This window comes from Protopterus annectens, chromosome 12.part0 (assembly GCF_019279795.1).
Source record: "Protopterus annectens isolate FY-2018-M chromosome 12.part0, PAN1.0, whole genome shotgun sequence".
NCBI lineage: Eukaryota > Metazoa > Chordata > Ceratodontiformes > Protopteridae > Protopterus > Protopterus annectens.
In genome coordinates this window covers 1,030,979,245-1,031,123,423 of record NC_056746.1, presented here as the reverse complement: position 1 = coordinate 1,031,123,423, position 144,179 = coordinate 1,030,979,245, and positions in this window count along the sequence as shown.

Genomic DNA, 144,179 nt, shown 5'->3' with positions numbered 1-144,179 from the left:
CATGGTGCAGGGGTTGTACACAGCAGTCTGGCCAATGATGACGTTAGAGGCCACCTGATAGCATGAGGCCACACTGTGTAGCAGTAATACCCTGTCACAGTACAGGAACATGGCCACATTCACGGGGTCTACAGCACTATAATGCACACCCCATAGTGTTGAGGTGTGGACCCTTGCCTATGTGGTCATCACCCTTGCAGTACTTTGCACCCACACAATGTGGCACAGAGAAGGGACATGCACAGGTAGCCAGTACGGCTGGGACCGATGGCATCAACAGGGTAGTGGACTGCATCACCATGAGGGGTTAGTGATCCTGTTTCCACTGTATGGTAGCATACACCCTCACACCAAGCACCAGACAGCCATACATACATACATACACACACACACTGTGGTGACCAGATATGTGTGTACGGATAGCCGATGTGTGTGATGCACCACACCTGCCGACGTCATGCTTTCCACACTGCAGTATGTACAGATCTTTACAACGGTGTACAGGGATGTGTTACAACTGGGACATAGTCCCCACCATATGTGGCATGTGTGGTCACACAAGCGGACACACATGACAGTGCTGAGAATGATACACCTGCCATATGATGAGCCATTTGATAGACATGCAGCGGTAATGTCCGCAGTATGTGTACCAACTTTATGTCTGGCAATTGTGTGGCTATATGCACACAGGGGGATTTCAGTATTACAGGTGTCATGTGACATACAGTTGGTAACACCTGACCGCTGTGTATGCGTTATGTCATCACCATCAAGTAACAGTGACATAGTGTACTGTTTGCACATGGCATGGTAGGATGCCATGTGACACACCTGTGAGCCATCCCCAGCACACATACATCTACACAGGTGGATCACCACTTTATGTACACCCATCCCTCCATACATGATGTACAACCAACCGTACTGTCTGTATGTCACCATATACAGGTGTCAATGATGGGGCTGCATTGTGACTGCATGTTGTAGTTAGGTACAGCTGTGTTACGGACATCGGCCACTGCACATGCATGGTTGCTGCATGCACAGTACAGATTGTACATATGCGTTGGTCCTACATGTGTCTCCTGTAGCCATGTTTGTATGCATTGCTATTGGTGGACATGTGTGTTGCCATACATAACACATGGACTGTGGTATGATATCATGGGTGTCATGGGCGACTACTACAGGGGAATGTGTCCTCCATCAACATTGCTACCTCCTGTACTGTGAACATTCAACAGACATGAACCCACCTTCCATTTGTGTGCTTATGATTGCTTAGGCCACTGTTCTGCACGGGGACAGCAAAGGCCTAGCTATGTACATATGTGTCTTGTGTGTGGTCCATGCACACATCCACTACAATCACATGTTTGACATATCCAAACATGTGTGTTCGTTGGTGTACAGCAACACTCATCTGTCACAGCTGTGTAAGACCCAGGGCCCCTGCTATGTCTTGAGCTGACCTGGTCATGTATGGTGGTATAATTGCAATGCATAACACCTGTTGGAACCCTGTCAGTACATGTGTACTCTGCACAGTTGCTGTAGACCTCTGTACAGTCCACTGGTCATGTGTCACATGGTGTTCTGGTAATGTATGGCTGTGTATTGCTGCAGCAATGACATGGTGATGTCTCGAGGGCTACAGTGAAGACTGCGGTGTGTACATCTGTGATCTGCACCTGTGACAGCTGTGATGGCAGCTGAGTGTGTACTGGTCACTGCATGTGTGTGACCACCCTGTGCGTGGGGACAGTTATACCTTATTGTGCCCTTCCATGTTTAGACTCCATCTGCATGCAAGATGGCCCTTTGCAACTGCTAAGTGTGTGAGCATGCCCAGTATGCTGTTGTGTAGATGGACACACATGACAGTCCAAACTGAGCCCTTGTGTGTTGAGACTCCGTCTGCATGCAAGACGGCCCTTTGCAACTGCTAAGTGTGTGAGCATGCCCAGTATGCCATTGTGTAAATCGACACACAGTACAGTCTGAATGGATGTGTATTACTAAACGTGTGGCCATGGCCAGTGACAATTTGTGTCGGTGATGTCCCTCTGTGCATGGGCATGGCCGTTGACATCCTGTATAGCCACGGTTGTCATCCAAGCAACAGATGTCCATTTTCAACATCACGATGGATGGCTACCGAGTACACACTGGTCGACTATCTTGAAGGGTGTACTGTCTGTGGTGCGTCCCGTGTCTATGTCTTGTTGTGGTGCTCCGTAAATCTTATGTTGCCCCGATCACACCACTGCCGTGTGTGTTATCTACGTCTACCGTGGGACAGTAATATGTTTATGCTTTCAGACTGATCATTCTCTATACAATCCCTGTCGGCGTCCTTGTCAGTGCGGTTGATGACCCATGCCTAGAAATATGCCTCTGGGATTGCTTTGTTTAGTAATCTCGGTAGCACGTTCTGTAAATGTGTCATGTTGTAATGTGATAGGGTAGTTAGGTGTATGTTCGACTCCCAGCCCTGCCAAGTATGTGTGTGTGTGTGTGTGTGTGTGTGTGTGTGTGTGTGTGTGTGTGTGTGTGTGTGTGTGTGTGTGTGTTTGCGCACATGCTCCCATCTGCCTGGGGACACAGTCTTGCTTTTAGATGCCTCACACCACAGATATTTCCTACCGACGTCTTTGCCTTTGCGGATGATGACACGCGCCTAGATGTCTGCCTCTGGGACTGCTGTGTTTAGTAATCTCAGTAGCGCGTTCTGTAAATGATTCATGTTGTAGTGTGATAGGGTAGTTAGGTGTATGTTCGACTCCCAGCCCTGCCAAGTGTGTGTGTGTGTTTGCGCGCATGCTCCCGTCTGCCTGGGGACTCAGTCTTGCTTTTAGATGCCTCACACCACAGATATTTCCTACCGTCTTTGCCTTTGTGGATGATGACATGCGCCTAGATGTCTGCGGTAGCACATTCTGTAAATGCGTCATGCTGTTGTGTGATAGGGTAGTTAGGTGTATGTTCAACTCCCAGCCCTGTCAAGTGTGTGTGTGTGTGTTTCCAGCTGCATGACAACAGTACATTGCTTTTACAGTATTTACTCTCCATAACATCCGTGCGGCGTCTTTGTTTTTTATGCTGCTGTCTGCAGGCTAGACGTATGCCTGTGTGAATCCTGTGATCTACTAATCACGGTAGCGCATTCTGTAACTGCGTAATGCTGTCGTGTGGTACAGTGGTTAAATTTGTGTTCTGCTCCCAACCCTGCCACGTATGGTGTGTGTGTGTGTGTGTGTGTGTGTGTGTGTGTGTGTGTGTGTGTGTGTGTGTGTGTGTGTGTGTGTGTGTGTGTGTATTGTATATAGATATGTATGTTGGGATTATCACTCTTGAATGTGCTGCATTATCTATACGTGAGCACCTTGGATGTATGTACATCTGCTATGGCTCTGTGATAGTGCACATACTGTGTGCTGTAGTGATCGTGGGTTATACTTGTGTAGTGACCATTTATTGTGTTTCTGGGTATTACACGGGCATTGGAAAGAATGTTAGTACAACACCTTTGAATGGTAGTATGCACATCTCGGCAACAGTCAGCAGTGGTTATTACATTGGAGTGTGAGTATGGCTCATATCCATATGTAGTAACTGACAATTCTATGCAACTCAGGTTAACATTACAGACTCATGTTTATCCACAGGTTGTGGTACAGATCCCAGGACTGTATGTGTATACATTGACAGGTGCAGGACTGGGTTGTGTTGGATGCATGGACGGGTGTCCATGGCCAGTAATGGTGATCTCTACAGCCTGGCAGGTATGGTCTTTGACTGTCCCACAACCTCCTGTATATGGCTGACACATGCTGTACCTGTGTATATGCAGACACACACACTTACCACAAACAGCTACGGCTATCACATACACAAATCCATTGCATCACCATTGGGCCATGCAATAACCATTGTCCCTCACACACACCTACGTGTACATTGGATGGCTCAATGACAGCTCTGGAAATGTAACACCATACCCTGTGCATATGATATCACCTGTGCCACCACCTGTGATGTGTAACATTGATGCAGGATCAGACTAACCTGGTGCTGATGTACACGGTGGCTTTATTCCACTGTATTGATGTTAGCATGCTGTTAACACACAGGGTGTTACTTCCAGGTGTATATCAGCAGGCATGATGCATTGCACCTATGACCATCAATGTAGCATAGTTTACAGCACTGTTAATTCTGATGATGTATTCTCCATCCATGTGCCATTTCACTGATGTGTGTAGTATTGGCAGCATGTGTGTCTGAGTGTGCAGTACATGTGTGATGTGTGTAGTACACCTGTATACATGCTTACAAACTCATACACTGGCATACACAACATTACACGGGCTTCACCATTCGTACACTAGCTAACTCGTTCTTCCACACATGCACACGGGCTAACACGCACGCACACATGCTTACTCGGGCTTGCTGGCACGCACGGGCACAGACACAATGTGGGCAGGTTTGCAGGTCACATCGGTGGTATCCATGCACCGCCAGTCTCCTGACGTTCCCTAGGATAGCTCATAACATGCCTCTTCCACTGAGGACTGACAGCAAACATGTGACACTGCTCCAGTGAGATTACAGTGTTTTATGCATACACACTCATGTTGTCACCTATCTTCTACTCTAATAGTCCCCTTAACCTACACTACACTGTAGAGGCTTGGCCCATATGGCATGACATGTGATTCACTATCCTCAGCATCATTTGCATCACATTGCCTACAAATGCTTCGTTACATCTCTGACAGAGTGCTTCCACACATAACAACTAGTACGCAGTAGCCATGTTGTCTCCAGCTTGCCATTCATCTGCATGGCATACTAACATCTAACTAAATCTACATTTTGTATGTATATTATACATATTTGACTTGTTTTGAAGCGCAGGGCGTTCTCGTGGCGCTGCGCTATGCTTCCACACCAGAGATCGGGGGAGGACAACTACTGTTTTATTGATGTCCAGTGGACAAAGCTGCCACTGGCCTTGGACTTGGACATTGGCATGCTTCTTTGACTGTATTCATACTGTATTTGCAGTTGTCATTGCTCCGTTTAGCAATGTGCAGAACATTAGTCGCCTAACATCCAGGTACATTTCTGCACATAACTCTGCTCTTGCACGGACAGCTTACTGTTTCATGTATCGCATAATTACATCATTTGCATAGCTTTCACATACAAATGGGGTATGTTGCAAATCCCAACATTGTCCGTGCAATGTTCGTGTTACAGGTGGTCTTGCACGCCCCTACGGGTGTTTGCTGAATAGCCTGGCAGTCATCTTTCCTTGCTGTACTCTCACTCAATCCATACACGCTGGAGGCTTCGTGTATCATGGCCTAGACTTTGCTGTGTGCTATGTCTATTTGTGGTGTATGCATGGCTGTGGGTATGTCCCACTGTCATCATTGGTAAAGGTGACAGCCCTGTAGGTACTTCATGTAGACTGCAGTGTCATTTGACATGTCAGCACATACCTGCGGCCAATACTGAACTTCCTACTGCAGCGCTTTTCATACCTTCTGAGTTATCTTGCGGTCGATAATGCTGTTTCCTCAGACATGTATCTGTTTCTGATCATACCTCTCAACCTCCTAGAGCAAAACATCTGTACAAAGCCTAACATGATGGGGGGACAAATAATGGAAGATTTTAAATATTGCTCTTACAAATGTAGATAGTTGACAGTATAATAGCTTTTGCATTAGTATGACTTTTCTGAAGGATTTGGGGTCTTAAACTCAAATGTTTGTCATTATTTAATGACTTCAGTTCTCAGGTATTTGCCAGACAGGTACAGATTGTAAGAGGAACACACCAAACATATGAGGCATACATCTGCACATTCTGTGAGACTCTGTACAGTTGCAAGGTATGTTTCTGATACAGGATATCAATTTTCTTACACCAATACACACAATATATGGTGCCATCACAGGCCAGATACCATTACATTCCTATTGCAGGACACACCCACCCAGAGGGTTATATTCCTCACACAGGCCAACAGGTGCTTATCCACACTAATTATTCTATCATGTACCTTATGTGTACGTCGGTATTTGCGCTTTCCATCAGTGGCAGAGCTCACATACGAGTATGGGGGACTGGACACTGTATCGGTGACACTGCATGACACCCTGAGGGACACATGTCTTTTGAGTCTATTAACCTTCCACATTGACTTTCACAGGGCATACGTTGTCATTCACATTTGTGAAATACATGCTTTTGACTTGTACATGTTTTGTCATTTGTCCTGACGTCTTTCTTCTCACCTGTCCACCTAGTATCACTAGTTCTGTACATTTATTTAGGACGGGTTACCTTCATACCTCTCACCTGTACACATTATGGGTAAATGCCCTGAGGTTTGACCTATGATTCTGTTACATTTGTCATAATAATGTGCCTTTCTGGTAGATTGCTGGCAAGGCATGACGGACTGTGCAGTTAGGTAATAATGACTGACATTTCTATTTCATGATTGCTAACTCTCATAACATTCATATTCCTGACTATGCCATTATTCTATCAATGTTCTGACTTTGTCTGGGGTATATTTAATATAATCCCTATTTGTATTTCATGTACTATGCCTTAGTCCAGCTGTCTTATTCTGAAAGTTTGGCAGGTATGGTTACCATCTTGGTCATACGCATGTCCATCCATGATAATCGCCTACATGACACTGATATAGGTCCCTACGTCTTCCTCCAATGGTTTACATGATATCCAGTAGATGGGTTGCACTTTTTTGGAGAATATAGGCGTGTGCTATACCCACATAGGTATAGTGATCACTCTCATGGGGCGTACCTAATAGATCTGTGCCAACCAACACCTAGGCCCATTTCTGCATACCCATGATTCCCATACCTGACACCCCTCCACAGTACCCATTAGACATGTTTAATGTGAGTGATAATAAAGTGTGAGGACACTTCTGAGCACTCCCCACTCTCCGGATATCAGGTCGTACGTCATACATTCTATCGACCCATGTGTTATTACCCTTGCACCTGCTACTGTTGCATGTACAACTATATCGTAGTTGCAGTTGTGACGTCTTTTGCATCAATGATGGTTCACACTTCGTACGGGATCAATTTTTGGGGTCCTGCAAAGGACACCTATATTCATGTTTAACGTGTAGAACTTGCAGGCCCTGTCACACTGGTACTTTCCAGGCAATGGTTTGGAAAGCAGCAGTGTATTCACCTTTCATGCATGTCTGTCTGTCTATCCATAATAGCTATACTGTGACCTATTTATGTACATGTGTTATATGTACAGGGACATATGTTTGTTGTGTATATATATCTATTCATGTATTGTGTGTGTATAGATACATATATCTACATATATACATATGTCTGTACATTCCTCATTTCATAATTTGCTTTGGTTTAAGTCTGTGGATATATGTGTGTATATATATATATATATATATATATATATATATATATATATATATATATATATATATATATATATATATATATATATATATATCCATATCATACCTTTCAACTGTACAGATTTTCGCTGCATGTACAGCTGTTTGCCTCTTCTCTTTGGTCCGTTTTTCATAACCTTGTGTCTATCTGGCAATTTAGTGGCATATCATTAAAGACTGACGTTGGTAAATAATGACAAACATTTCAGGTTACGACTTCATACCCTTCAGAGAATCCATGCTAGTGACACACCTGTTATTCCATCCACTTTCTATGTTTGTTAGGGCAATATCTGGGGATTGTCCCTATTTGTATCAGTTGTTTTCATGGCTCTGTCTGGTTTCGTACTTTACAGGGTTAACAGGTATGAGCTATGTACATAGAACGTGGAGAAAACAGCATTCATTTGTTATGCTGTGAGCAGACTACACACGCACAGGCGCACTTGCATATCCTTATTGTGGGTTACATATGTTTCATAGATATTTGTGCTTACGTGGACTTTCATAATTCTGACCATAACAGTTACATATCTGTATTCCGGTTTACGGAACGCTGCAAAACACACGTTCACCTTTGCATATTTAAATATCTGTACAGCACGAACGCATTCATTACACTTTCAAGTTATATGTGCAGTGGTCATAGGTCAACCGGGACTGCATTCATGTTGGCCGGGTGCCGGAACCACTATTCTATTGGTGTTCTCCCTCATTGATATGCATACCCATAGTACTTAGCTACATCAACATACGTCTCACCACTTCGCCTACCACACAGGCATCCATTCTCCTGCTGGGAAAAACGCGGTACTACATATTACACATTCCCTATTGCCTACTGCTGTGGACCCCAGCTGCATTGTTAATCACTCCGAGGATATGCAGAACACCAAGGCATATAGTCCTGGCACATACAGGTCTTTGATTGTCAGGGTGTTCATGTAGTGATCTGGGTTTATGCTTGTCCACCTGGTGAACGGAACTTCCCTGGCCGAGTTCAAATGTCAGATGAAGCATGTGGACAGGGAGTTTCTCCCTATTATGAAGTTTTACCTGTGTTTATAGACACAGGTGTTTGGGCACCTGTCAGCAGCTTATTCTGTTGGCAATACATATTATGGGTGGGGTTGTTACAGTCCATAATCCATGGTGAGGGGTGTTCCCATTCACATTTGACTATTACCTGTACACATCATATGGGGATTATTATTTTGTACATGAAGTGACTACAGGCATGCAGTTGTACATTACACAAATGTGAAGGGTTGTTAATGTAAATATGTACGGGTCATACCTCTCAACCTCTTAGAGCACCAAATCTGTGCAAAACCTACATGATGGGGGGACAAATACAGACACATTTTAACGATTGCTCTTACAAGCTTAGAACGTTGATAGAATACTAGGTTTTGCATTAGCATGACTTTTCTGAAGGATGTGGAGTCTTAAACTCAGGATATTTCTCATTATTTAGTGACATCAATCCTCAGCTATTTACCAGACTGGTGCAGATTGTTGGAGGCACACAACAACAATATGAGGCAAACCTCTGGTCATTCTTAGGGTTGCCACCTTTTCAAATACCCAAAGTGGGACATGTTCTGTAGAAATGCCAGATTTTCTAGGACAAAATATACCTACAGCTGTGCATAGTACAGAACTTTACCTTTTTTTTACAAATAATAGCTTATTCTAGTAACATTTGAATTGCTTATGCTACTTCACATAACATATAGAAGTTTCATATATAAAATAACTGTTTTATGCAACTATTAAAGAAACTTTGGAAATAATTTTGTCCTAAAATCTCAGGACATTTGCTATGTCTTGATTTTTTTCACAGGACACAACTGCCTAAAGAGGGACAGTTATTCGGAAAGTGGGACACGTGGTAACCCTAGTCATTCTGCGAATATCTGGACAGTTGAGTGGTATGGTATGGACCTCTGTAATACGCTGTTGTGTTCTGGCACAGCAGTAGCTCAGCTTTAAAGACTGCAGTTGGAACGTGTTGACAGACAGTTGGGTTTCAGAGTTCATACTCCAGACATTAATGCCAATGTGCAAACTGTTATTCTATCATATTTCTATGTTTCTAAGAGCTATCTTTACAAATTGTCCCTGTTTTTGGACCTTTGTCTAACTTGTATTCACGGCTCTGTCCAGATATCTTGCTCACACAGGTTGACAGGTATGGTTGGTCACGCCTGCACACAGTGTCCCTCACACTTGATCAGGGTTGACCTGTTTACGTCAGTGTCTTCCTCACCCTCATGCCGTTTGTCACTATGGAAATGTGTGCATTATATTATCCCTCCTATTTGTGTCTGGACACGTGCGTCACGGGAAGGTGTTTTATCCTGGGTAGTAGGTTATGCATGCCCACTTAGGGCTGGACAGTGTCAAGGACCTCCACTGCACGTTCTGACTTGTGTCCAGATATCTACAGGATTGGACATCATGCTGTCATACCCATTCTACTATTTACACATGTTGGTTATTCCATGAGGGGTGTCCCAAAAATTGGACAAGACCAAAACAAGTCAGATAATGAAGATATTTGTGGCTTTTTGAAAAAGTGCAGGGGGTTTTACATGCAGGGGATACATGGTTTGCAATCCTGACACTGCCTAGGGTGACAATACCTACTACATATGCGTAGGGCTCACTGTGTGTATCTGTGTCTGCAACAAACCAGTGGACCAAGTACGGCTGGATTTGGTGGACGTTCTGGTATGGAGGCAGGTTGTGTGGTGTGGAGGGTATGCTGGGTAGGCCATTATGCATCCAGGTGTGGTGCGTTTGTTATGGCCAGTTCCATCAGGACCCATCTGAGGGTATGTGACGGTGACATATCTATAAATTTGTCTCGCATATTTCCATATTCATATGTTTGTGGGATTGTGTTCTACACTATGGCCTGTCTGCTTGTCTTGCAGCTGTTTCTACATGTGAAACTAAGAAATGAATAAGAAACCAGTAAACATAAATGGTGAACCATGAAGTAGACCAAGCCACGAAATATCCTCAGTGCAATACTGTCAATACAAGACACTGCCAAAGCAAAAAGTCCCAACTTTAAAATTGTTTATTATTTTAAAGTTGGGACTTTTTGCTTTGGCAGTGTCTTGTATTGACAGTATTGCACTGAGGATATTTCGTGGCTTGGCCTACTTCATGGTTCACCATTTATGTTTACTGTTTCTACATGTGGTTGTGTTTCTTTCCACTTCACCCGCTGCCCCCTCGTACACCTCCGGTTCACCTTTTCTGCATATGACACAGTATCGCCTTTGAGGATTTTACCATTAACCACCCACCCCTCACACGCGAATTCATCACACCCCATAGAGCACTACTTTGGTTGTTGGCCCATGACACGGCCAGAGTTACACATTGATTACCCTACATGTGTCAGGTACCTTTATGGTTGTGTGGACTACCCTGCCATGTTTGCTTTCCACATGCTATACCTCACGCAGATAGGTACACGCCCATACTTCACTTTCATTACTTGGTTGGTATATCCGGGTACTACCCGTTCGACTGTGTCACATACACATTCGGATTATACAACTAACTTCCGGATTTTGCCAGCCTGTTGTACTCATTGGTAGGGTGGCACCTTTTCCTGTGTCCAAGCTATTCCTTACACATGTCCGACTGTTGTGGACAATGCCTCCCCACAGTCGACGGTTGTGTTTCCACCTTTTCAATTGGCCACAGTGTGACATTTGCGGTGAACACACCATATTTTACAGGCCGACACATATCCACGGTCAGTTCGGCAGATAGAACTTACAATTCTTGCCTATATCTAAGCTTATTCTTGTAGCATTTTGGTGTCTTATTCTGTTTCTTATGGCATTTATGTAATATACGTTCAATGAAAAATGTTTAATGCAACTATTACATGACGTCTATGGAATAATTATGTCCTATATTCTCTGGACATTTGCCATTTTTACATGTTTGTGTCAGGACACATCTGCCCACAGAGGGACTGTCGCTCGCAAAGTGGGACAGGTGGTAATCTTAGTCGACGGTACAGATCATACTGTTCCTTTCGGCCTACATGTGTCCTTATTGTTATAGCTGTTTATATGCTCCTTCTGTTTCGTTTACATGTGTATACTATTTCCTATCACATTTGGTATGTGAAATACGGACATACCTTTTGTATGTGACTATTACATGCCTTGTGGGATATGATTCAGACATACGGTCACTACATATATCTACATTTCTCCTTGTGTATTTTGTTATGGACACATCTGCACAGCTATGTTCCCTCCCTCACATGATGGATCAGCTGGTGACCCTCTCCATTGGGCTGGACGTACCTACTGGCGGCGCACTAACATATGATATGTTTCACTTCCACATGGTATAGCTATCAACACTACGTTGGACTACGGGCACACGGTTTTCATGTCATTTGTTCAAGGGTAGGAACCCATTATTCCCTACCGTGCATTTGTGTTTGATTCTTCATTTTCTGTTCGCAGGGACTATCTTGCATGCTTTGCATACATTTCAGTGTCCACAGACACTGATAGGTGCGATTACTATTGCAGGCAGAATATAATATTTAGCAGTTTAGGTTGCTCATCGACAGCCAACATTGACACTCCTCCATGTGCAACTTCGTTACGCCCTATGCACTCGCGCACGTTTCCTATGCACGTGGCTGTGGAGGCTGCGCGCCTTCATTAATATGCATATGGCGTGACTACTCCATACATACGCCGCACGGCTGGTGCAAGCCTTACTCCGGGCTTGCGCCGAGCTTCATGAATCCCGGGGATTATGTTTTACTTGAAATTTTATTAGATAACTTTTTTGTTTTTAACAATAAATATTATAAACAAAAAAGAGGTTTGGCTATGGATGCTACAGCAACACCAGCATTTGTAAATATTGTTATGGGCTGGTGGGTTTGTAGGTGATCTCTTCTTTGTATGGTAGGGATCTTTACATTTGTAGATCAATTAAATAATGATACAATTTAAAAAAAATGTTGGTAATGTAGGAAGATATGTTAATTTTGTAGATATTACTTTAGAACTTGATAGTGACAAATCCTTATTTCATTTCTATTTTTAGAAAATCTACATTTATGAATATTTATTTACATTTCAAAAGTGCACACCCATATATCAAGAGGATGAGGACTGTTTAATAAACTTTATTGTTAGTGACTGCCAGCTGGAATTGTACTTTGCAGAATTACTTTACTTGCATGCTGAGTCGTACAAAATCAGAACGTGTACAGTGTTTCAATAGGTGTTTGGTAATATGCAATGGAGGTGTAGTGCTTCTCTTTAAGGTCTTCTAACAAAATGTCTTAAAACAGAGTACACAATTGTCCATTTACAGATACTGTGTTTACAGGCAGACAAAACTGAAGTGCATGGAGTATGTTCCCTGAATGGGAGAAGTATCAGTAAATATTGTGGCACTATTATGTTTTATATATACACACAGATATATATATATATATATATATATATATATATATATATATATATATATATATATATATATATATATATATATATACACACACACACACACACACACACACACACACACACACACACACACACACACAAAACAATACCAGCTATTTTAACAAGAGCTACATTTACAATATGTTCTACATTTATAGTTCTCATTGGTTTGAGGACAGAATACAGGTCTGTGTAGCTAAACTGTAAAGAACTGTTAGGCACAAGTCAACCAAGATCTTATTGTAAAGTTCAACAGAAATGCATCTCAAAAGCTTTGAGGCAACAGATATGGATTCTTTATTTACTGTTGCAGCAGTTTGCATTTTTGTCCTGCATACCATAATATTTGTTAAAAACCCGATAAAATGAATCGCTGTTAGTGGACTGCTCTGAGTAGTCCCAGTTGCTCAAAGGGAATTATAACAACGAAGCCACAGTTTCTTATTTTCTTTTACAGTTGAATCAGACACTTTACATAAAATCATTTGACCTGAAATCATAATGATCTAAAAGCAGGCCATGTGCTGTCATGGAGCCCATTAAGTTACAAATCATGTAAACAATAGTTGCTGAATTTGAGACTAAGCCTTCAGGAAACTCTAGCAAAGCATGACAAAGTCACTACAGTCCCTTGTAGTTGAGACGTGTCTAAGAGGAAGGTACCAGTAAATAATTGGGTTAACCCATTCTATTGACAGGACTTTATCAAAGGCTTTAATTAATGGTTAGCTGTGGGACTTAAGCACATATCTTCTGGATGGCTGAATTGTCTCACACTTTTTCAGTATAAATTACTATAGTTTTTAAATACTACTAAACAAATTCCACAAACCAGATGCTGTTAAAACAGTAAAATATTTTTAATATCCAAAATATGTGTCACCAAAGCCACAACCTATTTCAAAATGTTCTTTATTTCAAAATTATGTGCTATAACATTTACTGGAGTTCAAATGTTAAACTTATGTTGCATTTTTATTTTACCTGTCTGACAATTATCATTTCCTAAGTGCCATAAATGAGAAATAAATTAGTTTTGAATCAAATATATCTGACTACAAACCCTTAAATTAGGCATTTCTTATGCTGGCTGACAGACACGCATGGTAATGCACAACACAGTAGTCTGTCTCATGACTAAAATGCTGCTATCTGAATCAGAAATAGGCTTCATGTTTTAATAGGCTTGTATTACTTTTCCTTAGGCATACAAAGCCTAACGATCATTAGATGGTAATCATTAATTATGGCCATTATAAGGCTGACATTCAAAAGGTATTACCTAAACCATTATCTCCCATGATTTCAGAACATGCTGTGTTAGTTCTGATTAGAAACAATTCAGTGCATGTCAGTACAACCTGAGAGCTAACAGAGTCCATAATAAATGTATTTGGAACTCTAGGCCTCAGACAGCAAATTATTTTCATATATATTAATTCTCTCTTTGCACTGAGATTGTAGGTAGTTTAGGGTGATCTGTGGCCCTCCAATTCCTGAATGCATACGACTAGATGAGATTCTTTAAACATATACATATCAGCATTTATAATTCTTAGCATCTAACTGTTTTATAACATCAAAATGTTAATAGCAAATTAAACAATTGGCTTAGTGAAAGTGCAGTGGGAACACTACAACTGACAAAGTCAGGCGCTTGAGCATCTTGTAGCTCACGTAGGCTGCTGCTCACTGTCAAACTCAAATTTGAGTTCAAGCAAGTGGCCTATGGGAGGGATTTGGAGAGTGATTTTAGGGTTAGGGTGTGAGAAGTGAGTTTTAGGGTTAGGGTGTGAGAAGGGAGTTTTAGGGTTAGGGAGTGGGAAGAGAGTTTTAGGGTTAAGGAGCAATCAGGGAGTTTAGGCTTAGGGATAAGGCTTGGAGTTTTAAGTTTAGGGAGTGATCTAGGATTTTGTGGTTGGGGGTGAAGTTTTAAGTAATGGAGCAAAAACTCAGGCTAGCAATTGATGGGAGTTTTAGAATTACAGTTTACATCATAAGGCGATTTGTTAGGATGACTATGTAGAAAAAGGAGAATGAAGCAGTGGAGTTTGAGAACTTGCTTTTTCAAGCAAGTGTGTCATGACTGACTAGCATACAGGCACCTGTGGTAGATGCAAGTTCATATATTATCTATAAATCATAGTAATTGAAGTTTAAAGTATAGAATAAATGTATTCTATGGTAATAAAATACACAATAGAACTGTTTTTATAATGTGGATTCTGGGTGATAGTAAAACAATTCAAAATTCATTTAAACTACTCAAAAGGAAAAATAATATGTTGTAACTCCATGTTATGTTTCTCACATAAGCAGCAAAACAGGTACTGCCATTGGAACATGTACTGCAGCCACAAACCTTTCTGTGAATTATTTAATGTTTAACTCTCAATAATCTTTTTGAAACGTAAATCTGACAGAAGTTAGTTTGTACTCTTTTGTCTGCCTGCTATTCTCCATTCTGTCCTTCTCTTCCTGTCTCATTTATGTCAAGGACATCTCATATTGTCATCTTACCTGATAGCATACTAATCCTCCTCAGAGTACCACTACAGTAACTGTCCCCTAGTATCACCTCTGGCCAGTTTTTGTATAATCACATAGTTCAGATCTGAACCATTGACAGGGAGAAACCAGTACGGATATAAATAAAATGTTGCTGTTGAAATCAGTGCATGTACAAAACAGAATACAACTCAATGGGGGGGGGGGGTGGCTAGATGGCCAACTGAGAGCAGTGAATTTTGAGAGCTCCATAAACTAGTATAATATAGGACAATTTTATTATTTTCAAGTTTAAAATGTCAGAAATCTATAGATAAACTACTAAACTACATAAATATCAGTTTTGGTGGAGATATACAATCATTTCCTGTCAAGTAACTTGGAGATATAATGAGTCACTGAATATGAACAACTCAAGGAATTATCATCCAGATGCTGTTTTGAAAAAGGAACTGTAATTGATGACATCTACCTTACAGGAACTATCTTTGAAGATGGATGGCTTTAAAAATGACGTAGAAAACCTCAAATTAAATTCTCAAAAACAGACTGATACTCTTAAGGAACAATTACAGCAACAACATACACAAATAACAAATATAGAGACTTCTCTAAATGGCATTGTAGGGAGACTCAAAGAGGAAGAACTCAAAAAGAATTTCTGCTTAAACAGAATACATGGCTGCTTAACAAAATAGATGACTTAGAAAACAGGGAAAGGAGAAACAACATAAGGATCTTTGGTCTGCCTGAAAACACTGAAGGAGAAGACATTATTTCATTCTTAACGTGGATTCCTGAATTTTTAGACTTGAAAGAGGGACTTTCATTTGGAATTGAAAGGGCACATAGAGCACTGAGGAAACCTGCTTCTAACTCAACAAGTACTCCACCTAGATCCATTGTTTTAAAATTTCTTTCATTTCTGGACAAGGAACTGATATTAAAATCTGCTTGGAGAAAATCACACTTAAAATACAATCAAAGCCTGATAAGGTTTGACAATGATTATTCTTCCAGAATACTAGAACAAAGGAAAAAAGTCTGGCCAATAATAAAACTGTTGAAACAAAACAACATTAAAGCACAGCTGGCCTTTCCAGTATAGATAAAAATACTTTTTGCCAATGAGATAAGAACCTTTAATGACTTAGAAGCTACAATATTCGTCAAAAACAACAACGTAGTGTCTATCCCAGAAGAAATGGAATGGACGGCCCCTACTCTTAAAAGAATAAAATAAACAAATCCTTGGACTGATGCTAGAGAGAAGAAACAAAAAAAAAATGATTCCAAGATAGCTGTCTCAAAAAATAACTCTTATAACTACATCTCTCAAAGTATCAACTGATATGGTACATTACTTGCCATCTGTTCTTATTTTAAAAAAGGAGGGTTTCTTAAAAAACTAAGAAACAGTAATGATTTATTCAGAATGTTCAAAGAGTCCAATAATTCTTCACAAACAAAGGTATGTCAAGACGGGTTACTATTTACATTATATACAAGCCAAACAAAGCAACATATAATACAAACATAGAAGTTTCTATTCCCTTACTTGAACTCAATGAATACTTATCTTGTTCATTTTTCGTTGATTTTACTTATAATAGTTTAAGTAATTAACTAATTCATCCCAGTGGCTCAGACTCAAATGTAACAAATTAACATCATATATATAATAGCAGTAACAGTAGAATGTTATGAAAGAAAAATGCTGTCATGGAGACTAATGCCTTCTTCAGTTAAAGTATGATTTAGAAATGTCATGTATATCCTGATTAAATAATAGTAGCAAGCTCTTAGTACAAATGCCACCGTTATTCTGTTTAAATATAGTTAATATCATTTATGGCAGGTATCACAGCTGCAAGTGCTGTTTGATCAGTCCTGATACGGTGTGCTTGGATGCTGCTGTGTCTGGCAGCTAGTACAAATGTCATTATTATTCTGTCTAAACATAGTTAATATCAGTTATGGCAGGTATCATAGCTTTGGGCGCTGTCTAATCAATCCTGATATGGTGTGCATGGATGTAGCCGTGTCTGGCAGCTAGTACAAATGTCATTATTATTCTGTCTAAACATAGTTAATATCAATTATGGCAGGCATCATAGCTTTGAGTGCTGTTTGATTAAGCCTGACATGGTGTGTATGGATGCAGCTGTGTCTGGCAGCTATTGTATGTTGCAGTTTTCGTCTCCAGGAAGCTGTGGGTTGTGGCTTGTGATCGAGGTTTACTGATGCTTGTGTATTAGGAAGAGACATTTGGTGTTTTAGCCTGGATCCAGGGGAACGGGGTGGATAAAGCTGTAACTTGGGATATTTTGGCAGAGAATAGGTTCATAGGTTCATAGGTTCATACTAGGCTATCTGCCCTAGGGCATTTATAAGCCTAGCCAGAATGTGTTTGGCTTTCGCCACCCATTTTAAATTAATTTTGCTATGCCCTTTTTTGAGGTTAGTATACTGTGCCTCTGTCTAACAGTGACACAGAAGTGATACCCGGGTTAAACCTATGATCTCCCATCCACTCATCAAGATTCCTCTTGAAGAGAGTCAATGAGGGACTCTGCCTAACCTGGACTTGGATTTTATTCCAGAGTGAAGGGAGCCTCTGGGTTATGAATCTGTCCCTCCAGCATGTCCTATTTATTTCAGTGCTGAGGTTAAAGTCTCTCGAGCATGTAGCTCAATGGGATTTGGATTTTCTGAGGTGCAGCATGTCCATTAATTCCGGGTTGGACATGGCTTTATATGTCAGGCACAGATCGCCCCTGAACAGGCGGTATGCCACTGAGTAGAGCTGGAGTTTCTTTAACTGGGCAGCATATGGCATCTGTTTGAGCCCTTTGATCATCTTGGTGAGGTACTTTTGGGGTCTTTCCAGTTGCTGCAGGTGTCTGGTAAGGTAAATCCCAAAAGGGGCATTGTACTCAATTATGGGCCTGATGAGGGATGAGTAAAGTGGCACGATGACCTCCCCTGATCTAGATGTGAATCCCTTCATGATTAGGTGGGCTATATAAAATGTTTTTCTCACCACTTTGGCCACGTGGTTGTCAAATGAGAGACTGCTATCAACTTGGGTCCCCAGGTCCCTAATTACTTCCTCTGTACTTAATGGATTACCACCTATGTGGTAATTTGTGGGCACTTTTTTTTTGCCAAAGGGGATGACTATACACTTTTTGGCGTTTAGCTTGAGGCCATAGCTCTGACACCAGTTGTCTGTTTCTATGAGGCCCTTTTGGAGGATGCTTGTGTCAGCTGGAGAGTCGATTATGGCACCCAGTTTGCAGTCATCTGCGAACTTGGTCAGCCACAGTCCTTCCGTGTTGGCCTGTACCTCCGAGAAATATATACTGAACAAGAGAGGTCCCATGACTGAGCCTTGTGGGACGCCACTTGTAACTGGTTTGGAGTCTGACATGGCTCCAGCAATTCTAACCATGTGGGTTCTGTCCTTGAGCCAGTTTGCAACCCATCTAGTGACATAGGGGTTTATATTTAAGCTGGTGAGCTTATCTATAATGCCCGAGTGGGGTATTGTATCAAAGGCTTTTGCAAGGTCCAGGTAGGCTGTGTGGACCACCTTCCCCTCATCAATGGCCTTGGTGACTGTTTCAAAGAAATCAACCAGGTTTAAGAGGCAGGATCTGCCCTTAACAAAGCCGAACTGGGTAGGATCCAGTGTCTGTAGGTCCCCAATATCTTTATTTATGAGGTCCATGATGATCCTTTCCATAGCTTTGCAGACCAAGCTAGTCAGGCTTATGGGGCGATAGTTTCCAGGATCCGTTGAGGCACCACCTTTGTGGAGAGGGACCACTGTTGCTGTACGCCACTCTTTGGGTACATATCCTGTAGTAAGGCTGAGACTGAACAGTAGTTTTATGTTTGGGTTTAGCTCTTCTTGGAGTTCATGTAGGACGCAGCCCGGGACACCGTCTGGTCCCATTGATGCTGTGTTTTTTGCTTTGGAGAGGGCGGCTCTTACCTGACCATCTGAGATGTCAGGGGGGCAGCACTCTGCTGGGATATATATTTGCCCTTTTGGTGGGGGGGTGGGGAGTTTGTGCTGAATCTGTCAGCTAGGATGTTGGCAATATCTGTGGGTTCGGTGTATTTTTTGTCATTTTGGACTAATTCTGAGCATATCTGGGAATTCCCACCCAGGTTGTTTATACATCTGCTGAGTGAGAGGTGGGAAGGCTGTGAGAATGTGTTATCTCTTGTTGTGGTGCCTTGTTGGGAGGATTTTTTTTTTATCTGTTTGCTCTCCGTTCTTTTCCTGGCTGCTGCCTCACTGAAAGTGACAGAATTTAGGCTTGAAGTTCCAGTGAAGTGAAGCTTTGCTTCAGGTGCATTGCAAGCCTCTGGTATGCAGTACACAGACACACTAACAGAAACAGATGCTTCCAGGTTGTTATGGTAATGGAGACAGAGTGACGATAATGCTTAATGGCTCTGAGGAGCCTCCGAGATGATTCTTGGCAATGAAGTTTTTGGTTTTAAAATATATATATATATATAATAAAAGGGCTATTTTAAACCACATGTACACATATTGATGGTCTCCCAACACTTTGTTTAGTTCGTTAAGTTGATTCTTGATAGAAAAAAATAATAACAGCAATTTTATATTTAAAATGTATTTTGGTCCAAACACATTAAGGACTTACATAAGAATGGAAATCTTAGTTTTTGTGAAAGACTAAGAGCACTTGGTTTTCTGCAGTACCCTTTGCAGTGGTCTGAGAGGTGAGCTTGCTCAAATGTGTTGGGCATATGGTGTGTTGAGTGGTCCACTGGCAGAGTGGCCACTGCATGGAACAGGCTGGTAAAATGGAACAGGACAAATATTGGTTTGGATATTTTAAGAACAGCCTGGAAACACACCACATGAAGTACTGAATGGTATTCTGGCAAAACTGGATGGGCATTGTTGCCCATGCTTGAAGTATTGATATGTGTGTATGTAAGGATGGAAATATACTTATAACAAATAAGAAAGTAGAAGGGTCTCATAATTTAAAGTCTATGGACTGCATAAACATGCTTGGAAGGAGCTAATAATAAATATAAGCATTACAGATTGTGGTCTCTCCAATAACTAAGCAACAGCCAAAAAAAAAAAAAAAACCACACACAATAGTTATGTAATGTATGATTTTAGTATATCTAGACATAAAATATATAATCGTTATATAAGATGAAGCAGTCTGCTGAATTTAGATATTAAAGACAGGATTTAATAATATGGGCTTGTGTATAATAACACTACTGTCTTAACTTGTCATAAATGACATACACTACATTGAACATCAAGGGGAAGCATGATGATTTTCTTATATAAGTAAATATGCATAACAAGTCATGTAATTGGTTTAACTTGAACTGAGGATTTTGCAACCCATTTTGACCATACATAATACTTAAGCGGTTACCAAGCTAACTAATGTTTTATACATGACATCAAACTGACAAAGTTTTTCAAGGGAAACAATAGAAGCCTGAACTAGGAATGTCACAGAGTGTAACAATCACATTCTGAACAAATAGTATTAAATTGACAATAATCACTCAGTTTAACTTTTGCTGATTATACAAAATAGAATGTTGCCATTTAAATCTAAAAACTTTCAGTATATGCTGTAAAATGGCAATTTCTAAATATGGAAAGGGAACTTGTAATCATTAATCACAATAAGTGAATTTGTTGTTTTTAACCTATAATTTCACTAATTTTATATTAAGAAATGACAGATATGAACATCCTTATGTGTAGGAAATGGGGGGGGGGGGATGCACTGATAATTAAAATGCACTAACTTTCATAAATGTTCACATAAAACAAACTTGATGCTTTAAGTAAGTTAGCAACTAACAAAGTGATTACATAAATGCTGGCAAACAATGAAATATAACTTCTGATATATCCAGTAAAATACACTGTATTATAAACATTAGGTATACATATTATTACCATCTATTTATATTAAGTAATAAGTTTTGAAAGACTTCAGCAACAAGGGTGAATATGTTAAATAACTGTATGCTATAATCTTTTACTGATGTTTTATATATGATACATCCTACTTTACTATGACAGAATTGCTTGTCATCTATCTTTCATGTAAATATTAATTGCTTATACAATAAGTAGACATTTATATTGTATTAGAATTCTGTCTAATCTACAATAGTACTATATCTGTTCAAAATAACATAAATATTGCGTATTTCTATTACAAATATTCTCCATATGATAATTCAATTTATGGAGCTCAGATGTTTTGGATTGTCAAGGTATGAGTGATAATCTGATGGACTTAGGTTTATCTATCAGAATAGGAATGATTTTCATTCCATGGCTAGTGCGGATCTTAGTTTTGTTAACATTTATTAATTCAAATTTGTTATTTCACAAAAACATTTTTAGTATGCCTGACCAAAACATTACTTTATTGGTAAACACTCAAAGTATAAAACTGATAATTTCCTTTAAAAGCTAGAACATATACTTTATAGTTATCAGAGGAAAGTGTTAAATAGTTGCAATAAAACAAAAATACATAGTCTAAATAACCTAAGATGGATTTAACTTTATTATCTTTAAATGCCAAAGGCTTAAACAATCCTAGCAAGAGATCAAATCTACTGAAATATTTAAAACTGAACAAAGCACAGATTGTCTTCCTTCAAGAAACTCATTTCAGAACAAATGACAATTAAATAGAATCTTAAGGAATATATATGATATTGGCACAATCCACTTATAAGACAAAGACAAAAGGGGTAACAATTTTATGGAAAACAAATGTGATTAACCCAGAAATCATTTATAAATGTGAAGATAAAGAAGGTCTTATGGCATTAGTAATAGTTAAATATAATAACAGAATATGGGCCCTAGCCAATCTATACTGGTTCCTATGCATTGGAACAGGAACTGTTAAAAAACACTTGGATTTCATTTCCAATAATTATAAAGGCAACTTAATATTAGGAGGAGATTTTAACTGTATATTTGATATTTCTGAAACTACAGATAAAAGATCGCTGCATACATCTGCTGTATCAAAAGTTTTAAACAAGTGGGTAGAATCATTTCATCTTGTAGATACATTCACATTTAAAGAAGATAAATCTTTGTTGTTTCCCATCAAGATCACAGATTTGTTACCTAAACTAGAACAGATAAAATATTTGCTGCCCATGACTTACGCTCTAAAATCATTAATTTCTCAATCACTCCCTGTCCCCTTTCAGACCACAATTCATTGATAATAAAACTTCAAAATGGGTACAAACCATTAATCTTTAACTCCAGAATTCCAGCATATATAACTAAAATTAAGGAGTTCAAACCCTGGTTATTATCTGAATTACAGTTCTTCCTAGATATTAATTACACCACAGAGATAAATAAAATAATGATATGGGACTCATTAAAAGCTTACATTTATGGTAAAACCCTAACTTAGTTTAAAAAAATCAGAGAATGGGATTCTGAATTATTAGATCTACAATCCAAATTTTTGTCAGTAAAAGCTGAAAAAAATCGAAATCATTTGGAGATGTAAAAGAAAGTAGAAGCATTAAATAATAAATACAATAACATTTTAACACATAAACCTAGTTTAGCTTTAGAAAAGCTAAAAAATAATACCTTGGCCACTTCTCCAAATATCTACATAATTTATCCACAAGAATCAAAATACAATCAAAAGCTAATAACATTAAAAGTATCTTCCAGGAAAAGAAAGGGAAACATGTCTCAGATATAGGTGACATTCTTGATGCCTATAGAAACCACTATATGGAACATTTCCAAAAAGAAAATATACATATTGATCAATTAAATCTAGATGAAAAATGTTCTAATATAAAAAAAAATACCAGAAGAATTAAAACTAGATCTGCAAGCACCCATATCCTACAAAGAAATTACAGATACAATAAAAGAGGATAAAATAATAAAGCTCCAAGTATAGATGGTATAATTATGGAAATATATAAACCTTTTCCTTCAAAGATACTACCCCTCTTCCATAAAACTCTATTAGAAATCCAGTCACAAGCTTTAATACCACCATCTTGGAGATATTCCTTAATCACACCAATCCTAAAGGAAAACAAATTCCCCAAACCTCTGTACATCATATAGACCTATATCATTATTAAATAATGACTATAAGATATTCATGACAATGCTAACTAACAGAATGAAAATACCACTATCCAAACAATAAATAATGATCAAACTGGATTTATATATTATAAACACACACATGACAATATTAAACATATAATTTCTCTTATAGATTATATTAATAAAGAAAATAAAGAAACACTCATAATTGGCTTAGATAAAGCCTTTGATTTCCTAAATTGGGACTATTCATTCAAAATCCTAATGCTATTTGAATTTCCTGCATCCTTTGTTCATCTCCTAAAGAATATATATACACATAATTTAGTGTATGCCAAGTTAAGTCCTTTTACCTCTGAATCTATACATATAACAAAAGGCACTAAACAAGGATGTCCCATGTCACCGATTCTATTTGCTCTGGCTATTAAAATATTGGTAGATTCAATTTGTAACAATATAAAAATCAAAGGAATAGATGTTTATGAACAATACAATTCTAAAGTAATGCTATTTGCTGATGACATATTACTAACATTATCTAATACAAAAGAGACATTAGAAGAATTAGATATATTAATTGACACATTTCACATGACTTCAGGACTCTATTTCAATAAATCAAAATCAAAATTTTTATTTTTAAATAAAAAAAAGAACTGAAGGCTAATGGGGATCACATCATAGGGAACAAGAATCTACCTTAAAATATCTAGGAATTGAGTTATGCAACGATAATAATGAATTAGTCCCAAAAACTACAATAATATCATCAATACAATTAAAATCTCTGTAGAAAAATGGAACCAAATAATATTAACATTTGAAGACAGACTACAGTTAATAAAAATGGTTTTACTGCCCAAGATCCTATATATAGCATTGGCAATACAACTGTTACCAGAAAGAAATATACATAAAGAAATAAATTCATGCCTAATAAAATTTTTATGGTTTCCCAAAAGAAACAGAATAGCTTTAATACATGCTATCAGGCCGTGGAAACAGGGAGGATTAAACTTTCCTGATATAGAAACATATATAAAAGCATCACTATCTAAAACAATCTCAGGTTGGATAAGCCCAAATTACTCTATAAATTGGAAAGAATTACTAACTGTAATATCAATAAATAAATTTGATTTACAAAAAAAAAATCAAATAGATAAAAACAATTTGCCATGGCACATATGTATTAGTATGCAATATAATATAACTAAACCCACTAAAACTCATATGATTAATTATTACATTTACTCATTTAGGAAAATTTTTAATGCAAATATAGATTTAAAAATCTGGTTTTATCTTTTAACACCATTTATAGTCACAAAGAACTTTCCACATAAAATATATAGAGACATTATTAATTCCTGGGAGCAGAAAGGATTTGTTTGTTGCTTCCAATGTATCAAAGATCTAAAAGTTTTAGATATGCAAGTAATAAAAACAACATACAAAATTCCACAACAAGACTGGCTAACTTTACAGAGTATTCTGTCATATTTGCAAGATTTAAGTAGAATAATTAACAATTCTTCATTTAAAGAAATACCTACATTTACGAAATACATATATGAAATCATATATTATGACTTTGACATGGGAAACATTATTTCAGAATTTTTCAAAATATTGATAAATTATAAAACAACACCCAAAACCTCATACTGGATATATATAACAAAAGGACACTCAATACAGTTAACTGAATATATTAATACAGATATCTTATTATCGATAAAAATATACATCCTTTACACAATACTGGAAAGTTTTTAATTGAAATGCTTGCACAGAGCATTCTTAACCCCAGACAGAATCAGTAAAATTAGTTCTTCCATAAAAGGAATATGTTGGAGATGTGAGCAAGTACACAATGCAGATTGGAACTACATTTTCTTTGATTGTGTTAAAATTAAGCCATTTTGGAATGGTATTAATAACTTTCTTCAAGCTTTATTTAATGACTCATTTTATTTAACTAAAGCTCTTGTGTTATTAAATGTGAATGAAGGTCCTCATTTGAATAGGTCAAACATGTATCTAGTATGGGCTATACTTGCAATTTCAAGGAAGTGTATAACAAGAAGATGGAATACAAACACAATATCAACTTTGGAAGACTTCTACAGCCTACTGAAGACCACAGAATTATTGAAAATTAAAATTAAAGAACTAAGAATTTATCCAACGCCATTTATCAACAACCTTTGGGGAAAAGTCTTATCATTGATTGACATGATACAATAACTGTTGAAAATAAAATGCTTTCAAGAGTCAGGCTGCCAAACTGATGTTAACGCAAGTTTATTACTACACAAAAAGCATTTTCGCTTCTGTCCTTGCAGAAGCTTCCTCAGAATAAAAAAGAGCACCAACTCTTCAAAATTTAAAACAATAGTAGTGACACCCACTGATGTCACTTCCTCATCAACAATACTAAAATGTATATACCATATACATAAAGTTATTTTCGACCCTATAAGAGTCAAGCACCAAATTAAACAAAAAACAACCAGCTGTATATCTAACAAGTAAAATAAAAACTTTAAAAAACCCCCAAGTAGTAATAGGTAGTCCCCAACATAAACATAAAGTTCATGCAAATTAACTAGTGAGGCTGAAACCTTACATAACTTGTGCTATGCATAGGATAAACCAATGTTGAAACAATACATTAGTCACAGTAATCCAATATCTATTCGCTTGAAAGTAAAAAGCGAAAATTCTATATTATGTTCTTTAGTTAATGTATAACGACATGAATTACCTAAGGTAACTCCTATATTTCAACACAGATGAAATGTTGCAGTTCTCGTTTAAGCCTGGAACTGTGAAGGCATCCAACAGGATCTGCCATTCTAGTTCCCGAGTTTCTAAAATAAGTGATTGTGGGCCCCCTCTAATATCCACTTGAATGTGGTCAATAGCCATGAAGTGGAAACTGTGCCCTGCATTGCTAAGTAAATGTTTAGATAAAGCATTATCACTTTTTTTGTTTTTTATAGCATATATATGTTGGTATATACGGTCGCGAAACCTGCGATCCATTTTTCCAACATAATACGCAGGACAACAGTCACACAAAGCTACATATACTATAGATCTTGTATTACAATTGACTTTGTGGTTGATGAAGTATTTCTTATTCCTAATGGAAAATGAATTCCCTACCCGAAGGTATCTACACCAATTACAACAACCACAAGCATATGTACCTTTTTGTCTGGAGTAAAAATCAACAGCCTTATTCCTCTGAAGGAGTTCCTTAAGATTGCTTCCTCTTTTATATACAAAAGAGGGGGACACCCCCAATCTCTCTTGTAAGCCTGAACTAGTAATGAAATACCAGTTTTTACGAACAATAGAACAAAGGTTCTCAGAATTTTTGTTGTAAGTTGTAATGAAACTGATAGGAAAATTAATATCCTTAGAAGTTGCAACAGGTACAGGATCTAGTGGAAGGGAATCACTAATAACCACATCAATGCCATCAACAAGCGGTGATGAAGTCTGCTCGTTGTTAAAAAGCAAAAGTTGGTATATACCATTAGTCCGCTTAAAGGACACTTCGGCTATCAAAGCTTCAATCATATCTCCAGGATACCCACGGTTCAAAAACAAGTCCTTTAGCAGGGAACACTCATTTTCAAAAGCCACATCCATGCTGCACATTCGGGCAGCCCTAACCAATTGTCCCTTAACAATGGACCATTTTTGTTTCCATGGGTGACAGCTTGAAAAGTGCAAAAACGAATTGCAATAAGTTGGTTTCCTGAAGATAGATGAACGAAACCTATTATTGTCAACATCCTTAACCAGCTCAACATCCAGATAATCAATCTGGGTCATTGAAAAATGGTACGTGAATTTTAAAAATTCAGTCGTGCCATTCATGTAGGAAATGAGATCATGGCAGATCCTGTTGGATGCCTTCACAGTTCCATGCTTAAACAAGAACTGCAACATTTCATCTGTGTTGAAATATAGGAGTTACCTTAGGTAATTCATGTCGTTATACATTAACTAAAGAACATAATATAGAATTTTCGCTTTTTACTTTCAAGCGAATAGATATTGGATTACTGTGACTAATGTATTGTTTCAACATTGGTTTATCCTATGCATAGCACAAGTTATGTAAGGTTTCAGCCTCACTAGTTAATTTGCATGAACTTTATGTTTATGTTGGGGACTACCTATTACTACTTGGGGGTTTTTTAAAGTTTTTATTTTACTTGTTAGATATACAGCTGGTTGTTTTTTGTTTAATTTGGTGCTTGACTCTTATAGGGTCGAAAATAACTTTATGTATATGGTATATACATTTTACTATTGTTGATGAGGAAGTAACATCAGTGGGTGTCACTACTATTGTTTTAAATTTTGAAGAGTTGGCGCTCTTTTTTATTCTGAGGAAGCTTCTGCAAGGACAGAAGCGAAAATGCTTTTTGTGTAGTAATAAACTTGCGTTAATATCAGTTTGGCAGCCTGACTCTTGAAAGCATTTTATTTTCAACAGTTTATATATTTTTCCTTTTGGATGATACAATAACTGATCAGACACTCTGATAATAGATTGGACACACTTATAAAGAAACTGTATACATTAAGATATGTTATGGTGTCAGGCTAATGTAAATAGTGTACATAGTTATTTAAGATGTTATGTATAAATACTATGGAATTCATTCAAATGTATTTGATAAATAAAAAAAAAACATTTTTGAGAAAAAAAAAAAAAGAATACAACCCAATATGCCAGAAAGAAGGTTACATGTATCCAGCACACTGGATGCAACATAAAGTCCTTAACAGAAGTAAGGAGGCATTATTCAAGTACACAACTCTAGAAGAATATGTAAGAATTTTAGTTATTTCATACAGTTGATGTTTTCTTTGTTTTCACAGCAGTAACATAAAATCATGTTGAAATGCTGCATTGTGCCTTTTAATAATGAGTGCAGAAGCTACTTGGCATAAGCCTTTGATCAGACTAAGAACCTGGGAGATATTGGCTACTGCCTTCAGAAAGGAATGAAAGGCATCCTTATCCATATCCCATGTGAACCTGAAACCTCCTATTGTCCTTATCAACACTACTTTATGTGGTGATCATTTAATTTTGTTTGCTGCTCTCTCAGTGAAAGATGACCTTTTCCGTTAACCCTGTACATCTTACCTGCCTTACATTAACATTTTTGCTCTGTGCAGTCCCTTAAGCTAAAAATGTACCTTAATCATACTATAGTTATGTATCTAAAGCATTTGAAGATCTGTAGACATCATTCTCTTCTTTCCTCCCCTTCACTCCATGCATAGCAAAACTTCATTGTGGTCTTTATATGACTCGTTTTTGATTTTGTGCTTGTGTATGTCTTCTTTGTTTCACCTTAGCCTTGTCTCTGTCTTTAATAATAAGCAGCCCCCAGAGCTGCATGTAGTACTATAGGTAAGATCTTGACAGTTTTTTATACTGTGACCTTACCATCTTTCCTTTTTTTTCCCTAAAATATAACTACCTCTGCAGGCCAGGACCCAACATACATTCCCTGTAAATTTGTGTTGCCATAAGAAATGTTTGTTTGTCTTTCGGCTTTTTCCCAGTAAGGGGTCACCACAGCGGAGCTCCGGTCCACTAATGATTGGGAGTAGATTTTTTTTATGAAATGCCGAGGTGCCAGCTCGATGCCCAACCTTCAATGAAAGCACGCCCATTTATGCACGCATGTCTTTTGAACGCTACCCAACCGCGGGGAGGACATGCAGACTCCACACAGAAGGCACTCCCAAACCAAGCCGAGAATTGAATGGGAGAACCTCTTGCTGTGAGGTAACAATGCTACCGCTGTACCACCATGGCAGTCTGTGTTGCCATAAGAAATAGTTTTCCTATTTCATGATGTCATTTGTGGCTGATCTACACCCCTCCCACTTGATACCACCCTTAAGAGTGATTTTATAATCCTGTTTACCGAAGCTCACCTGTTACTGTTTTGACTATTTTCTTAATCTGGCTATTTCCCTCTTCATTTTTTCTGACACATTTAAGCATGCTGAATCTTCTGTAAATATTCTTCTTATCCAGAAGTCATCAGATTTTACCTTTTTGCTGTGGTTAGTGTCACACAGGGAGACTTAAAAATGCAAACAGATTTAGGACTGACTTCTATGGGACACAATTAAGTGACCACTTATTTACATCTTAATTCAGTTAATCATCCATAACATTACTCTTCAGGTGGTTAACTGTTCACTGCTCTTTATGGTGCTTGCTTGCCCATTCCCTTCAAATTGATTGGTTTGGAAGCATGTCACTATATGGATTTCCTTCATTTAGTTGAATTACCAAAATATCGAAGTACAAAACATTGAGACCAGAATATCTAAATCTCAAAACATTGAAAATTGAAAATTTCTGTTTGTTTTAACACTGAATGTGTTAGTATCATACTGCTGTGGAGTTTTAATGTTGTAGAATCACTTTATGACATGTTGTATTGTACGGAACAAGCATGGCACAGGTAACGTTCAATGCTCTACTATGGTTTTTGAGATATTTTTGTGTTAGTTTGTAAGAAACAGGTAAGGTATTTTTTTATTTTTTAGAGTAGAAGTATAAGCTTTAAAGGAATGGTGGTAGTGGTAGTTAAACTGGCAGGTCTAGTGACTAGGAGGGGAAGTATGTTGGATGTGTTTAGGTGATTTGTGCAGGGAAGATGTGGATGTGTGCAAGTTTTGGAGATTGCAGTACAGTGGGGATAGGGAAATGTACATTTTCTTCACTGTAGTGTGATCTTGGAGTTGGTATATTTAATTTATAGGGGGTGTGGGGGTGCAGGGGGTGCAGCTCCCCTGCAAAAATGTAAGAAAGGTGTTATCTTGGGTATGGAAATTTCGATATAGTAGTTAGATATTCTGGTTTTGAGTTTTTGAAGGTCAATGTTTTGGTAATTCGACTAAATGAAGTAGATCCATATATATATATATTTGAATCAATTATTTTTGGTGGCCATCACCAATGATCACAGGATCCTACAAGTCCCTATTAATAGAGAATCCTATCTTATTTCTCACAAGACTTTGGTGTTCGTTTATCAAAAACCAACATGTCTTCTGGAAGATGGTTTTGAATTGTCACTAATCATTTATACTTATCTCTTTGTTTTCTTACACTGAGACAGAAACAAGGACAGAGACAACCTCCAAATTCTGGATATGCACCATTTGCACAGATCGCATTTGAAGTAAATACATATTTTTAAGAGCAAAAAAACTACAGCTGAGTCAGGGGCTTTCTATAACTGTAGATGTTTGAGTGTAGTCACTGTTGCAGTCATCACTTCTGGGATGGCAAGTATTTGAAATGTCAGGATCGTGTGAGCAGGTCCTAAAATACAGCGTCTGAATGACCTAAAAATGGACTTGTATATACCAAGTCTGAAATGGCCATTTCACAGAATATTCCATTTTCTCTAAACCATGGTAATCTCAGAGTTGGTATATAAGTTTGGGGGGTGGGGATTTGCTGTCTCCTTGGAGGTGCAGGGGGAGGGTTTGCTCCCCTTGCAAAAAAAAAACAAGTTTAAAAGAGAAGAACAATGTTTGGTATTCACTATTCTCCTTCATTTTCAATTTTCTTTCTGGTGTGTTGTTACTCAGCATTACAAGTGCTAACATTTCAGAAGGGAGCCCTTCTGGATTTCCTGCCACCAGGAGTCTGACTGCTGGCCCAACTTTAGGATACTAGAACTGGACAACTCCCTGCCGCTTGGATGTCTGGACATTCGTAGCATAAAAGGGGGATTGGGTTGGCCTCTGCCATCTATAGATCTTTTCTGTTGCAGTTCATCTTAACTAAATGCAGTACAGTGCTTCATTATTTCTGTGTGTTGGCCTGGTACCCACATCACAGATAAGTACCCCACAGGGGAATTACTTTTTTTTTTTGCTTATCGTTTAACTTTCTGGATATCTGATAAGTTTCTATTAAAGAAATAGAAAATGTGAATAATAGTTTAGAAAGTGGAAAATGAATTCCACACAAGATTTTCACAGGTACTGTACATTTGGTCTGAGCCCAAACTGCATGATGTGGACAGTTGTCCATCCTGTGCTAAATTCAGCCTGAGGACATTCCATCACAGGGTAAAATATCTCCAGGAATACCTCGATCAGAAGAAAGCATGTGTTTAGCTCCATTCTGCCATGCTGTCAGCCAAGGCCTCTGCATGACTCCTGAAAAAGCAAGCATTCAGAGAAGTGTCCAAGGAGAACTTTCAGAAAAGTGATGGCAGTCATTCTGAGTCCAAGAGTTCCCCTACACAAATTCAGTCATATTCTCTGGTCTATTTCTTAAAAATACTTTGCAAGGGTTTATAATCTGACTCTAATACATCAGTTTCAGACGCTTTTGTCTCAGTCTGATGATTACTTTAAAAAGCCTCATATCACATTCCTATTTTGCAGCATTTCAAGCGAGCAAATGTCTATAATGTTCACAACACTCTCTGAACATTCAACCCAATCATTTCTGCCATTGCCCTTTAATGTATTTCTGATGCTGAAAGTATCCCAAATATTTATTCATTCATTCTTTCTTTCTTTCTTTCTTTCTTTCTTTCTTTCTTACTTTCTCCAAATGCCCCCTTATCCAGTGCAGGATTTGTGGGGAGCCTGTTCTGGTCACAGCACTCACTGGATGCAAGATGGAGGTACTAATTCAGAATGAGGTGCTATATCTGCACAGGATGCATAAACTTAATGTCATGCAATTCATACAGTCCATTAACTGCATTTTGCATCTTTCACTGAAACTAAATGCATACATGAAAACACAAGTCTGACTCTATATTTTCAGGCCTATTATTCTACCTTAATGTACTATAATAAATTCACTAAGAATGCCCTCACTCTAAAGTCATGTCCTTTTAATGTATGAGGAAACCACAACACCTGAAGAAAACCCTTTCACACACATGGGGGATGGCAGACCCTACAGGGAAAGCTTGCCAGTTAAGAACCAACCTGGAGAACCAAGCTCTGTGAGGCAGTAGAGTTAAATGCTGCATAACAATGCCATTTTGTCCCAAATGTTAACCTCAGGAATCTGCATCTATCCAAAGAGATAGCTGGGTGCACAAGACCCAGGATAAAAAAGTGCCCAATCCTGGTAGGTGCACTGGTGCCAGGACTGGAAAAAATGACAGTGTAGATTAATCAAAATACAGAAACATTCCTACAATGGAGCCAGGCCAGAACCAGGGGGTGGCCCCCTGTTGTAAAAGGAAGTAATAATCCACAAAAAATCACAAAAACTGATAGGCCAAAGAATAGTCATAATAGAGTGGACCATTGAGGAGAAGAACAAAATTATGTATTGTTACTATTATGCAAAAAACCCAGAATTTCCAGACACAATATATACAAAACTATTAAGAGAGAAATTAGAGGAAAGTAAAATACTTCTGCAAGAAAAACTGTCAGAAGCTTCAAATGTAAATTTCTGTTCATTAATACAACAGAATTGTGAAAAACAGTATATAGATCAAGAGACTTTGATCTGTTTGGAAAAAGAAGCATCTGAGGAAGTGCAAAAATATAAACAACAAAACATAGAGATATTTGAAAAATATAAACAAGAAATATGGACAAGGGGAAGAATGAGAGATGTGATATGGCACAATATTTATGAAAGGAGAAAGCCAAATTTATGAATGTGAAGAAGGCAGCCCCAATGATATTCAAAGAGAAATACAGGCAAAGGCATCCAGATATGGAAAAATTTACAATAAAAACAATAATATAACAAAGATGGAATGTAGAAAAGAAGATTAGTAAAGCAGAAGTTAAAAAAATTGAAGTTAAAGTTATGGAGTGCCTGAAAAGTGAAGGACTTGGGGTAGAAGGTCTAATACAGGTTACATCACAGCATGATGGAGTGCGTCCCCATAGTAAGGAGAAACAGGAAGATCAGGAAACATCCAAAGAAGAAATATGGAGATATGAAAGAAAAAGAGATTTAATATTGTGTAATATTTATGCAAAGGAGAAAGCAAAACTAACCAATACAAAAAGCGCAGCACCAAAGATATTTGAAAAGAAATACAGACAAAGGAATACAGACATTGAAAACTTTACAATACAAAAAATAAGAAGACAATGAGGAAAAGTAGAAAAGGAGATTAGAGCAATGGAGACGTTTAAGAAATAGAATCTGAGGTTATGGAGTACCTGCAAAGTGAAGGATACAGTATAGAAAATCAAGTGCAGAAAGCACCACAACAGAATAGAGTAATGGATATCCAAATTAAGGGGAAACCAGTGGAACAGGAAGCAATTGGTCAGGTGCCATATCAAGATATTTTGGAGCCTTCCACAGGAAATGAGTATAAATGTTCACTTGAAGCTAGACAGCAAGGAAAGGTACAGAAAACTGTGGAAACTCTGATGCAGTTAATGTTGAGGAGTCATAGGCCAGTGAGTTCCCATATGACAGTGCAACAGATAGCACAGGATGGAATTGAAGAGAAGGTGCCACAGGAAGATGCTATAGAACTTTCTATAGAATGCCCACAGGAAACAGAAAATAAGGAATGTGCCCTCAGTTTAAAGAAAATTAGCTAAGAGAAGAGTTGCTTGATTTAATAGACATGAATAGATGTATTAAAATCAATTAGAGAAATAGAATGCAGAAGGTCAATAAAACCCAAAGAGTCAGAAGTCTGATAAAACAAATGAATGGAGTAATTAGGACCGTCCATAGAGACCCATGTGATATAACAGAAGTAAATAGGATATATTACTGTGCTGCTAAATTGATAACTGACAAAGTTCTACACATACCTTCCAACCGTACCGAATTACTCATTTTTTACCGAGTTTTGGGGTCCAAATAATGGGGTGCCATGATTTCCGAGTGGCACCCCTTCATTTCCAAATTTCCCAGCTGTTTACTTTGAATTTTTTCCCTTGGCGTTTTGAGCTGACGTCATCATGTGTGAGGTGTCATCAGCTCTGTAAAACGGCCTGCCAGCCTGTCAGAATTGAGCTCAGCCAGCTCAGACAATAGCATGCATTCATTTCCACCCAACCACAAATGGAATGGTTTCTGAGAATGCTAGAATGGACAGTTGCAGAGTTATGTGGGAATGGAACTCCTTAGCCAGCCGCGAATGGAACAAGCCACCAAGGGAATGGTTTCCGAGAATGGAGCAAGCAGTCGCGAATTGAACAAGCCACCAAGGGAATTGTTTCTGAGAGTGGATCAAGGCTAGAATGGGCAGCTGCACAGGTAATTATGAGAAATGCTGTGTGTGTGTGTGTGTGTGTGTGTGTGTGTGTGTGTGTGTGTGTGTGTGTGTGTGTGTGTGTGTGTGTGTGTGCGTGTGCACATGCACAGTACTTGTAGGCAATGATCTCTTTGCTTCTTTGTTGTCTTTATGAAAGAAAAAGGTATTTAAAAATTCTGATAACTTAAAAAAATACTTGTACCTAAATGCCTAAATATTATAGCAAGGAGACTTAGGGGTCCAAGGAGTCCCATATTTTATGTAATTGTGAAGTAGATAGAAACTTTGAAGCATTCTGCACTGACACATAGATATAAAATCAGTGGGTTACTATTCTAGTAGAGAAAGATCAAGTCAACCTAAACAAAGTAATAGAGTATTTGTAAAATCCATACAGCTGGAATCAAGAACTGTAATTACTGTCCGTGAATTGGATGACTTTAAGAGAAGTAAAAATAAAATTAAATCAGTGGAGAATGACTTTTGTCAACCAAAATGCACAGACTAGAAATTAATAAAAGATACTGCCAAGACAAAGAGTATTCATTTCTATGAAAACAATGTGGACTATCCAGAACAAGAACCATAATGCAGGGAATAATGAATGGAATATAGGAGAAAGCAGTAAGTGCTAACATTTAAGTAGGACACCAGGGGCCATAATGGAAGTATCAGCACAGTAAATGTAAGTTTAACACTGGAAATGATTGATACAGTATGGAATAATAATTTCAACCAAAGATTTTTCTATTAGCAACAATTTTCATTCAGGACCAGGGCAAACTGCCCACTTCAGTCATATAAGAAATGTGATGCCAACCACAAAATAAAAGGTAGAAAAATGAATAATATTACTTTTCATAAACAAGTTGTTTTTATGTCTTTAACTGCTAAAATGAATTCTCGTTTCAATGAACTCTGTGCTGATAGTAGCAATGAGAACATCTTTATAAGTATGTCAGGCACTACACATTCAGACTAAACATGTATTAAGATTATTTTTCTGTGTTAAGATATGTTATACCTACACTTAATGCACAATTATGTCAGTTAAAAGGTGAATTTTTAGATTATTTTAGAGACATAAATTTAAAATTAAATAATGAGCAAGATATATGATTGATTTATGGAGAAGAAAGGAGAATAGAAAATGAAAGTAATGCATCATTTTATTCTTGTGTTCCACAGGCAAATAAGCAAAGAATGTAGAATGTCAGCTATTTTAGTTTATTTAAAGAGTAAATGAATAATAAAAAAACAGATGTAGAGTACAAATTGCTGAAATGGGAATGGAATACTAAAATGTGATTAAGCAGAAATATAGATTCATTTTAAGCCTTCTGATAAAGGAAATATTCTGGTGAAGATGAATGAATTTTGTCATATGAAAATGTCCAAAGAGCATTTGTACAATAGAAGTGGGTCTACTACAGGTGCTTGTATGCTAGAAGTTCATGACATACTTGCTCGCTGTCCCTCAGTCGAAAAAGCAAGTACTTGAACTCCCACTAGCCTGAGCTCCCATTTCTATGTAGCTCTCCCAACACCTGTAACCAAGTGTGTGTGTGTGTGTGTGTGTGTGTGTGTGTGTGTGTGTGTGTGTGTGTGTGTGTTAGTGTATAAAATGCCCCAGGTAAATATACCTGGTGGCTAGAGGTACTCAGGCTCAAACCCTGAACCTTGAGTACAGGTAACTCAAGCCTACAGTCCCTACCCACCACCACTTCCACATTTATGCCTCATATTTTTGTTCTGTTCCTCATAAAATCTGTGGTTTTCTGGATATTTGTGGCAAATCAGTTAAGGACTGAATTCATTAATGACAAGGATCTGAATTTCAGACTTCATATTCTTCAGAAAATAAATGGTAACACAAAACATTCTAGAAATTTTCTAAGTTTATAAGATCAGTATTTAAAATCTGTCCCTGTTTTTGGGGCTGTATTCCCCCATTATTGGCTTTGTTCAGTTTTTTTTGTGCTAAGAGGTTGAGAGCTATAGTGAGAAGTGAGAACTGATTTCTGTATTATACAAGGACTACAATTTAATAAAGTCAGGAAGGTGTATCAACGAACACATATGTTTCTTGTTTTGTGTGCAAGGGGCCTATGATTTGAAAACAGCCCAAAGGTAATCTTTATCCACAATGGCCAGATGCATTTTCTTTGGATGTGGTATGGGTTTCAGTGCTGTTTCAACGAATGTGAGTTTCAAGGGTAGAGAAGTTTTAATGCTAAGTCTATTTTCATTGTGAGACAGTATTGCTTTGTTTAGCAGGTGTCTGTTAGTGTTTGTGCATTGTGCTATAAAATGTAAATATAAAATCCAAATAATCATTGTAGAAGTAAAGCAGTATGCACATTAGTCTTTATGGTAAATGGGGTGAAATAGCCAGGTAATGGAACATTGGAATGGCTGAAGGGGGAATCTGGTGCCATATTTTGGTTGTCTGTTCTTCAGTTTGTGTTTGAAAATTGGTATCCCACAATTCCACTGGAGTGGGTGGGGTTATGTAATTATGTATTCAATTTTTATGCTAATCAATGTACAGATTTGTACCCATTTTTGATGGGCCTTGTTCAGATTTTTGATATTTCCAGGTTGAGAGGTATGGTTCTACCACAAGAACATAGGGCAGTGAGGGAAAGGAAGGAGAGAGATCGAATACTGTCATGGACGTATTGAATAGAGAAAACTATAAAGCTATTAAGACAAGAAGTGTCACTCTTAGAAGACTATAGAAGAGGGAATAGATCAACAAAAATATTAAGAAAGATAGATGTTATAAAAGCAATGCACAGTATTAGAAGAGACCAGGATCTATCATGCACTATCACAAATAAACTAACATTTTCAGCACAGGCAGAAACACTTAGAAGACACACAGATAAATATAAAAGAAAGGTTCAAAATAAGCAATTTACTGATGACCCAAATAAGTTTTATAGAGAATTGGGAAATAAGGTAAAAGGAATTGAAAGACCGCCAAAAAAGAGGAAGTAGATACATTTTGGCGAAGTATCTATGAAGATCCTGTGGAGCATAACAAAGATGTTAAATGGATAGAAGAAGTAAAAGAAAGAATAAGAAGTTTAAAGGTATAGGATATGAAATGGGATGAAGTAACAGCCAGAGAGATTGAAACAAAATTAAGAAAAAACACTAATTGGAAAACACCAGGCCCAGATGCATTACCTAACTTTTGGTTAAAAGTATTAACATCTTTGCATGAGGATTTAGCCATGAGTAAGAACTATTTATATGTGCACCCCAAACAGGCAACAATCTGGCTAACAACAGGCAAAACAATGCTCTTATTTAGGAGTGAACCTGCAAGTTACCCTAAAAATTATTGACCAATAATTTGCCTTCCGACAATGTATAAATTATACATGGGAACTGATGCTGACAGGGTTTATAGTCATTTAGAAGAAAACTCAATTATGGTAGTAGAACAAAAGGGCAATAAAAGAAAGTCATATGGAATAGAGGATCATTTGTTGTTAAATAAAGTCATACTGGAGACCTGTAAAATGGGGAAGAATTTAAGTATGGCATGGATTGACTATAAAAAAGCATTTGATAGTATCCCACATTCATGAATAAAAGAGTGCTTAAAAATGTATAAGATACACCCTACACTGATTGACTACATTACAGTGACCATGAAACAGTGGCAGACCACTTTGCAATTAAGCCATGATAAAGGACAGATTATTATCCCATCAATAAAAATTCAAAGGGGGATATTCCAGGGTGACTCTCTGTCACCGTTGCTATTCTGCCTTGCCATTAACCCACTAAGCTGTTTACTTAACATCTTAGGCCATGGCTATAATTTGGTTCCTAAAAAACAACAACATGTGAAGCCTTCTCATCTTTTGTTTGTTAATTATTTAAAACTGCATAGCTCATCAGATGAGGAATTGAAAGCACAGCTGCAGGTTGTCAAAACTTTTTCAGATGATATAAGAATGCCATTTGGTCTTGATAAGTGTGCAAAAACAACCTTTAAAGCAGGAAAACTGTAGCACCAAGAAAACATCAGTTTGGGACAAGAATATGATATAAAAGAACTTGAGCAAGAAGGAGTGTGTAAATATTTGAGAACTGGTGAAGAATTAACAATAAAACATGAACAAATGTGAATAAAACTTAGTAAGGAATACTTTAGAAGACTTAAATTAATTCTGAAAACAGCGTTAACGTCTAGGAACAAAATCCAAGCTATAAACCAGTTTGCTCTTTCTGTCCTAACTTACAGTTTTGGAGTGATTGATTGGCCCCAAAATGTGTTGGATAGTTTGTATAGGAAAACAAGAAGGATGCTTCATGCTCACCAGATGATTTATAAAAATCAGTGTATACCAAGATTATATATTCCCCATTCCGAAGAAGGAGTGGGCCTCCTTGAAATTGATTACATGTATAGATCTGCAATTGTGGGACTCCACACATATCTGTTGACCTCACAAGACTCAAATGCAGTGAAAGTCTTGAAACATGAGGAGAATAAATCTAAGATAACTTATTTGCTTAATTTAGCAGAAGCATATTAGTGTCAAGCAGGAATGGAAATCAAACCAGAAGTAGATAAAAATCAGGCAGCAACTGACTGTGCCTAAAAACAAAAGAAAGAATATAAGGTGAAGAACCAGATGAGTAGGCAAGAAATGGGGAAAAAGCATACATATAGTTGCAAGTATAGAAAACTTCTGGAAGAACCACATGTTGATCAGGAATGAATGCAGGAATGGCTAAGGAGAGGCGAAATCAAACAAAGAGATGAAAGGTTAATATTGCTGGCCCAAGACAGTGGACTACATACACGTTGGTTTGCAAAGTCCATTGACCACATTGGAGAAACAGACAAATGTAGGTTTTGTAAAACTGAACTGGAAACATTTGCACACCTTGTTGCTAGTTACGACATACTAATGGCAGAAGGAGTGTATACTGAAAGGCATAATAATGTGGCAAGATTGTTGCACTGGGGATTGTGCAAACATTATGGTATCACAGTGGCTGAAAAACACTGGAAACATGAGCCACAAAGCATCATAGAAAATTATCAAGTTTACATCACATGAGATCACCCATTACCAACAGTTCAAAAGACAGATGCCAGAAAACCAGATATAGTGGTCCAAGAAAAGAAGACAAAAGTAGCATTGATCATTGAAATCTCCACATCAGTGACTACAGTGTCTTGCATACAGAGAGACACAAAGTCATAAAATATCAGGATCTGCAGGCAGAAATGAGAGCAATGTGGAAGAAAGATACCCAGAACGTTCCAATAGTAGTAGGAGCAATGGGTCTTATAAAAAAAGAATTTACAATTGTACTTAGATATGTTACCAATCCATGTAACTCCATACAAATTGCAGAAGGAGTCATTACTGGGCACATTGCCGGTGCTGCGAAGAGCACTTTTGGCTGACATCAAAGATTGAAACAATACTAATTTCATGAACTTTAACTGTATTTTGACTTAGGAATGGGGTCCATTCCTGTCATGGTATTAGAAATCCAGAAAATTTGGAGAAATTAAAAAACAGTCTGTTAGACACTATGGCTTGCACGGAGTGTAAGAGACATGTAACATTCCGTGCAAGCCTCACGATCCAGGAACAGCCCGAAACTCCGTGTAAGAGACCAGCTGAAACATCTCTTACACGGACTGGGCGTGGATATGCTAAATACCTCACTTGCAGCAGAAAGGTATGCAAATGAGGTATATTAGCGATCCACGAAGCAGAAACCCGCCCGTGTAAGAGCCGTTTTAGCTGCAGAAATGTACTCAGTTGACAACTGAGTACATTTCTGCAAAAATCACAATGGAGCCATGTCAGCTCCAAATAAAGGGTGCATATGTGTCAGGCAGCATGCCAATGGCCAAATATGTGGCCATTGGCAAGGTAACCCAATGCAAAAATTAAAAAATATATAATTTTTTTTTGCAGCGCAGCCCCACGCAAATGGGCTGCGCTGTATAAAACATAAAAATGAAGGTTATAAACCCACAAATGTGGGTTTTATGCAATACATGGAATGACAATGCAGGGACCAGCAGACCAAAAACAACATGGCCACCGTGTAGTGGTTGCTTAGGGGGGAAGCTGAGTCTAAGACATGTAACTAAGCATTAGTAGGCAATCTCATGTAAATGAGGGTTAGGATACTGAATCCCACAGTCACATAGCAAATGAGCACAGTCTGAGTAGTGTAAGAGATACATAAGGGGGAGGAACAGAGTAGGAGATAGGGGACATCACATGGGGGAATGGTAGAAAGAAATGCAGTTCATTGGAGGTCAGTGTTACATGACAGATGACAGACACAGATCAGGGAAAGAGGAGTGCCACAAGATAAGCATGGGAAAGTCAAGAAATGGAAGGTGTACACTGTTACTTACACCAAAGTTTCTTGCTGGTCATGCATGCGCACGTGTGTGCACCATGAAGCACGAGTAGGGCAGTGTGTGTGCATGTAAGGCAGACTAAGCATGTGGGAGCGTGGTGGTAGATGTGTAATACTGTTTGCGCTGGTGTGGGCACATGTAGGGCAGACTGAGCATGTGGGAGCCTGTTGGCAGACTTGTAAGACTGTTTGTGCTGGTGTGCATGCATTTTAACCCAAATAGGCAGATCCTGAACCGTGTAAGCATGTGTGCGTGCATGTAAGCCACTGTGAGCATGTTTCTGCTGGTATGCACGCTGCTCCCCCCTGAGGAAACAGAAAGGAAAAAGGAAGCAACAGAATTTGTAGGAAGCTAGCAGGGAATACTGCTGGAGCTAGCAGGTGAAAACAATTAGAAGCAGGCAATTACACAGGCAGAATAGTAGCCCAGCTCAGCACTTAAAACTCTACAAACAGCAGTGCAGGATGTTTCTCTCAAGAGACACTGCAAGACAGGAGTAAGCTATTAGAAGTGAAAACTGAAAAAGCTGAACTCAGAGCAGAAATGTTAGGGGCTGCCATAGCTGTCATAATGAGACATAGGCGACTTGCTGAGGGTGGTGACAATGCAGATGGTGCCAGACAACCCACAGTGAGGAGATGGAGAAGAGTGGTTCTTCCAGACGTTTTCTATACTTGCAACTATATGTATGCTTTTTCCACATTTCTTGCCTACTCATCTGGCCCAGGGTCACCTACCATGGGTTACATGAGCTGGAGATAGTAGAGCACTATAGAGTGGACAGAAAGCTCCTGCAGCAAATAGTTGAGCTGTGCAGGCTACGCCTCACACACAGAACCAACAGAGGGGAACCCATCTCAGTGGAAACCAAGGTATGTGTTGGCCTAAAAATACTAGCAACAGGTACCTTCCAAAGACCAACTGGTGATATGATGGGGATATCACAGGCATCAGCCTCCAGGGTACTGCACCAGTTCCTGGATGCCATGTCAGCACATGTCAGTGATCATGTACATTTCCCCAATGCCTGTGAGGTATTGGCCAGCAATATGCGTCTCTTCCAGCAAATAGCAGAATACCCTGAGGTAGTGGGTGCAATAGACTGCACGCACATATGCATCAAAGCACCAGCTGGTGAGCGGGGTAGGGCCTACATTAACCACAAGGGCTTCCCCTCCATCAACTGCCAGGTCATGTGTGATGCCCAGGGCATAATAATGAATGTGTGTGCTGGCTGCCCTGGGAGCTACCATGATTCCCACATCTGGCATTTGACACAGCTGTACCAGACATTTGCCATTGGGGACATCCCACACGGACACCTAGTGGGGGATGCAGGTTATGCACTGGAGCCGTGGCTGATGACACCCATCAGAAATGCACACACACCTGAACAGGAACGCCATAATGAGGCACACGCACAAACACGTAATGTAATAGAGCATGTGTTTGGGCTGCTCAAGTCACGGTTCCGGTGTCTGGACACATCTGGTGGAGCCGTGCAGTACACACCAACTACATGTACCCAAATTGTCATGGTATGTGCTATGCTACATAATATAATCTTGCGAAAACAGCTGCAGCAGGACCAGCATAAGGCTGGGCCAAACAGCCCCCCACCATTACCAAGGCCATCACTGGCAGAGCGTGACTCGGAGGAGAAACAATCTGAGCCTGCCCCAGTAGGCAGAAGGAGGCATGCCCAGTATGCCCTGGCCTTGGCAAAGAGGCAACGCATAGCACATACACTGGCTCAGTAGGAACCCTGGGAATGATACCCCCTCTGACTCACTCAAATAATAACAGGGATGCCTAAAATGACATGACCTGCTCACAAACATGTACAGGGCGTGTAATATGTGCATCCGACAGAGGCAGCCCTGCAGCACCACCTGAGACAGGAATGCCATGTGTTAAGTAATGTAACACCATGCACTATATGCACACCTGAGGACCCTGACTAACATCCACCCTCACCAAGCATGAAGCCACAAAATGACGATGGGATGATCAATTGCAATAACTGGCTGAAGTAATGCAGTTAGTCAAAGGGGAGCCAATGTGTTTCATCCTGGGAAGACATGTGGAGCATGACATGATGCACCACCTGCTAGGGGTGGCATGCACCTATCAGTCCAGGCCCCATGGATACTGGCAAAGGCTGTCAGTACCCACAGCATGCCCTGAATAGGTAAGTCTCAAAACACAAACCCACCTTCATAGGTACCACAAGGGATAGGAACCTAGATGTAACGCTACCCAATGCCAGAAGTCTAAACAGCAAGATGCGTGCAGTATAAATGCACACAGTATGGAGAATGTTGATATCAGTCCTGTAATAGAAAACTGGGTCAAGGCTCACATCAGCACCCTAACACCACCAGGTTACACCTCATACTGTGCTGTACAGCCGCAAAACATGGAACAAGCTGCAAAAGGAGGGTGACTAGCAATAAATGTCAAGGATAACCACACCCCCATGTTAGTACCAAAAGAAGAAGCAGCATGGATTAGCCATGGTCACATACCAATGGCTAAAACCGCCTCCCAGTATATAGCCTGCTGCAGACTACTGTCCTAATACCAGGAACTGCACCTGGCCTATGTTGGAATACATGAATATATCAAGCCCCCCAAACCACATTATATTGGTTGACTGAAAATACCCAGACATACACTGGGAGCATTATACTAGCACCAACACAGTAGGAGAAAAGTTCCCAGAATCCATAAACCAAAGTGCCCAGGAACAACGTACCACTCCCACAAGAGGGGTAAGCATACTGGATGTGATAATCAGCAACATGTGTACTGGATGGCAAGATGAGAAGTGTATCCCTCACTGGTAAGACCAGACCATAGAGTAATCACACTGGATATACACATCCTGACCACAGTCCCTGGCCAGAAAACCACATGAAAAACATGTGTAAAGCATAGGTTGCACCCCTCCAAACCAATGTGGAATCCACGAAAGGCCTTGTGCAAGTGCAGAATATGGGACACACCGCAGAACATGTTATACAGGCATTCCATGAACACAGCCAGGAATGCTTGGAGTATGCAATCACAAATAACAACAAGACACAATGCCATACACGCAGGCATCTGGCATGCTGGACCCCAGCCATTACCAAACCATGCAAGAGAATGAGGAAGCTACTACATGATAGAGCAAACATAAAAAGGGAAGTAATCACTGATCAGTAGTATGGCAATAAAATATGTCCACACATACAATCCACTATGGCCAGCCACAACAAGTAGAATCTGTGAATCCAAAGGCAATGTGACACCTGCCCCAAGTACACAGACAACCCACAACTCCCCCCAATAAATACAAATATATGTGAGAGATGCAACCATTTATCCAAACCGGAGGCTGAGCTCCCCCAACTCAGTACTGTCCAAACTAGTCAGGAGGAGAAAGTAACCACATACACCACAAACCCAGTCCCACATAGACCTATCACAACTGTAAACCAAACACATAAACACAGAAAAACATTCCTGGAGGCCCTAATTACAAACACACCACACCAACAGAAGCCTCCAAAGCAGATCCCAAGCAACCATAACCTCCAAACATAGCACATGCAACACATAGTACACAAAGCTGGTGTGCCAAACAGTTACAGGCCAGAAGGAGAAACAACATGCCTGATACAGTTGTAATAGGTGTCTGTATAGGCAGACACACTGCTGTCCCACTCACCAGACTGAACAAGGGAAAGGGTACAGTAAGCTGCCTGTAGGCTGCCACAATATGCCACATAACACAAGTACGCAGGTCACCTCAAAGCAAGCAGAAATATGATGCACTCATTGTCCATGCTGGTGTGAATGACCTGAGATGTACCTCCCTGGACTACATGAAAAGAGAAATGGATGAGCTCTCTGAGTATTTACCCCTGGCCGGTATGACACTGGCCGGTTGCAGCATCCAACCTTCACCAAGAATGATGCCACAGTACAAACACAGAATGATCAGCTTTAACAGGTGGCACAGTTACAGCTGTCAGTCAAAGAGGGTCTAATGTCTGTCTGCTTGAGATGTCATGCATGACAAGACATGCTGCTGTTCCAGGGATGGCTTGCACCTGTTACCCCTGGGCGTCTGGATACTGGATAAGGCCTTTGCCAACCCCATAGAGTCGTATGTAGGCAAGGCCAAAAAGACTAACCCACCACCCTAGAAAACATAAGTGGTAAGAAACATAAGGGTAATGCTGACCAATGCCAGATGTGTAAACTGCAATATGCATGCCCCTGAGGCACTTCCCAGTATGGAGAACATCGATGTCTGTGCAGTGACAGAAGCCTGCTGCAAGCCTACTGATAGCACACCAGCACTACCAGGTTATACCACATATCATGTGTTATGGCCCTAACACCTGGACCAAAACATCAAAGGAGGGGGAGTATCCATATGCAGCACAGACACCCATACGGCCAGGTAACTGACAATGCACAAAGCAGCAGAGACCACCCATGTGCACTTAAGTGTAGTCAAAACTGCTGTACAGTCTGCAGCATGTGACAGACCACACTCTCACACACAAGAACCCCACCCAGACATCCTGAAGACACTGGGCAGTATGAATGTCCCACCAAATACCGGACAAGGTACTCACAAATTACCACATAGGTGGTAAACCATTATGTATGCAAGGAGTAATCAGGGACCTAGGGACACAAGTCGACAGTAACCTGTCATGTGACACTCACAATGCCAATGTGGCTAGGAAGACTGTCTATATTGGACACCGTATCATGAAAGGATTCACATCTACATCAACAGAGGTCACTGTGCCCCTGTACTGTTCCCTTATCAGACCCATAATCTAGTACAATGACTCACATGGGATGTACCGTACCTGACACCTGCAGCGGTTCGGAAGAGAATTCAAAGGTACCCCACCAAGAGGATAAAGGGTGTCAAATATATGTCATATGCTGCCTGGCTGTAGACATCCCAGTTGAATGCAGTCACAGACTGCCTACACAGAGGCATTGTATGTCTGTTGTACAAGGCCATGTCCAACACAGGAGTAATGGACATGCTCCACCACAGGAAATCAAAGCCAGTGGAGCTGTGAGAGTGACAGATGTCAGCCTCAACACATAATGAAATAAGATGTGCTGGAGGGACAGATACATAACCCAGAGGCTCCCCACATCCAGAAACAGGATCCCAATCCATATTAGGCAGAGCCCCTCACTGACACCCCTCAACAGGAATATTGCTAAGTGGATGGATAATTGTACATGTACACTGGGCGTCTTCACTGTGTCACGTCCAGACAGAGGCACAGTAAAGAAAATCATAAATGGCCATAATAGTCACATAGCAAGGGGTGGCGAAAGACACACACACTCTGGCTTGGCTTACTAATGCACTAGGGTGGATAGCCTAGTATGAACCCATGAACCTATGAAGATACAAATTGTACAGGACACTAAGGATAATCACAAGGCTTACTTAACTGATGGTAGGAACCATGTTGGGAATTCACGGATATGCTCCGAATCACACAGATATTACAAACAACATACCAAACACACACATGTATTGCCAGCATACAACCTGACAGGTTCAGTGCAAACCCCCCCCAGAATGCAAAATAGCTATCCCAGCAGACTGCTTGTCCCCTGACATTGTAGATGCTGAGGTAACAGCCATCATCTGTAAAGCAAAACACACAGCAGCAAAGGTATGTGATGGTGTCCTGGGCTGAGGCCAACATGGACTCCAAGAATAATGGAATGCCAAATTACACTACTGCCCAATGTCAGCCTTACCACAGGATATGTACCCAAAGAGCAGTGTACAACAACCTTGGTCCTTCACAACAAAGGTGTTGCCTGAATGGATACTGCAAACTAGCACCCCAGGATCCTGACAAGCTTGGTCTGCACAGCTATGGAAAGGATCAGTATGTACCCCAGACATAAAGCTATCGTGGACCTACTGACACCGGACCCTACACAGTGTGGCTGTTGTAACTGCAGATCCTGCCCCTAAACATGTTTGACCCATTTGAAACAGTCATTAAGGTCATTGATGAGGGCAATGTGGTCCACACAGCGTAGCTGGACCATGCATATGCTTCCAGACAATACCCTACAAGTTCAGTATGGATATGTTCACCAGCTTAAATATATACCCCTATGTCAGTAGAGGGGTTGCAAACCAGACCAAGGACAGAACTGACATGGTCAGACATGCTGCATCCATGTCAGACTACAAAGCAGATATGAGTGGCATCCCACAAGGCTTGGTCCTGGGACCCCCCCCTTCCGTTCCGTATATATGTCGCATAGGTACAGGCCAACATGGAAGGACTGTGACTGAACATGTATGCAGAGGAGTACAAACAGCCCACCATATCCAACCCCCAGCTGACACAAGCAACCCACAAAGGGCTACTTAGAAACAGACAACTGGAGCCATAGCCATGTCAGCAAACTAATTGCAGAACTGTGTATAGACAACCACCGTGGATATACAGTAAGTGCCCACAAATTACCACACAGGTGTTAACCCATTACGTACCTAACATGTAATGGGAGACCTGGGGACACAAGATGATAGATATCCTGCATTGGACAAACATGTGGCTGTAGTGTTCGCAGAAACATACCATATACCCACCCAATCATGAAGGTTGTCAGATGTAGATAAGGGGAGGTCACTGTGGCTCTGCAGTCATCCTTCATCAGCGTCACAATTGACTACAATAGCCATTGTGGGATATACCTCAGCAGACATCTCCATCAACTGTAAAGTCCACAACAGTACCCCACCAGGAGTAGCAAAGAGCATGAACAGATGCCATGTGTTGCCTGAGTAAACAGATTGCAGCTCCACACACTGCCATACTGCCCACCCAGAGGCAAGCTGTGCCTGATGTATGAAGCCATGTCCAAGCTGGAATCAATGAACATGCTGCACCTTGTACAATCTGAATGGCAGTGAGCTATGCACATGAGAGACCTAAACCCCAGCACTGACATACATAGGACAAGCTGTACAGAATGATCCATAACACAGAAGGCACCCCCACTCTTGAGTAAACTCCCAGTACAGGTTAGCCAGAGAGTCACCTATCGACACCCCTCAAGAGGAATCCCGATGAGTGGATGGGAGATGGTAAGTTAACCCTGGGTATCACTGTTATGTCAGAGGTAGACGGAGGCACAGTATACTAACCATGACATATGTCATGGCAAACTCCAGTTACAATGTGTGCCAAAGGACAAACACACTCTGTGACTAGCATCAGAAATGGCCTAGGGAACATCGCTAGTGTTTGCCAATGTCCACCTATGTTGTGGAATACACTACCAATGTTGGACAAGCCTGGTGTAGGTAGTCCATATCTGAACATAATGCAACATGGTCATATGTGCACAACTGGCCCCTACACAGTCTGTTGTGCTCACTATGAAGATGTCAAGCAGTGATAGGACTAAAGCCCAGGATACTGTCCACCACAGTGAAAGTACTGAACCAGAGCACTATACGGTACTACAGTGTTAGGTCATTATGAAAGGATGTTGACAACTGTATGCAAAGTATCCCATGCAATCCCTGCAGGCACAGTATAATCCCTGTTGTGGCAGACACGAAGCAGTTGGCCAGTTAGTACACAACATGACACCCAACACACAACCATAAATGTGAGATATTGTTGAAGTTCACACACACCCAAATATGTGGTGGACTTCAGGGTTCAACATATGGAAAGCTCACACTGGGCATGCTCGCACACTTTGATAAATGAGGCATATGTCAGACAACATGCCATGGAAAGGCTGAACTGGGCATGCTCACACACTTAGGCCATATCTCCGTTCAGCAGTTGGCCACACATATCTGGTATTTGTACGTGTCATTCCAGGAACCAACCACAACACAGCAATCTGCCCAGTGCACACAGTAAATGACTACAGAGATATAAGTGATATAGTGGATCACCCTCATATTCAAACATCTTCCACAGATACACAAGTTGTTCATAGGAACAGGGAATGCTATGGCAATAAAGACCTGCAAACAGTCTAACAGCACAACAAATATTGTGCATCTGACAATTGAACATATGGGTGTAGAGGCCAATACTAGGCTTGTTGCCCTAGGGAATGACAGCTTAGCCAGAGTGTGCTTGGCATCTGCATCCCCAGTACAGTAGGCTACTGTGCCACTGTAAAGTAGGTCACATAAGGCAACGTGTGAGGCTAGTGAGCTGTGCCTCTGTCAAGCAGGGGCCCAGTGGAGATCCCAGGGTTTGAATGTGCTAAGCCACAGCCATGTTGTTGGTGTGTGCTGGAAGAGGGTTGATGAGGATCTCTAACAGTAAGTGGGCATCAATAACAGACTGAGGGGAGCCCTATCTGCATTGTCTGGACAATTCCACTGTCAACACTGTGTTGTGATGATTAAGTGGGAATGAAATGTCACAGATGTCCTCCCTCTGTGGGCTACAGCTCTGCAATGTATTAGCTCACTCTGTCTGTTGGATGGCTCATATATGGCTGGTGTACACCTGACAGGTGTCTTGTTGTGGAGCATTCATGGGTATATGTGGGAGAGCATGATCAATGCAAACCTTACACATGCTCATAGAATGCAATTGTCAAGGATTATGCAGAGTGGCCAGTATAGTCCCCAGCATGGGTCCTTTGAAGTCGTCCACCCCATTCTTCACAAGTGTAGAATCTGCTTGTGCTAAATACAGTTTGTTTGCAGTGACAACCTTGCCTGGGGGTGGGGATGGGATATGGATGTCCAGGGAAAGGTGGGTATGGTCAGATATCAACAATGGTGGTCTACCTCTGGTGTGGAACAGTGAGTACCCATGTTGCAGATGGACAGGTGCAATATGTATTCCCCCATGTGGCTGTGGTGAGTGGTTCTGCCATAGCACATGGACCCACAAATTGTAGTGGCTGTAGGGTAAAGTGTTAGAGGCCTGAGTAGTTCCCACACACAGTATGCCTGTACCTGATGTTAACAACTGCAATGGTGTATGTGAACACCTGCATATCCCGGCACTGTTCCCATGGAAGCAAAGTGTGTGTCCTGGATGTGGGAGTGGTGTTCTGGACTGGTTGTGTTGTGTGTTACAGGTCCTGTGGTCACGAAGCATGGTATAGAACATAACCTGCCAGTGCGATGTGCATATCTGACCCTGACGTAGGTGGCTGCAAATGCATATATATGCTATCCCCCACCTGACAGGCAGTACTAGATGTACATACCTCTGTAGAAATAAAAATGTCAGCACCCTATAAATACTGCAGGTGCTGACCAGATGCCCAGTAATTTGGTTAGCGCGCTCTGCTAATGCGTCTCCCTCATGTGTCATAATATAGGTAGGTAGGAGTTTGAACCATGCAAATGCTCAGTGTGTGTGTGGGTGAGCGGTGTTGATGTGTGTGCAAGTCTGTGTGAGGGAGATGTCCCCTTTGGCAACTGTGAAAGCACGCTACAAGATGCACATTCCCCTATCTAAGCATGGATGATGTCAGCACCCTATAAGTACAGCAGGAGAAGGGAAACCTCTCAGTAATTCGAATAGCAAGCTCTGCTAATGCATCTGTCACGAATGTCATAACATAGTTAGGTAGGGGTTTGAATCCTGCAACTGTCCAGTGTGTGTGGAGGGGGGTTAGTGCATGTGCAAGTCTGTGTGAGGGAGATGTCCCTTTTGGCAACTGTGAAAGCACTCTACAGGATGCACATTCCCCTATCTAAGCATGGATGATGTCAGCACCCTATAAGTACAGCAGGGGAAGGAAAACCTCCCAATAATTTGAATAGCATGCTCTGCTAATGCATCTGTCACGGGTGTCATAACATAGTTAGGTAGGGGTTTGAATCCTGCAACTTCCCAGTGTGTGTGGAGGGGGGTTAGTGTGTGTGCAAGTCTGTGTGAGGGAGATGTTCCTTTTGGCAACAGTGAAAGCACTCTACAGGATGCACATTCCCCTATCTAAGCACGGGTGATGTCAGCACCCTATAAGTACAGCAGGAGAAGGGTGACTTCCCAGTGATTTGAATAGCGCACTCTGCTGATGCATCTGTCACGAGTGTCATGACATAGTTAGGTAGGGATTTGAATCCTGCAACTGCCCAGTCTGTGTGGAGGGGAGGTTAGTGTGTGTGCAAGTCTGTGTGAGAGAGATGTCCCTTTTGGCAACTGTGAAAGCACTCTACAGGATGCACATTCCCCTATCTAAGCACAGATGATGTCAGCACCCTATAAGTACAGCAGGAGAAAGAAAACCTCCCAGTAATTCGAATAGTGCACTTTGCTAATGCATCTCTCTCAAGTGTCATAACATGATTAGGTAGGAGTTTGAAACCTGCAAATGGTGAGTGTGTGTGTTTGGACGTGGGGAAGTTTGTGTGTGTGCAATTCTGTATGAAAGACATGTGCTTTTTTGCAATCAGGAGATCACACTACATGATGCACATTACCCTTTCCAAACACTGATGATGTCAGCACCCTATACATACAGCTGGAGAAGGAGCACCTCCCAGTAATCTGAATAGCGCACTCTGCTAAAATGTCTTTTTTAAGTGTCATAACATAGTTAGGTAGGAGTTTGAAACCTGCAAATGGCAAGTGTGTTTGGATGTGGGGAGTTTGTGTGTGTGCAATTCTGTATGAAAAACATGTTCTTTTTTGCAATCAGGAGAGCACATTACATGATGCACATTACCCTTTCCAAACACTGATGATGTCAGCACCCTATAAGTACAGCCGGAGAAGAAGAACCTCCTAGTAATCCAAATAGTGTGCTTTGCTAATGCGTCTCTCTCACGTGTCGTGACATAGTTAGGTAGGGGTATGAATCCTGCAAATGATAAGTGTGGGGGTAATAGGGTGTGTATAATTGCAAGTGTGAGACAACAGATCCTTTTGGCAAATACTACAATACACCAGATGCTGCATATTCCCCCAGTAACCACAGGGGATGTCACCACACTATCAGCACAGCCAAACAGGGCTACTTGGCCAGTAATGTCAATAGTGCACTCCGCTACTGAGTCAATTACCATTGTCAGAGTACAGATAGGTATGTTTTGGAAACCCACAACTGCCACATGTGGTTGTGTCACACATTATGACCTTGTGTGTGTCTTTGTGCATAACAATGCATGCCATTGCCTAAACCAGCAATGGCAATGCACACATGATGTATGTGTGTGACACATACACATAAATACCTGTGACCTGCAGTAGTTACCATGTCTGACACGTGCCTCGAGTAGATAAATGGTATTCGCAATGCATAACAATATGACTGTGTCTTACTGTGCAGGGGCTGCATGCGTTATGTGTCTATACAGTGTGGGTGCATATGGTAAAATACCTACAGCAGGGGATACACATCTGGTCTGGGCCATATAGTCTACATGTAGTCGATGTACAGGTGCTGCATGTTCCCACCTGTTGTGGGAGTGGTAACATGTTATTCCACTGCAATTCAGTGATCACATGCTGGGAACCTTTTAGCTAGTGTGTTGTAGCTACAGTAATGCTCACGCACAATGTTTGGCTGGATGCAGTCCAGCCATATAAAGACATTTCTTGAGACTGTCATATTGCCAGTGTTGTTATGGAGGATAGGTGGGTTTCCTGTGTATGGGAGGGTTGTGTGTGCCAGGCTATGAACCAGAAGGCAGTCCAACACAGTGTTAGCTGCACATGAATAGGCCCTGATGCTTTGTGCTGTGCCAACAACATGGAGGTGTGTGTATCTGTAGTGCCTTGGGATACCACCCCCTGTCCATGTGTGTTACATGTGTAGGGGACGACAGGCATGGTATGAGGTATAACCTGGCAGTGATGGGTTGCACCTGTGAGCCGTGAATCAGGACTCTGGCACTGCACAGACATTGCAGTTCACCGTGCTGAGGACAGTGTCCAGTGCATGCATCTTGTGGTGTACATTGCTGGTGTTGTGTAGCATCACTGTTAGTGTCCTATCCTGTGTGATACCCGTGGAGGTGGCTATGTAATCCGTGTCCTGCAGCAAAAGGCACTATGTGTGTATCAAGGGGCTTCGCCAATATACAATGGCCCATGGGTGTCACGTGCAAGCTGCCCCTCGCAAATCATTGTGGCTTCCCTAGCATGTAAGCACACATTGACAGCCAGTGGATACCCTATGAATGACATTGTAGATTGAGCAGAATGTAGACATAGAACACCCTTTCTACAAATAGTGGTAGCATACCTGGTGAGGGTATGATGGCAACCAAGATCAGGCTCATACTGGCCTGTGCCACATGCTGAGAGATCCCTTCTATGTTCCCTATCATGTAGTCCAGGGAGGTATGTCTCAGGTCATCCATAGTGGCATGGTCAATGACTGAGTCATATGTGTCCATGCCTCTGACTGACCTGTATGCATGTGTTTTGTGGTGGACCATAGTGCCCCACAGGCATATCACTGTGACCTTCACCATGTACAGCCTGTTGAGTGGGACCCCACTGCAGGGACCAAGAGTGGTACCTGACACATCTGCAGCAGGTGTGTTGCGTAGCCCTACAGGCTGTGAGTGTGTGGCACACTGGATGTGTGTGCCATGTGTGGCATGTGCTCTGTTCCAACGTAACGTATTGCTGTGTGCCAGCTGCGGAGGTGTGTGATGTTCAGGCAGGATGCTATTCTGAGTCTCCAAGTATGCCCCAGTGTGTTCAGATTGCTGTCAGTGCGGGTCTATGTCAGACTGGTATTGTAGTCACTGTAGTATGTCATGCCACCTGACAGGGCATGGCATTACTGGGTTCAGAGTGCTCAGTCCCCAGATTGGCTATGTGGTGGCATCCCACACATGTGTTGTACGTTCCTGGCCAGGGGTGAGGGTTGACTGCATACATGTGGCAGCTGTGACATTGCCACATGACTCACATAAACCACAACTGGACCACAGAGGTGATTCACAGGTTACCTTTGCACGTTACCACAGTAGTGTGATTGCCATGGTGATTACCAACACATAGGGCCAATGAAGAACAACATACTGAAGGTGTGTATGTGTGGGTGTACTGCTACTGATTTCATAGCACTGGCATATATGACTGCACACATGGGTAAATGCCAGGTAAGACATGTGCAATGTGTCACAGGCAACGTACATGCGAACAGGACAGACAGTGATGTGCTGACATATGTATAGTACGCTATGCAGATGTCACTAGGAGCCCACAGAAGCACTGTAACTCTGCATTGCAGGTGGAAGCAGTGTTCCAGGGAACCCCAAGCGAACATGTATGCAAACAAAGTTACAGTAAGCAGGGCTGGAAGTAGTCCATTGCACAACAAAGAAGGGGTAACACTAACAGTGGGTAACAGTGCAAATATGTAGGCACTATCAACATATACCCAGGAATGCACAGCTCAGATGTCCATGGTAGAACTGATATTATGTCATAGTTAATTGTGATTTGGATTACATTGGTACTGCACACATATCAACATGCGCAAACATCCACATTGCATAGTCATTGTGGGCAACTTGCCACCATTACTGTACATGTCCATTATTGCGTATCACTACTTGCATTAGCTTCCCCCCTGTGCTACCCATGTATGTGGTTATCTCTTGACATCCTTACCACCAGTATGCAATAATGTGCAGCTGTTACACTTTGGTACGTACTATGGGTGTAGATAACAATTCAGAACAGTCATACAGTTACTGCATCAGGCATGCTGGGATATACACACAGTCATATCAGCACACTGTACTGTTACCAACATGATACTACTAATACACTTCTATGTAGTCACCCTGTGCATCAGCAACGTGTTTACCTGTTCCTGCACTGATGTTGGAGATTACATGAGGTGGCACAGTTTCATCATATGCACAGGGTGTGAATTAGGTATGCCTGAGTCTGCCACTGATACCACCAATTGACATGTGTGTGTATGTGTGTTGGTGAGGGACAGCAGTACAGGGTGGGGTACTGTTGGTGCAGTGTGTGCGTGTATGTGGTAGCCCTAGGTGTTAAAATTTTGCATGTGTGTATGCACACACACAGTTCCACCTCATGGCTGCCATATACAGGAGTTTGTGGACAGCTGCAGACTGCACCTGGCAGGTCATACAGATCAGTGTCTGTGGGCACGTACATGGTACCTGTGCCTGGCAGGGGTGCTACAGACCGTATCCGGTACTAAGCCAAACTGGGTACTGTCATCAGAAGTGGGAGTGTGTTGACTGGACACAGGTCCCTGTTGGGACTGTCCAGAGCCATGTGCACATGGTCTCCTGGGGCGTTCCGATGACAGCACAGACCCAGCATTGCTGGGGCTGCTGTTGGCACTATGGGGGCATCCACAGGCCTGTTGTTATCCGTGCCAACTGCCAGCTGCTGCTGTTGCTGGCATACGGCCACGTCGATGCCGCAACCGCCCACCATTGCCCTGGCTCATGGACATGTGGTTGTGGAACTGCTGTAATATGTCCCCACAATGTCTGTCTATGACATTGGTGAAATTACGGATAGCATCCACGATGTCACGCATACTGTCAGTCATGGCTGTGCGACATGCTCTCAGCTCCCTTAGACCCTGTCTGGTGTACCTTTCCATACGTGACTGTGCCTGCATGACAGCCCGAAACATAGCTGAGGTTGACAGACCTCTTTGGGCATGTCTGACAGAGGCAGTACACCCACGGATGCTCCCATGAGAACCCATGGGCAACTGTCTGTGTGGTACCATCGCAGGACCCTGCACATGGCTGCTGTGTGGGGAAGCATGTGCCACAGATACCACATTACCCTGGTCAATGCCCACTGTATCCTGTCTATCACCTAGGGACAATGGTGACATAGGATGTACTGGCAGGATGACTGTGCGCAATGATGGGGTTGACAGCTGTGTACTGTCAATTGGCTGACCAATGGCAGACCCTGACACACCTTCCTGTGCCATTACACAGATATCATCATTATCAGTACCTGTGGCACCAGATTCAGGTTCCCTGCTGCAGGACACCAGAGCAGCACCAGAACCTGTGGGAGGAAGACAGGAAACACAGTTTACAGTGTCCACACAATGTTACCAGTGATGCACTTATGCACACATGCACACATGCACACGTGGACACATGCACACATGGACACAGGCACACATGCACACATGCACACGTGCACACGTGCACACATGTACACATGCACACATGCACACTTGCACACATGCACACATGCACACATGTGCACATGGACACAGGCACACATGCACACATGCACACGTGGACACGTGCACATGTGGACACGTGTACACATGCACACATGCACACATGCACACATGCACACATGCACACGTGGACACAGGCACACATGCACACATGCACACAGGCACACAGGCACACATGCACACATGCACACATGCACACGTGGACACAGGCACACATGCACACATGCACACCCCGCAGTATACACACGGAGCACTACTGAGTTACACTAGTATTACTAGCACTATCAGGACTATTATAGGTATTGTTAAAACACACTTACCAGCATGGATGGCCTGCCTTGCTGTAACACTGGAGGGACCTGCAGAAATGAGGAGATTAATGTCAGTGGGCACAACTGTGCCATTGATACTGCATATGATACAGTGCAGTAGTACACCAGTTGCCTTTCACATGTCAGCTGCTGATATTGCCAATATTACACCTGCACAATTACATACTATCTTGACAGCTACATACCACAGACACACCTTACACATGCATAAACTAACAGTGTACAGAACAGTCAAGTGTACATATGGCATATTACCTGCATGCTCCATGTCGTGCTGCTGTGTGGATCCAGCCTCCATCATGATGCAGGTGTAATGCTGTTGCTGTTCCGGGGCTGGAGCCACAACACTTAGGAGTAGCCCCTCCAGTCTGGTGAGGGGGGGGATGTGTGGCCACCCCACCTCCTGTGGCAACCTGTTGCCTGTGGATATCCGACGCTGACGGACATTTCTGATTAAATCACTGCAGGGATGTCGTACCTGCTCATATGCCCTATTATGCATGCCAATGTCATTTACCCTATGGACAAAGTCTTGCCACAGTGCAGCCCTCTCCTGCTGATTCTGGCTGGTGCGGGAAAACAGTATGTCATAATCCCGCACCAGGCTCTGGTGTATCTCCTCATCTTCTGCTGCAGAGTAGGTGGGATTATGCTGACGCGCTTTGTCCCCGGAAGAGAACACAAACAGGATATCAGCAGACTATGTCAGCAATATATGGCACACATACTATACATGATACTCAACTGTAGTGATATACTACTACTCCCATATGTAGCATGTGTGTGTCTCTTGGTGGATACACAAGTACATGGCCAGATATCAGTGCTCAGCCTACACCTGTGCAACAATACCTGCCACATTCCATACAACATAGTAGCATGCCCCATTGGTCAGCACACTGCGACAGGTCCAATGCACAACCTCACTCTGAGGGTTCATACCAAGGTACTGTATGTGGAACGCCATCCACTAGTGTGATCTGGACACAAGTTACTCAGCCTGGATATACATATCCCACCACCACCACCACCAGCACAGTAGACTACTTTGATATGTATGTGATTAGACAGTTATTCACTTGTTAGGACTGAGATGGTATCCATGCAGCCCACTGGGCCAGTGGAAGCCACAACCCACACTGCTGACCCCTTTGCGAATGCTTCCCATGGACATCCCAAAGATTTGGGATACACATTTCTAACCCAGACCCTATGCACAAAGGTTAGGCATCCTGTCCGGTGGACCCCAGCCAAAGGCAGATTGTATAATGATAGAAGAAGGCTACTGCAGGACAGAGCAGATTCACATAAAGGGACAGCATCTGTGGTCAGCACTGGTAATAAGCTACGATCTCTCATAACAACATCCACGGCCTACTCTGGGAGGGAAATGGCCACGAACACTATAGATAACCACAAGGCCTTCTTCAGTTATGTTACACATATGGACCAAACACCTCAGATATGCTCTGAGTTAATACACACCTACTTAACATTCACCGAACACACAGATATTGGCAACATTCTTGCAGACAGGTTCGGTGCACGTATCCCCCCTCCTTCTCCCCCACACTTAGAAATACTTATCACAGCTGAATGTAACCTCCCTATCATCTCACATGTCCAGGTGAGGGCCGCCCTCAGCAAAGCAGAACACACAGCATCAATGTGACCTGATGGTATCTCTGGATGTGTGCTACGTGAACTCCAAGAGGACATACAACCGCATATAAGACTGATATTTAACCTTGGCCTTACTACAGGATATGTACCTGAACACTGGCATACAGCAACAGTGGTCCCACTCCACTAAGGAGGCACCTCTACTGACCCTGGGAACTACCGCACCATAAGCTTAACCAGCCTGGTCTGCAAAGCTATGGAATGATTCAGTATGGGACGCATATACAGTGATATTGGGTACCTGCAGACACTTGTTCCCGGCCAGTTTGCCTTTGTGATGGGCTGATCCTGCCTTTTTAACCTGGTTGACCTTTCAAAACAGTCACTACAGCCATTGATGAGGGCAACACAATCCATACAGCCTACCTGGACTTGCCTAAGGCCTTCAACACAGAACTCCACTCAGGCATCATAGACAAACTCATTACCTTACATGTTACTACATATGTCACATGATGGGTTGCACACTGGTTGACATACAGAATCCATAATATCGATATCGTAGGAGCCATGTCACACTCAATGCCAGTCACATGTTGTATCCCACAGGCCTCTGTCCTAGGACCCCTCTTGTTTGGCATTTATTTCTCAGATGTAAAAGCAAACATGTGCGGGTTGTGGATGACAAAGTTCCCAGATGTCTGCTAACTAAGCGCCATAGTCGTTACACCAGCTGACACACACATCCTACAGACAGGCCTCACTGCAATGGAAAACTGCTGCCAGGATCATGGCCTAACACTGAATGACATGTAATGTATAGTCATCCCCTTTTGGTGGAACTACGTGCACACAACATATTACATGGACATACCTATAGATACAGACCTATGACACATATGGAGGGTTCACAGTATGTAGACTATTAACCTGTTACTTTACATTACCTGTGTTTGTTGCAGCTGGTTGCATTACCGCTACTACTGCTTCCTGCTGCTGCTGGCATGGCTTGGTACTGTCACTGCTGACAGCTTCAACTCAGTTTGTGTACCGTGTGTTGTTGTTTGGGTTTTTTTTTTTCTCTCTCTTTCTCTCTGTCTCTCTCTGTCTCTCTCTCTGTCTGCCTCCAGACAGTGCAATGAACGTATTGCATGTGTGGAGTGTGAGTACAGGATGCTTTTGTAGGTATCTGCATAAGTCCATGTGATGGCCTCTGCACCAGTTGTAAGCCAGCATTTGCTAATTGCATGCAGCCAGTTGTGTACTGATTGCAGTTCTCACTGTGATTTCAGGACAGTGCTATAAAAGGGTATGTGAGATAGGCATTGCCCTTTCAGATTGTAAGGACGGGGACCATGCTGGTATGCTGTGGACACTGTTCTGTGAGTGTAAAGGTTAGTATCTCTCTCATGATTCAGGCTGTGTTGTAGATTCACATTTCTCCATTCCTCTCATATATATATATATATATATATATATATATATATATACATATGTAAATATACATACATTTATATATGTACATTAACTGACATTATTACCTACTAGCTACCAACTAGCATGGCTGTTTCTGTTCACACTCTACTATTATGGAAATCCACTAGTTCTGACAGTAAGTATGAATGGCATGCTTTGTGTACTACACATCCTATATTCCCTTTACATTCATTCCTACTATTACATGATATATTTATTTTAGCACAATGTCATTGTGTAAGAGTCATGGCTTCATGGTAGGTCATGCAGTCTACTGGTTCCAAGGCCCTGGGTTCGGGACTGACAGTGGGATTTTATTTTGCTTTTGAACTGACTACAGGACCTGTCAATCAGAGTGACTAAGGCACTTTTAAGCAGTTGTAACCGGGTTAGTGCTGGTTTGCCGGAGCTCCCGCATGTGCACTGGCGTTCAGCTCCGCGCACACCCGCTTACAACCGCTTAACAGTGTTTACTCTGGCGCACACCCACGCTATTTTCTTTGAAAGAAATGAAAAAAGGGAGACAGGAAAGTGGTGAAAAAGGGATCACAAAGAGGGTAAGACAGTAGGGAAACAAGCTTGGGTTTTGCAGGAGGGATGTAGGTAAGGCCCATAGCTGCCCATTTCTTCATCAGCAACAGCTGTGCATATGTATGTAATTTGGTGTGACATTTGAAACCTTCCACCCCTGAGAGAGGTGTCAGGACAACAATAATACTTGTTGTACAGCCAATTGTAATTAATAGTTTCCATGTCCAGCAGACATGTGTGCGGAATGGGCAGCTATGTATGGGGCGTAATTTTTATGTGGGTACAGAGTGCCATTTTTTTCAGGTGAGAGTGGTATGTCAGGTGAAGGAAGTTGGTATAGCTGGGGAGGTAGGTTGGGTAGGTCAACAGACAAGACAAACAAGACGCATACAGGGGTGGTGTATGACACGTGTGGGGGGGGGTTACACAATTGATGGGGACGGATGTTAGGATATCCAGAGCCCATGAGCCCACAGATGGCAACAGTGGAACTGATATCCCCACCCATGGGCCGCTGCCACTGTTCCTTCACTGCCCAGGATGGGGCTGTGCTGGGGGCTGTGTAGGCCGGGCAACAGGCATGCCCGTAAGTTGTGCCACCTGTGCCTCAAGCTGGCGTAGGGGCCCAAGAACAGAGTCACGGATTTCCCTACGCACCACAGTCCAGACGCTACGGAGGGTGAGTGGTGGTTCTCCTCCGGCCACACTTGCAGAGGGGGGATGGGCCCCACCCCTGCAGCTCTTCCACCCACAGGTGGCACAGGGCCACCGGAGGAGGGTCCAGACTGGGCACTAGTGCCAGGTGCATTCGCCAGCTGAGGTGGGAGAGGTGGGTCCGCTGGAACCCGCCTTCACTGTCATCCTATGTTTTGCATTATGTCATGACAGTTTGGGTTAGTAACATACAATACCATTCGCAATTAGTTGTAACAGCATGCAATAGTATTCCCATTAACCAAACACCCAGATATTCACACCATTGAACAGCAAGCATAACACATGCATAATTTGAACAGCAATACACAGTCCAACAACATGCAGGGTTGATTGATGGCAACAGGCTATCAGGTTTGGATGTATGAACAGGGCAGATGCATCAACGGACATGCAAATATTTATGACCCAACAGGACAAATGTCCAGGGGTGTTAATTGTGATTGCACATACCATTTTCACGTGGAATGGGTTATATGTGGTTATAGGGTGGGGTGAAGAAAATAATATTAACACCTTCGAATACCAATACATATGCTGTAAATTTCTAATAGCTGCAGATATATACACACTACTGTTCTAACTACAGTTTCCTATATGATAACTACTTCAATTTGGTGATAGGACTGTTACTGCTACATCAATATACATTTTATTGTTCTTCATACATGTTCATATCTGGCTTTGTTCAGCTACATCATCCTGCTACATTTGCTTTATATAGCTATAGACAACTGTGGATGTTTGGTATTTCAGACAATCATACTATCTGCATATTGCAGACTGAGAGCAACATATCCAAATTTTGGGATACACATTCCAGCTGCAGCAACACTTTGAACACATTTCACTGTTTGGTTCTGCTTGTCACATTCATTTAATTCTGTACTGACTGCAGTATACTTTATTCAGGGGTTATTACTACTTTATTGGTGGATTCATAACTCTTTCTCACACTCTCTCACTTGTTTTCATTTTACTATTCAGGATGGTACTTACTTCTAGGCTTTATTGACATGTTTTACCTGTAGTTATTACAATCCTTTCCAGCAGTCTCACTTCTGTCATGTTTCAGTATTTCAACAGGGGTATATTTCACACATGTGATTTGCTCATCTTCTGCAGCTGTACTTTTCAGCCTGCTGCAGGTTGTGTACTATTATATTACAGGTGGGGCATCTTTATTTCAGACATTTTCATTTTTCTGTTTGGATTACAGACTGCAACACACTTTTGTAATCAAGCAATACTTGCAAACACTCTTACACTGTTACTTGCACATTTTATTACTTAGTGACTATACTGCACTCTTTTGCTAACTGTCATACTTTTATATTTCTTTACAGTTACTGGGAGAGGATTACTGACCTGCCTGGTGGCGCAACTGCACCAGCCTATCGCCATAGGCTCTGCGGTTCGCAGAACGGACACCTGCAGCTGTAATACAAATGAAGTAATATTGGAATACACATCTCCATAATATCAGCTAGTTTAATTTCTTACATACATAATTAAATGTAACTTACTCAGTAGTGGGGCGTTGGGCATTTGCCGGGCCTCCTGGATCCAGAGGTTCAATTGGTCCTGCTTGCGTCTCTTCAGGTCCGCATGGTGGTGACGGACCTGCTCACCAGTCCTTGGAATCCCTGTGGCACTGGTGAGATCATGAGCCAACCGGTCCCACGCCACAGCCCTATATGCTCCCCACAGGACCTGGCCCTGCATGAGTTGGGCCTCATGATTGTGGACTAGGAGACAGACCATGTATCTGGACTCCTCAACGCCCCACCTCTGTGCTCGAAAGCAACTACCCTCACCTACTCCTGACATTCTGGCTGCAAGTTAGTTCTACAATCATTTATGCTGTGTATTCCCACCTATGGGGCTTATATATGCCTTTTTTCCCGCACATATCTGTGATTGGCCATTTTGGAATTGTATCAACTTCACAAAACCTGCTTTGTCATGCTCCACTTTGTATTCATTCCTATATATTTGCTATTACTGCATTTCTAGGTACTGCTGTCATGGCTTAGTGGTTCAGTACCTTGACTATGGTGCATAGTATCCGGGGTTCAAACCTGGCCACTGCTTTTTATTTTTTATGACTGTCTAGACAGGCTAGGGGGTGTGTCTGTGTAAAGGCAGTTTTGATACAGCTTGCTCAATGTTGCTCGTCGGTTAGCTTGTTGGCGCAGTACGCAGCTCCGTGCAAATGGGGTACGCTGGTTTACGCTTCATTTGGCTGTTAGCACGCATATTATGCTCAGCTCATCTAGGGGCACACAGTTTCAGCGTGCTAAACCACTGCTCACCTATGGGCACTCATTTTACACCTGTTAAACCATTGCTCACCTACGGGCAGATGCACTCACCTTGTTAAACTGTAGCTCACCTATAGGCACATATCGCATTTTTTATTGTTTTGTTATCTCACATTTCTTCAACATAAATGAACTATTTCATTACATTTTACATAAAATATGATTTTATATGTGTACATATTTGTCAGGGTCTTGTTTTGTGCTTATTTTACTAAAAATAAAAATTGATGTTGTGGGGGCTCGAACCATGGATACCTGCTCTTCAGCCAATGTCTCTACCACTACGCTATTGCTTCTTGGCTTACTTTGCATATTTAGTTCTTATATGCTTTTCCACTGACTGCTATCTGTGGCTAAGCTACAGGCACGCCCGCGCAAACAAGCGCACTCAAGGGCAAACATCTTTACGATTTAAAAAAATATATAACATGTTCATTTATATATTTTATGTTCATAGTCTGTGGGGGCATGTGTTGTGTTGTGTTTATTCACATTTCCATGGCCTCTGTCGTGGGTGTTTACTTTGGGCACTTTTACTCTTCTGGGGGGCGTGTCTGCTTGCAGGGCTCGGCCTATGGACATGCCCCCTACTGTCTTCCACGGACCGTGTTAGCCTTAGGTGTGATTCAGCATGCCCTCATGCATATGCATGACATGCTGACGTCACACCGTTTAACTGCAGCCTCTGTGTAAGCCATGTATCTCTTACACGGAGGCTTCGTGAATCCTGCCCTATATCATTATTCTTTTGTGTAGGAACATTTGCTGTGGAGCCTACATGAATGTTAAGTTTGTAGGCTGCTACTAGGCTGTTGATTGCATAGAACATTTGTAGCCTAGCCACTGCAGTTCCCATTCCTTGCTACTCCTTTCCATGATGGATTGTGTGGGGTGACTTCTTGGTGTTTTTGTGCTTACCCATCCAGTCATCCAGTTTTCATATGAAAATGGTGAGGGAACAGCTTTATTTAATCTGAAGGGGGATTCTGTTACAGAGGCAATGACTTCTGTAGTTAAGATATCTATCATGCTCATTCAGTTCAGGTAAAGGTGAAGGTAAAGGTAAAGGCCTTTATTATTTGTGTTCATTGTGTTGTTAGTTTTGTAAACATAAATGTTGTTGCTCAGGAAAAGAGTATTTTATGACTTTGTATGTCAGGGAGAAGTTATTACTAATGAGTCTGCATGAGACAGATAAGCTGGAGCTGTAAGGCATTCTGCATAGATAACAGAACTCAGCCCCCTTGACTTTCTTTGTGAGGAATCATTAGTTTATTTCAAACTGGGTCCTACATCTGGACAGGTACATGTGAAAAGTAACATTATATTCAGTTATGGCTTAATAAGATGGGAAAAGAGAGGTATGATGTCCTGGAGGAAATACTCTCAATCAACTGGGTCATATATATGGATTTCATACCAGCCATGTCTACATGGTGGTCAAAGGAGAGCTCATTTCCCACAAATGTTCTCGGGTCTCTCACAACTATGTCAGTTTTAAAGGGAGCACTACTAATGAGGTAAAAGCAAGTGAGTCCCTGTTTGCCAAAGAATACAATGGTACACTTTTTGGCCTTTAGCTTGAGAACATGGTTGTGGCAGTGTTCATGTGTCTTAAACCTTCTTGTAGAATCTGAGAATCCTCAGGGGAGTTGCAGATGGCTTGAAGCTTACAATCATCCATCAGTCAAATACCTTTTACGTCTGCTTGGACATCAAAAAAGTAAATACCAAACAAGATTGTCCAAAGTGCCAAACCCTGGTGAACAGCACTGGTAATGAGCCTTTTAAAGGAGTGTGTCCCCATGTTGATTACCTGAGTATTGCATGTAATCAAGTTTGCTACCCAAAATTTACATTTAGCTCGCCAAGTTTATCTGTGATGTCTAAATGAGTAATGGTGTCAAAAGCTTTGGCTAGGTTGAGGTAAATGGTGTGTACCAACTTGACCCTGTCCAAGACCTCCATGGCTTTTTCAATGAACTTATATTAATCAGAAACATCTACCCTTCATAAATCCAAAATGAGTTGGCTTGAAAGAGTTTAAGCTGCCACTGTACCTGCCTATGAGGTCTATAGTTATGTGCTCCTTTGTCTCAGAAATAAGATTTGTGAGGCTTATGAGTCTGTAGCAACTTGGATCACTGTTGGGGCCTCCCTTGTGTAGAGAAATGACCACAATAGTTCTCTAATCCTCAGGCATAAAGCCAGATGGGAGGCTGAGGTGGAACACACTTTGGAGTGTGTCTGTAAGACAGTGCTTTATAATGGGAAGAAGTCACAGTGATGAGGATATTTCCATTGCCTACTTTCTCACAGGGTGTATGATGTGAAATTTTAGGTGGATTGATATTTTCCACACTCTATGCTTGCAGATGAATTTCTAACTCACATTTCCTTCTGGGTGCCAGCTCTACTAGTTGCTTTGTGAGTGTAGGTCTGTTCTTTCAATAATACCTATTTTCTCACAAGACCAAAATTATTACTTTAATTTACAGCAGTTTCCATTTACACTATTTGAAAAAAATAAGTTTGTATTTTTTATGGTTCTACCCTCAAAACAACATAATCTGTCCAAATGTTTTCAGCTTATGACTTACATCTGCTCATTCGATAATGTCTATTTACTCACAAGACCAAACATACCAGTTTAATTTATGTAATTTTCCATTTATAGTATTTGAAAAAAAATAAGTTTGTATTTTCTAGGGTTGTACCCTCAAAGCAACATAATCTGTCCAAATGGTTGCAGCTTATGACTTGAGTAAGTAGACAAGAGTACACACAGAAAAACATATACAACCACAAAAATTTTCACCTCCAGTATCCTGCAGAAAAGGAACACTTTCCCTTGAAAGTCTAACTTTTCTGACTAGCAATCATTATCAGTGCCTGCTATGCTGTAACTGTGCATTTTTGTTACATTTGCAAACATTAATGTATTTACTTTCCCTTAGCTTCAAATGAATGCAATTTCTTACATCTACTTTCTTTGTATACCATTTACAAGATATAATTTAGACCACCAAGTAGCCTACAAGTCTGGCTATAAGCTTTACACTGCCTTTTCTTATGTTTATAGTTATGCCTTGTGCTTGCAGTTGAAATAATTACTTAATTTTTTTTTCTGGATACCATCTTGCATTGCTTTGTGTTGTAATTTTACTTCTGTTTTGCTTCTAAGCATTAGGCTTAAGTTTATGAACTGAATCACTTGTGCACTTCTTGTTCCTCATGTAGCTCAATAAATCAATTATTCTGTTCTGTCACCATACACACATGCAGAACTTTACAGTGGTAAATCAGAATGTCTCAGCAATCTCCATCAAACTTAACCACAGACTGTTCTGTGTCTTGTCAGTGAGCCACATCAGTCACTAAACTCACAAGCTGTTACTATATTCTTAAACTCAGATACATAAGCATCTATGTTTCTCAGCTCTTTCTAGTGAATTTCTAGTGAAAAAGAAAAAAAATGCCTTATATATGGGTGTTTTTCTTTGACTCAGAATATGGCTGGAATCCATTTCTAATGATTCCTAACATGTGTTTAACCTCCTCTTTAAGGTTTAACATTTTAAATAACTAACTGTATGATTCATCTTCTGGGATATGTAGGAATGCTGCATATTGGACTTTTTCTAACCTTTCTTCAATCCCCCTCCTATGTGACACAGCCTAAACTTTTGAATCCAAAATTTCCAATCCTTATGCAAGTTATCATGGAACTACAGAGACATTGAAGACCGAAGTGTAGAAATGCTGACTCAAAATGAAGAGCTCCCAGCTATTGAGATACTGAAGAAAACTGTGATTACTTTTTGAAAGTAAGAAATAAAATTGAAATATGTAAAGACAATCCCCCGGATTCACAAAATCTCCGTGTAAGACTAAATAAGTCTTACTCGGAAACTGCAGTTGAATGGTCTGACGTCAGCGTGCCATGCATATTCATGAGGGCACGCTGACTCCACTCCAAGTCTAACACGGGCTGTGCAGGAAGGCAGGAGGCGTGTCTGACTGCCAAGCAGTCCTAAGGTCCACACCCCTGCAAGTGTCTGAATTGTGAAATGTCAACACACATGAGCGAGTCCGCTCAAATGTCAACATACCTAACACTACACTCCCTCACATTGTAAACCCCCAGTAGAGTTATAAAATGTAAAATATAATTTTTTTTTTCTAATTCCCAATATAGCTGCCCGTATTTGCGCGTGTTTGCGTGGGTGTGCCCATAGCTTAGCTAGAGTTAGCAATGTCAACATTGAAGAGAATAATAACAAATGTTTATGCAAATCAATCCAAATAGCAATAGCGTAGTGGTAGACCCTTCGCACAATGAGGAGGCCTTCACGGTTCAAGCCCCACCACTCCCCTCTCAATTTTATGTTTTAAATTAGCATATGAAATAATTCCTGACATATATATGACTAAAATATTACTAAAAAGCACTGAAATGGCCTATGTATCAGTGAACAAAATGTATATATGTAAATGTAAGAAGGATCTTGACATATAAATGCCCATAGCTAAGCAGCGCTTTACCCAGCACAATCTAGTTGCCCACAGCTAAGCAGCGCTTTACCCAGTGCAATAGGTTTGCGCAGAGCTGCGCACCGCGCTAACCAGTGCACCACAGGGCAATGTGGAGCAACGTTGGGCAATGTCGGGCAACATGGAGCAACGTTGAGCAAAGTTGCCTAAACACAGCCACACCCCCTAGCCTGTCTGTCAGTAGTAAAATAAAATGCAATGACAAAGTTTTGAACCCGGGACACTGTGCACCATAATCAAAGTACTGAACTACTAAGCCATGACAGCTTAGGATAAGCTTCCACTTTTAACATACATATACTTATAAATGGTAGATTAACCATTGCTAAGCAGGTCTGCAGTCAGCCGAGAACTTTCAAAAATGGCCTATCACAAAAAAGTGCGGGAAATGCGGCATATTTAAGCTCCATAGGTGGGAATACTCACCATAACTGATTGTAGCTCCCATCTATAGTTAGAATGTCTGGTGCTGGAGAGGGTAGTCGCTTTCGAGCGCTACGCTGGGACATTGAGGAGTCAAAATACATGGTTTGGCTCCTAGTCCATCGTCATGACTCTCGACTCTTACAGGGTCAGTTCCAAGGGATGGAGTATAATTCAGAGGCTTGGAACCGGTTGGCTCATGAACTCACCAGTGTCACAGGCATACCTCGGACTGGTGAGCAGGTCCGTCACCACCATGCAGACCTGAAGAGACAGAAGCAGGACCTAATGAACCAATGGATCCAGGAGGCCCATCATATGCAAGATGCCCCACTACTGAGAAGGTAGCCATGGAATGCAGTATGTAAGACATGATAATATAGTCTAAATAATGGATATGTATGTCTTAATATCCCTTCATTTACTTCACAGCTGCAGGTGTCCGTGTCGCGAATCAGCAAGCGTATGGAGATAGGCTGCTAAGGCTGTGCCACCAGGCAGGTTAGTAATTATTCTGCATGTATTGTTATATAATATATGTGAGAGAGCATGAAAAAAGTGTTGTAGCCCAATAATACAGCTGTAAAATGCCCTGAATAAATTCTCTGCATGTACTGTTATATAACATAAGTCAGAGCGCCAGAAATAGAGTGTAGTAACCCATAAGTCTGAAATACTATCTCTGCATGTACTGTCATATAAAATAAGTGAGTGAGCCTGAAAAAGAGTGTTGTAACCTATCAATAAAGGTATAATATGTCCTGAATAGGTCTTCCGTATGCACTGTAATATCAAATAAAGGAGAGAGCCTGTAGAAAAGAGTGCTTAATGTAATTAATAAAGGTATAATACTTGGAGTGTGCCTGTGTCACTTACTTTGAAATGTTGTTGTAACCTTTCATTAAATAAATAGTACTGTTGTATTAAGTGCTGTCACCCCACAGTTGTGCAGTCCCATATAAAGTGGATGAAGGAAGTGCCAGTAGCTGTGAAGCACATAACAGTCCTCAACAGTCAGTAAATGGCTGTCATGCATAGGTAAATCTGGCACACGAGTAGCTTGTCAAGGTGTTCCCCAGAAATGTGAGTGTGCTACATGAAATGTAGGGTTCTGTAGAAATTTAACTGAAAATGTCACGTGAACACATCCAGATATGTAGATACATAAATATAAAAATAAAATATAACAATGTAGCAGTAACATCTGCATCTTGGACAGTTAGTATGTCAGATATAGGTCAGGTATATAATGAACTAGCCAAACCCATTACACAATCTAATGCATGTTACCTAGTGTAATAATACATTTAGGAGATATACACCTGCAGTCAATAGGAATGTAGTGTAGAGTAAAAGTACTAATAAGATGTTAATGGAGGTTTCTTTTTACACCCTACTCCATGTGCATAAACAATGCAATTCCACACCTCAATGGGTATGTCTAATCTCAAAACATTTGTTGGGACATATGTCCTATTGTTCTATAAAAATCTACATTTTCTTTGATGCATGTGCCCTGTTCAAACACCACAATCTTGGTGGCCTGTCATTCAATATATGCATGTGTTATGCTTGCTGTTCAACTGTTGTAACTCTGGTGTGTTGGGTTAATGGGAATATTACTGCATGCTGTTGCAACTAATTTGGAATGCTGTTGTTTATGTTGTAATTAAACACACCTGATCACAGAACGTATGGGAAGGCCAGTTCCAGCGGACCCACCTGTCCCTCCTCAGCTGGTGATTGCACCTGGCACCAGCAGGTCTGGTGCCCAGCCTGGGCTACCCTCCTCCGTTGGTCCTGTGCCACCTTTGGGTGGAAGCGCTGCAGGGGATGGGGCTCGGACCGTCCCTGCAAGCGTGGGAGGAAAAGGGCCACCTGTCACCCTCTGAAGGGTCTGGGTTGTGGTGCGTAGGGAGATCCAGCATTTAGTCACTGATCCCCTATGCCAGCTCGAGGCGAGAGTGGCGTGACTCACAGGTGAGCCTGCCCCTCCTACGCAGCCCCCAGCACAGCCACCCTCGGGTCTGTGAAGGTTCAGTGATGACTGCCCATGGGTGAGGATCTCAGTCCCATTGTTACCATCTGTGGGCTCATGGGCTTGCGATTTCCAGATATCCATCCCCGTCAATTGTGTTCACCCACCCCATGTGTCATACTCTGCCCCTGTATGTGTCTTGTTTGTCTTGTCTGTTTACCTCCCCAACCTACCTCCCGAAATATACCTACTTCTTCTACCTCACATTCCACTCTCACCTAAAAAAAAAAAAAAGGGCAATCTGTACCCACAAAAAAATTATGCCCCATACATACCTGCCCATTTCACACACATGTCTGTTGGACATGTAAACTGAATTGGCGGTACAACATACTTTGTTGTCCTCACCCCTCTCTCAGGGGTGGAAGGTTTTAAATTTCATTCCAAATTTGTAACATATGTACAGCTGTTGCTGGTAAAGAAATGGGCAGCTATAGACCTTCCCTACACCCGTCCTGCACATCCCGAGCTAGTTTCCCTACTGTCTTTCCCTCTTTGTGCCCCCCTTTTCACCACTTTCCTATCTCCCCATTTTCTTTTCTTTCAAAGAAATTAGAGTGGGGGGTTAGTGTGAGTAAGCACTTTTAAGCAGTAGTTAGCGGGTTTGAGCGAGTGTGCGTATGTGTGCGCTTAGCTAAGCATCGCTAAGTGTCACGCAAACTCGCGCAAACCCGCTTACAACTGCTTAAAAGTGCCTTAATCACTCTGTATGTCAGGGCCCTTGTTCTGTTCAGCAGCAATATAAAACACCTCTGTCAGTCTCGAACCCCAGGCCTTGGACACACTTGACTGTATGAAGTACCACTAAGCCACAGGAGACATACAATAACTTGGTGCTGAAATAAATATATCATGCAAAACAATGAGTGAATGTAAATGAAAAATAGGAAGGCCATAACACAAAGCCTGTTCTGTGGATCTTTACCAGCAATTGTTGTGGAATTACATTACATGACTGTGATAAGAGAAGCAGTCATTCTAGCAGCAAATAATGTTATTGAGGCACTTTACAATCACCACACAGTATCATAGCAGGGCAAACACTGGCATATCTGATTAGGGCAGAGGTCATACTTCCTGACTGTGAAACATATTTTAGCTGTGTCCCTCTGAATCCCTCTGAAAAGTACTGACGTTTGTCAGAGAGGTGTTGTATTACACAATGAGTAATCACAATAATAACAGTAGACACCGCTTGTACTTCAAAAAAGGAGTACAAATCCATATGCACTGCTTCACTTAAGTCTACACTTACTGTTTCTATTAGTTGGAAGGTGTACCTCACTTTTAACTACCTATCCCTGACTCCAAGAAAATATGTATCTGAGTGTTTCATTTCCCTGGCAGAGGCACAAACACATAGGCATATCTGCTCATCTGCTGTTACACACTATGTAAACAGCTTTGCACGGACTTCCACAAACATACCCTTATGTAGGAGTACAACACAGAAATACCAAAGGATCTAGCCATGTACTTGTAGCAACTGACTGTAACAATGCCATTGTACCAGTGTTGAAAACACCTGTGGGTTGCACAAAGAATAACAGTGGACCCACCTGTCCCTCCTCAGCTGGCGATTGTACCTGGCACCAGCAGGTCTGGTGCCCAGCCCGGGCTATCCTCCTCCGTTGGACCTGTGCCACCTTTGGGTCAGAGAGTCTGGCTACCATCTGGATAGGTTCACAGTTGTGAACTATGCAGACAGACCACCTGCCTTGAAAAACCAACAGGTACTCACCAGTCCATTAAGTCCAGTAAGATAACACTCACACAATAAGACGTAATGCTCTCTGTATGTCTGCATCCCCCCCATATTTTAAATATCCATGTGTTTAGGGTCAACCAAGGATGTAGGTAGGCATACTCAATAGTGGAATTGTCCAGTTTACCTGAGATTCCTGTGCTAATGTCAACAATAAAAAGTACACAAACCCTGCAGTAGTGAGTACATCAATATGCACAGTATAACAGTCCACAAATAGTTCATGTGTCAAAAGAATACTTCTCAATAACTACTTTTGTATGGCAGTCAATTAGATAAGTAGAAAAGAAACTACATACTCACATATATCTTGTGTAAGCATTTGTAGGGGTGAGTTAAACTCTACACTGATAGCTCTGTACTGGAAGTGGCAACAGTCAGGTCTGAGTACAACATGTACATCACTGTCTACACCTCTAGCTTCAGATATAAGAAGTATACCAACCTTCTGACTTAAACAACTGTGTACACAGCAAACAAGCATGGGCCCCATTCTGGAAATCTGAAAGGTCTACGCCTACAAAACTTAGCAATTTATAGCATGGTGTTGCTACGACAGTGAGTACTGCAATTACCACACAGCAGGCTGTATGCATTTACCAAATACTGGGCACCAATTGGAGCAGAGGTCATCACATGCACATGTGCAGATACCTATAAAAGCGGACTGCACTTGCTATCCCCACATGCAATCATTACATTGCACTTGATAAAGCTTCACAGAACTTGTGGATGAGTAAATAGTAGTTATTACTTAATAACGCAAAAGTTTAAATGAGTAAAAATACTCTAGTGAATCAGCCACCAAATAAATTAAGTAAAAAAAGCTTAATTAATAAGAAAGGGAATTAAGTAGAAGCAATCTCTACTTAGGCAACACCAAAAAAAAATAATTGTCAAAAAAAAAAAAAAAAAAAAAAAAACAGACGGACCTGAAAGTGACAAATAGGTATGTGACATAAATGTGATTACCAGCAAGTACTAGATGTTTATGAAGAGTACTGTAAATACTTTGAAACATGCATATGTGGCAGCAGTAGGAATGTATGCACTGATGCCATGCATGACTACTGCCATGGACAAATTAGTGTGTAGCTGTGTGCAGTGGGACATAACTGTGACATATGTAGCTCAGCATTTAATGTCAAACATCCAATCATGTCATCTATGTTCTGTACAGTACTGTGTATAATGGCTGTCTGGGGGAGTAGTGCAAAGCTATATAAACATGGATGTGACAGAGTAACACATGCATGATAGTCATATAATGTGTAGCTTAGCATTGGCAACTGCTGTACTAGGCTAGTATAGTAATGTAGTATTAGCAGCTATAAATACTCCCTGTAATATTACTGCCATGCACACATGTGACAACTGTTCATGTTGTAGCAAGGCCCAACAGGTCATCCGTGAGGTCTACAGATGTACAACAGTGTGTACCTTGAGTGTGTATGGCACACACATATGTAGAGATATTTATGTGTCAGATATATTAGCATCTTAACATGCGCATAGAGCAAGGTACATACTGCAACTGTTTTTGAAGGGTGGACATATATATGTTGGTGAAGGTTGTTATGTGCATATTTTCATGTAGGTTGTAGTGTGTGGCAAACAAGACAGCATTAAGTGATGGTATATGACATGTGGTGTTTAAACGCTGTGGGTATGATTTGCTAAGTTTATAGTCTTCCAGACAGGGAGTCCTGCTAAAGATACATGGCCTGAGAATACCGTCAATGCATTCTGCACAAGACTGTGCAAAATTATTACATAACCGTATCTCTCTCAACCCTTGCATAATTGATATTCCCACCATGAAAGGTGGACTGTATTTGTGCCTACATGTAAATCTATATGTACACCAATGGATGTTTATATGTACGCTCAAGCTCAATGTTGTAAATGTATTGCCATCCCTTTTGTTAAAAACCCTGTACCCATGAACTACCACATAGGTGGTAGTCTGCTCAACACCAAAAGTGTGATAAGAGATCACGGGACACAGGTGGACAGTAGTGTCCCTTTTGATAATCACAGTGCCACACTAGTCATATAAACTGTGTATGGTCCACATGTCATCACAAAAGGTGTGTCATACATGCAATGAGAGTTCAGTGTTCCACTCTACTCATCAGACATAAAACCCCTCATAGAGTACAATGGGCCTTTTGATATGTACCTCAGAAGACATCTACAGCAACTGTAGATGCCAGGCACAAACACCACAGAGAGTATTACCAGACTCAAACAGATGCCCTATGCAGATTGTCTTACAAAACCACAGCTACACTGTGTCGCATACCGCACACCCAGAACCAACCTCTGCCTAACATACAAAACTATGCCAAACCCACAGGTGTTGGACATGCTCCATGTCAACAGATCAAAATCCCTACAAGCTACAAACTGTACTGATCTAAACCTTGTAACGTCAAAAAGCAGAACATGCTGGAGTGGTACATTCTCATCTCAGACACATACCATACCCTGGAATTAACTACCTATCAATAGCAAAGAACGGTCCTCATTAGCAGTCATCATGAATAATCATGATGAGTGGATGTGACATAGGAAATACAACCCGGGAATCACCTCTGTGGCTCTGCATGACAGGGGCACATGAACTTAAATTACATGGGTGTTGAAGGGCAGGGTATCGTATGGCTAGGCTTCTATAGGCCCTACGCCTAATAGCCTATGAGCTACCTATGACCTGATACACACACGCATGTACCTGTTGCATTAATTGCTATGTGAGGTTGACTGAGTGTGATGGTGAATGTGTAGGTGAATGTGTCAACGTTGTGTATATGTGTGATAGCCTAGTAGGTAAATGTTTATATCATGGTATGTGGTGTTCTAGCTCTGATCCCCACAAAAGATATGCATTCTATTGCTAGGTAGCATAAGCAGTATGGTATATGGTGTGACATAGTCCCATGGTGTTGACTGGAGTGTGCCATTGTAGGCTATGGCAGTACATGTATGCTCATTGATTGTTGACACTAGTGAATACAAATCCCGTATAACTGTAGTACTACCTGAAGCTGTAGGCCTAAACAGCACGGTATGGTGTACATCCACATTGCTTTGAAACACTGTTTGGTTTGTTACCTGTAGTCCCCACACATTACATACCTCAGTCATAAGGTTTTGTAAGTGCTGACACACAGTACTGTATGGTACACAGGTAAAGCTCATCTGGGTTGCCCTACCTTTGTGTCTTGTAGGTATGTCTGATGTGTGTGTGGGTATGCCTGTAACATGGCCTGTGTTACAGGATATAAGTGCATATTTAGCAACATGTATAGTGTAGTAAGTACAGCAGTATGCCACCTATATTGATGAATGTGCACATGTGTTACTTAGGGGTTTGCTATCAACAAGTAGTGTGGTGTACTGGTAGTACTGTAACTGTACTTTACAATCATTTCAATGGATGACAAATTTCTGTATGCATTAGCTTCATATATACCTCCTGTGGCTAGGTGGTGCATTGTGTCACATACAGTGTGCCATGTGTTGTTGTATAGTCTTACATACTGGTTTCACTTTGTTGCTGTGCAGAACGTGGTTTAATATATATAATGTGCCAAGCACTTTCAGGCAGTTGTGGGCTGAGCACTGATGTGTGGTATTAAAAGTGTGTATCTACTGACAGCCAATAGGTTGCTATATATGGCATTTCATTGATATCTGTACTTTACAATATTAAGTGTGCCACAAGACTTGCTCACAATAATTGTCTTATTTTCTTCCAGGGATATGTCTCATCACCGCAACCCTGCCTATTCCCCTGAAGAGGAGGAATTAATCATATCCACGTTATTACATCACACCCTGCTGTTCTCCAGAACCAGCCAGGACCAGCATGAGTGCACTGCACTGTAACATAATGTTGTCCATCGGGTTAATGACGTAGGCATGCATAACCGGACTTATGAGCAGGTACGCCATCACTGCAGTGATTTAATCAGACATGTCCGGCAGCATGCCTCTGATGTCCGCAAACAACAGCTTGCCACAGGTGGTGGTGCAGCATTACACCCGCCCCTCACCAGAGTGGAAGAGCTGCTCCTCAGCGTGGTGGCTCCTGGCCAACCACTACAACAAACATGTGTCATCATGTAGGCCGGAGTCACCCAGCAAGTTGACTCCGAGCGTGCAGGTAACATGCCATATCTGCAGACTACTGTTAGCTCAATTGTTAGAACATGCATATGTCAGATGTGTACTGTGTATTTGGAAGATGTGGAGCCTGATGTTGTGCAATACTGATAATTTTGAACATAATCTCTATGCCTCTGACTGTCAACCGTTGTACTACTGTAAAATAGCAAAGTCACAGCAACAATGCCACAGTTGTTGACACTGACAAACTGTCTCATATCCTTGTAGGTCCCTCTGGTGTGGCAGCAAGACAGCAGACCCATGCTGGTGAGTGTTCTACATTTCATATGGCAAATAACATGTGCATGTCATAGGTGGGTTTTAGGCCATTTACACATGTACAGCACCTACACATAATGCATGCTCTGCAAGTTTTATGTGGGACTATGCACATCAAAGTAGCATGAGTGGCTGCCTCAAACACATGCTATACACAGAGCATCCCAAACAATTGTGGTACACTGTAGTGGACATTGTATAGGCAGAGTCAATAAACATGCACACAACATACACCACCTTGTCATACACAGTATGTGTCAATATGATACACATGGCATATGTAGACACCTGCTGTAAGGTCAGACTCCAGTATCCCAAATGTCATCCACACAGCACACATATTATACCTGAGGGGTAGAGGCCTATCATGGGGCATTGCAAAACTCTTCAACAAACAAGACATTCATGTTAGGCAATGCTCCCTATTGAACACCTTACATACCCATGTAACAACTGTCTGTGAAATGGTTAATGTAGCCACAGTGCTGCAGTTCAGGTACAGAAAGATAGTTGCCAGTGTGGCACACATTAGTGGCCTTGAGTGACCACATGATGATGCCTGATGATGGCTCATGGTACTACACTACATCCAGTTACAGTAACTACAGTACAACACATAGCATTCATTGCTATACACCTGACAGTTGTGTGCATCCAGCCATGGTATGTATACCTGTGAGTGATGGTGCACAGGACATTGAAAAGCATTTAATATTTGCACAGCAATGTTGTATCCATGTACACATTGTGTTCCATGGTGAGGCCAATCAATGAACAACACACATGCATCAAACACATGTATACTGATATTAACAAGGTCTCTCTACACTCGCACTGCATGCTGTTGAGCAGCACACATCTTGCATGCTGACATGTGCGATAGGACTCTTTGGCTTGTGATACTGTACTCCACCATCAACCACTAATGGGTATGTTCTAGATTGCTGTTGGTGTGTGGGTGTGTGTGTGTGTGTGTCTACTTTAGTGAGTAGTGTATTTGTGTTCATGTGTGCATGTGTTCATGTGTTCATGTGCTCATGTGTGCATGTGTGCATGGGTTCATGTGTGCATGTGTGCATGTGTGCTAACATCATGTACAGATTGTAAAGTGTGTTTCCTGTCTCCTTCTCACAGGTGCTGAGGTTGTGTTGGTTGAGTGCAGCAGGGAACCTGAAGACACTGCCACAAATAGTGGAGATGATGAAACATGTGTCTGTCGTTGTTCCATCACTCGACAGTACACAGCTTTCCACACCGTCTATGTGCACAATTCATACTACCAATACATCCCTCATCACCAATGGCCTTAGCTGAGGGACAGCATACAGTAGGCATTGACCAGGATAGTGTGGTATCTATGGCACATGCAACCCCTCACAGCAGCCATACCCAGATTCCTGGAATGGTACCACATAGGCGGATGTCCAGGGGTTCTCGTGGGAGCATTGCTGGTCATAATGCCCCTGGCAGACATGCCCCCACAGGTCTTATAACCTCAGGTATGTTCCAGGCTGTAATGCAGGCACAGGCACGTATGGAACGATACACCAGACAGGGACTGAGGGCACAGAGGGCCCATAACACCACTATCAATGACAGTATCCATGACCTTGTGGGTGCAGTGTGTCACTACACTGAGGTCATTGATAGATGTTGGGAGGAGACATTAGATGTCCTCCACAATGTAATGTCCATGTGCCAGGACACTGCAGGATGGCCAAGGCATTGACATGGACGTATGCCAGCAACACCATCGGCTGGCAGTCATCGTGGATGACACACAAGTCACAGCCGCTCCCGTAGTGCAGTACCAGTCCCAGCAATGTTGGAGCAGGGCTGTCAATAGACCATCATAGAAGACCACGTGCACGTGGCTCTGGCCAGTCCCAGCAGGGACATGGGTCCAGTCGACATCCCTCTGCCTCTGATGATAGTACCTATTCTGGCTTAGTACCCAATACTGTCCGCTGCACCCCTGCCAGTCACAGGTACTGTGTCCGAGGCCAGAGATGGTGATCTGTACAGTCTGGCAGGAACAGTCTGTGGCTGTCCCACAACCTCCCGTATATGGCAGTCACATGGTGGAACTGTGTGCATGCAGACACACACACATAATCCAAACACCTAGGGCTAACACACACACACATTACATCAACATTGACCCATGCTGTACTGTTGTCCCACACACACACACACACACACACACACACACACACACACACACACACACACACACACACACATACATGTTGATTGGATGGGTCAATGTCGTGCTCTGGCAAAACAACAACACCCCCTGTGCATATGATGAAACTGTGCCACCTCCTGTCATCTGTAACATTGATGCAGGAACAGGCTAACATGGTGCTGATGCACAGAGTGACTTTATAACAGTGTAGCAATGTTAGCATATTGTCAACAGTACAGTGTAATGATATCCCTGTAGGTATATCTGAGCAGGCATGATGCATTAAAGCTATGATTATCAATGTAGTATTGTTTACAACAGTGTAAATTCCAAAAATGTATTGTCCACCCATGTGCCACTTGGCTGATGTGTATAGTTTTGGCAGCATGTGTTGGTGAGTGGACAGTATGTGTGTGATGTGTGCAGTACAGATATGCAGGTGTACATTTGTGACCACGGTGGAGGTGCACTGTCTGCATGCACATGCATAGTGGACACATGGGAAGGGTTACATGCCCTGTATTACACAGTGTCAAGACTTCATTGTTTCTATTGGTGTCCAGTATGCATTTTAATACACATATGTTTTAACTTGGGTACACATGTTTGTATGACATGGTTTGACACTATGCTGTGGGTGATACTGTTACTATCTGTCATTGGTTTGCATTCTGGTAGTGTACACAATATCAACAGCCTGACTATAACCAATCATTAGATGATGTCTTGACAACTGACACACAGATGTAGGTAACTCAGTAGCATTTGGATCCGTCTGGTACTATACTATACCAGTAACCAGTGGTATTGACCGCAACCCATTCCTGGGACCACTCCTATTTGGCATATAGCCCTCTTAGGTACAAGCAAACACACTAGGGATATGTCCGTCCACATCTGGAAATGCATACAGTGGCCTACAATGCATTATCCGGATGAGACACTTATCCTCCACAAGGGTATCATACAGACAGATACCTGTTGCCCAACCCATGCTGTAAAGCTGTAAGCCAAATATAGCATAGTCATCCACATTTATTGAACATTTTATCCCGACAGTACCACATAGGTAGTAGCTCCAAACATGCAGAACAGGTACCGATGTGTACATACGACCAAGTGTTATGTCATCTGTCCTTTGGTATTCACATTTCCATAGGTATTCTGAAGTCCCCCGGTGTATCACATAACCAATAAGGGGTCTGTATGCATATCTACAAAGTTGTGGTACACCTATAATGAATGTCCATTATTGACAGACTTTGTTGTGTTTGAACATGTCTGAAATATACCCATGGCATGAACCCTCACTCACACTATTCTATAGAAACTGTCATGGGTGTGTGTGACACAGATGACCTAGGCCACAGATCACTGCAGTGGCTGGCCTTGTCACAAACAGACATATGTGACCGAAGGTCTGAGAAGCAGCAGCACAATCTGTCATAGGTAACAGATGTATTCATGTAGAAAGCAGGCTTCACACCTTTGAACTAATTGAGGTGACATGTACATATATGTATTTGCCACACAGATACCTGAAATGTGCAATGCACATACTGGTGTTATACTGATATGTCATACAGTAGTAAAAGCTAAACACGCAACACATTGACCAACAATGTCACACACTCACTCAGCAATTGCAGGATTCAAACCCCTATCTAACTATGTTATGATACTAGAGAGATACGCATTAGCACAACACACTATATGCTTGACTGGGAGTTTTTATTTCCACTGCTATATTTGTAGGACACTGACATCATCAGACTTGCCAAACAGGAATATAACACTTTTAAGGTGTTTGTCTAGTCTCCAAAAAGGGCAATACTCTCAAAGGAATTCACACAGAAACATACACACATCCCCACTCATTAATTGCAGGATTCAAATCCCTACCGAACTATGTTATGATACTGGAGAGATATGCATTAACATGGTGCGCTATATGCTTTACTGGGAGTTTTCATTTCCACTGCTATATTTGTAGGATGCCAACATCATCAGACTTGCCAAACAGGAATGTAACACTTTTAAGATGTTTGCCTAGTCTCCAAAAAGGGGAATACACACCCCCCCCCCACACACACACACACTCAGCAACTGCAGGATTCAAACCCCTACCTAACTATGTTATGATACTGGAGAGATACACATTAACGCAATGCGCTATATACTTTACTGGGAGATTTTATTTCCAGTGCTATACTTGTGGGATGCTGACATCATCAGACTAGACATGGTACTGTGTGTGCACTTAGTTTTATGCAATCCCAGGACTGAGACATGGGGGACAGCAGGTGTTACCAGCTTGAACAGGGCTCCACAATTCCTACCTTGTGTGATATATTTGTGGCACAGTTGCCAATCCATCCAATGACAATACATATTTATGCACAAGTTGTTGATTTTGTGGATATGACATGTGTCTGGGATGTTGGGAAAGGCCAATTCAAAGTGTATGTGGGACGTGTGTAGCTCATTTCATTGATGTATGTCTTGGGTGGCTGCCTTGCAAGCAGTCTAGCAGGTTTGGGAAACATGATCTGCACATGAACAGTCCGAAGTTGGTAGGGTTGTGTGTTTATAGGCTTCCAATAGCTCTGTTTCTGACTTCAATCATGATGGACTCCATGGCCTTGCAGATCAGACTTCATTGGCTTATAAGACTATAGTTCCCATGGTCTGTTGTGCACCAACACTTGTGTAGTGTGCCATATGTTGCTGTAACCCATTTAACAGTTTCATATCCTGTAGAGAGGGTGAGGCTCAACAGACTGTTCAGGTGCAGGGTCTATTTGTTCTGCAGTTCACTTATGACACATATAGGGGCACATTGTAATCCAATTGATGCCATGTTTTCAGCTTTGGAAGGAGCTGTTTACCCATTCTACATGTGATATCTCCTGGTATGATGAGTGGGCCTTTTGTCAGTGGGAGGTGGGTATGTATGTATGCATGTATGTATGTATGGGCCTGTCTGTCAGGATGTTGGCATTGTCAGTCATTTACAGTTGGCCCTGACTCAGGACATATATGAGTGTACATTGTTATTAATGACATAGCTGAAGGAAGTGTCATGGTTCTGTATGGACTCCTTAGCAGATAATCTTTCCATGACCTGGATTGGATAGTGTTTGGAGTGCACATTGTATATTGATGATACTGATTTTGGGTCTTTTTTTTCTTTGCTTTTCAACTTTCTATGACCAACCTAAGTATCTGTAGTACATATTTGATTATGACAGGGTTCCAATATATTATATATGTGTCTGTTGTCATATCACTGTGTGCACAAGTCAGGATTGGTGAATTGTGAGTGGTTCCTGGATTAACACATGCAACTGCCTGATATGTGTGGCCCACTGCTGTACTCAGACATGGCCTAAGTGTGTGAGCATGCCCAATTTGGACTTTCAGTATGTTGTTGGCTGACATTTGCCTCATTTATTTAAGTGTGTGAGCATGCCCAGTGTGAACCTTCAGTATGTTGCTGTGTGAAGTCCACTACATTTGTTGACGTGTGTGAACACGCCCAATATTAACATTTATACTATATGTGTGTTGTAAATCGAGTTGTATTTTTACTGCAGGGCTCACCTTCGTGTCATAACTCTACAGGGATTATGCTGTGCCTGCGGGGTTTCCAGGAGACACTTTGCATAGACTTATCAACATTTCTTCATACAGGCTGACCAGCTAAATACTATCATGGTTTAGTGGTTCAGTACTGTGACTATAGTGCACTGTATCCTGGGTTCAAGGACTGTCACTGCTTCATATTTTCATACTGGGCAGACCAGACTGCCTAAGGAACAGTAAAGCAAATATGACCATGTTTACTTGCTTTTGCCCAACTTTGACCAAACCTGCACAACATTGCTCAACGTTAACCAACATTAATGAATGCTGGCCAATATTGCTCAATGTTGCCCAAAGTTGTGCTACTTAGTGTGTGCAATTTTGTTTAGATATACTAAATAGTGGTTAAAGCTGTTTAGCACTGCTTTATATTGCTTATAACATGCCAATCATGCCTTAGGGGGTGTTGCAGGGCTGCCTATGTCGGATGCACATATTACACTCCCTATACATGTTTGACAACAGGTAGTGTCAAGTTAGGCATCCCTTTTACTATATGTGCAAGTCGGAGAGAGGTAGGAATTTCCAGGGTTCCTACTGAGCCAGTGTATATGCTATGCGTTGCCTCTTTGCCATGGCCAAAGCATACTGGGCATGCCTCCTTCTGCCTACTGGGGCAGGCTCAGGTTGTTCCTCCTCTGAGTCATGCTCTGCTGTGATGGCCTTGGCAATGGTGGGGGGCTGTTTGGCCTGGCCCTATGCTGCTCCTGCTGCAGCTGTTTTCGCAGGATCATATTATGCAGCATAGCACATACCATGACTATTTGGGTACATGTAGTTGGTGAGTACTGTAAGGCTCCACCAGATGTGTCCAGGCACCGGAAACATGACTTGAGCAACCCAAACACATGCTCGATTATATTTCGTGTTTGTGTGTGTGCCTCATTATGGCGTTCCTGATTAGGTGTGTGTGCATTTCTGATGGGTGTCATCAGCATGGCTCCAGTGCATATCCAGCATCCCCCACTAGGTGACCATGAGGGATGTCCCCATTGGCAAATGTCTGGTACAGCTGTGTCAGATGCCAGATATGGAAATCATGGTAGCTTCCAGGGCAGCCAGCACACACATTCATTATTATGCCCTGGGCATCACACATGACCTGGCAGTTGATGGAGGGGAAACCCTTGCAGTTAAAGTAGACCCTACCCCGCTCACCAGCTGGTGCTTTGATGCGTATGTGCGTGCAGTCTATTGCACCCACTACCTCAGGGTATTCAGTTATTTGCTGGAAAAGATGCATATTGTTGGCCATTACCTCATGGGAATTGGGGAAATATACATGATAACCGACGTGCTGACATGGCATTCAGGAACTGGTGAAGTACCCTGGATGCTGATGCCTGTGAAATCCCCATCATATCACCAGTTGGTCTCTGGAAGGTACCTGTTGCTAGTATTCTTAGGCCAACAAATACCTTGGTTTCCACTGGATTGGGTTCCCCTCTGTTGGTTCTGTGTGTGAGGCGTGGCCTGCACAGCTCAACAATTTGCTGCATGAGGTCTCTGTCCACTCTATAGCGCTCCACTATCTCCACCTCATGTAGCCCCTGGTAGGTTACCCTGGGCCTGTACACTCTTCTCTGTCTCCTCACTGTGGATTGCTCAGCAGCATTCGCATTGTCACCACCCTCAACATGTTGCATATGTTGCCTTATAACAGCAATGGCAGCCCCTAACATTTCTTTGTCTCAGTAAAGCTTTTTCAGTTTTCACTTCTATTAGCTTACTGCAGTGTTGCAGTGTCTCTGAGGAAAAACATAGTGGAAAGTTGTTTACAGAGTTTTAAGTGCTGGGCTGGGCTGGGCTAGTGTACTGTCTGTGTAATTGGCTGATTCTGATTTGTTTCACCTGCTAGCTCTGCTACTTCTCCTTGGTTAACTTTCTACTATTTGTTGTGCTTCCTTTTCCCTTTCTGTTTCCACAGGGGGCAGCGCCGTGCAAACAACCGCAAACATGCGTACACAAGCTCACACGCGCGCACACATACTTACATGGCCTAACACTTGCTCACTCTGGCTTAAATGCATGCACACAGGCGCAAACGCGCTTACACAGGTTTCAAAAACCTTACACTTGCTTACTCTGGCTTAAACGTGCGCACACAGGCTTACTCAGTTTTACAGGCGTGCACATGCATGCATAAATGTTGCAGGCACTTCTACAAGAAACTTTAGTGTTGTCCACGGTATACACCTTCAATTTCTTGCCTTTAGATAGGATACCTGTTGACACACCTCTTCCAGTGATGGGTAACTGACAGAAAACACATGCCACTCTGCTCCAATGAGCTTACATTCTTTCATACATACCCCCCTCATGATGTCACCTATCTTCTACTCTGATACTCCCCTTATCCTACTCTTACACTCCACGGACTTTGCTCATATGCCATGTGAAATTGGGATTCACTATCCTTACCCTCATTTGCATAGGATTGCCTACTAATGCTTGGTTACATCTCTTAGACTGAGCTTCCCCCTTAGCAACCTCTACTCAGTCGCCATGTTGTCTTCAGCCTGCCATTCACTTGCATGGCAGATGTATATTTATAATATCATGCCCATTTTTGGCTTTTATTTATTTATTTATTTTTTTTGATTTTTACAGCGCAGCACTTTTGCGCGACGCTGCGCTATGCTTAAACTTTGGAAATTGGGGTAAAAAAATTATTAATTTTATTTTTTGCAACAGGTAGAATTGCCAATGGCTGTATATTTTGCCATTGGCATGCTTCCTCAACTGGATGCATCCTTTATTTGGAGCTGTCACAGCTCCGTTTTGCTATTTGCGGAACGGTACTCAGTTGACAACCGCGTACATTTCTGCAAATTACTCGGACAGGTTAGGGTTTCCTGGATCACAAATTTACCTCATTTGCATAACTTTCAGCAGCAAATGAGGTAATTTGCATATCCTAGCCCTGTCCATGTAGGAGGAGTTTTAGGAGCTCTCTTGCACGCCCCTGCCGGCTGTTCCTGGATCGCTCGGCAGACATGTTGGCTGCATGGAGTCTTACTCTACTCTTAGACTCCATGCAAGCCTCGTGAATCCGGCCCAATGCTTTGCGAGTGTTCTTTAGAATGCAAACAATAAATGAGAGGCATTTTAATGATAATTATGTTGAAAACAAAATCTGAGATCAATTTGGTGAAATTTCACTTTGAGATGCAAAAAAAATGTGTCTGTGGTAAAATAGTACACACTGAATAAATCTAGGGCCATATTTTAATGATTTTCTTTTGTTGCACTTTTATTATGATTTCAAATGTGAAAGTCACCCCAAAGTAAGCCCTCCTGTATGGCTCAAAAGACCCTCTTTAAATAAGACATGCATGTTTCTGCATGCATTCCCACATCCAGTTCACACAGGTAAGTGCAATACTGCCAGCATTTTTACATGACAATTATCTCTAATAATGGAATGATGACAGCTGATGCCAAACATGAGACCCTCATTAATTTGTCTATACAGCTAGGATGATATGCACACCAGATAATGCATGCCATCATGTTGCTCTTAAGGATTAGGCATTCTTTCATCTGTGCTATTTTTCCCTTGGAGCATCAGAATGATGAGGAGAGTAACACTTTACAGTCATGCTGCTAATAAGTATTTTTTTTTCATTTAAAAGCTTCTGAAGAAAAGCAGTATAACTGAGGAAAGATCCAGATGAGGTGGATGTTAATCTCACTGGAGAACTAAAGCACTTCCATACATGTATCAAGTGAAACCATTCAGGAAAAAGCCATCTGTGCCACCAACATTTGTATCAGGTCCTCTTCCAAAACAACATTTAGCATTTCCTAACACTGAAGCAATACTAAAGCCTAACAAACTGCTCAGGGCGAAAGACAATTTTCATGTCTAAAGAGAATTAAAATGAACTGTAAGCAACAACGACATAAGCCAAGCCCATCTACAGTTAGCATTATGTGCATAGAAAGAGATAAACTATGTAGCTCATCTTTTCAAGATGCAATTCATGAATTTTCATTTAAAAAAGCAAGAAAGAAACTATAAACTGCTATATTTTATCAATGTTATTTATTACTGATTGCAAATGACATTTCATTTTGTGACAACTACAATTTTACATCAGTATTTTACTTTTAGTCATCAAACACATTCAGTCACTGGAAATGATTAGCTGTACTATTTTCCTATTAATAAATGTTTTGAAATTGAATAAAGCATAGCATATTTTCAAAGCTCTAATGAAGCAAGCCTTCACCTCTCCCATATATTTGTTATGCATCTTGGTGGCATTGTTGCTAACTTCACTTGTTACATAACCTTGTTCACAATCAGCACTTGCCAAATAGGGCCCCTCCAGCTTTCTGTAGATTAGGACTCACCATGTTTAGATCTGGTGCTGAGGAAAACAAAACAAGTTTGTCTTCAGAGTGGCTTTTAGAAAACCAAAGTGAATACTGAATTCGCAGGCAGTACAAGGTGTTAAAGTAAACACACACACACACACACACACACACACACACACACACACACACACACACACACACACACACACACACACACACACACCCCTATAGATATCTTGTCTTAACAATATGTAGAGTGCTCACCTGACAATGACCTTATGCATAAGTCCCTGTGAACAGCCTCCCATGAACAACTTGTCTCTAGCTCAGAACTGTGATTCTCCATAAAGTTCTCCGACTCATGTATCTGTTCTACACAGCTCTCACTTCACCAGTGTCTCCTCCTGCCTGTCACCTCTACTTTCCTTTAACATACAGCTATAGCACTGCTTTCACCTTTTGTAACTTAAAGTTGCATTCACACTTTAATGTTCTCCTTTCTCTACTCTTCCATCACATAATTGCCTTCCTTCTCTATTTGTCTTATAGAACCCTTCCCTTTTGTTTCTATTTGCATTCACTGTTTTCTAATCTACCACCTACTCTATCCACATTTCTCTTACCTCTTCTAAAGTATTCCTTATAATCAATATCTATTTCTATCTACATTCCTCATACCGTCTATTGCCTATTCCTCCTAATTTATATACTTCTATACCTTCTCTTTTCTCTACCTAACATTAAGACAGTTTACTACATCCACCGATACCTCATAATTTCCTTACCAGTTAGATAAGAATTTTACAGGTTCATATGTGCATTCTAGGCTAATGACCACTGGGGCCTTTGTAAGCCTATAATATAATAATAAGAGCATCAGCAAAGCACAGGTTGATACGACAATTCCAATACAGAAAAAAAACAGCAACATACTACATAAATTTAATGAAAAACAGGCAAAACTTTCAGTTTCACAGAAAACCCTTCATCAGTGCAAGATAAAAACATACAATTAAGCCACACTTAAATATACAACCATATTAAGCACAGTCGATAAAAATAATCACGTGATTAACAATAATACAGCTTTTTTAAAGAAAGATTAAAATTCACTCTAAGTGCATTTTTCCTTTAAAAAACATCTATAATTACCATCCAATTCCAACAATTATAGAATTATAGATTTAATATTTGTTTAAAATATGCACATACATATCTATCTATCTATCTATCTATCTATCTATAGATTAATTTCTTAATTTCGAAAGACCAAAATCCCGAGGGTCAGAATATTGAATTCAGAACCTCGAGATCTTGGAATCTCGAAATTAAGAACCCCCCTCCCAAAAAGGAGTCAACACATCTCAAAACATGTTTTTGCAGGGGACAAGCCTCCCTGCACCCCCCCACTACTTAAATATACCAACTCCGAGATCGCACTACAGCTAGGAAAATGGAAATCTCCCATTCCATGCTGTATGCCGATCTCTGTTCAGGGTTTCAAAGTTTTAAAACTTCAATCATATAGTCTTCGATCATATGAATTTCAAAGTTTTAAGCTTTGAAATTTTGTAGGAAACCCATATATATATATATATATATATATATATATATATCAAAAGTTAAATGTATTATATATATATATATATATATATATATATATATATATATATATATAAATAAATGTTAAATGCATTTGCTTCTCTTTTAAAACAGGTTTAAGGGTAACCATTTGATTGATACCAAACAAAAAGGCAAATACTTCCAACCACTGCTGACGGTATCGAAGACAAGTAAAAGTCAATAATGAAGAGAAAGAACTTTGATGTACCACCACGGCAATCCAATCTCTTTAAAAATCAAAACTCCTTAGAATTCAAATAAACAATTTAGTTTCAGGTAAACAATTTAATAAAACAAAACATAAACTAAATATAAAAGTAGTAAAATAAAATCTGATAAGTTCTTTCGGCTATTCAGGCTTCTTCAGATCATAAAACATGTCTCTGCTGATAATACTTTTAAAGGATACACCAACCAATCATTTCTCTGCCTCTGGCATCCCCCTTGGATTAACAACCAATGGCTATGCTGATAGTGCTGGTTCTCCATAGGAGACGATGTAAAACTAACAGCCAAACAGATAGTCAGAATTCACCCAAATCACTTCTCTTCTTCTCCACACACCTCTTTTTACCAAAACCAATGGCAATCATTAAACAAGTTAACTGTCCATTGGATAAAATATATACCATCTACCAACCATATAATCAGGATACAGGCAAGCCTCTTATTTGTGTCCAATAATATTCCTTCTGGCTTTTAGTATGGGTTCCAATGGGACAACACTATTTAAGCCAGGGCAATGATGTGCTTGCATATTAACTATCCAGTTAACTTCATGTAATTCCATGCAATTGCTTACATCTCCTGCTCTATTAGTTGGAGCCACCACTTCTGAAACTTTAAACTTGAAATTATGTGAAAGATTGTCAATAATATGTGCTGCCAATGCATTGTTTACTTCCTTATGGTGCATGTCCCTAAGATGTCTCAAAATCTGGTCCTTAAATCTTTGGTCAATTTTGCCCATACAGAAAGCATCACATTGGCAGCATACCGATTAGTAAACTAAATGTTGCCTAAAAGTGCCTTTTCTTTCAGACCATACATTGTGAAGAAAACCATCTTTGTTACATAGAAATCTCTTAATATTTTTCTTGTTTTTAAAAAGGAAGCAAGGAGTGTCACCTATGACTTTTCTGACTTTGTCATCAATGGTTAGAACAGGCCAAAATCTCCTGATGATATCATGGACCTGTATATTATCATTACTATATCTTAATGTACATTTAATTTGCGGGTCACTATTCCTATTAGCGGGATCAGCCATTTGAGGAAGTGCCTCTTGGGATGAAAAAGAGGGTCTACCTTTTCTTCTCCTGAACTCTTTAGAGATGTCTTTCATAATTAAATTACAATCTTTGTAGCCTCTAGCTTTTAGGTTGTTAAAGAAATTTATCCACTCTACCTCAAAGTCTTCTTCCTTGGTGCACAGTCTGGAGGCACGTAGTGCATGGTTCTCATAAATATTGTTGAAAATATATTTTGGATGTATGCTTTTTCTGTGTAAATAGTGATTGTTCCAAGTCGACTTCCTAAAGATATTAGTACTTATTCCTTTTGTTGGATGTAGGTGGACCTTAACATCTAGAAAATCAATCTTTGCAGTTGAAAATTTTACTTTAAACTCTAAAAAGTCAGTTTTTTGATTAATATAATTAACAAAGAAGCCATCGACACTGCCCTTCCACAGAATAAATATGTCGTCAACAAAACGACCATAGTAAAGGAGATGACCGTTTCATGGATTAGCATCACTTAGGATTTCCACACTTTCCCATTGGGCCAATACCAAATTTGAGTAGCTATTTGCGCATGGGGTGCACATAGCCACACCCAATGTCTGTAAATAGAAATCTTCACCATATACAAAGATGTTATTCTCTAATACCAGTTCCAATAAGGAGCATAATAGACTAGGGTTAACCCTATTCCGTGTCAAGAGGGTTTCTATGTTGTGCAAGCCAAACTCATTAGGTATTACAGTAAAAAGGCTTGTGATGTCCATGGTTACCAAAATAACATCTTCAAAGCTGGTCAGTTGGTTAGTTTTGAGATATAGATCCTTTAGAAAGCTTCCAGTATCTTTAAAAACGTGTCTACATTGGACAAAACTTTTTTCAATTCATTTTCTATGTATATAGATAGTGACTCTGTGATCCAATCTCTCCCAGCTACAATAGGGCATAGTGGAGGATCTGTCTGATCCTTATGGATTTTGGGTAGACCACTTATGCCGGGAATCATGGGGTGAGGGCAATCAAAAAATTCCTATAGCTCTTTGTTTATACATTGTTCCATGAGCAAATCGTATATCTCATGGCGTAAGGCATTAATATTTGAATCCACTTGGCATTTATTCAACCTGATGTAAGTGCGCTCATCCTCTAACATTTTCAGCATTTTTGCCCTATACCAATCTGTATCCATAACCACTATACAACCACCTTTATCCACTGGTTTGGTGACTAAGCTATCAGTTGATCTCAACTGCTGAAGTGCTTCTTTTTCTTTAAAAGTAATGTTATGAAAGCTTCCATGATTAGGGTATGTTCTCATCTTACTAACTTCATCCTCACATAATTTTAAAAAAAGTTCAACTGCTGCGGGGTTGACTGGTGTAAAGTTGCTAAGTTTCTTAAAATGATTTCTTTCATGTGGATTATCCCCTTCAAAAATACATTTCTATGAAATATTCCTACAAAAGAGTCTAATATCTGTCATAAATTCATTTAAATCTGAAGACAGAGCAGGGGTAAAACTTAAGCCATGTTCCAATAAAGAAACCTGTTCATGACTCAAGATAGTGCTTGACAAATTGACTACCAGTCCCATATTAGCTGTAGTTATATTGTCATCTTTTTGCACTTGCATTCTTGGCTCTGTGCATGAGGATTTCTGTAAAAAGAATGTTTTTCAAAAACCGGCAGGGGCCAATTAACTGATGCATAAACTGTTCCTTCTTTCGGTCTAGTCACCATATCCATATTAATGCTGGCTTCATGATGCTGTGCACTAAGCCCTGAAGTTATACAGCTAGTTCCAGCTTCATTTAAATCAGTAAGAGTTGTGCTGTCAGTAGAGGGAGCTGTTTCAATAGGTGAGGCATGTGTGTTTACTAAAGAAAGAGTATGTATCTGTGTTTCAACTTGCCCAAGTTCTACATCATGTTTATTAGTGTGATTTTTAGAGGTAGATATCTCATGGCAAGATTTACTTCGGCCTCTGTTGTTTCTTGCTGCTCCTTCATTTTCCTCTCTAGGCCATTCAAAGATATGGCCATTCTTAAAATCTTGATAATCACGAGCCAATTTTTTAATCTTAACTTGTCTTAACTTGTTATCATATGTTTGTAAATTGTCTTGCAATAGTTCTAACTTTTGTAGGTGCCTATCCTGCAAATTCATATCTTCCAAAGTTACTTGCTTGGTAGCAATGAGTGTCGCTATATTCTCCTCTTCGGGTCTAAAAATATTCTACCAGTAGATTCATGTATTTTTGACTGGTTTTCAAATTGATTGCCTGCCATCTGGCAAGCAGATCTGGGTAGGTGTTTCCATAGCTTGGGAGGCATTTAACAAGCATTCCTCTCGGTACTAACTTCTGATGAATACAAGCTTCCAAATGGAAATGTTGCCATTGCAGCCATTTAAGTCTATAGGCAGCATTTTCAACTTCACGAAAAATACTTAAAAAGTCAGTGTCATCAGTCGGCAATACTTGAGAATTAGCTTCTTCATTTCCTAAATTCAGTTGTGTAAGAGGGTTAACCAAATCACTGGCTAGGCTAGATAAGGAATAGTTCTTCACTTACTCTTTGCTAATTTGTTGTGTTTTGGCCATGTGCATTGGATGGAAGAAAAACAGACAGAAGACAAAAAGGCAAATACTTCCAACCACCGCTGGCGGTATCGAAGACAAGTAAAAGTCAATAATGAAGAGAAAGAACTTCGATGTATCACCACGGCAATCCAATCTCTTTAGAAATCAAAACTCCTTAGAATTCAAATAAACAATTTAGTTTCAGGTTAACAATTTAATAAAACAAAACATAAACTAAATATAAAAGTAGTAAAATAAAATCCGATAAGTGCTTTCGGGTATTCAGCCTTCTTCTGATCGTAAAATATGTCTCCACTGATAATACTTTTAAAGGATACACCAACCAATCATTTCTCTGCCTCTGGCATCCCCCTTGAATTAACAACCAATGGCTATGTTGATAGTGCTGGTTCTCCATAGGAAGCGATGTAAAACTAATAGCCAAACAGTGATGACTGGATGTACAAAAGTATTGACACTATCTATGTATGCACAAGCCTTGCATCTAAAGCACTTAAAAGTGCCTTTTCTTTCAGACCATGCATTGTGAAGAAAACCATCTTTGTTACATAGGAGTCACTTAATGTTTTTCTTATTTTTAAAAAGGAAGCAAGGAGTGTCACCTATGGCTTTTCTGATTAATGCTTTACGCCATGAGATATACGATTTGCTCATGGAACAACGTATAACCAAAGCGCTATATGATTTTTTTTTTGATTGCCCTCAACCCATGATTCCCAGCATAAGTGGTCTACCCAAAATCCATAAGGATCAGACAGATCCTCCACTATGCCCTATTGTAGCTGGGAGAGATTGGATCACTGAGTCACTATCTATATACATAGAAAATGAATTGAAAAACGTTTTGTCCAATGTAGACACGGTTTTGAAAGATACCAGAAGCTTTCTAAAGAATCTATATCTCAAAACTAACTAATTGACCAGCTTTGAAGGTGTTATTTTGGCAACCATGGACATCACAAGCCTTTTCACTGTAATACCTAATGAGTTTGGCTTGCACGCCATAGAAACACTCTTGACACAGAATAGGGTTAACCCTAGTCTCTTATGCTCCTTATTGGAACTGGTATTAGAGAATAACATCTTTGTATATGGTGAAGATTTCTATTTGCAGACATGGGGTGTGGATAATGGGCTCCCCATGCACAAATAGCTACTCAAATTTGGTATTGGCCCAATGGGAAAGTGTGAAAATCCTAAGTGATGCTAATCCATGGAACGGTCATCTCCTTTACTATGGTCGTTTTGTTGGCGACATATTTATTCTGTAGAAGGGCAGTGTCGATGAGCTGACCTTCTTTGTTAATTATATTAATCAAAATACTGACTTTTTAGAGTTTAAAGTAAAATTTTCAACTGCAGAGACTGATTTTCTAGATGTTAAGGTCCACCTATATCCAACAAAAGGAATAAGTACTAATGTCTTTAGGAAGTTGACTTGGAACAATCACTATTTACATAGGCAAAGCATGCATCCAAAATATATTTTCAACAATATTTATGAGAACTAAGTACTATGTGCCTCCAGACTATGCACTGAGGAAGAAGACTTTGAAGTAGAGCAGATAAATCTCTTTAACAAACTAAAAGCTAGAGGCAACAAAGATGGTAATTAAATTATGAAAGGCAACTCTAAAGAGTTCAGGAGAAGAAAAGGTAGACTCTATTTTTCATCCCAGGAGGCACTTCCTCAAATGGCTGATCCCGCTAATAGGAATAGTGGCCTGCGAATTAAATGTACATTAACATATAGTAATGATAATATACAGGTCCATGATGTCATCAGGAGATTTTGGCCTGTTCTAACCACTGATGACAAAGTCAGAAAAGCCATAGGTGACACTCCTTTTTAAAAACCAGAAAAATATTAAGAGACTCCTATGTAACAAAGATAGTTTTCTTCACAATGCACGGTCTGAAAGAAAAGACACTTTTAAGTGCTTTAGATGCAAGGCTTGTGCGTACATAGATAGTGTCAATACTTTTGTGCATCCAATCACCAAAAAGACATACACTTTCAATTTGTATGCGAATTGCAGTACGCAACATTTAGTTTACTTAGTGGTATGCTGCCAATGCGATGCTTTCTGTATTGGCAAAATGGACCAAAGATTTAAGGACCGGATTTTGAGACATCTTAGGGACATGCACCATAAGAAAGTAAACAATGCATTGGCAGCACATATTATTGACAATCCTTCACATAATTTCAAGTTTAAAGTTTCAGAAGTAGTGGCTCCAACTAATAGAGCAGGAGATGTAAGCAATCGCATGGAATTACATGAAGTTCACTGGATAGTTAATATGCAAGCGCATCATTGCCCTGGCTTAAATAGTGTTGTCCCATTGAAACCCATTCTAAAAGCCAAAAGGAATATTATTGGACACAAATAAGAGGCTTGCCTGTATCCTGATTATATGGTTGGTAGATGGTATATATTTTATCCAATGGAGAGTTAACTTGTTTAATAATTGCCATTGGTTTTGGTAAAAAGAGGTGTGTGGAGAAGAAGAGAAGTGATTGGGGTGAATTCCGACTACCTGTTTGTCTATTAGTTTTACACTGTCTCCTATGGAGAACCAGCACTATCAACATAGCCATTGGTTGTTAATCCAAGGGGGATGCCAGAGGCAGAGAAATGATTGGTTGGTGTATCCTTTAAAAGTATTATCAGCAGAGACATGTTTTACGATCTGAAGAAGGCTGAATAGCTGAAAGCACTTATCAGATTTTATTTTACTACTTTTATATTTAGTTTATGTTTTGTTTTATTAAATTGTTTACCTGAAACTAAATTGTTTATTTGAATTCTAAGGAGTTTTGATTTCTAAAGAGATTGGATTGCCGTGGTGGTACATCGAAGTTCTTTCTCTTCACATTTGATTGATACCAGGGGGACATTCTGCCTGCAACTGTAAAAATCCATTCATATTCTTTAAGTTCAAGTTTGTTATTTAAATCACCTCCCATTATATTCTTATGAATGATAGTTATTACTCTAAAAATAAACATATGCTTCGAACTATTTCAGAGACATGTTTGGGAAGTGCATTCATTATACTTTCCCTTCTAATATCTTCTCTATGTTCTATTATCCTGTCTTTGCATGTTGCCAAGTAAACTATATTATATGAGTTACAGGTTGCAGAACATTTAAATGTGTAAATCTTATTAGTATTGGGGTGTAAGGGTAACATACTTTGTTATCCTACTACTTAGCAGATGCAGTAATGGTGTGAGGCAAAAGAAGGGTACTTTTCCCTGCCAGAACTGCAATTGCTGTACTCGTATTAATAGTGATTGTAACTTTATACACCTTCTGCTAATATGACTTCTTATCCTTCAGAAAATGTATGCTAACACAAACCCTGCTATTCTAGCCACTTTTTTTAAGTTTATAAGAGCAGTATATAACATCTCTTCCTATTTTTGTAACTTTGTTCCCCCCTTTATAATTAAGATTTCTCCAAATTTCTTGCACTGAGAGGTTAAGAAATATGACCCCCCCAACTAGCTCTTCCACCGAGGAGCAAAAAAAAAAAAAAAAACATTTTACGGGAATAGTGATTGGGTTATTACAGTTACATGCACCCCCCCCCCCCCCCAGCTAGCTCTTCCACTGAAGAGCAAAAAAAAAAATCTTCCCTGTAATAATCTGATCAGGTTATTTATTACAGTTATTACAGTCACACATTTGCATCCATGACTCTCTACAGCTAGCTTTTTCATTGGAGACCAAAACATGTTTTTCTTTTATACTGCTGCAAATTCTACAAATGTGAGATAAAAAAGATGCTTTTTCTTTTAAATTGTTACAAACTGCTTGCTACAAATGTAGCAAATAGTTGCTGGCTGCAGTTTAGACCACACAGGGAGTGCTGCATTGCTCAAGTTTGACCCCAAATGCAATACTGGCTTTTAAAAGCTGGTATTGCACTAAAGAAAGAGAGATCATTTGTTCATGATGATGGACTGCCAATCACACCTCTCCCCAACCCTTTGTAGCTGGGGCAATTGCTCCTCTTGGACCATCCTAGATATGCTCCTGCCCAAATGTATCCCTCAAATTATTGCACCTTAGAGATTATTTTTAGTAGGTGTATTTTAGGGCATGATTTAATGTCTGCCTCTGTCCATCAGAGATATGGGTGTCAGACCAGAGGTGAATTTTCAATTTCCCATCCACTGGTCCAGGTTGCACTTGAAAAGCATTAGAAAAGGGCTCTGCTTCACACGGATGGTAAGCCTATTCCAGAGAATTGGGATTCTCTGAAATACATACTTGTCCCTCCCACATGTCCAATTTTAGTTGCAGGCAAAGTTTAAATCCTTAGATCTAGTAAGTCTGGTGTTCTTTTTGCAGCTATGCAAAAGGTCCATCAGAGCGGTATCCAAGGATACCTTGTATGCCAGACATAAATTTTATTTTATTTATTTAGTTGATATCTGTTTACTGGGAAAGTCCGACTGGGATAATATTTCATTTTCAGGGGAGGCCCAGAGAAAAAAGTTTTACTTTGACAAAAGAGTGCCCTGAGATTTCTGTCTCATCTAGTATACAAGTATCATTTCAATGCTGGCTTACAGAATGACATCGTACACATCTGGTCATCTGACTTCTGGTTCCCACACTACCCCACTTTACTAGAAACCACCAGAATCTAGCACCTATGTGTCATAATATACACACATATAACTCTGCAAATATGTGTTATAGCATCTGGAAGATATAAAACCATTTCAAAAATGTCCACCCTTCCTGGGTAGCAATTAGTTCACCCCTCAGGACTATACAGTAGGATTCCTAGTTCTGGTTTTCACAGACATTTTGTCTCTGGCTGCAATCAGAACTGTAAGATACAATCTTTATGGCTTAAACCAGGTAATTTAATTTCAGATTATTTTTCCAAGTTAGCTGTACTGAGATTAACCTCTTCTCTTCCAGTATCCTCTGTTACAATATATTAATTTCAACAGTTACAATACAATCTGACATACAGGTGTATTTCTTTTCTGTCCAACAGGACCCACTGTTGGTACATTTTTAACACAAGCAGCTTTACAAATATATTTTCAACACAAGCACCTGTACAAATCAGTTTGATAAACAAATGACATATAATTCTTTACAAAACTCCAGCTAGCTATGCTGGAATATGCTACACATGCACTGCCCTTCTTCTCCTGGCATAGCTGACAATGCCTCACATCATCACAGGGGGTTTGAAAGTTTGCCAGGTAATCACTTAATAGTAAGAAATTAACTTTGGAGTAGTTCTTGAACATTTCAGGGTTAATTGGGGGTTCAGGTTTTATTTTTAAAGGAGTCCATTTTATGGTTTGACCTTACCAGAGAGGACATTACACTAGAGAGTGTAGGGCTGTCCCATATTAGTGAGGACAAGCTCCAGTATGTTTGAACCCCTCATCAGTGTACTGACAGTCTGGTCCAGGGAGTTTGTGTTTGTAAAGTCTAGGAATCTCTGTGCTTGCATGGTGTCATATGTCATATATGATTACCAGTTAACAGCAGGGCATTTAAAGTAATCCATGAATATGGTATTGGGTTGGATGGTGAGTGTCTCCAGTATGCAAATATGTAATATTAGTTTCCTTGGTCATATAGCTTGCAAGAAAGTTGTACAGGTTTTGTATATGGTAATTTGAATGTGAAGAAGCTCAAGTGCATCATCCTGTTTGACTAGCTTTGAGGTATATTTATTTTTGACATAATGCATTGTACTCATTATTTCTCTTTCTTTGAGGTGTCTACCTTTCTTCATACATTCAGCTGTGATCACACATCCTGGCCTCCTCCAAAACTGAGACTATGAGCTGTGCTGACATCATGGCATGATTCAGCATGGCTGAGTTGTCACTGTTCTACTACTGACCAAATCACCTGTTGCCGAGATATGCTCTCAAGGAAAATATCTGAGAGAGATGTTACTCTTCTAGCAGTCACCAAATGATCTGGTGGTGAGATATGCAATCATAAAGAAATCAGTGTGGTTGGTGTTACTGCCCCAACAGTGATCAAACTTCCTGCTGATGAAATATGAAATGAAAAGAAATGTATAGGTTAGGTGTTACTGTCCCAACAGGGATCAAACTTCCTGCTGTTGAAATATGCTATCGAGGGGCTCTATATGGATGAGGTATTATTGTCCCAACAGTGACCAAACCTCCTGCTGCTGAGATATACAATCAATGGGGAATGCACGAGTGAGGTATTACTGTCTCAGCAGTGACCAAACTTCCTGTTATTGAGAAGAAATGCATAGGCGATGTGTTACTCTCCCAAAAGTGACCAAAGCATTTACTGTTAAGACATGCTGTCAAGGGGAAATGCATGGATGAATTGTTATTGTCTCATGAGTGACACAAATCTCCTACTGCTGAGATATGCCTGCAGAAGGAAATGGACAGGTGAGATTCACCTGTACCACCAGTGACCAAACCTCCTGCTGCTGAGATATGCTGTCAAGCAAAATACATGGCTAAGGTGTTACTGCTCCACCAATAACACAATCTTCTGCTCCTGAGATATACTATCAGGAAGAAATGCATGAGTGAGGCATTACTCATGGAATCTATGAATCTATGAATTACTGTCCCAGCATAGCCAAACTGTCTGCTGATAATGTATGCTGTCAAGAGGAAATGCATGGCTGAGGTCTGTCCCAAACTTGACCAAACCTCCTCCTGCTGAGATACTCTTGAGAAGAAATGTGAGTGATACTGCCCTAAAAGTGACCAAACCTACTGATGCTAAGTTATCCTATAGAGAAGAAACACATGAGTGAGGTGTTACTATTCCAAAAGTGACCAAACCGTCTGCTAGTGAGGAGTTCTGTCAAGAGGAAATGGTGAGATGTTACTGATTTAGCAGTGACCAGACCACCTGCTGCTGAGATATACTATCATATGTAAATGTATGGGTGAGGTGTATTTAAAATATTGGGACAATACTGAGGACTGGAATGTGGAGACTGAATGACCAAAAATTCTGACCTATATATACTAAGTCCAGGATTGCCACACTTTCTGAATATTCTCTTTTCTCTGCAGTATGGGAGTCTTGGAGTTGGTATAAGGCTTTCATCCAGCAATAAAATGTTTAAAGAAGAGTGATGTTTGATTTGTTTGCTCTTCCTACCCTTTTTTCTATTTTTCATAATTTTGGAATTCAGCATTGCGACTCACAACATTTCATTAGGGCACTGTTCTAACAGCAAAAGAACCTCCCACTGATGAGATATGTTATTAAGAGTAATGCAGTTCTTTCACATACTCTAAGAAGAAAGCATTTCTCAAGAAGCCATTTGTATGACCAAGAGGATGCAACATGAAAATAGAAGGCAGGGGGTAAGGTATGAAAGCATTTTTTCTCACACAGAGTGGATATATTTTTGAATAACAGTGCTTTAATCCCAAATATTAGACAGGTTGTGGGCATTAAAACATTAGTTTGCTGATTTATATTGACGCTGCTCCTTTTTGAAACATTAGTGGATACAAATGGGGGAGGATTTATTAAGTGGATTTCAAATGATGCAGCCAGTGTATGGGCCTGGACCTGACAGTGTCGATTTTCAATAGTGAATGTTAAGCTTTATTGTGAAATAAAATTACTTGCTATGGTTACTATTGTTCTCTACTGATTGTTAGAAGATATTTTATTTTGTTGAATAAAGCATAAAGTTGTATTGTCACTTATCCATCTTTGGTTGTTCCTCAAAACACCTAAGAATAAGAGGTATCCCATTACCTTCCCACCCAGTGTGGATTTGGCTTAAAACCCTCCATTCACTGCACAGGCTGTCCACTGCCAACAGAGCTTTTTGTACATGTACTACCAGATGTTCAGCATCTCCTGCTGGTGATCTGTTTGCAGCCTCCTTTACTTCTTCTAACTGAATACTTTTACATAAATGCAATGCCAATAGATATACAATAATTTGTTAAATGTTTGCAGATCCCAATCATTGCTTTTAAAAAGCAGTTGCCGAAATCTTTCTGGGGAATTCCCCAAAATAACAATCCTCTCCTAACCCAGCCACTTAATGGAACAGCCTTTCTGATACGTTGATAGGTAGGCAGATAATGTGGCATCTGGTTGGTGTTACATCCATGGAATTTAGCAAGGTCTTTTATTCTGCAGAACACAGCAATTTAAATGATCAAATGGTTGGAAAGATGGTTAAAGGGTAGGCCTCAGAAGGCAACATTGAGCAGTACTGTCAAGAGAAAGGCAGATACATGGTTGTCACAGGGATGTGATGTGGGACGTGCTGCTCAATGAGTTTGTCACCAGCATTGTACAAGGCATAGCAAATAGGATTAACTTCTTTGCAGGTGACAGTAGGAGAACAGGGCAGTCTTAAATGAGTGTATATTTATGCAAGCCATACCTCTCAACCTCTTAGTACAAGAAATCTGTACAAATGCAAAAATAATGGGGGTGGGGGAGAGAAAGACCCACGAGTAAGTACAGATTTTAAATATTGCTCTGATAAATTTTTAAATTTGCAAGATAAAGGTTTTGTGTTAGCATGCATTTTCTGAAGACTGTGAAGTCTGACACTCAAGTATCTGTTATCATTTAGTGACTTCATTTCTCAAGGATTTGCCAGAAAACCACAAATTTTATGAGTATCAGACCAAAAATATGAAGCAAAATCTGGACACTCTGTGAAAACCGGGACAATTGAGAGATATGACACAAAGTATGAGGCAACAGGGCTACCTGCCATTCTCCAAGGGACTGTATGTGAAGACCTTTGTGGATGTTATGTTTAATATCTCACAGGTTGTCTAAACACTGCACAAGTTACTTATACAACAGTACTTTATTCTACTATAGCAATAATGCACAGCAGAGTGTGCTCTACTATCATAATATAATCTCTTGACTGCTTCCCTGCACAAATATCCTATTACAGGATACACTCTCAGGTGTATTAATTATGCTGTCATTTTCCAATTTATTTATTTATTTACTATTTGGTAACCAGGTAGGGGGACTGGTCCAGACACTTTTCAACCACAACCTAGGCTCAGAGGCAAAAAACAGTGCAAGTACATACAAGTTATACTCTTCAAGTATGCTACAGTGTTAAATTTACATAGTTACAAACTTTAAAAGTCCATATACAATTATTTTACATTTTTTGTAAAGTAGAATGGCATTCAGTTCTTGTAAATTTCTGCCAGGTTTGCATTAGTTTTTTGTCAGTTTATATGGGTTGCAATCCAGTTTGGCTACATGAAATTGCTTCTTTAATGTTTAAAACTAAATTTCCTTAAAAAAAACTGGAATGGAAGTGAGTAAAAAAAACAGATATTACAGAGTTAAAACTAGAGACTGAGGAGAGCATAGGAGTAAGAACAGTTAAATGGCAAATGAAAACAGTTGAGGAATGTAAGTATTTTTTTTTACAATTTTAAGTCTTTTAAAGAGTTTATCCATTATCCCTAAAGCATTTACAAGCAATTTCCTTGCGGAGGTGGTCAGAAAGTGATTTTTAAACTTGGTAAGGGTATCTTGATGCCTTGTTTCAGTTGGTAGTGTGTTCCAGAGAGCTGAGCCTACATGAAAGAAGGTTCATTCACCAATGATTGTTTTAAATGGGAGATGTCTGAGTGATGGTAAGTTGCCATGTGTATTCCTTAGGGAATAGGACTGTTCCCTGATTGGGAGTTTTCTTTTCAGAGGGTGACAGTAGTTGCCATTTAGAATTTTATATAATAAAGACAAGTGGACCTTTCAGTAATGAGTATCCAATTTAGATAATTTAGAAGGATGTAGCAGTATATGCAGGAGTCAGCAAGTAGGGAAGATCTGGTAACTTTATTCTCAGTGACTTGTAGTCTTTGAGCATTGCAAGCAGAGTGTAAAGAGGAAGACAGTATTCTACTTTAGGGAGAAGGATATTCTTGGGCAGTGCTTTGTGGGTAATAATTGATAGTAGACATGATATCCTATAGCAGAATTTTAGTTGTGAGAGGACTTTATTAATGATATTACCAGCATGGTTTGTAAAGCTTAATATAGAGTCAAAGGTTAGGCCTATGTATTAGCATTCTGTTATGAAAGGAATAATAAGGCTGTTATTGTTTCAGACAGTAAAGACAAGAAGTCTAGAGGTCGTGTGAGACAAGGAAAAAAGAATAACATTGTTTTTTTGTGATTAAGCTGGAGGTTATTTTGTTCAGAACATTAACAAAGATCAGGGAAGGAATGCTTGAGCTGAGATTGCAGTACTGTGGGACATCTTGCCTGGTGTAATATCATCTTTATGTAGGATAAGGTTAAGTTCAGTTAAGTCATGGGTGATATCATAAAAGAATAAAGAAAATGTAATGAACTTAGAACAGAACCATGGGGATACTTGTTTTTAGTATTACATTAGTAGACAGCAGGGTTATAGAGTAAATGGGAAAGGTTCTGATTGTAAATTAGCTATGGAATTAGGCAATGACAAGTTCTCCCAAACTGAAGTTTTGTAGCTTAGCAATCAGAATTTTGTCTTCAGCAGTTTCAAAGGCACAGGTCTTGTCCACAGAAATGCAGTCGGTAAGGAGACTGTCATTTAGGTTGCTGTAGATAGTATCAAATGTTAAGAGTATGGCAGTGGTTTTGCTAAAACTCCCTTCTGAAGCCGTTGTCTATCAGATAGAAGCCCATAGTTATTAATGTTTAAGCACTTCTTTATAAAGAACGTTTCAAACATTTTTGCAAGAGGGCAAACAGTGTAGATATATTGATAGTACTGATAGTCTTTATGGGTTTTGGGCTGGGGAGCCTTAGGAAGAGGTCCAGTGTTAACATTTTTCAGGGCTAGAGTAACTGCAAGTTATCAAATGTGTGAATTTTAATTAATGCACACAGACTATGGTTCTGGCTTTGTGATTTTGTGCTGAGACATTATCAAAGCTGTTAAGAAAAGCAGCATTTCAGATTCACTATTTTACGAGTAATAATATATATATAAAAACTACATGTGACAGAATGTGATTTATCACTGGACATTAATATACCTCAAGATGTATTGTGAAGCATAAAATTGAACAGATTCATACAGGCTGATCAAGCACTTCCAGCAAACCTCTGAGTATTTTTTTTTTTTTTGAGAGGCAAACTTCCTGTACCCTCCCCCCATGTACAAGTACACCCCCGCCCCAAATTTAAACCAGGTGAACAAAGTGTAAATAATTAAATAAATATACATATTCCATGCTTGTACTATAGTGAAGAAAAGGAACACCTCATTCAATGCAAGCATAGTTCTTTGCTCGGACTTTCCATTCACAGCAGAAGATGTGGAGGAGAGTAAAAGTCTGTTCATATACCTACATTGTTTAGAAAAAAGTAATTGTTTAATAACAATGAATCAATCTCCAATGTTGGTAATACAGAATTTAGCCATGGATGGCTTTGTATGGTACTCAAGCTTTATTCTCAGGAGCACCACACCAGATATTGATAGAACCTACATTACTCACACTTGAAAATGGGTTATTGCTAAATTATATAACAGCTGTATCTGAATGGATGCTTAGCCACTAAATCAATGACGCTATTACACACTGTTATCACTGCGTTTAACTTAGTACAGAAAAAAAGTATCAGGAGTATGAAAGCTTACAAGAGTGAACGTCAAAAGACTGAACTGGGAGCACTGAAAATCCAGAAGGTTGAAAAACAAAAAAACACACAACATTGCATTTTTGCATAAGGGCAAGCCCCCTGCAGCCTCAGCCCCCTGCAATTATTTATTCAAGCTCCCAGATTGCACTATAGTGGGGAAAGGAACAGATCCCAATCTCCACTGTACCATGATCTTGCACAATCAAGGTCTTTTCAACCTTCTGGGTTTTCATTGTTCCTGGTTTGGTCTTTTAATGTTTGCTCTTGTGAGCCTTCATCATTCTGATAAGGACCTACATATATATATATATATATATATATATATATATATATATATATATATATATATATATATATATATATATATATATATATATATATATATATATATATGGGTTCCTATTACATGACCGAAGACGCATTCTATTGAATGCGTCTTGGTCGAACTTAAAACAATGAAAAGGCAAAATAGTGAAGCGGCTTTTAAGGAAAGAATTTGTTTGGCCATTTCTGTTACTTTGCTGTTTTCGGCACTGTAGTGCGATCTCGGAGTTGGTATATTTAGTAGGGGTGTGGAGGGTGAAGCCCCCCACTTTATGTATTATTTCAAATTCTTTTTTTTTTTTTTTTTTTTTTTTTTGGGACAGCGATTTTTTTCCCTTGGAAAAAAAAAATCACTGTTCTGTGCTTTCAGGATTGTAAGCTTTCGCTCACATGGGGTCAATTATTCATCGTTCACTTTTTTAAGCATTCAATGATATAATATAGACCCATATATATATATATATATATATATATATATATATATATATATATATATATATATATATATATATACATACATACATATGTTTGCCTTATGCCCAGGGTAAGTTTGCCTTATGCCCAGGGTAATGTCTGAAAAAGGTGACTGAAGGATCTTGGTTAAAAAGCAAACAAAATAAAATAAAATGATATAAGACATATAAATAATGGCATTCCTTGGTTCTGTACTGTTGTACAATAACCTCACTTATATGGAGTACAAATACTTGGTTTCACCTTGTGATTTTATCCATCAAGCAGTACTGCTATACATTTTCTCTGTTATGCCATACTATTTAATTACACATTGCAGGTATGACAGAGCTACTAAAGCAATGTATGCAATACTGACATGGAGACTGTTCAGGTGCGATTCATTACAGCAGCTGGTGAGTTTAGGTGGCCCTGTTCTGTGTAAATGCAAACTGCCACTTGGTACATTTCATTATGTGCTTGAGTTCTTTTCTGTTAAATAGGATTCTCAAAGATATGGACCAAAGCAATAAAAAGAAATGAACCAAAGAAACATACACATAGGCACATCTGTTTTCTTGTAAGTACCAGAGTATTTCAGTCTGAGAAGCTAGTTTCCTATAATTGAAGCAATTTGTAGTGCCTGTCAGGATATGATGTAGTTCTAATAATGACTAGTGGTTACTTGGTGAAGAACAACTGATTTTTTTTCAAGTGTTCTGATATTTGTTCTGCTTAGACTATTGATATTAAATCTATTTGCCATTACCTAGTCATAAGTATTGAAAATCTTAATGATCCCTTGAGTATTCACAGCATAAGCTGGAAAGGGGGCTTCTTTGATCCAGATCCTCTCTTGTTATATGAATTAACTAGAAGCTCTAAAAAGGAACTAGGAGACCTTCATTAATTTGCCTGCTACTTTTGAGGTTTGCTTGGTCTGTTAAACGTTTCTATTATCTGAATCAGACAACAAATTTGCTATTATGTCACATTGGTGTCATTTTATTAAAAACAGTATTAATGACTATTAACAACTAATTTATGTAGTGGACTATGATGTGAATCAGAGTGCAAAACAATCATTACAAATAACATTTTACCTTTTATTTGAAAAATAGCAGCATTGCATGCACACTGAAAGGACAGTGAGTCATCAGGAATCTGGTTCTTTTTTACTGAAATGTGTAATTTCCCGCTCTGTGGTCTTCCTGCATTTCATGTGAATTATCCTAGGGCATTTAAGAAAAGGTCACAGCCAAAGCCAATTCAATGGCAACTTTGCTATCAGTTAGCTTATGTCAGAACAGTATGTCTGCTCCTCAAGTATTCTGAATCAGCGCATTTAATGAATGTTAAGTCCTGACAAATAGTGCTAATGTTAGCTGAAAAGGTATGTATCAAAAGCATTTTATTTGCTTACATTCAACCTCAGTTTATTGTACATTGCTGCTATACACTGACAACGTGTTTATTATTACCTGAATTATTTGTCAAAATGTTGACTCCTGTCTGACTTGCTGTTATACTCTCACTGATATCTACTACCTGAAAGAATTTGAAAATGTAGCTGATGAACATGTCCAGTTTTCTTGTTCACAACTGTGTGTTATTTACAGGTGCTGAAATGATATTTAAAACAATACTTTCCTACCGGCCCAGCTTGTCTTCAGGCTTATTCATGCTGCTAGTTTTACGTCTGAAAAGGAGAGTTTGCATTATAGCTTCTGACACTCTTACATGCTTTTGAAAGGCTAGGTTCTAAAAGAGTGGGGCAGGTTATCTAGGGCTTCTGAGGTGCGATAATGGCAGAACTAATATGCAGAAATCACCACGTGAGTGAACAGAAAGGCATGTTATGATGAAGGATGTAGTATAACAAATAAAATAAACATCAGTAACACTACATCTCAAGGAAAAAAATTTGCAGAACACCTGCAATGCTGAAAAATTCTTCACATCAGTAGAGAAATGTTAGTGATATTGTATACCATTCCTCTTTTTATAACATTTTAAACTGTATTTTTTTTAAAGTGAGCAGATATAAATATCTATATTCCTACAGTGTCAGAAGCTTAAAATGTTACTTTGTGGCCAGCTAAGATCATACAACAGTTTCAGCAACACTGAAGCTATAAGAAATGTGTGGGTGATGCCAAAAAAATAGTAGAGTGGAAGCAGCAGTAGTGCAGTGGTTAGTGTTGTCACCTCCCAGCAAGAGGTTCTCCAGTTCAATTCTCAGCTGGGGTGCCTTCTATGCAGGGTCTGCAGGTCCTCCCTGCAGTAGTGTGGGTTTCTTCTGGGTGCCCTGGTTTCCTCCTGCATTCCGAAGACATGCAGTAGGTGGATTAGACACTCTAAATTGGCCATAACTGTGAGTAAATCTCATGGATGAACTACTGCAGCAGGGCTAGCCACCTGGTGGTGTAAACCTTGGTTTGAGATGATTGTCACTGTTGAAATGAAACCCCAACCCCATATGCAAAAGGGGTCGAGGATGAATGGATGGATTCATAAATGATAAAATGACTACAAATTCAGCCATATTTATTAGGTACAATCTCACTATAGTGCCTTGCCTAATGCCTTCTCTGGAGACAAAAGCAAATAAACTTTGTTTATATTAAAGGTTAATACTTTACGACTACATGGTTTAAACAAGGAATGTATGTGGGAAAGTATTTTAATGTAATGTTTCTTTAAGAAGCTATATTTATTTAACTTTTTAGTTAATAATTTGTTTTTACTGGATAAATATTTAATTTGTGTCTTATTTATACTATGAATGTTTGACTTTGTTTTTATCTCCACAGAAGGTGTTAGCTGAGATGCTAAAGGAGTGCTCAATAAATGTACATAAACTTATAGACATTTTATTATTTTGCACGTAAACAAACACAGGAAATTAAAGTAATAGGATTTATGGATAAAGAAAGAAAATGTTTATTTTTGGGGTGGTATCTTTACATTTTTAAGATGTTCAACAAGAAATGAAAAATTAGGCAAGATTAGAAAATAGACAGGGAAATATGGCAAGGAGCACATATAAGAAACTAAATATGCCAAACATGGATGGTCCTTATGCAAACAGGAAGGCTTAAAGCTATAAATATACAAAGTATGTTAACAAATGCTGGTGGTAGTTGTTGTGGGGCTTGAGAAACAGAGCAGGCAGTGGCAAGAACACAGGAGATGGGGAGGTGCTGAACCGACCTGTATGTAGTCATATGTGAATGGCTATGAGAGACTGAAGTATTTTCTCTGGCCCTATCTGTTCATCCATAGTATAACTGAAGACCATAAATCAGCCACGCAGGTCATCACACTCTAAAATCATTGAGCATGGTCTCCTCTATCCAGTGTAATTTCAACCATGGTGATAGTTTTGATAAGTAAGAGGGGTCTGGGGGTACAAATACCCTAAACAGACTTCTTTTTAGTGTGTTTGGAAAGCACAGCATACACATTTTATCTTGATGAGTACAGTATATGATGAGTAAAAATGAGTCCAGCCACAGATGCACATGTATACATTTTGCTTTTAACTATGTTTGTGTACTTTAAGTACACATTTATCATGTCATTGTGTAGTAATGCATTATATCAGTAACATGAATATGTTAAATGAATAAATCTGAAACTCTAAATTTGAAGTGCAAGCCTGCAACACATAACCGATTTAGATGGAAACAATACAGATTTGCATAGTCATGGCATATTGTAATGGGGATATGCTGGGGCGCCGGCAATTAGTTGTCATCAGGCATCCACTGCACCAATGTAGGAGGTAATAAACATGTGATTTCTGACTGACAGATCCAGACCAGTCAGTTAATGACCTAAACACCTTTCACTGATGAACAGGTGTCATGTGCAACACAAATTGCCTAATGAGTTTGTCAGAGAATCCAAGATGCTTTCTTTGGAGTCAGTTTCTCAGCAAAGGAATCCATAGCTGTCCGATGGCTCCCATTCCTCAGTTCCACTATGACCAGGAAAGAAACTCCATTAGGTGGCCGCATGGACTCCTGCCCCTGTGGACGCCTCCCTTCAGAAGCTCCAAGATGTTGCCGAGTGATTTGATAAAACTTACCGCTGGCAAAGGATGACCTTCTCTGTTTTATCATCATAGTCTCCAGTCATAGCTCTGTGCAATGGGATGTAAGAAGAAAGTTAGAATAACATGTAAAATGCAGGGACATATTGTACCTTTTGAAAATGTTTGCACAAAACATAGCATGCTAACTCCCAGACAATGCAGGTAACTCAAAATATATGTCAATATTTACTTAACCCCCCTTACCTTTCTCTAGGACACACCAACCATTTTGCCTTTGATTGTGGTAGTGATACTGTTGGCTAACATACTTACCTTAAACACATGCCTTAATTTCCAGTGGGATGGGTACCCTCAGTCTGGCTCTGCCTCTACAACAAGGCTGCCACAGGTCCCACACTTACTCTTAAAGCTTGTTGTCCTCCAAAGTGTTCATCTTCTCTGCCTATGCCTATTGCCTGCAGCATCAGCTTCAGATTCAGCCTATAGCACACACATCTGTATGTAAAAAGTAGTTGCTACAGATGTTCTCTCTGTGATGATGTAGCATCTTTACCCCAGTAATTTCCAGCACAATATATGAGAAAGGGATTGTAATCTACATTGAGGCCTTACATCTTGTTCTGTGGTTGCATGTGATTGGATGATTATACTGAAAACCAGCTGCATTGGCTGTAATTAGCATTTCAGAATTACAGATTGGTTAAGAGGAAATCACTTGGAAATGAGAACCATGTTAAAAAGGCAAACAGCTAGCTAGGGGAACCATTGTGTATGACAATTACTTCACAGGGTGAATTTGCTGGCACAATATTTATATATCTGTACCTATCAACAGAGGAGTATTGTACTCCATCAGGTATGTAACCATTTTGTTTCCAACATGATGCATATGTGTAAATATACTTAGGGGGAATGGGGATTACAGCATTAAGCCTTTCTTAGAACTGTAATGATGACATGTCCTTGATTTCCAGATTTCTTACACCGACAGAGGAACTACAGTACATTAAGGTAGAATGCTCATTGTTAATGTGGTACAATGTTCTCCTGGGAATGTCCCTTTATAGCAGTTGTAATAGTACACTGCTATTTGTTTGGCACTGTTGTTTTTATATATTATAAGGGGAGGGTTACCCCTAGGGGCCACACTACATTGGACTCCTGGCTTGGGTGTCTGATCATACATCAGTATCTGTCATGGCACAAACAGGAACAGCTTACTATTGCTATTATACTAGTCACATCCACACCCTTAGTATATTTGCACACCATGGAATATGAGATGTGCAATCAAGCAGTGAATATTGCCAGCCATCCATTACTACTGTATCACTACATGGTCTACTCCTAGATGTGTAATCCTGACATGGGTTCCCATTTTGTTGTCTTTCAGGATGGATGCATCCACGATGCTGGGGCCTTTTTATGGATGCTGCAGCACAGTCTGATATCCCTGACTGCCTCCACCGCATTGCTGATATCCTGGATTGGTTGATTAACGCAGTGAAAAAACATTGGTCTGAGACAGATCGCAGACTATCTGTCTTGGAAAACACATTGTCTGTGATGGAACATCTGTTTGGAGTTGAGCATCGGACTCAAGGATGTAGGTCAGCAACTACATCTGTTGAGAGTCCAAGTGGCTGTGCACAATCACGGTCCCATAGTGGCAGTACATCCAGTGCTCCAGAGGGGAGTGTGCTGTCTACACCAAGACATGGTAGGCCATGGGGTCATGGTTGTGGGTGTTCCCATGGAGAACATTTCCCAGCAGACAGCAGTCAATGTCAGGTAATATCCCTGCTTCTGACCTTGGTCATGGAGGTGCCAGTGCAACTCTTGGCAGAGCCAGTTCCCACGTTTTGGGGCAGAGATGGTGAACTGTCAGCTCTACCATGCACAGTTCAAAGGTGTCCAACATACAGACACATTGGGCTAGCACTGATCTTGACTGTGCTCACTCACACACTCACAAACCACTGTCAAATTCAGGTCACCTACAGACATACGCTGCACATTTCCATGGTCCATCTTTCCTGCTTCCTTTACTGACTCACACACATGCTTTCAACCTATTGGGTCAGCCTAGGTATCCCACACCCCCACACAACAACCTCTACAAGTGATGATACCTGTGCCTCATCCCTGTCATCCTCATCATCAATGCAGAGAAATGAAGCTATGTGTCTAATGCACAGAGTGACTATATAAATTACTATGTGTTTGTTTAATCCATTATTGCCTTTGCCATGCCACTTGCACTGGTCACTGACAGACACTGTATGCTGCCATTTGTAATGAGTAAACCACATTATTCTGTGTACATTACATTGGATGATGTTGTAATGGCTGTATACTTACACAATGAAAGGTGTCTTGTGGACCAGTTTATGTTTCAGTTTAAGGACTGTGTGGGAGACAGTTATGGGTAAACAGCGACAACAGACACATAAACATCAGAACACAGGATGGAATATCAGCACAGAAGAAAAATGTCTTCAGAAAGATACAGCACTATAGATACATGGCTCCGTAGGTTCATATGTGTATAACAGGCTAACAAGGACAATGGCTTCATTCAGTCTGCTCATGCATCCCTAATCTTTGAAAAGGTCCGATACCCTTGATAAGTATCAACATGGTTTTAGGAGCCTCAAGCTGTGGTGAGGGAGATAAACCATCTACAATTTTTCCTGTGTCCATTACAGTCATTTGTCCTAAACCAGTTATGATTGCCTTATTCCACATCCTATTGTGTAACTTGCATATGATGTGCGTTACAGCAGACGTGCGATTCGCATGGATGGGGAGCCTGTTACATATAGGGTGTAGTGTCTGGGTTACATACCTGTCTCTTCAGCATATACTATTTATACCACAGTCAAGGTGTAGGTGTAGAGAACAGGTAATACATGTGTTAGTCCTTTATGGATATGCAGGAGTTACACAGTGGGATCTGACACCTCCCTGTATGACATCTATACACCTCCCTTCCAAAGCATGTAGAAGATATAATAAACAATTGCGGCCTTGACACAGTCTGCATATGACATGTTATGTACACTATGTATTGGTTTACTGGGGAACCTCTGTGGCTGTTATAGTTGCCAAATATGCCTGTGCAGTGACATACCAAAGGTGCCATTGCACTCAGTGATAGATGTGATGAGTCCCGAATGCAATATAACAATGACAGTCTGGGATTCACATGCCATACTTTTCTCTATAGGTTGTACAAAATTGAGTGAATACCCATATCTCATAAGTTCCTGACTAATGGCTCAACTGTTTGAGGTTTGAGGACAATACAATATTTTCCAGGGGTGGATGACTTCCAAAAATATTGTGCATTCATTGGCATTTTGCATTTGTCAATGGCTTTGACAACAACAACTGAATGTGTGTGTCAGCTCATCCTGGATAACTGTTGGTTCTGTGTGGGATTCAGTGACAGCTCCTAATTTGCAATCATCTAGTCAGTCAGAGGTCAATGACAGTGGCCATGACTTCCAAGAAGTGAATGGCTTGAAGGGGTAGTGCCAGAATGATTTGTGAGGGAAGTTCACTGGTGACTGGCCTCATTGTAGTGGTGGACTACTCAATGCTATCTTCCCGGATAATGACTGTCAGACACTTGGCTATCCTCCAGCTGAACAAACAACCAAAAAGGAGAATAGCGACTGAAAGTACACGTAACAAAGCAGCAAAAAGTTCAGTCAGAGGCAGAAACCGCAACCACACAAAATTTATTGTAGATGATATTAATGCCAGCTGTAACTCAGTTAAACACGTTTTCATCAGAGAAAGCTCTCTGACTTCATCAGATAACACAGGTGCAATACCAAAAACCATTTAAATACCAATCCTATAAAGTAATTAAGTAAGTTGATTAATAAGCAATTATCTATTAAAGCAACAAGGTATATTATGTGCATACTTAACATAGGAAACCAGCCAGTATAACTTCCTTACCAACATAAAACAATACCATACAAAATATAAAAATAAATAGATATTTTTTGCAAAACAATAAATGTTTTAACTTAATAGTTTAATAGTTAAAAAACAAATTATATAAATAATACATTACTAACTACTAAACCCAACTGACTACCTAGTTTGAAGGTGTATCAAACAACATAAACCATGAATTCACGTTATATAAACATTTATATAAAAATATCTAGTGTGCCACGAAGATGTATTTTGTATATCAAAACATATAAAATACTAGTACGTACAATTTGTCCAGTATGTACTTAGTACATGTTTAGAGTAAACATGAATAAAAAATTGTTTGCTAAAACATCAAGAACATAAGAAAAAGGACAACATAAGAGCCTGTGTATTGGTTAATGTATGTGTTTCACAACTTAGCTGCTCTTAGCTTAAGGAGAGGAACAATAGATATATTGTCATTTAATCCTGGTGTCCTATTGGCTTCTAATATAATTTGCCAATATGTCTCTCGGTATTCCAATTTAGTTTCCCAAGGTCCACCCCTGGCTTCTCTAGGAAGGGTTTCCAAAACAAAAAACAAAAACTTGGCTTGGTTACAAACTATAGTATGTCTGAATAAAGTGTTTTTAGAGTTTTCTTTTTGAATTTCATACATGTGCTCATATATTCTACGTCTTAGATGTCTCTCAGTTTTTCCGACGTAGAACCCTTCACATATCTGACAGGTGGCAATATATACCAGCCCTTGTGTATTACAATTGGAGTAAAAAGATGCTGTAATCCATCTGTTCCTAGCCGAAACAAATATTTTCTCTGTTTGTGAAATGCTGTTACATTGAGAACAGGCCCCACATTTGAATGTACCTTTGCGTCGGTTTGAAAATTCATTTGCCAGCCCTCCATGTTCAAGTATAGTTTTAATATTATAAAACGAATGGAAGGAGTCGAACAAGGCTGGAACAATGAGCTGTTGCTTAAATAAAAACGTGAAGCACTAGATAGTCCACAAGAACAAACCGTAGCATAAAAACTGAGCGTAATTTATTGTAAAACAATGTGAGTTAGCGCTTTCACCTCAAAAGGCTTCATCAGACTCAAAGTACATAGAACACTAACAAGTTAAATACAGCAAATTGATGTAGTTGAAATGTGAAACCACATAATCAACACATCAATTAAAACATCAATTAAAACAAAATAACCTATTACTCTCATAATGTGCTAAACATAAAGGCTGCCAACCACATAAAGGACTAAAATCTCAAACAATATTGAAAGCTTATTTATAACTTGGTTTTTAGATGTTGTATATTTATACATACCACACAGTGCTATTGTTATATTTTACAGGAGAATACTATAAACAAGTAACTGGTGTTGCTATGGGGGCCAATTGTGCCCCCACATATGCAGATATTGTCCTTTCTGTATGGGAGAAAAAATATGTTATTAAAAGTGAATTTAGTAAATACTGGAACCTATACACTAGATTTTTGGATGATATCTGCATATTTTGGACAGGGACCCAGGAACAAATACAAGACTTTATGATATACTTGAATCAAAGTACTAGTTTTTTGACTTTAACCCACCAGGTTACAACACAGCAAGTCAATTATTTGGATGTGTCCTTACACACTGATGAAACAGGTTTCAAATCCACCGTATATAGGAAGCCCACCTTTTCCAATACCTACATTCAGTATACCAGTTCCCATCCCCTGTACCAAAAGAAGGGGATAGTCAAGGGGCAATTTGTCCGGGCATTCCGAATGACATCTGATGAACATGATTACATCTTAGAGTGCCAAAAACTAACAAAAATGTTTCGGGAAAGAGGATACCCAGATGAACTTATTATCAACATACAGAATGAGGTGAGGGAAGGCAGGGACAATAAATACAAACCCATTTTAGGCATTGGGAATATACATACCTTAATGGGTTCTGGTAATGTCCAAAAAGCACCAGTTGGGCTACAAAGAGCCTTTGTTATAGATTACAGCGTTAACGCTGGCATTATTAGAAACATAGTAGAGAAGGAATGGGAAATTTTTAGTGATTTTACTGATCTCCCTAATCTTAAAGGAAAACCAGTGAAAACTGTTTTTCGGAAAGGTAGCAATATTAAAACTATACTTGAACATGGAGGGTTGGCAAATGAATTTTCAAACCAACGCAAGGGTACATTCAAGTGTGGGGCCTGTTCTCAATGTAACAGCATTTCACAAACAGAGAAAATATTTGTTTTGACTAGGAACAGATGGATTACAGCATCTTCTTACTCCAGTTGTAATACACAAGGGCTAGTATACATTGCCACCTGTCAGATATGTGAAGGGTTCTACATTGGAAAAACTGAAAGACATCTAAGACGTAGAATATATGAGCACATGTATAAAATTCAAAAACAAAACTCTAAAACTGCTTTATTCAGACATACTATAGTTTGTAACCAAGCCAAGTTTTTGTTTTTTGTTTTGGAAACCCTTCCTAGAGAAGTCAGGGTGGCCCTTGGGAAACTAAATTGGAGTACTGAGAGATGTATCGGCAAATTATATTAGAAGCCAACAGGACACCAGGATTAAATGACAATATATCTATTGTTCCTCTCCTTAAGCTAAGAGCAGCTAAGTTGTGAAACACATACATTAACCAATACACAGGCTCATGTTGTCCTTTTTCTTATGTTCTTGATGTTTTAACAAACAATTTTTTATTCATGTTTACTCTAAACATGTACTAAGTACATACTGGGCAAATTGTACGTACTAGTATTTTACATGTTTTTATATACAAAATACATCTTCATGGTACACTAGATATTTTTATATAAATGTGTATATAACATGTGAATTCATGGTTTATGTTGTTTGATATACCTTCAAACTAGGTAGTCAGTTGGGTTTAGTAGTTAGTAATTTATTGTTTATATAACTTATTGTTTTTTAACTATTAAACTATTAAGTTAAAACATTTATTGTTTAACAAAAAACATCTGTTTATTTTTATATTTTGTATGGTATTGCTTTATGTTGGTAAGGAAGTTACACTGGCTGGTTTCCTATATTAGCTATGCACATAATATACCTTGTTGCTTTAATAAATAATTGCTTATTAATCAACTTAATTAATTACTTTATGGGATTGGTATTTAAATGGTTTTTGGTATTACACCTGTGTTATCTGATGAAGTCAGAGAGCTTTCTCCGACGAAAACGTGTTTAACTGAGTTACAGCTGGCGTTAATATCATCTACAATAAATTTTGTGTAATTGCGGTTTCTGCCTCTGACTGAACTTTTTGCTGCTATCCACCAGCTGACATACTAGCTTTTAAATAACCTTTACAGTTTTTCAACAATACCTGATGGTCTATTATTGTCAAATGCCTTGTCAGGCCATGGTAGGTGGAGTGAGTCATATTCCCCCTGTCCATTGCATAGTTTAACACTCAATGAGGTCCACCGGTTAGGGTAGGCATGATTAGCCCTTGAGTAAAACAAACTGTGTTTGGTCCAGTGTCTGTAGGTGTATGACATTGTTACTGATCATTTCCATGATAACTCCTTTCATGGCTTTAAATATCAGATGACTTAGACATCTGGGGACCATGCTTGGCACTGCATGCTAGTTGTCCTGTGTGCAATTAAGTATTGCAGTTACTTCCATCATGTTTCCCAAGAAAATAGTCATCCAAGGTGTCTGTGTCTATACAGAGCACAGGCAAACAATGGAGGGGAAGGTAATACATACACCCTGTGAAGGTAAGGAGGGAGGTTTTTACACAGTTATTCTGCATTTGGACACTACTCAAGCAGTGTGTACTGAAATGACACAATTACCTTGTGAAGAATGCTGAAAACAGGGGAGTCCCCTGAATTGCTGGTGCCTGCCTACTACAACTGCTGGACTCACCACAACCACTCTGTCCTGGGATACCATGCTCCTATACTTTTTCTCTCAGCAGAAGCAAAACGTTAGTACCAAGCTCATGATGAGAAGCAGGATACAGCCTGTTTGTTTATCCACATAGTTGTCCCACTTCATGCAAGGCTCTGTAGGCTTGACATACTCTTTTCTAGTTAGATGCTTTGATTAGCAATCAGAGCAATCATTTGACTTTTGCATGTATTATGTCTTCAGTTCCAGAGTTTTAAGGATTTCACTAGGGTACTGACCAGATGGTGATTAGGAACAGCTGCAGCATCACAATATAATGTTCACTGTCTGGTGACATCGATTCCAAGGTTCCTCAAACAAGCACCACAGCAGCAGTGATCCATGTTAGGTGACAATTTCACGGCAATTCATGCAGCCGGCCTTTCAACAGCTTAATGGTGGTTATCAGCATAACATGACTCTGAGGCCTACTGCAGAGGTGTGGCCACATTTGGCCAAAGTGTGTCCATCTGCCACATGTCCTAGGTATGTCATACTGTACATTTATGTACCCAGAACACATGTCTGCTCCCACATCATGTCACACAACATGATGTGGGAGCACAGACATGATGTGGGAGCACATCATGTTGTGTGACATGATGTGCTCCCACATCATGTCTGTGCTCCCACATCATGTCACACAACATCCAATTTGCTGTCTGGTTGTTTGACAGGCATTGTAGACTTGCAAGGCCAAAGTAATGACTGCAAAGTTGAACAAGTCCTCTGTGCATGCACAGACATCCGCATCTTCACTGCAAGAAGTGCCTACAAACAGTATGTGTCAGGCTGTCAACCTGTAGCAGCATGACTCTAACTTTGCTAGAGTTGCACAGTATCACATTTGTAGGTATGCTATTGCAACCATGCCTAATAACAGGATTATGGTTAATCCAAGGGTCACATGCCTGGCAAAGCATTGCAATCACTCGACCATGTTATGGAATACTGTCAGGTGCTGCGTTACCTTATGGGACTTACATAAAGGTAACAACATGTTACATTTCAGCATCTGTCATGACACTGCCTAATGATGGCATGCTGTGACGTACACACAAGCAAGACTCCATTGCTAATGGCATTATCAATGACTGCTGACAAGATGTGGAAAGTTTCCTTACCTCTGTACTCCTATGCCACACAAACAAAATGTGTGAGAGATGTGACTATATTACAAACCTTGATTCCATGCTGTCTCACACACCAGTCAGTACATATGACAATGAGCATTTTGCCAACATGCACGTCTCACCTCCTGTTCCACCCACACCCACATCATACACACCTGCATGTGGGGAGCTCCTTACCAGATACATTTCCAAACAACAGACACCTCAGAAACCCATATGCAAGCTTTGTACACATAATCATACCTCTAGAGAATACAGTTAACATAATAGCTCATGCACCACTGTCTCACTGGTCAAACATCTGAGGCAGGACACAAAATCAAGCTTAATATTCATAGGTGATTACATCATGAGACACATTGATGTCCCTGTCACCAGGCTCCATATGGGAAAGATCACAGTCAGCTGTCTGTAAGTTGACACAACACATCATACCACACACTGATGCAAGTCTGTCAATATCAGGTAAAGTAATGATGACATCATAGTTCCTGTTGGTGTGTACAACTTGAGACATACATCACCGGACTGTATACAGACACATGAGCTTAGACACTCCATGCCTCTGGTGGGTATGCTCATAGCTTTCAGCTACATTTGAGCCTCACCTAGGATGATGGCTCAATACATATGGAAAATGATGGAAGTCAATAATTGCCTTAGCGTGTTGTGTCATTGTAAGGGGATCCACTATATGTCCACCTGGGATGACTTGCTTAGCACACCTCAATGCTTTACCAGAGATGGTCTTCATCTGTCAACCCTGGGATATTATGTACTGGCCAAGGCTGCTGAAACCCCCATGGTGCATCTTATAGGCACTGTCTCAAGGGAAAACTTTCCAATGAGAACACCATTTTCATACAACATCACATTTATGCTGCTACATGCTAGGAATGCCAGCAGTGAACTCCACTCAGCGGAAGGTGTCCCCACCTTGGAATATGCAGACATTTGCACAGTCACAAACACCTGGGTCAAGGCTGTGTACAACACCACAGCTATACCAGACTATATGTCCTTCCACATGTTCAGACCTCAAACTGACAGTGTGCAAGGTAATGCAGGTGGTGTATACATATTCATTAAAGATAGCTACACATCCAGATTGGTGAAACAGTGTGATTCCCTGGAGACACTGCAGGTGCTATTCACTGCTGGAAGGGCAACTAATCAAGCCACTGCCAGCTATAGCAGCAATTCTATGAATCCAGACATTCATGCTTATCTGAATCTACTTGTGTCTATCACGATACATTGATACACCATGGTTTGAGGTGACATTAAGTACCCACCAACTGTGTTGGTTAGTCGTGCTCAAGCTCACTTGAACAAATGTTAGTCCATGTCCTTAACTACAATGCCCTGGACCAATGGCATGACATCTCCATAAGGGGAGCCCAAGTAGTGCATCAGATGTTTACCAGTATGGGTGACTACTGCAGCCCCTCTACTGTGGGGTCATCCCTGGTGAGATCTGACCACATATCAGTCTCATTAAAAGTAAGTATCATACCTACACCCCCCCCCCCTTGCAGAAGATACAGTAATAAACTTCAACAAAGCAAACTATAACCTCCTGTGGGATGGTTTACATAGCTTGACTGCACCTCCTTTCTCAGATGGGACAGGCAAGTATGCAGAGGCTCTACATCAATTCTTTATGCAAGCACCTGTACAACTGCATAGACCTGGCTGTACCTGACAGAAGGAAAACAAGCTCCTCATGGCACTGAAAACCTACCTGGTGAACAACTGCCATTAGCAGGCTGGACTAAGAGGTTGACATTGCTGTGTGACAGTTGAAATGTGGGAGCCCCCCTAAAATGGAAGCACACCCTCCTCATCTAAAAGAAGCAAATAGTGTTGTTGTGATGTCCTGCAAAAACAGTATGTGACAAAATTAGCTGCTCCCACAAATGATGACCACAACACACATTATAATTAAATGTGTAGCCTCAGAGGAAAGGCCCAGATTGTTGAACTCATACTTAATGATACCACATATAATGAGTCTGTAGTCATAGCTAACTTGTTGTCCCACAGGTTCTGTGTTAACTTCATTCCCCTGTCCTTACCACATGTACCACATGACATCTCTACAGCCTGTCCCATACCTTCTATGGCAACAGAATAAGTCATAAATAGGCTCTCTAAGAAGAAAACACAGCATCTGTTAGACCTGCTAACATCCAGGGGTGCATCATACATGGGAATGCAACAAGGATTGATAACACCATTGGGAACTCCTTGCAGTCATAGTGCAACCACTGGCTGCATCCCAGCTGACTGGACAATGGCAACTGTTATCCCCTTGCACAGATGCAATGCATCCACCAATCATGGGAATTATAGACCTATTAGCATGAGTAGCCATATCTGCAGGGCCAAGGGGCAAATCATCATGGACCTGATTAGCAAAAATATGTGTAATCTACAAACAATTGACCCTACACAGTTTAGATTTCTGAAAGGAAGATCGTGACTGTTAAAACTGGTGGACATGTTTGAGGCAGTCACCAAGGACCTGGATGAAGGGACATCTGTGCATACAACCCCAAGCCATGTGACACTTTCCCCCACTCAGGCATCATTGACAAAGTCACCCAAGTATGCATCAACAATGATGTCATTATAGGGGTCACTAAGTGGATCACTGATGGAACACATACTCAAAATAGGGGAATCTGCCTCCAATAGCTGATTTGTAACCAGTGGTGTTCAACAGGGCTCAGTCCTGGGTCCTCTACTGCTTGGAATCCATTTAACCACAGTGCAAGCACAAAGTGAATGTCTGTGGCTAACAAAGTTGGCTGATGCCTGCAAACTGTGAGCTGTCATAAAATCTGTGAGTTATGTCAATATCCTACAACAGGGTATTGATGAACAAATGCCCGTTGACGTACTTATGGACGTATACTCCATGCAAATATCTATGCAGTATCATTTCTATCAGTAACAGCTATGTTCCTGGTAAGTAGCACATTGGTAGCAACATCTGATGTACATACTCAGAGGTAACAGACCTGGCCACTCAGGCCTGGCCACACAGGATTACACCTAACTTACCTTAGATCACCATGCCTCCCCAGTGGTAAGAAGGGAATCATATCTTGCTCATGTCTTAACTGAGGGCACTGCACTTAGAAACCCTATCCATCTAGTTTTACACACTGCCACCCATAATTGATGTCGTCATAACCCCCATGTACCCTTTCCTCAGCCCGTCAATATTTGAGTGCAATGTCCATTTTCCCATGTACCTTTCCAAACATTACTGGCAATTGCACACAACACAAATGTCCCTCACAAGGGAATTTCAAGTCATCAGTATCTGTCCAATGGGGATTGTCTGAAATCACTGTCATTGTAGCCTGTGTCATATAGACTATTCAGATGTGATCTCTGCCTTGCAGACAGGGCAATGCCTGACCCTGCTTGATTGGAAATGGTGCATATTTGTAGTTGACATGATACACGGATTGCTCAGTGTAAGGACATTAACCTGGTATGTGACAATACTAATACATGCTGGTGGGAGAGATATGTCTAGCAGACTTTAACAAACCTTTGAAACAAACTCCTGCATAAGGGCAAACAGTGCACCTCATTGGCCCTCATCAGATGCCATCTGTATGATTGGCTGGGTGACTGCTATTTCACCACAGGGCTTCTGCTTGTGTCCCTTGTGGATGGGGGCAATATGGGCTGATTGTGTAAATAAGGGTAAGAACTTGGCTAGGATTGTAAGGACTCTATGGCCATTAGGCTAGTAAAGTTCAATGATACTATGATTCCATACACTGCTGTAAAATGTTCTCACATCCACACACACAAACCTGGCTACATTGAGAACAGCACCACTTCCAATTAATATTTACAGGACACTGCACAGCACACACACACTCCAAGTTGGCTGCAAGTAGATTAGAACCCTTACCTATTTAAGGATACACACTACAGATCACAGTATATAATATATGTGCTACACCTGAAGTCTGCTGTTAATATCTCTTTAGGACATCTCATGCTAGATGATATCAGCAGGCCTTGTTGTGCTGAGGCATTTGGAGTCCCACATCACCCGCTACAATCAAAATACTGCAAAGCCCTACCTTTTTCTAAGTTAGTGAGGTGATTATATTTATGTTGTAGGGAGACACACACACACACACACACACACACACACACACACACACACACACACACACACACACACACACACACACACACACACACACACACTGTAGGGGGATTAAAACCCCTACCCATCTAGTTTTACACACTACAGATTACAGTACTTATCACACTTGCTACAGCTGATATCTGTTTCATACATCACTGCAGGCAAACTACTTCTGGATTACATAAACTAGGCTTGTGTTGAACAGCAACTGTGGCCTGCAGAGTGATATTGCTTCTTACTATTATCTGCATCTAGTAGCCTAGAAGTTAGATAACTGTTTTTTTATCCTAGCTATGTGTCCACAGTTGCCAAGTTGGCCATATGTGGCTGTTTGCATTGGGATGGGCAAGTCTGTGGGCAAGAACCACGTGCCCTGTCAATGCGTGCATAGACAATATTACACATTACACCACCTGCTCACCTGTTGGTGTATGTGTAGTGACATCCAGCAGGCACAGGGTGCTGTAACTAAGTGCATTATCTACTGTTGAGCCCTTACTTTTGATCCTTTGAGCAACATTATATATTTGTCATAGTATAGCTTTACTCACCATTATCAGGGTATGTAGGACAAATACAGACATACATACACATATAAACATATATATTTATGTATATAACAGGGACGTATATATAAATGTAGGCATGTGTGTGTGTGTGTGTGTGTGTGTTTGTGTGTGTGTGTGTGTGTGTGTGTGTGTGTGTGTGTGTGTGTGTGTGTGTGTGTGTGTGTGTGTGTGTGATATATATATATATATATATATATATATATATATATATATATATATATATATATACACAAATATATATGTAGCTAGTATCCTAACCACTGGGAATTGTTCCCCTCTGTTGGCTCTGGGTCTTGGTTGAGGGTGGCAGAGCTCAGTAAGTTCTTGTAGTATGTCCCTGTCCACCCTGTAGTGCTCTAGAATCTCTAGCTCATGTAGCACCTGGAAGACTAATATGGGCCTGAACACTTTTCTACTTCTCTGCCTAGGCTTATTGTCAGCAGCACCAGCAGCACTGACTTCAGCATCTAGCACATACAGATGTAGCAGACCTGCAGCAGCCCCTAGCAATATCTCAGTTAAAATTCCTAAGTCTGTACTCCAATAGTCCAGAGTATTGGGGAAAATCAGAATGTAGGGTGTATGCATACTTTATACAGGTCTGCTGTAGGTCCAGAATGTGTGATTGGCTAACCATGATGCATTTCACCTGCCTTAAATGTAATTAAAATAATTTAATGTATAAATGAAATGACAAAATGGCAATAAAATGCACACTTTTAATAAAATAAAAAAACAACTGGTAATAGCTTTCATTCACATAGAACTTCTTCAGACCTGGTTGTACCACATACAAACCTCATATTTATATGCTAATTAAATCACATGATTAACACATTAACAATGTTTTAACCCTTTCTTACATAAAACTGCTTTAAAATTTTCTTTCTTATTCATACCTGGGTCTGCATCTGTGTTTAGCCTCACTTGCCAGGCATATTCCTTCCAATTCAAATCCTCTTCTGCATCCCATCTTTTTTCTGCATTTGGTTCTAGGTCAATAATAATAAAACTAAACCCCACTTTAGCATTGTTATGAACACTTACAACATGTCTTGGTAAGGCATTGGGCAAATCTAGCTTTTCAATTGCCCTAAGATGTTCATAAATTCTGCGGTGGAAGCTATGTATTGTTCTTCCAGTATAAAATCCATGACAGGAATTACATAATATTAAATATACAATAAATTTGGACTTGCAGTTATAGTTGCCTCTAATGTTGATAGTGTAATCCCTCTTACAGCAACCTTGCTACCTTGTAAAACAAACTTACAATGATTACAGTCTTCACATTTTGATATCCCATTGTAACTTGAAGGAGTAGTATATTTTTTTATTTTCTAAAAATCCTTTAAACTTTTCTCTCTTTTAGTAACAAAGATAGGTTTTTCACATATAAAATTATTTAACTCTTGGAAGTTTTTTAAAACTTCCAATTGTTTAAAATAATCTTGCTTAATACTAAACAAATCAACTGAATTATCCAATGTACATCTTAAATTATAATCTACTGTTGACACATTCTCTTTCATATCATTAAATGTCCCCTTTTGTCTCACAACTTTAATTTTGGCTATAGCTTCATTTATAACAATCGTGGGGTACCCTCTGATCAGGAATTTCTTTCTTAAAATTTCACATTCTTCTAAAAAATACTCATCTTCATCAGTAAGTCTGTTTATTCTGTCAAACTGACTATACACAATATTATTTTTTAATTGTGTGCTATGCATACTGCTATACTCCAAGTAACTATTGCTCTGAACATCTTTTTTATATATTTTAACCAAGATTTTGTCAATTTGTTTATACACAGTCAGATCCAGGTAATCCACACTAAATTTACTTCTATTAAAAGAAAACATCAAATAATTGGAAACAGAATTTAAATATTCACAAAAATTGAGCAGTTTGAATTCAGACCCCCCCTCCCACAAAAAAAAAACAAAAAAAAAAACAAGTCATCTATAAAATGCTTATAGAAATAAATATTACAAGCAAATCCAGAATTCAAAATAAATTCCCTTTCCCAACTACTCATAAACAAATTGGCGTAGCTGGGGGCCATGGCTGCCCCCATAGCCACACCTTTATTTTGTTTAAAAAATCAGTTGTCAAAAGTAAAAAAAATATAAGACAATATCACATCTAATAATTCAGACAACAGACTGATTTCCTCAGCAGCAAAATTAGAACAACCTCTCAAAACTTCTGCAACCCTTTCAATTCCCTCATCATTAGGAATTACAGTGTATAGGGAACATACATCTGCAGTTACTAACCATGTATCCTTTCTTAAAGAAACATTTTTCACACTTTGCTTAAAATCAAACAAATCTTTAACATATGATTCTGCTGTAATAACTGCCTTTTGTAAGCATCTGTCAACAAATATAGCCATGGACTCATATTGCCACTTTTGGTCACTACAGGTTTAAAACTTGGTGTGTTCAAGTTCTTGTGTATTTTGGGAAGACCAAAAAACCTTCCCAACTTGGGCTTATTTATACAAAAAAGTATGTTTGTTCATTATTAATTCTTCCTTCAACTAACCATTCTTCATTTAATGAATTAATGAAATTAAAACTTTTGTCAATATCAACCCAATTAACTTCATCATAAAAATCACCATCAGACCATACATCATAAATACTTTTTTTGTAGAAACCATAGTCCATGACTACCACAGCATTCCCCTTGTCTGCTTTAGTAATATAAATATCTTTGCCATCGATAAGCATCTGTAAAGCATCTTTTTTTATCTTAGACATATTGTAGAAAGCATTCTTACTATGGTTATTTAATAAACTCCTAACCTCTTTTTCACATGTAAGTAAAAGTGCCTCTAACTCTGGCCTAAGAGGAGGCTTGAAAAGACTAGGTTTCCTAAAACAATATTGTTGACATGCCCTATCTTGAAAAAAACATTTCAAATTAATTTTGTGCACAAAACCCCTCAAGGCATTGATGACAGACAAAATATTAACCCTAGAAGATGGCACAAAATTAAGTCCTTTGCTTAAAACAATAATTTGTTCTGAATTAAGCACCACAGAAGATAAATTCACTATCTTGAAATTCAAATTAACAGTACCTTTGTTTGGTGATTGTGCGAATTGCGATTGTGCTGCTGATACTTCTCTGTAGTTCCATTTTGAACATTGCAAAATCTTGCTGCTTGCTGACAGCATAAGTGTTCGTTCCTGTTCCAATGGAAATTTCCCTTGAAATTTTTGTTGTTGTTGTAAAACATATTTTTTCCTTTGTTGTAAAAAACGTTCATTTTTTGTCCATATCTTTGGTACATCATTTAATGGCCTTAGTTTAGTGCGCAACATGGCACTATATGCTGCACCATGCAGCATGGCTTATACAGCAGTCAAAATTAATAATTGAATATATCTGGTTTTAATGACTTGCTGCCTATGTTATCCCTGCCACCTTGGCGGTCTTTCCATGTAAACACGCTCAGCAATGCAGCATGCCATGCAAACACGTGCACCAAAGCTAAAAAGAGTGTAGAAGTAATAGGACCCCCCCCCCCAATATCATCCACATCCAGTGGAAATATCAACATAGTGTGAGAGCCTTCACGAAGTGGATATGCGGACATGTTTACTGCTTTTTGCTATTCAAGACATCCACCTCATTTGCATACATATCCATGCTGACAGCCTGGAAACTACACGGTTCATAGTCGTATGACCTGGGCAACAGCACCAATGCACCATTGTACAGACCTGATGCAAGGTCCTATAATACATTTCTGACAAATATTATAAGATGCTATTTTTTCCTCTTTTTTTATTTTTCTATTATGCATGTTTGCGCACTGTAGCACATAGTGCAAACCTGCTGAGATTATTTAAAAAAAATATTAATTTAATTTATTCCCTTCATCTTTCTGACATCCACAATAATAGTTTAATAGTTTTACTCATGTCTATATTTGGTATAACATTTTCAGGGGATGTATGTCCATATTTCTGCAGTTTTGCATCCCCTTCTTTCTGTGTAGACTCCTGTACGTGGAAAAATTCCACATACACTACAGACACTGACACAGAGTCTACAAGGATGCCTTTCTGCTTGTTGAATTGCTGAAACTGCCTCATTTGCATAAAATGTACCTGTTTATGAGGTGATTTGCATTCCATGGAATTTTCCATGTTTGTGTGTGCATGCGCACAGCTAAAAGGCGTTTACTGAATCTAAAAATGTTCGCTCGTGTATGCATTGTGCAGCGATGCATAAAAAAAAATTGTGTAGGCTTTACTGAATTCCCCCCCAGGTTATGTCATGAGTGACATATTGCAATTATTAATATGGATTTGACATGACAGTCTTGTCTCTGCAGTAGACCCCAAATCTGCTGCGTCTTTCAGACTACTGTTACCTAAAGCATATTCTATACCAATTGGTACAACATCACTAATAGCAATGAAATGCATGCACAGCTCAAGTAACAATGTATACCAGGTGGAAAATAAAGGGTAATGCAAAGACAAGTGACACAAACTGAAATCACTGTGCCACCTTCAGACCACGCAACTATCCTTATTTTTGGAGAATGTTCCTATTTTCAGGCGTGATTTAACCCTGAACATAATGTACCCATTATTGGAGGTATAGCCCTAGTTTGTAGTTTGATTTACCCCTCACACAATTTTCTGAATCTTGTCTCACCACATGTGCTTTTTGAAGTTGTCTAGTACACAGAATACCACACTACATGACTAACATACTAGTGACACCAATAATTTAAAGAAAGCAGAGAGACACATTACAAATCCTTTTTTCAAAAGCAAAAAATGAATGACCTTGTGTGGTACAATGTTGAAATACAGTTCATTAAAGTCTACTGATTTTATTCTATCTCTTTGACAATGTGCTTATATTTTTCCATCACTTTTGTCACACACTCTGTTTTTAAACATGTGTTTCTGAGTAGTATCCCACATTCCTACTGGAAGTGGGAAGAGTTATATGCTATTTGGTTTTCCAAGTAGACTTTTGGCTGGATGTTCGTACTTTTCAAAAGCCTTCATTTCTATTATCAATGTCTGCAGGTTAAGAGGTATGACCAGCACACATCTGTGAGAGCATTTTCCTGCAGAAGCATATGTCTACTTCTACCCCCAACTTTACACATTATCTTACCTTAATTGAAAGACAAGTGTTTTACCTAATGTCCTGTAAGCAGCGGTGATATCTGCTCATGTGCATCCTGAGTTGTGTGCTTGCTGTCTATCACCCCAACTACAAAGATTTAGTAACAGCCAAATGTAGTTAACACAAGGTCCTAATACTGTATAGGCAGCACGTGTCTTTTCAGTTCAGTGTTTGTCTCGCAGTGCTGCAAACATGTATCTTTGAAGCCATGGCTGTGAGTTATTCAATGCTACTTGCATATTGCTGCAAAACAAATCTGCATCTTCATCCAAAAATAAGATCTAACAAGGGCTTTTCATTTTCTCGGTCTATAGTATTTATTTATTTAGTTATTTATTTATTTATTTACCAGGTAGGTGGGCTGGTCAGCTGACCCTTTTCAGCCGCAACCTGTGTTTATGGAGCACATAGCACACAGAGTTAAACAGATACATAGACTTACATAGGTTCATAGGTAGGTACTAGGCTATTGGCCCTAGGCCTATATAAGCCTAGCCAAAGGTACCCTGGCTTTCGCCACCCAAGAAAATTATTTTCCTGTGCCACTGTCAAGCAGAGCCACAGAAGTGATCCCCGGGGTGAATTTCCTATCTCCCATCCAATCATCAAGATTTTTCTTGAACAGTACTAATGAGGAGCTTTGTTTGATATAGATAAGTAGTTTGTTCCAGAGTATGGGAAGTCTCTGGGACAGGAATCTATCCCACCAGCATGTTCTGTTTATTGTGGTGATGAGGTTTAGGTCCCTAGAGTATGTAGCTCGTAGGGATTGGGATTTCTTTAAGTGGAGCATGTCTAAAAGCTCTGGGTTTGACATAGCTTTGTGTGTTAGGCAGAGATCACCTCTGAGTAGGTGATATGCAATGGAGTAAAGCTGCAGTTTTTTGAGATGGTCTGCATAGGGCATCTCTTTGAGGCTGGTAATCCTCTTTGTGAGGTATTTCTGTGGCCTTTCCAGTTGTTGTAGATGTCTTGTGAGGTACATACCAAAAGGGGGCATTGTACTCTATAATGGGTCTAATGAGTGACGAGTGGAGGGGAACAATTACCTCTTTTTCCTGGATGAGAAACCATTTGTGATGAGGTGTGCCACATAGAAGGATTTCCTGACTACTGTGGTGATGTGATTATCAAAGGAGAGACTACTGTCCACCTGTGTCCCAAGGTCTCTTATCACACTTTCGGTGTTAAGTAGACTACCACCTATCTGGTAGTTCATGGGTACTGAGTTTTTACCAAAAGGAATGACAATGCACTTTTTGGCATTGAGCTTGAGGCCATGGCTTTGACACCAGGCATCTGTCTCAGCAAGGCCCTTTTGTAGGATGTCCACATCTTTTGGAGTTTTGATTATGGCTCCTAGTTTGCAGTCATCTGCGAACTTCATTAGCCAAAGACCTTCTGTGTTGGCCTGTACTTCAGAAAAGTAGATACCAAACAGGAGAGGACCCAGGACTGAACCCTGTCGTACTCCACTTGTCAGTGGTCTGAAGCTGGATTTGGAGTCACAGTGTGGGTTCTGTCAGTGAGCCAGTTGGCAACCCATCTTGTGACATAGGGATTTATACCTAGTTTAGTGAGTTTATCTATAATTCCAGAGTGGGGGATGGTGTCAAAAGCCTTGGCGAGATCTAGATAGGCTGTGTGAACCACCTTACCCTCATCTACGGCTTTGGTGACTGCTTCAAAGAAGTCTATCAGGTTTAGGAGACATGATCTGCCTTTTACAAACCCAAACTGGGTGGGGTCCTGAGTTTGGAGATTACCAATGTCATTGTTTATAAGTTCCATGATGATACGCTCCATAGCCTTGCAGACCAGGCTCGTTAGGCTAATGGGGCAGTAGTTTCTGGGGTCTGTGGTGGCTCCCCCTTTGTGGACTGGGATAACTGTCACTGTGAGCCATTCAGTTGGCACATAGCCTGAGGTGAGGCTATGACTGAACATGGTACTTAGGTGGGGTGCCAGTTCGTTCTGTAGTTCATATAGGACATAGCCTGTGATGTTGTCAGGTCCCATGGATGCTGTGTTCTTGGCTTTGGATAGTGTGTTTTTTACCTGTGCAGCCGTAATTACAGGAACTTTGCATTCTTCTGGTATAGAGATGGGCCTTTTAGGGGATGACAGAGGAGTAAAGTTAGCACTGAACCTATCTGCCAGGATGTTGGCAATATCCGTTGGTTCTGTATATTTAGTGCCATTTTGCTGTAACTCAGAGCAGATCTGAGTGTTGCCATTGACATTATTGACATAGCTATAGAATGCTTTGTGGCTGTCTTTAGAGTCAGTGGTGATTTTGTTTTCATAACTAGCTTTGGAGGATTTTATGAGGGATCTCAGCTTCTTACTGAAGCTGACCAGGGAGTTTCTTCAATCATTGGATTTTACTCTTTTTTTTGCAACAGTTTCTTTCTTCTGTTGTAGAGTTTGTTTATGGCAGGGGACCACCAGATTGGCTTCCTTTTTTTGGAGGATAGCATCTTGTTTCTGTTAGGGATTGCATGATCCATGCACTCATGTAAGTGCTTATAAAGTGCATTTGTGTAGGATTCAGCAGTCATACCTCTATTGTCCATCAGCATGGGTGTCGTGAAGTTTGCCACTTTTGTCTTAAGAAGCATGAAGTTGGCTTTGGAGAAATTTTTTACTGTGGTTTCCCTAATGGGGGGTGGGGGAGGGATGTGGACGTCTAGGGTGATTAGCTTATGGGCGGATCTGACCAATGAGGAATTGACCTCTGGTGTGGTGCACCCATTGCCCATGTTGGTAATAACCAGGTCTAGGATATTGCTGCCCCTGGTGGGAGTGTGGATAAGTTGACCCATGGTATTGGAATTTATGAATTCCAGAAAACATTGAGCACAAGAGTTGGTACATGAGTAGTTTGCCCAGTTAATGGTAGGGTAGTTGAAATCGCCCATTATTAGGGTGTTAGGTTGTACCATAATATTTTCCAGTGTATTAAGAAATGAGGAGTGGGAATCCTGTGGCATGGTGGGGGATCTGTAGCAAGCTACAATTTGAATTGCGGTCTTGCCCAGAGTTAGTTCCACTTGGATAATCTCGGATGCATTATGCTGAGCAACTAGCCTGGATGTGTGGATATCCTTAATGAATATGGACACGCCTCTGCCTTTAGTGTTTCGGTCCAGGTTAGGTGGCCGAAAGGTGTGGTATGAATTATAGCCTGGTAATGCAGGGGTACTCTCTGGAGCCTTGAACCAGGTCTCTGTCACTGCACAGATGTCGATGTTCCCCATTTTAAGGAGTGCCTCGAGAGAGTGCATTTTGAGGTTTAGACTTCTAGCATTGAGTAGCAATACCCTCAGATTCTTCTTGCCTGTACCTGTTAGGGTGGAGAATTTGTCATTTGAACCTTGCCTAAAAAAGGCACTATAGGGGTGGCTAGAGCCTTAGCCAGTATCCGGAATCCCAGGGGCGACAGGTGCAGGCCATCTCTGGCAAAGCATCATGGCTTGTCGATCATGTCATCCCAGGCAGACAGATACTGGATCCCTTTAGAATGACACCAGAAGCTTAGCCAATTGTTGAAGTCAATCATTTTGTCCTTGTACTGTGGTATCATTCTGGGTGATGGCAGGATGCTACTCAGGGCTAGGGTCATACCTGCCTGGGCTACAAGATCGGACAGCTCCTCCATGTCCCTTTTCATGTAGTCCAAGGAGGTACATCTCAAGTCATTCACACCAACATGGACAATGACAGAGTCATATTTGTACTTGTTGTGGAGTGACCTGAGTGCATGCATTATGTAGCGGATCCTGGCACCCGACAGGCAGCTGACAGTAACTTTCTCCTTGTTTAGCCTGGTGAGTGGAACATCAGTGTGCCTGACTAGAGAGTCACCTATGACTAGAGTGTTGGGTACGTTGTTATGCCTTATGGGCTGTGGTTGAGTGGAACACTGAGTTTGGGGGCTATGTGTCATTTGGGTTGTGTTAGGGGATGGAGGTTGCTTGTGTTTCTGCTTTGGAGGTCCCTGTTGCTTGGGCAGGTTTTTACTGAGAGCATCCACGAATGCAGGTGTGTGTTTTGTGTTTCTATGTGTGTGTTTTGGTAGTGTAGGTTTTGAGGGACTATGTGCTGAGTGTGGTGTGGTGCAAGTGTTTACCTTCTCCTCTTGACTGTCTAGTCCAGCTTTGCTTCCAGTTTGGCTATATAAGTGCATCTCTCACAGGTTGTAGTGTTGGGTGGTAGGAGGAGAGGGTTGTCTGTGTACATGAGGCAATTACTGCATTGCCTCGAGATGCCCAGATTCATCAAGTAGACAGGAGAAAACACCGGGGGCTGACCCTTAGATATGCCTGGATAGGTGCTTATTTGTTAAGTACTAGAAACTGTTTTCCACTAGACAGCGAGGAAAGTTGAGTGCTGTAGTAATTTGTAGCTTATTTAGTGCTTACAATAAGTTCTGAACAAGCACTGAAACAAAAAACTGGCTAGTTCTAAGAAACAAAATTAAGCTAGAAGGCTTCCCTCCAACACAGAAAGGCTTGGGCCCTAGAAGCCTACAAATAGTCCTGGACACAGCAAATCTATATCCAGGCTAGACTACCCACAGGAAAGGCAGGAAACAAGCTTAGAAAAAGTTTTTTTTTTTTTTTAGTGGAAAGAGAGAAAGGAGTAGCAGAAACTAAGCTGATTGGCCTTCTCAAATGTTCTCCCTGTACTGGCTAGAATGAGATAATGACACTAGACTGGGAGGAGGGTCCCAGATCAAATTTACACTAGTGTCAGGCAACTGCAAAGCCACCAACTATAAAAACACTATACCAACATGGAGGGAGGGTGGGAAACAAACTGCAGAAATGTTTCTCACAGCTGAAAAGCAGCAGTGAGCCTTTAAATGAAAGTTTTAAACAGCTAAAGGAGCCTCTAGAAGAAAGAGTTTAACTGCAACAAGTTATCAGAAACAAACAGCCCAACAGATGCTTAATAAAAGTGGACAATTTCCAGTTAATACCTCACACACAGGGAAACTAGCTAGAAAAATACACAGTACACAAAGTGCTATAAATAACAAAGAAATAAAGAACAAAATAAACAAAAAACAGGATACTTAATGTTATATATTATAGCTCCGAGTTTGCTCAGTGTCCTTCCTTCGATTAGCTCAGTGTGAAATGGCAGAACACTCACAACTGAACTTCTTAGGTAACAGAAAGTTGAAATCTGAGACAGCTTTTAAGAAAGAAATCTCAAAAGAACCAATGAGGTGCTTAGTCTAAGCTGTAGTCCAGGTGACCTCAGTCCGCCAATGGCCTCAAACAATTCTCTCTCACTGAAATGCCTGATGGCTTTGGCTAAACCAAGATGTCCCTGAATATGTGCTCAGACATAGCTCCGAGTTTGCTCAGTGTTCTTCCTTCGATTAGCTCAGTGTGGAAAATAAATAAATAAAATAAAGACCTTACATTATCACCCAAACAATCATTGTTATGCAGGAAAACTATGTAGGGCAATTAAATTACAAAGTTATATATGAGACATACATTTAAGGATAAACAATTATAATGAGACATATGGTAAACAGTTACAGTGTGGCAAAGTAAACTGTTTCATTGAAAACAGTTAATTAAAGTAGTATATGCAAGCATTATATACAGTATATATAGATGCATTTCTAAAAGCAATAAATATATAATACATTTGAGTCATGTATGTTATAAAACAAAACCATAGCACCTGAATGCAAGACAGAAGAGACCAACGTATCTAGCGTAATCTCAATTTAATATCCACTTTCGTTCTTAGACTTTATCAAGAATGTTAAAAATGATAGTCTGAGGACAAAAGAGGGTATTAAACTGAGAATACACTACAAATATTGGCCTCTTCTGTCTTGCATTCAGGTGCTGTGGGTTTGTTTTATATAAATGTTTTGTTATACACCTGGTTGGGTTTGCTTCAGTTTTTTTGTTTTTGTTTTTCATGTGTGTTATTAATCATTATCTCCAAAGCAATTATTTGCTTTCATTGATGAAGAGTTTTCATTTTCTTTAATTTTTTAAATAGAAACATGTTCTGATTTCTTTGGATAGGTAGTTCCACATTAAAAGCCTTAATCATGAAAAGGCTTTTTCACCTGTTGTGCTTTTGACTCGGAGGTGATAAAGAAAAAAAAAAAATCATCCTGGCTCTTTCTTAGGGGGTAAGTTGGTTCCATGAATGGTAGTTTAGTTCTTAGTGATGGACAGTATCCTAGTCTTAGTATTTTAAAGATAAGGCAGATCAAAAGGAAAGTGACCCTATCAACTATAGAGAGCCAGGTGATACCCTTTATTAGGTCACAACAGTGTGTGTGTGTGTGTGTGTGTGTGTGTGTGTGTGTGTGTGTGTGTGTGTGTGTGTGTGTGTGTGTGTGTGTGTGTGTGTGTGTGTGTGTGTGTGTGTGTGTGTGTGTGTGTGCGTGCGTGAATCATCAAGCCATGTAAACCTGAAGATTTTGTGTTTCACAGTTTGTAGTTTTGGGGTATTGTGTGCAGAGCATAAGGTTAACAAGGGTTGGCAGTACTCAGTTTTGGGGAGTAGGACATTCCTAGCTACAGTATGTGAGTTCTAGCTTTTGGAGATAGTAGCTGATTGTACAACAGAGATGAAGTTATCATAGTACTTTATTCATGATATTGTCTATATGGTTGTAAAAATAAGTGAAGGGTCAAATGTTATGCCTAAGTATTTATATTTGGACAAAAAAGGGATAATGTTATTATTTGTGATTTTACATAAGATGGATTGTAGGCTTGCTATTACACGGGGAGTGAAAAATAACATTGCATTAGTTTTCTTATGATAGATGAGAAGTTTATTACTAGCTGACCAGTGGAATAATTTTGTAAAAGCTTGTTTTGAGTTGTGTTTTTAAATCTGTGAGGGACTTATTAGAAGTAGAATGTCATCAGGAGTAAGCAGTCTGATCAAGTGAAGAAAATTCAATAGTTAAATTGTTAATGAAGAGGCAAAATATTAGTGGAACAAGCACTGAGTTCTGTAGAGTGGCTCAATGCCAGGTGTCTAAACAAGAAGTTTCACTTCATTCAAGCTCTCCTCACCTTGGAAAAAGCGGACATCTGTGTAGTTACTGAGACATGATTTAAAGCTGCAGAGAATACCCCAGCAGTACAAGGCTTCAGTGCCTTGCAAACATTTAGACCAACAGGTGAGCAGACAGGGACTAAAGGTGGATGTGTTTTGATTTACCTCAGTAAAAAACATACTTCTAGATTGATTAACCAGGATGATATACTGGAGTTTCTCTGCATCCTTATTACAATAAACAAAGTCCCATACCATATCCTAGCAAGTTATAGGTCACATTCTATATTTCATGGAACCCATATCTCATACTTAGACTTATTGGATACACTCACCATTCAATCAAATACCATATTCGGGGGGGGGGGGCATTAATTATCCCTCTATAAACTGACTGGCTCAGACATTCTTAGCCTTTGTAAACAGAAACACCTTGGACCAGTTGACCAGGTAGTGGATACTCCTACTAGATGTACAAACCAATTGAACCTGTTGCTCACAAATATGGGAGAAAGGTGCAACCCCCACCACTGATCAGTGTCATGTCCTCTCTGGTAAGGTTAGCCACAATGCAGTTTCCTTTGAAATTAGGATCACTTATGTAACCCCAGCAAACCCTGTAACAGTTAGAAACTATTCCAAGGCAAACTAACTTTTATTAAGTGATAACCTGTCAAAATTTCAAACCCCTCCAAACCAAGATAAAAAAGTAGTTTATGTGGAATTATTCACAGAAGTTCTGTATGACCATGTCAGTGATTGCAGAGAGACTGCTATGCTTACCAGAAGTAAGCCCAAAAGTAACTCAAAAAAACAAACCACTGTGGTGGAATCCAAAATTAACCAGGCTGTAAAACAAAATAAAAAAGTCATAGCTAAAATTAGGAAGTTCAATATAAAAAAAAAAACATAAAAACTGTCTCATTAAACTGAATAGAGAACTAAAAGGACTAATTAAGTCCAACAGACAACTTTTGAGGTAAAGATAGTGTCCTAGGCCAAGAACAACCATAATGCATTCTTTAACTATGTTCAAAACAAAGGTGGCACACAAGAGTGTGCCAAACTGTTGTTAAAAGCTACCATGTTCAGATATAGCAAATGTGACTGAGAAATTCAGCTCTAGCTTTACCACCCTTCACCCCCAGCTGCCCCAGAAAGTACCATGTAACATAATCCCTTCAGATATCACTAGGGAGCAGGTCTTAAATGTGCTCTCTAAGGCCACAAATACAGCTTCAGTGGACCCTAATAATATTCCAGGACGCCTTCTAAATAGCTTGAAATATGACTTGTTGAGGTCATTGGTGTCACTATTCAACCATAGACTCTGCACAGGCTTTATGCCATGTGAATAGAAGACTGCAAAGGTCATCTTCTCTGCACAAGAGTTGATCATCAATGAATCCTGAGAACTAGAGACCCTGACTAGCCTTATATCCAAAGGCATTGAAAGAATTATCATGGGCATGAATAACTGTAACACAGGAAACTATTCACACTGCATCCAACCCAGTTGGTTTCATCAAAGGCATATTATACTCACTGAACCTGGTGGACTTCTTAGAAAAGGTCATCAAGGCAATGGATGAGGGCAAAATGGTGCATATTGCCTACATTGACCTAGCTAAGGCATTTAATACAATATCCCACTCGGGCATTGTAAACAACCTCATAGAATTAGGCATAAACTCCAATGTAAATTCCTGGAAAGCCAGCCACCTCAAAGACAGGACCCAGGAAGTTAGGATTGGAGAGATCCTCTACAAAAAGAGGTTGGTCACCAGTGGAGACTTCCAGGGCTCTGTGCTGGGTCTGCTCCTCTTTGGCATCTAGTTTTTTGGAAGTCAAGTCCAATGTCAAAGACTTCTGGCAGGAGCAATCATAGAAAACCCCAAGATACATATTACAGGAATGTCTAATGTAGACATATAACTAGCTACAAAACCACAGCTTAAAACTCAATGCCAAGAAATAAAACAAAACTTGAAAAATCCAAAGCTTCAAAAACCAAATAAGAAACCAGCTCGAACCAACTACCAAATAGCCACACTCGGACAAATGGATTTAGTGCTTTCATTCACTTTAATTACGTGAACTTCATCAGAAAAAACACTCACAGACCTACCCCTTCCTTTTATACTGAACTGAATAGAATAACAGGAAATGATGTACAACACCAATCAATCAAATAAAAAAATGTTGAACATAATCAAAAGAATAATACAATCAATCTATAATACACAATATTCTAACCATAATATCATGTGATTCTGCATAAATAATTTATCTATACATTAAAAAAACATTTCAAGTTAATAACTTCATTTAAGCCGGGTATTTTATCTGCCCCAAACAGGAGCTGCCAGAATGCCTCTTTACATTCCAACATATTATTTAAATCCCCAGCAAATAAAGCTTTATCAACACTATCTAAAACAAAAAGCTCAAACTTATTAAATATTGAACAAGAAAGTGCATGTTTAGATAATGAATTAGTCTTGTCTTTTTTCTTGATAGCTAAAGTGTGTTTGTATATTCTACATTTAAGGCTTCTCTTAGTTTTCCCTATATAATAATTTTTACATGTGGTACAGGTGGCTAAATAAACTACATATTCACTGTTGCAGTTATAATACTTTTTTGTCCAAAATGTTTGTCTCAAATGTTCCACAATAACAAAGGATGAGTTACTAATACATCTACATTGTTTGCAGTTCATGCAACCAAAAGTTCCTTTCTTATTTGAACAAACACGGATATTCTTACTATCCTTACCTTTACCTGATTCCAACATGAACTTGATGTTAGTAATTCTCTTAAATGTAAATTTAGGTGTCACCCCTAAAATCGAAGCCAATTACTTATTTCCTAAAATAATTCTCCAATTGTTCTCAATGATATATTTAATGTTCCACATTTCACTAACTATAGGCAAAGGAAATCAGTGTGAAATTCTTGTGTGTTTGTTACACTACTCATCCGACAAATATTCGGTGGACCCACCACTGAGTCCTTAGAGTGTAAAATTGGTTTAGCCACCCCATTTCTTAAAGTCCTAACTTCACCTTCTATTCTCTTCAACCATTCTGAATCATACCCTCTGTTAAGGAACAAAGATCTCAGAAATATTAATTCCTCAGCAAAAACCTCTTCATCTGAAGTCAGTCTACTGAATCTTATAACCTGACCCTTGATAACTCCCTTCTTCATATGAATGGGATGCAAACTTTCCCTGTGTAAATACTGATTAGCAAAACATGGTTTCCTATATATTTTGCTTTTGAATTCTCTTGTAGTATCATCAATACTTATAGTCAAATCTAAAAAATTGATGCTTTTTCCAAACCCACCAATTTTAAAAGATAAAAAACGTGTGGTGTTGATCAAATATATAACTAAATATATTACTAATTCAACAAATTCGTGATAGTCACCCGTCCACAGAAAAAACAAGTCATCAATGTATCTATATATCAACATATATCATTGAGAACAATTGGAGAAAAAATATTATATAGGGAAAACTAAGAGAAGCCTTAAACGTAGAATATACGAACACACTAGCTATCAAGAAAAAAGACAAGACTAATTCATCATCTAAACGTGCACTTTCTTGTTCAATATTTAAAAAGTTTGAGTTTTTTGTTTTAGATAGTGTTGATAAAGCTTTATTTGCTGGGGATTTAAATAATATGTTGGAATGTAAAGAGGCATTCTGGCAGCTCCTATTTGGGGCAGATAAAATACCCGGCTTAAATGAAGTTATTAACTTGAAATGTTTTTTAATGTATAGATAAATTATTTATGCAGAATCACATGATATTATGGTTAGAATATTGTGTATTATAGATTGACTGTATTATTCTTTTGATTATGTTCAACAATTTTTTATTTGATTGATTGGTGTTGTACATCATTTCCTGTTATTCTATTCAATTCAGTATAAAAGGAAGGGGTATGTCTGTGAGTGTTTTTTCTGATGAAGTTCATGTAATTAAAGTGAATGAAAGCGCTAAATCCATTTTTCCGAATGTGGCTATTTGGTAGTTGGTTTGAGCTGGTTTCTTATTTGGTCAATGCCAAGAAATACTTAATAGTACCTTTTGAGAAGTCAGCCATCCAGGGAAATTACCTCATTAATAAAACACACCTAAAAGTAAACAAGAGACCGGGATTTAGGACTCATGTAGATGGTAATCTGGCTTTCGACCAACGTGTATCTTAAGGTTGTAAGAAAATCATTCTATGCCACTGAACTTATAGTAAGGGCATGGAATCTAGGTCCAGGAAATTCATCACACCACTGTACTCAGCCCTCATCAGACCCATCATTAATTCCTCCTTTTGTATGTACCTGACTAGGCACATGCAAGAACCGCAACATCCACACAGTTTCCTCATAAAAGGAATACAGGGCATGAAAACAATGTCCCATGCAGATCACCTCAAAGCACTATCTTGGTATTCTGTTTTCTATATACTGCCTAGATGTGATTTATGTCTGGTATACATGCCATCATTTGATCCCATTCTGATGGACCTTTTGCATATCCATAAAATAAACAGTACCAGAACTACTAAATCTAAAATTTAAACTTTGCTTGTGACTTAACTAGGACATGTTGGAGGGACAGGTATGTATCACGGGTAATCCCTATTCTCTGGAATAGGCTTCCTATCCATGTGAAGCAGAGCGATTCCCTGAATAGGCTTTCCATCCATGTGAAGCAGAGCCCTTCCTTAATGCTATTCAATCACAACCTCCTGGACCAGTTGATGAGAAATAGGAAATGCACCTCCAGTCAGGCAAATATGTATCTGATGGACAGAGACAACCATTATGTAACTATATGGCACAATAACTCATGATACTTTTGGGTTACATGGCTAAGTTAATTAAGGCCCCAGTGGCCATTAGCCTAGTATACATCTGTGAAGATGTATACAAGGACTCAGTACACAAGAACTAGTGTTCATATTCACAGAGGAGTTCCTAGTGGGATTGGGTATACATAAGGATTCAGCTCTGAGCCTACTTCTGCTCATACTGGTGATGAACTACATTAGCAAACAAGTCAGTGTGGGATGGATCAATAAAGTTGCTGTACGTAGACAATGTGACATTACAGGCAGATTCTGAAAAGGAACCTCAGCAGATGATAGGAGACAGGACTGTAAAACTGAAGGCAGATGGAATGACCCTGAGCACAGACAAGACTGTGGCTATGGCAGCAAGTGGGGGAAATCTGACGTCAAAAATTGAAATAGAAGGGAAAATAATGGAACAAGGTAACAGCTTCAAGTATCTAGGAGGTGTGGTTGAAGTCAGAGATAGCAACAGAGATACTGTAGCAAAATGGCACAATATGTCATGGGGTGGTGTGTGACACATGAATGCCAAAGTAGCCGAAGAGAAAGGTATTCAGAATAGTGGTGCACCCAGTTCTTCTGTATGGGACAGAAACCTGGGCAGTGATGGCAGGACAACTGAGAAAACGTGAGTTGATGGAGATGAAGCACCTGAGATGAGTAATAAGTTGTACACAGTGTGACATGAAGAAATGAGGACGTGGTCAGATCCCTCCCCGTACTAAAGAGGAAAAAATTAAAAAAAAAAAAAAAAAGTTCTTTCTACTGGCACAGCATCCAGATGCACAATGTGTTCCTACCCCACCACAGCCATTTAGGTCTCATTTATGTGGCCTGCCCCTCCTTCAACACATTTTATTAAAATAATAATATTTTTTTATTTTAAATGGCAGCAAACTGATAGCTACAAATGTAGCAAGCATTTACTACAGTTTATACCCTGCCTGCACGGAGTGTTACAGCTCTCAGGTTTTAGGTAAAAAAATATCAAACTCAAGTTTAGATCACACATGGAGCAGTACAGTGCTGAGTTTGACCACAAATGCAATACCAACTTTTATAAGCTGCTACTGCATTAAAGAGAGATATGGATCAACTGATTGTGCCCCCCACAACAGTTTGAACCTGAGGCAGTTGCCCCACTAGCTCGACCCTAGCTATGCTACTGCTGCTAGGCAAAACAAAGTCAATGAGATCAGGAAATCTAAATTGCAAAGGTTGTTGTGAAGACCGGACAGCACTTGGTTTGTTGACTCATACCTCTCAACTGTACCAATTTTTGCAGAATGTCTAGATTTTTTCCTCAAATTTTTAGTCCATTTTTCATAAAACTGTGGTTTTCTGGCAAGTCACTGATGAATCATTAAAGACTGAAGTCAGAAAATAATGATGGACATTTGAGTTTCAGACTTCACACCCTTCATAAAATTCAAGCTAAAGCAAAACCTATTATTCTATCAAATTTCTAAGTTTGTAAGAGCAGTATTTAAAATTGTCCCTATGTTTTGGCTTTTATCACCTCATTATTTATGGCTTTGTCCAGATTCCTTGTTCGAAGAGGTTGAGAGGTATGTCTATTGTCATGAAGAAACAAATGCAGACTTTCACCCTTGTCTCAGACACTTGGTTGAGGTAGATTAGTCTCTGGTACAGAAGCAGACATGTTAGACATCAGTCAAGCTATTCTCAGTACAGCTTCACTCATTTGGATTACTGGGATACTGCATTGAGGTTGACACTCATTAGGAATTTGTCTGGAAATATATGTCTGTTGAGTCAAATTATGGTCCAGTCTTTGGTTTATAACAGGACGGAATGTGGTCCTCTGATTTTCTGCACTGTTAGTGCCCTGTTTTTTTCTTAGCCTCTAGCTTTAAGTAGACAGCTTGGACAGATTATAAGACAGGTAGTGGACATGCAGAAGGGGAACCATCTGTGAGGAGAAGCGAGAGGTTGGCAGAGGAATCAGTCATACCAGAACCACCAATATTTCAGGGGTGGGGGGGGGCAGATATCCAGGGACAAGTCGGAATTACCGGCAGACTTAATGTTACTGTCTTCACCCCTTGAAGAGAATTATCATACTGTGAATATGCTAGGTATGAATCATTGATCATGACAATAGTGTATGTAAAAAAGAGAGTTTTACTGTTTTTAACTTCACATATATGATTATTAATGATGTAGATTTTAAATTGTTTTCTAAAGGGTTTCATTTTGTACCCTCCTGACCCGGATCTTTGGTGAACATGTTGATTGACCTCAAAATGTTTATTAGACAACTTAATTTGCAATTTTTTCAAGGGGCACGAGTTGAACAGACTTGAGTTGAGTAGGAAAAGCCTGTTTAATCCACCTGTCAACCAGTCATTAAAAATCTTTGAAGAACTGGTAGAGTGGGAAGTCAGGCAATTGGATGTTAAAAGCAGGTCAAGTACGAATCTTTCAGATGGTGAAATGTCTCTACTCAAACAATTGAGGGAAGAAAAATGAAAAGTGATGAAGCCAGCAAGGGAAGTGAGGTTGTTTTGATGTACACTGTTGATTATGACACATATATGTACAATAAAAGAAAAACAAGTAAATATCGTCAAAACAAACACAACAAAGAAAATAAAACAAACGCAGATAAAACGGTGACATAAATAAAGTAAACTTTTAAAGGCAGTCCTTCAATCGAGAGTAAGTCCTATCTTCTTATGATACCAGTTAATTTTTTACAAAAATGTAAAGGTTTCATCCAATGTGCAAGCGCACGTCAGTGTCAAGCAACACCCAGCCATTAGGAACACAGTTGCATTTAGTGCTCAAAACATACATGTAAATACATAAAACATAATAAACTATTAATACAGTTAATAAACGATACAAAAAATAAATAAACATATAAAAACAAAATAAAAACAATTATATAAAATAAAATACAAAAATCAAATATTTATCTATAAACACAAATAAAATATAATAAAACAAATATAGAGAAATGAGTATAGTATACTATGAGAGCAGACAACATCTGAAAGACCATGAGAATGTAACTGATCTGTCCTTTCAGTAAGAAAATATAGAAATAATTAGCAATCAAAAAAGCAAACCAACTCCCTAGTTATGACTTGCCTAAGTTATATGACTTCCTATAACATTAACTTGTATAAATATTGATACTTGTAAAAAAATTAAAAAATTGTTAAACTTTTGATTTTTTTACAAAGTAAAATTTTTTTGCATGTAAATCTTCTTTTTAAAAATAAGGTAACATATATATAAATTAGAATTAATCTAGCTTCATTCTATTTTTCATCAGTTTGCTTTGGACTTTATTTTTATTTTTTAAATTAAATTTATTAGTGTAGATAGGACTAAATTAGTGACTTAATTGACAGTTGATTATGCCTGCCATATATTATTAATTAAGAGAGTATTTTTGCTTTAAAAGTTAATCACATTCAACTACTTTCTCATTTGTGTATACAGTTTGTGTGTATTCACATAGTATATCATGATTTGTGTAATCCATAGAAGACATTATATGACTGCCTATTTAGATACTTTATATATTTTATATTTTTGTGTTTTGTTTTTTTTATTTTTTTATATTGTTTTCATATTTATATGTAGCATATGTTGTTTTAAATGTCTAATGTATATTTAAATTAAATTTACATGTATACAGGAGCACTTTAGCATTTGAAATGACACTGTGTCTAAAATGCAATTTTTTGCAACCAATCAACATTTTTGGAGTTTTTTTATGTTTTGAAGAACTGTGTATAGTTACATAAGTCTGATGAAGCCTTTTTGAAAAAAGCGCCACTTTGTTTGTGCAAATAAAAGCTTTTTTGCCATAGGGAACAGCGTATATGGTGTTTGATTTATATATACATATATGTACAATATTTTACAGGATCCAGAGCATTACACTGTAGTTTCCCGTAATGAGATTAATATTGCTCATTCCAAAATTAGCTACTATTTATTGGACCACCTATTGCAGGGTAGTATTAACAAGAAGTTAAATAACTACTTACATGTAGAGAAGCCTAGGATACCCTGCATATCTGGGATTCCCAAAACCCACAAAGGGACTGTTAACATGAAATTCAGACCCATTTTAGCGGGAGCTGGGAGTATTACTGAACCTTTAGCTATTTACATTGATTTGCAACTAAAGATGTTTATTAACTGTGTGTTACATATGGGTCTACTTTATTAACTTGAATGTTCAAAAGTTCAAATGCAAACAGATCGACAAATATGCATCAAACTTTTAAACATTTGAAAGTTAATAAAGAAAAAAAATACACAGAAAAAAAAAGATA